At 47.8% G+C, this 136183-nt stretch overlaps 4 protein-coding genes, 1 non-coding gene and 2 pseudogenes across 8 annotated transcripts; 2 read left to right on the top strand and 5 right to left on the bottom strand.

Annotated features, from left to right (window-relative positions):
- Window positions 1–17361: 17361 nt before the first annotated feature.
- FEM1A (fem-1 homolog A) lies at window positions 17362–21166 on the top strand. The gene has a single exon (XM_053579385.1). The coding sequence runs from the start codon at window positions 17381–17383 to the stop codon at window positions 19526–19528; it is 2148 nt and encodes a 715-aa protein (XP_053435360.1). The 5' UTR covers window positions 17362–17380; the 3' UTR covers window positions 19529–21166.
- Window positions 21167–36315: 15149 nt separating this feature from the next.
- On the bottom strand, window positions 36316–47071 carry TICAM1 (TIR domain containing adaptor molecule 1). The gene is made up of 3 exons (XM_053579368.1): window positions 46921–47071; window positions 40294–40386; window positions 36316–39849 (listed from the first exon to the last, which is right to left on the bottom strand). The coding sequence occupies exon 3, from the start codon at window positions 39708–39710 to the stop codon at window positions 37623–37625; it is 2088 nt and encodes a 695-aa protein (XP_053435343.1). The 5' UTR covers window positions 39711–39849; window positions 40294–40386; window positions 46921–47071; the 3' UTR covers window positions 36316–37622.
- Window positions 45030–48577, top strand: LOC128598244 (cyclin-P-like; annotated as a pseudogene).
- An 8044-nt stretch (window positions 48578–56621) lies between these two features.
- Window positions 56622–88208, bottom strand: PLIN3 (perilipin 3). Of its 4 annotated transcripts, none has more exons than XM_053579331.1 (8): window positions 88143–88208; window positions 82819–82901; window positions 77413–77614; window positions 77184–77266; window positions 73314–73611; window positions 67087–67286; window positions 59647–59775; window positions 56622–57550 (listed from the first exon to the last, which is right to left on the bottom strand). In XM_053579331.1, the coding sequence occupies exons 2-8, from the start codon at window positions 82882–82884 to the stop codon at window positions 57209–57211; spliced, it is 1320 nt and encodes a 439-aa protein (XP_053435306.1). In that variant the 5' UTR covers window positions 82885–82901; window positions 88143–88208; the 3' UTR covers window positions 56622–57208. The 4 variants fall into 4 exon arrangements, with proteins under 4 accessions (XP_053435306.1, XP_053435324.1, XP_053435317.1 ...); XM_053579349.1 differs by having other exon boundaries at window positions 56622–57547; XM_053579342.1 differs by having other exon boundaries at window positions 77413–77611.
- On the bottom strand, window positions 56931–57098 carry LOC128580390 (small nucleolar RNA U85). Its single transcript, XR_008378673.1, has one exon. It is a non-coding gene; the product is annotated as a small nucleolar RNA U85 (small nucleolar RNA).
- Window positions 88209–114649: 26441 nt separating the features above from the next.
- On the bottom strand, window positions 114650–114997 carry LOC128577207 (small nuclear ribonucleoprotein Sm D2-like; annotated as a pseudogene).
- Window positions 114998–118281: 3284 nt separating this feature from the next.
- ARRDC5 (arrestin domain containing 5) lies at window positions 118282–135075 on the bottom strand. Its single transcript, XM_053608633.1, has 3 exons — window positions 134780–135075; window positions 130529–130734; window positions 118282–118806 (listed from the first exon to the last, which is right to left on the bottom strand). The coding sequence occupies exons 1-3, from the start codon at window positions 135030–135032 to the stop codon at window positions 118282–118284; spliced, it is 984 nt and encodes a 327-aa protein (XP_053464608.1). The 5' UTR covers window positions 135033–135075.
- Window positions 135076–136183: the final 1108 nt, after the last annotated feature.

Raw genomic sequence — 136183 nt, 5'->3', positions numbered from 1 at the left:
GAACTAAAAGTAGACCTACTGTTCAATCCTGCATTTCCTCTACTAGGTATATACCCAGATAATCAAAAATTATTTTACAAAAAAGACATTTGCACCAGAATGTTTATTGCAGCCCAATTCATAATGGCCAAGATATAGAAACAGCCCAAGTGCCCATTGACCCTTGAATGGATTAACAAATTGTGGTATCTGTACACCATGGAATACTATGCAGCCATAAAAAATATGGAGACTACACATCTTTTATGTTTACCTGGATGGAGCTGGAACATACTCTTCTTAGTAAAGTATCTCAAGAATGGGGAAAAAAGTATCCAATGTACTCAATACTACTATGAAATCAATATATAATCACCTACACACTCATATGAATGGCAAAACATAACTATAGTCCAGAAAGAAGAAAGGAAGAGGAGAGTTCGAGAGCAGGGGAGGGAGTTATGGGAGGAGGGAGGGTATTTGGGGGGCCTTCACCTAATGTGAATGATGCAATGGTACATTTCAAAACTATTAATAAATCACTATAATTGTGATGGATGTATTAGTTCAATGTAAGCATTTCACATTGTATATCGAAGCAGTACCCTGAACCCCATAAATGAATCAATGTACAAAGTTATTATTTAATAAAAAATAATAATTAAAAATAAAAAAAATCGCCAGGCACTGTGGCAGCTGCCTATAGTCCCAGCTACTCAGGAGGGTAAGGCAAAAGAATCACCTAAGCCCAGGAGTTGGAGGTTGCTGTGAGCTGTGACGCCATGGCACTCTACTGAGGGGGATAAAGTGAGACCCTGTCTCTAAAAAAAAAAAAAAAAAAATGTCTGGTCCTTGGGGCAGAAAAGTGAGATTTAACAACCAGGTGAGGAGGCAGCAGTTGGAAGACAATGATTCCTTGTTTTATACCACCTGGCTTAGCCTCAGTGATAAGCCAGTTGCCAAGAGGAGAGAGCAAGAGAGGCTTGCAAATGTTTCTGTCTTCCAGGGAAAGTAGCTATAAGAGATATTAGAACAATGAAAGAACTTGAAATCTGGATGGTGGATTAGATGACATTGTTTATCAGAGCTAAGATTCCTGATTCTGATCCCTAAACTGTAGTTCTTAAGAGTATTTCCATGTTCTAAGAAAATGTCCACTGAGGGATTTAAGAGTATGAGTTGTCAGAAATCCAATTTACACTCTCAAATTGTCCAGAATAAAATTATATATAGAATTTTTATATATATTATTTTTATAGAATTATGAACTTATACTATCTTTATACATTACACATTATTTTTAATATATTACATATCAGGTAACATACTGCTTATAAGACATTATATTCTCTATTATATACATGTCTAAATGTTACACATAATATAAATATAACATAGTATTTATATATTATAATATATTCTGTATATAAATATACTAACAATACCATGTTTTCTGTGAGAACTATGAAGAGAACTATGAAGCAAATAGGAAAAAAGGCAAACAATTGAGAAATCTGATTAAAAATATACAAAAATACTTTTCACTGCTTTGGCAACTTTTCTGTAAGATTGAAATTATATATGGCTCAGTGCCTATAGCTCAAATGGCTAAGGCGCCAGCCACATACACCAGAGCTGGCGGGTTCAAATCCAGCCTGGGCTTGCCAAACAATGACAACTACAACCAAAAAATATCTGGGTGTTGTGGCAGGTGCCTGTAGTCCCAGCTACCTGGGAGGCTGAGGCAAGAGAATTACTTAAGCCCAGGAGTTGGAGGTTGCTGTGAGCTGTGACACCGCAGCACTCTACCCAGGGGGCAGCTTGAGGCTCTGTCTCAAAAAAAAAAAAAAAGAAAGAAAGAAATTATGTAAGAGTAAAATTAAAACATAATCCAAGGTTGGTTCAACACGTGATAATCAGTGAAACTGACTGCATTAAGAACCATAAAAAATGCTGACCACAGTGGCTCAGCCTATAATCCTAGTCTTTTGAGAGGCTGAGGTGGGTGGATTGCTTGAGCTCAGGAGTTCAAGAGCAGCATGAACAAGAGCAAAAGCCTGCCTCTACTAAAAATGGAAAAAAAAATAGCTAGGTGTTGAGGTAGACACCTATAGAGGCAGCTACTTAGGAGGCTAAGCCAAGAGGATCACTTGTGTCCAAGAGTTTGAGGTTGTCAAAAAGAAAAAAAAAAGGCAAAGATCTGAATAGACACTTCGCTAAAGAAAATGTACAAATGGTGCATTTGTAAATGAAGAACTCAACATCATACATCATGAGGGAATTTCAAATTAAAACAGCATGAGGTGCCACTACAAACTTATTAGAATGGCCAAAATTCAAAACACTGACAACACGAAATGCTGGTGAGGATGTAGAACAACAGAAACATTCAGCCATTGCTGGTGAGAGTGCAAAATGAGCTGCTTTGGAAGATAGTTTGGGGCTTTCCAATAAAATTAAACATTCTCTTACCATATGATCCAGCAATTGGACCCCTTGGTGATACTCAATGAGGTGAAAATTTAAGTCCACATTAAAAAAAATATGAACATGGATGTTAAGAGCAGCTTTATTCATAACTGCCAAAATTTGAGAGCAACCAAGATGTCTTGTCACTAGGTGAATGAATAAGCCAACTGTACCACGTTCAGAATGGGATGTTATTCAGCGCTAAAAAGAAGAGAAAGAGATGGTGGAAGCTTCCATGCAGATTGCTAAGTAAAAGAAGCCGGTTTGAAAGACTACATACTGTATGATTCCAACTCTGTCACATTCTGGGAAAGACAAAACTATGGAGACAGTAAACAAAAAAACAAAAACCAATCCACCATCAGTGGTTGCCAGGGTTGAGGGGAGGGAAGGATAAACGGGCAGAGCACAGAAGATTTTCAGAGCAGTGTAACTACTCTGTGTGATCCTATAATGGTAAATACGTGTCATCGTACCTTTGTCCAAACCATAGAATTTACGACATCAAGATGTGAATTCTGGATTCTGGGTGATGATTTGTTTATGGAGGTTCATCAATTGTAACAAATACACCATTATGCGGCAGAGAGGGGAATGGGGAATGAGTGCTTAATGGGTATTTGGGATGATGAGAATTATCTTGGAACTAGATAGAGTTGTTTGTTGCACAACACGGTGAACGTACAAAATGTCACTTAAGGCCAGGCATGGTGACTCAGACCTGTAATCCCAGCACTCTGAAAAGCCAAGGAGGGAGGATCCCTTGAGCTCAGAGTTGGAGACCAGCATGAGCAAGAGCGAGATCCCCATGTCTACTAAAAATAGAAAGACTAGCTGAGAGTTATGACAGACACCTGTAGTTCCCACTACTGGAGAGGCTGAGGCAAGAGAATGGCTTGAGCTCAGGAGTTTGAGGTTGCTGTCAGGCTGTTACCATGGCGCTCCAGCCTGGGCAACAGAGTGAGACTGTATCTCAAAAAAAAAAAAAAAGTGAGGCTCAGCGCCCGTAGTACAGTGGTTATGGCGCCAGCCATGTACATGTAGAGTGGCAGGTTTGAACCCAGCCCGGGCCAGCTAAAAACCAACAACAATGACAACTATAATAAAAGAAAAAATAGCTGGGAATTGTGGCAGGTGCCTGTAGTCCCAGCTCCTTGAGAGGCAGAGGCAGAAGAATCGCTTTAGCCCAGGAATTGGAGGTTGCTGTGATCTGTGATGCTACGACACTCTACCCAGGGGGACAGCTTGAGGCTCTGTCTCAAAAAAAAAAAAAAAAAAGTGGGCTAAACTTAGCAACTCTTCTAGCAAATATAATGTAGTGAAAATGACACTGTGTGACTTCTGAGACTATGTGATAAGAAGTGAGGTGACCCAGCTGCCATGTGGTTCTCTCTCAGGATGCTCACTCCCGGATCCCAGCCACCATGCTCTGAGGATGCTCAAGCCACACAGAGGTGCTCCAGGCAGCAGTCCCAGTTGAAGTCCTTCAAAATGACTAACTCTGGCCTCCAGCTGTCTTGTGCCACATGAAAACCCATGAGAACTGCCTAGTGTAGTCCAGTCTTAAAACCATGATGATTAGTAATAATAGATTGTTGTTTATGTCACTATACTTGAGGTTATTTGCTAAGTCAAAATAGGTACCTGGAGCAATCCAGAACACTTTGTTCTTCAACAACTCTACCTAAAATCTCTCTGCCTGTACTTTAAACCTAGCCTCATCTATGAAGTGTCTCTCAGCTTCCTTCTTCCCTGCCCAGCCTGGTACAACCCATTCACCCTCAGGCCTCTGGATTCTTGACCACACAGCCTGACTTGGCACATTCTGGACTCTCGAGAACAGTGAATGCTTATTTACAGCTGTAGCTCCAGCCTCTAGCACATAGCCAGAGCATAGTCCTAAGAATGTAAATAAAATGTGGCTGAATGAGTGAACACACACACACACACACACATATCCCCCAATACCTCAGGCTGTGGCAAATGATATAAAGCTATCTAGTCCCTTCAGGGGCAAGAGAGACACATTGAGACTGTTTCTTAGAAACTAAACCATGACATATTTTTCCAGTGAACAGGCAGTTCCCCACAGAGGAAACAGTCATCATAAATAAACTCTTGGGGGAACAGTGCAATTTGGTTAGTAAATACAGGCACACATTAAAGCCCCAGACTAGCATGTAGCATGAACGGTTCCAGTTACAACTGCAGCACCATGATGACCCCAAAATGTTCGGGCTTAGAACGGTCATCATTTCCTTCTACCTCCTGTATTCTACACCTCTGGGAAGGCGGCCATTTGCAAGCCAAGGAGAGAGGCCTCCAAAGAAACCAATCCTACCCATATCTTGCCCTTGGACATTCAGTCTCCAGAACTGTGAGAAAATAATTTTATAGTGTTTTGCTGTTGCAACCTGAGCTAACTAGTACATTCACTCCCCACTCCCCCAGCTTCTCCATTTACATGTCAGATTCTCAAGTTAAAAGGTCTCTTGTGTTTATCTTTCTTCATGCTGTATCCCAGCTCCTGACACAATGTGGACACACACAGTAGTCACAATAGTCTCTCAGCAAATATTTATGGACTAAATGACGCTGCCTCATCTTTGGCATTGCTATCTCAGGGTCTATTATTGTTGTCCCCATTTATCTGAATGTTTAGCATATTTTTCTATTAAAGAAATTTAAAGCAGCCCAGGATGAAAGCCCCCACACTGTGGGGTTTTGTGTGTCCCTAACTGTCCCTTAGCCTCCCTGGTCCTCGCAGGTGGCCTGGCCGTGGCTCTGCATGAGGGGCGGTGTTTAGGCAGTGCTGGAGCTAAAGACACCCTGTGGTGTGTGCCTGACGGGCCTGGAGTCTAGTGCAGGGACAGGTAGTGAGAGAACAGACACCCATATGGCAGAGGGGCTGGGGTGGGGACAGTCACCTAATGTGGACCATAGTCATGATCAAATTGCATCCCCCATGATGTCCCCCCCCATTGGATCCCTGGAAGCCATAGGAGGAAAAATCAGAATGAAAGAAAAGAAAGTAGCAGAGACCCCCGAATGTACCACAGCTGGAAAAACTTAGGCAGAGTGATGCTGTGGGTAGAATATGCTCCCTGGGGTGATTTTTTTACTCATTCTACCATTTTTTTTTTTTTTTTGAGACAGTCTCACTCTGTCACCCTTGGTAGAATGCTGTGGTGTCATAGCTCACTCATTGCCCTGGACAGAGTGCCACAGCATGACAGCTCACAGCAACCTCAAAGTCTTGGGCTCAAGTGATTCTCTTGCCTCAGCCACACCACAACGCCCAGCTATTTTTAGAGGTCAGGTCTCATTTTGGCTCAAGCTGTTCTCAAACTTGTGAGCTCAGGCTATCCACCCGCGTTGGCCTCCATGAGTGCTAGGATTACAAATGTGAGCTACCACACCCAGCCCCACAAATTTTTTTTAAAACATAAACATCCTAAGACTGGGCAAGGTGGCTCACCCCTATAATCCTAGCACCCTGGGAGGCTGAGGCGGGAGGATTACTTGAGCTCAGGAGTTTGAGACCAGCCTGAGCAAGAACGAGATCCCACCTCTACTAAAAATAGGAAAATTAGCTGGACATTGTGGTGGGCTCCTGTTGTCCTAGCTACTTGGGAGGTTGAGGCAGGAGGATTGCTTGAACCCAGGAGTTTAACATTGTGATCAAGACTGAGGCCACAGCACTCTAGCTTGGGCAACAAAATGAGACTCTGTCTCAAAAAACAAACAAACAAAAAAACCAAACCAATGAACCACAAACACCCGAAATATATAAATTATGTAGTAGGTTAGATTGGAAATTGATGTATGCTATGGGGCAAAAATAGAGCGAGCTCCCAGGGACTCAGCGTGTGCGGTGTTGCTGATCTACAGCGCTGGCCCATTTCCCTGGTGTAAATATACCAACATTGAGTCCCAGCTACCACCAAGGAGACATAGAACAGGGAACAGGGAAGAAATAATCAGGGGTACATCAGATACAATAGACATAAATAACCCAGAAAGTATAGACAATAATAATATGTAGCAAGGATAATTGGGAGGTGGTGTTTTTGAGCACTTATCACATTTGTTTTTATTTTCTATTTTATTTTTTGAGACAGAGCCTCATGCTGTCGCCCTGGGTAGAGTGCCATGGCATCACAGCTCACAGCAACCTCCAACTCCTGGGCTCAAGCGATTCTCCTGCCTCCACTTTCCAAGTAGCTGGGACTACAGGTGCCCGCCGCAATGCCCAGCTATTTTTTGGTTGCAGCCATCATTATTGTTTGATGGGCCTGGGCTGGATTCAAACCCGCCAGCTCGGGTGTATGTGGCTGGCACCTTAGCCGCTTGAGCCACAGGTGCCAAGCCTCATCTTTGTTTTTATAAGATGCATTTAATTTGAAATCTATGTAATTTTGTAATTTTCTTTTTTTTTTTGAGACGGAGTCTCACTCAGTTGCCCTAGATAGAGTGCCACAGCATCATAGCTCATAGCAATCTCAAGCTCCTGGGCTCAAGTGATCCTCTTTCCTCAGTCTCTGAGTGGCTGGGACTACAGGTGTCCACCACAATGTCTGCTAATTTTTCTATTTTTCGGTAGAGCCAGGGTCTCACTCTTGCTGAGGCTGATCTTGAAATCCTGAGCTGAAGCGATCCACCCTCCTTGGCCTCCTAGAGTGTTAGGATTACAACATGACCCTCCACATCTGGCCTATGTAAATTTTTTTTCTCGAGCCAGGGTCTTGCTTTGTCGCCCAGAATAATGTGCAGTGGTGTGATCATAGCTCATGGCAGCCTCGAAATCTTATGCTCAGCCATCTTCCCAATAGCTGGGACTATCGGCCAAGCACTACCATGCCCAGTTAATTTTTTTGTTATTTTTTTAAGAGACCGAGTCTTTTTACTCTTGCTTAGGCTGGCCTCAAACTCCTAACCTCAAGGGATCCTCCCACTTTGGCCTTCCAAAGTGCTAAAATTATAGGCCTGAGCCACCAAGCCTGGCCTGTAATTTAATTTTCACTGTTGGCTGTGATTAACAACTGGTTGGCAAAAAAAAAAAAAAAAAAGAAAGAAAAGAAAAGAAAAACCCTGAAAATCTAACAATCAGCTCTCGTGGGCCAGGGTGTGCCCAATCTGGAGGTGAGACTTCTAACCAAGAGTATATGAGATTGAGAGCACAGACCAGTGAAATTAAAACTGTTGAGACGCACATGTCCTTACTAGGGAAAGTGTTTTGCATTCCTGAAAAATTTCTCTCTATTCCTACCCTCACTTCCTTCTCCCAGTCTTTTCTCTGGAAAGTAGTTAACTCCAAGACTAAGTCTTTTTTATGTTCTAGATCTCCTCAAAATTCCTTCTGCATTTTTCCCTGTTATTTACCGCCCAATTCCATGTCACCTCTACCTCCTTCCTCCCCTTGGTTCCTTCCCTTCAGATTGTCCAAGAGGGAGATACTACTTTTAGAATCATTTGCAGATGAAGAAACTGAGGTTCAAAGAGCTCACACAGCCAATGTGACACATACACACCTGAATCTTACAGGACTAAAGCAAAGGGGAGCTGGAAGTGAGGAGGTAGACTCTGACTTCTGAGCCCTCCCAGGTATCAGAGCAGAAAGAGCAGCATAGGAGGGCTTCCTGGAGGAGGAATCTATAGCCCCAACCATAGCTGCTGTGTTTTTTCCCTCCCCCAAAGGAAACACCCATACTCTGTGATCTCAATTGTAGTAGTCCCCTTATTTCTTTCTGCTTCTCAGCCAACTTCAGACTTTGAGTTTGAGATTTCATTTTTTTTTTACAGGGGAGAGCGCAAACGCAGTCCCCCAAAGACTTCATTATTTACTGGAAAAAAAAAAAACTTTGAGATTTTTATTTATTTATTTATTATTTTTGGGACAAAGTCTCACTATGTCGCCCTCAGTATGGCATCACAGCTCACAGCAATCTCAAACTCTTGGACTTCAGCAATTCTCTTGCCTCAGCCTCCCAAGTAGCTGGGACTACAGGAACCTCCCACCATGCCCTGCTATTTTTTTTTATGTAATTTATTTTATGTGTATTTATTTATTTTTTTTTTTGCAGTTTTTGGCCGGGGCTGAGTTTGAACCCTCCACCTCCGGCAAATGGGACCAGCGCCCTACCCCTTTGAGCCACAGGCACCGCCATCCCTGCTATTTTTTGTTGCTGTTGTTGTTGTTATTTTTGCTGTTGTCATGGTTGTTTGTCAGGCCTGGGCCAGGTTCGAACGGCCAGCCCCAGTGTATATGGCCGGCACCCTAGCCACTGAGCTACAGGTGCCGAGCCATGAGATTTTTAATTACCTTTCTTCAGTGCATAGTTATCACAGCCAAATTTTGTCCCAGTGTCCAGCTCTTTTTCTGAATCTCCTGATTGTCCCCTTCCTGAGTGTCATGCATTCAGAGTCTTTGACCTCAGGCCAATGCCACCATAGCCAGTGCCAGGATATGCTCTCATGGAGTGAAATGGGAAAATGAAGACTTTAATTATAATAACTATAGCTCATGTTACTGCAGTTTTCCTTATATAAGGAAATAATCTTGTTAAATGGTTTCATGAATTAACCCATCCCACACTCACCCAGTCTTCATTTTACATGTGGGGATACTGAGGCACAGGGGGCTGGCCACCCACTTAAGCTCACACAGCTGATTAGTGGTAGAGATAAGACTTGAACCTGGGGCTCAGTGCCTGTAGCTCAGCAGCTAGGGTGCCAGACACATACTCTGGAGCTGGCGGGTTCGAACCCAGCCGGGGCCTGCCAAACAATGATGACAACTACAATCAAAAAATAGCCAGGCGTTGTGGCCGACACCTGTAGTCCCAGCTACTTGGGAGGCTGAGGCAAGAGAATTGCATGAGTCCAAGAGTTAGAGGTTGCTGTGAGCTGTGATGTTACAGCACTCTACCAAGGGTGACATAATGATACTCTGTCACAAAAAAAAAAAGACTTAAACCTGGGAAGTCTGCTTTTAGCACCTGTGCAGTTTTTTTGTTGTTGTTTGTTTGGTTGGTTGGTTTGGGTTTTTTTGTTTGTTTGTTTTTTTGCAGTTTTTGGCCAGGGCTAGGCTTGAACCCGCCACCTCTGGCATATGGGGCCGGTGCCCTACTCCTTTGAGCCACAGGCACCGCCCTGCACCTATGTGTTTAACCACTGCACTCCATCGACTTTGTGATATTGCTGACAGTAAGAGAAAGGGTAGTGCTCCTCAAGCCCCTGCTCGGTGCATAATCTCACTGATTATTGACAATAGTCCTATGGAGTCATGAAGGTATCATACTTATTTTACAGGTAAAGAAATTGAGGCTTTAAGATGGTAAGGGACTTATCAAGGGCCTCATAGCTGAGAATTGGTGAAGCCAGGATTAGAACTCGGATCTGTCCCACTTCAAAAGCATAATACATGATGATGAAGATGACGGTAAGAGTGATAGTGAAGATGGTGATAGTAAAGATGGTGGTGGTGATGATAATGGTGATGTGATGAAGTTGATGATAATAGTGATGATGATGGTGGTTCTCATGATGATGGTTATGTTGGTGATGGCTCATGCCTATAATCCTGGTGCTCTGGGATGGGAGGTTGGAGGACCACTTGAGCTCAGGTGTTTGTGACCAGCCTGAGTAGCAGCAAGACCCCATCTCTACTAAACATAGAAAAATTATTCGTGCATGGTGACACGCACATGGAGTACCAGCTACTCAGGAGGCTGAAGCAGAAAAATCGCTTGAGCCCAGGAGTTTGAGGTTGCACCAAGCTCTGATGATGTCACTGCACTCTACCTGTCTTAAAAAAGAAAATAATGGGCTCAGTGCCCATAGCACAGTGGTTACCACACCAGCCACATACACTGAGGCTGGCAGGTTCGAACCTGGCCTGGGTAAACAACAATGACAACTGCAAAAAAAATAGCCAGGTGTTGTGGTGGGCACCTGTAATCCCTGCTACTTGGGAGGCTGAGGCAAGAGAATCGCTTAAACCCAAGAGTTTGAAGTTGCCGTGAGCTGTGATGCCACAACACTCTACCAAGGGTGACATAGTGAGACTCTTTCTAAAAAAATAGTGATGATGATGGTGGTGCTGATAGTAGTGATGAAGAGGCTGATGTAGTTATAATCATGATGGGGTGATGATGTCACATAAAGATGATATTGACGGTGGTGGTTGATGATGATTATGATGACTCTATCAATGATGTTGATGATGACGATGGTAATGATGACTTTTATGGACTGAATCATGTCCCCTTCCAAATTCATATATTGAAGTCCTAATCCCCAATATGACTGCATTTGGAGATAGTGTCTTTGGTGGGTAATTACGTTAGAATCAGGTCATTAGAGTAGGGCCCTAATCCAATAAGACTAATATGATTATAAGAAGAATAAGGAGCACCGGGGATAGGTGGGGGACAGAAAAAGGCCATGTGAGGACACAAGGAAAAGGCAATCATCTGCAAGTCAAGGAGAGAAGTCTTAGGAGAAACCAAACCTGCCAACACCTTGATCTTGAACTTCCAGCCTCCAGAACTGTAAGAAAATAAATTTCTGTTATTTAAGCCACCCCGTGTGATGCTTTGTTATGGCAACCCTAATACTATCATGGTGATGACGACGATGGTAGCTGGAGGGGTAAATGAGGAAGCCCCTTTCACAAGGTGACACCTACCTACCCACCTACCTATGCCAACAACTTGCACTTTTGAGTTTACAAAGCACTTTTAGGTGTATTTTTCTCTCATGCCTTACACTTTCCCTTTATCCCCATTTTACAGATGAGAAAGCTAAGTTCAGAGAGGTTGAGCAAATTCCCCAAAGCCATGCAACTGTTTGGCAGTGGACTTGCCTGTTGAACCCAGGAATTCAGGTTTCAGAATTAACCTCATGGCTATGTTGAGAGGCAAATGGCTAATAAAGCATTTACACTCAAAACACTTAACCTCTCGGCTGTGCAAAACACTATTAAGAGGGACAAAAATGTCCCAAGGGTTGACTATAGTCCACTGGCTGGAGCCACCAATAACCCTAAATTGTCTTATGTCCTGTTCCAGGCATGCCCTGGCAACCTCAAAAGAAGATAATTAACATGCAACTTTAAGCTGTTGTCCCATTACCAGACCTTGCTTCCTCTAGTGAATTAATTTTTTAAATAAATCGTGTAATTACCTTGTGGAAAGAACAATTATATTGCAGGATGTTGCCATCTGTGAAAGGGTTGACAGATGCCCAAGCAACCTTCAAATCATAGTTGGGTTTAAGATTCTGTGCTATAAATTTTATGATTTCACCACAGAAAATTCTGACTTTTCTACTCCATCATATAAGACTTTGATCTAATGATTTTTGCATGCAAAGAAAAAAATTATTTTAGGGTGTGTATATGTATGTTTTAAAAGGTTGAATCTGTTCATTATAAACATTTAAAATATGTCATGAAATCCTATCTTGAGGGACACACAGAAAGCCTCAAAAAAAAAAAAAAATCAGGCTCGGTGCCCAAAGCTCAGTGGTAAGGGCGCCAGCCACATACACCAAGACAAGCAGGTTCAAACTCAGCCTGGGCCTACTAAATAACAATGACAACTGCAACAACAACAAAAAATAGCTGGGCATTGTGGCAGACACCTATAGTCCCAGCTACTTGGGAGGCTGAGGCAAGAGAATCAGTTAAGCCCAAGAGTTTGAGGTTGCTGTGAGCTGTGACACCACAGCACTCTACCCAGGGCGACATAATGAGACTCCATCTCAAAAAAAAAAAAAAAAAAAATCAGTGACTTGGGTTTTTTCTTTTCTTTTTTTTTTTGTAGAGACAGAGTCTCACTTATGGCCCTCGATAAAGTGCCGTGGCCTCACACAGCTCACAGCAACCTCCAACTCCTGGGCTTAAGCGATTCTCTTGCCTCAGCCTCCCGAGTAGCTGGGACTACAGGCACCCACCACAACACCCGGCTATTTTTTGGTTGCAGTTTGGCTGGGGCCGGGTTTGAACCCGCCACCCTCAGTATATGGGGCCGGCGCCTTACCGACTGAGCCACAGGCGCCACCTAACTTGGGTTTTTTCAATCATGATGGTCTTGAACTAAAACTTCAAGGACTTCCCACTTTCAAAGGAGGAGAGGATAAAACTCAATAACATCTCAAGGATTAAGCTGGGTGCAGTGGTTCACGCCTGTAATCCCAGCACTGTGGGAGGCTGAGGCAGGAGGATTGCTTGAGCTCAGGAGTTTGAGGCTTGTCTGAGTGAGAGTGAGACCCCAACTGAAAAAAATGGAAAAACCCAGCTGGGTGCCGTGGCGAGTGCCTGCAATCTCAGTGGCTTCGGAGGCTGAGGCAGCAGGATGCTCACAGCCCGAGTCTAAGGTTGCAGCAAGCTACGATGCCATTGCACTCTGCTCAGGGCATAGGGTAGAACTCTGTCTGGGAAAAAAAAAAAAAAACAAGGCAACATCAAGGATTAAGAATAATTCCACTCCACCCAAGAGAAATGAAAGCATATTTCCAAACAAAGGCTTGTATGCAAAAGTTTATAGCCACTTTATTGGTACTCACCAAAAACTGGAAACAACCATGGAGGAATGAATAAATAAACTGTAAGTTATCTACACAATCGGACTCCACAATAAAAGGGAACATGTTGCTAACACGTGCAGCAACACAGATGAATCTCAAATGCATTGTGCTGAATGAAAGAAGCAAACCGAAAATGCTACATACATACTGTATGATTCCATTTATATGGTATTATTGAAAACGAACACCTTATAGGGACAGAAAAGAGATCAGTGGTTACCAGTGGCTGAGGGGCTGAGGAAGGGGATGATCAAAAGGGCATGAAAGAACCTTCTGGATGGTAAAACTGTTGTAGATTGGCCGGGCGCAGTGGCTCATGCCCATAATCCTAGCACTCTGGGAGGCCAAGGCTGGTGGATAGCTTGAGCTCACAAGTTCGAGACCCCACCTGAACAAAGGCGAGACCCCATCGCTACTAAAAACAGAAAAAAACTGAGGCAAGAGGATCGTTTGAGCCCGAGTTGGAGGTTGCTGTAAGCTATGATGCCACAGCACTCTACCCAGGGTGACAGCTTGAGACTCTGTCTCAAAAAAATAAATAAATAAATAAACTGTTGTAGATCTTGGTTGTGGTGCTGCATATGTTTGTTCTCTTTAAAAGAATAAATTTTAGTGGACATACATTATATCTCAAGTCTCATTTTTTTTTGTAGAGACAGAGTCTCACTTTTATGGCCCTCGGTAGAGTGCCGTGGCCTCACACAGCTCACAGCAACCTCCAACTCCTAGGCTTAAGCGATTCTCTTGCCTCAGCCTCCCAAGTAGCTGGGACTACAGGCGCCCGCCACAACGCCCGGCTATCTTTTTTTTTTTTGGTTGCAGTTTGGCTGGGGCCGGGTTTGAACCCGCCAACCTCAGTATATGGGGCCGGCGCCTTACCGACTGAGCCACAGGTGCCACCCTCAAGTCTCATTTTTAAAATGAAGAATTTGGGGGAAATGAGATTAAAAAACAAAGAATTTAAGCCATCAAATATTTATTTTTCAGGTCAGTGCCTGCAGCTCAGCAGCTAGGGCGTCAGCCACATACACTGGAGCTGGTGGGTTCAAACCCAGCCTGGGCCTGCCAAACAACAATGATAACTACAACCAAAAAATAGCCGGATGTTGTGGTGAGCACCTGTAGTCCCAGCTACTTGGGAGGCTGAGGCAAGAGAATTGCTTAAGCCCAAGAGTTTGAGGTTGCTGTGAGGTATGACTGATGCCATAGCACTCTACTGAGGACAACAAAGAGAGACTCTCTCTCAAAAAAAAAAAAAAAAAGATTTCTTTTTCATAAGATAACACATTTTTGTCAAAATGCTGGGAAATGGATCACCTCACAACAGTCAGAATAGCTACTATCAAAAAGTTGAAAGATAGGGCGGCGCCTGTGGCTCAGTCGGTAAGGCGCTGGCCCCATATACCGAGGGTGGCGGGTTCAAACCCGGCCCCGGCCAAACTGCAACAAAAAAATAGCCGGGCGTTGTGGTGGACGCCTGTAGTCCCAGCTACTCGGGAGGCTGAGGCAAGAGAATCGCTTAAGCCCAGGAGTTAGAGGTTGCTGTGAGCTGTGTGAGGCCACGGCACTCTACCGAGGGCCATAAAGTGAGACTCTGTCTCTACAAAAAAAAAAAAAAAAAAAAAAAAAAAAGTTGAAAGATAAGAAATGTTGGTAAAGATATGAAGAAAAGGGACCTCTTACACGCTATTGATGGGAATTTAAATTAGTACAACCACTGTGGGAAATGGTGTGGAAACTCCTCAAAAAACTAAAAATAGAACTGCTATGCAATCCAGCAATCCCACTTGTGGGTATATATCCAAAGGAATTGAAATTAGCACGTCAAAGAGCTATCTTCACTAACTTCACTCCCATACTCAATGCAGCATTATTCACCCTAGCCAAGATATGAAATCGACATAATTTGATCCATCAATGAATAAATACATAAAATGTGGTATATATTCACAATGGAATGGTATTCAGCCTTTAAAAATAAGGAGATTCTACCATTTGTGGCAACATGCATGAACCTGGAGAGCATTATGCCAGACACACATAAAACAAACAAATACGGGGCGGCGCCTGTAGCTCAAGGAGTAGGGTGCCAGCCTCATATACCAGGGGTGGCAGGTTCAAGCCCGGCCCCAGGCAAAAACTGCAAAAAAAAAAAAAAAAGAAAAGAAATACATGTTAGGGAGGCACCTGTGGCTCAAAGGAGTAATGCGTCAGGCCCCATATGCTGGAGGTGGCAGGTTCCAACGCAGCCCTGGCCAAAAAACTGCAAAAAAAAAAAAGAAAAAAACAAATACTGCATGTTGTCATGTGGAATCTAAAAAAGACTTACAGAAGCAGATAGTAGGTGGGTACCAGGGACCGGGGTGGGGATGGAGGAAGGCAAGTAGATAGGGTGGTGTTGGTCAAAGGATACAAAGTTTCGGTTGAACAAGAAGAATGAGTTTCTGAGATCTATTGCACAGCTAGGTGACTGCAGTTAATAATAGTGATAAATATATTTCAAAATAGCTAAGAGAGTAAATTTCAAATATTTCACCACACAAAAAAGGATAGGCTAGGCACTGTGTCTCACACCTGTAATCCTAGCACTCTAGGAGGCCAAGGCGTGAGGATCACTTGAGTGCAAGAATTGGAGACCAGCCTGAGCAAGAGTGAGACCCCATCTCTACTAAAAATAAAAAAAATTCAGGGCATCATGGTGAGTGCCTGTAGTCCCAGCTATTCAGGAGGTCAAGATAGGAGGATCACCAGAACCCAGTAAGGTTACTGTGAGCTGGGCTGACACCACAGCACTCTAGTCTGGGGCAACAGAGTGAAACTGTCTCATAAAAAAAAAAAAAAAAAAAGTGAGGGTGGCGCCTGTGTCTCAGTGAGTAGGGCGCCGGCCCCATATACCGAGGGTGGCGGGTTCAAACCCAGCCCCAGCTGAACTGCAACCAAAAAATAGCCGGGCGTTGTGGCAGGCGCCTGTAATCCCAGCTGCTCCGGAGGCTGAGGCAGGAGAATCGCGGAAGCCCAAGAGCTAGAGGTTGCTGTGAGTCCTGTGACATCATGGCACTCTACTGAAGGTGGTAAAGTGAGACTCTGTCTCTACAAAAAAAAAAAAAAGTGAGTAGGTTTTAACTCACCAATTAAAACTAAGAAAATACACAGGAGGCAGCTCCATATACCGAGGGTGGCGCGTTCAAACCTGGCCCCGGCCAAACTGCAACAAAAAAATAGCTGGGCGTTGCGGTGGGCGCCTGTAGTCCCAGCTACTCTGGAGGCTGAGGCAAAAGAATCACCTAAGCCCTGGAGTTGGAGGTGTGAGCTGTGATGCCACAGTAAAGACTCCGTCTCCAAAAAAAAAAAAAAAATTAAAAAAAGAAGAAGAAAATACACAGGACACCCACATCCACTGCCGCATCATTCCCAATAAACTAAGGGTGGGAGCACCTCCAAAGTCCATTGGGGAATGAATGGATAAAGGTAATATATCCATAATATGGAATATTATTCAACCTTAAAAAGGGAAAGAAAGTCTGACATGTGCTAGGGCATAAATAATGTATGTGAATGAATGAGTGAATAAGTAAATAAAAAGTAAGCGAGTGATTCGTTGTTTTTTTTTTTTTTTTTGAGACGGTCCCACTCAGTCACCAGTCTGGAGTGCAGTAGCGTCATTATAGCTCACTGCAGTCTCCAATTCCTGGGACGCTCCAATTCAAGCGTCCTCCTGCCTCAGCCTCCCGAGTAGCTGGCACCACAGACGCACGCACCCGGTCTAGCTAATTTTTCCATTTTTTAGCAGAGACGGGATCCAGTTCTTGTTCGGGCTACGAGTGACAAATATTAACCCTTATTGCCACCCGTCTTCCCAGCTCCAATAACGTCCTCGCCCCGCCAGGCTGTTTCGCCTCACCCGCGCGCCCCCTGCCGGTGGGCGGCTCACTCATGCCTAGAAAGAATCACAACCTGGGCCGGCCTAGCCTTTATTCTCGCTTCTGATTGACTTCGCTTTGTTCGCGAAGCCTTTTGGGAAATGTAGTCTGTTGTGGTGAGAGGCCCGAGCCTCCTTTCCCTTTCGGCTCCGGTCAGCTACAGGAAGTACGTCATCAAATTTCCTTCATGTCCCACAAGCTAAAGCGTGAAGTGTTGCATGAAGGGCATTGTAGTCCTCGGATCGCTAGCTTCCGCTGTCATCGCCGCTATTGGAACGGCAATTCCCACCATGCAGCGCGCTCGCGGTCGCTTTTGCTGGCCTGCGGCCCTCTGGGAAATGTAGTCTTTAGGCTTCATCATTCCTTCTCCATCCTAAGGGCTGCGCCTCCGTAAAGGAACCCATTTCCCGGCGTGCTTCCATATGCCGGCGGCGCCGGCTCCCGGCGCCATTTTGCTCCGCCGAGAGGCCCTAAGATGGCGGCGAGGGAGAGGAAGAAGGTTGCCACCCGCTCAGCAGGTCTCTAATCAGCTATCTCTCCCTGTCTCCCGACAGCCGGCCCATGGCCTGGCGGAGGCCCAAACCATGGACCTCCGCACCGCCGTGTACAATGCCGCGCGCGACGGCAAGCTGCAGCTGCTCCAGAAGCTGCTTAGCGGCCGGAGCCGGGAGGAGCTGGACGAGCTAACCGGCGAGGCGGCTGGCGGGGGTACGCCGCTGCTCATCGCCGCCCGCTACGGCCACCTGGACGTGGTGGAGTACCTAGTGGACCGCTGCGGCGTTAGTGTGGAGGCCGGTGGCTCGGTACACTTTGACGGGGAGACCATCGAGGGCGCGCCGCCGCTGTGGGCTGCCTCCGCCGCCGGCCACCTGGACGTGGTCCGGAGCCTGCTGCGCCGCGGGGCCTCGGTGAACCGCACCACGCGCACCAACTCCACGCCGCTGCGTGCCGCCTGCTTTGACGGGCACCTCGAGGTGGTGCGTTACCTGGTGGGCGAGCACCAGGCCGACTTGGAGGTAGCCAACCGGCACGGGCACACCTGCCTTATGATTTCCTGCTACAAGGGCCACCGTGAGATTGCTCGTTACCTGCTGGAGCAGGGCGCTCAGGTGAACCGGCGCAGCGCCAAGGGCAACACCGCCCTGCACGACTGCGCAGAGTCTGGCAGCCTGGAGATCTTGCAGCTGCTGCTGGGCTGCAATGCCCGCATGGAACGCGATGGCTACGGCATGACCCCGCTGCTTGCCGCCAGCGTGACAGGCCACACCAACATTGTGGAGTACCTCATCCAGGAGCAACCCGGCCAGGAGCAGGCTGCCGGTGGAGAAGGTCCTCCCCCCAGCCAGGGGTGCGTGCAGCCCCAGGGAGCTCAATGTCACAGTTCCTCCCCGGAGGAACCTCCAAACGGTGAATCTTATGAAAGCTGCTGCCCCACCAGCAGAGAAGCTGCTGTGGAAGCCTTGGAATTGCTGGGAGCCACATATGTGGATAAAAAGCGAGATCTGCTTGGGGCTCTCAAACACTGGAGGCGAGCCATGGAGCTGCGTCATCAAGGGGGCGAGTACCTGCCCAAACCAGAACCCCAGCAGCTAGTCCTGGCCTATGACTATTCCAGGGAGGTGAACACTACCGAGGAATTGGAAGCCCTGATAACCGACCCGGATGAAATGCGCATGCAGGCCCTGTTAATCCGGGAGCGTATCCTCGGCCCCTCTCACCCAGATACTTCCTATTACATCCGTTACAGGGGTGCGGTATATGCTGACTCTGGCAATTTTGAGCGCTGCATCCGCTTGTGGAAGTACGCCCTGGATATGCAGCAGAACAACCTGGAGCCTCTGAGCCCCATGACCGCCAGCAGTTTTCTCTCCTTCGCAGAACTCTTCTCTTACGTGCTGCAGGACAGGTCAGCCAAGGGAGGCCTGGGCACACAGATTGGCTTTGCAGATCTCATGGGAGTGCTCAGCAAAGGTGTCCGGGAAGTAGAACGGGCCCTACAGATGCCCAAAGAACCTGGGGATTCAGCCCAGTTTACCAAGGCCCTGGCTATTATACTCCACCTGCTCTACTTGTTGGAGAAAGTGGAGTGCACACCCAGCCAGGAGCACGTGAAGCACCAGACCATCTACCGCCTGCTCAAGTGTGCCCCTCGTGGCAAGAACGGCTTCACTCCTTTGCACATGGCTGTGGACAAGGAGACCACAAATGTGGGCCGCTACCCAGTGGGCAGATTCCCCTCCCTCCACGTGGTGAAAGTGTTGCTTGACTGCGGTGCTGACCCAGACAGCAGGGACTTTGACAACAACACCCCACTGCACATAGCAGCCCAGAACAACTGCCCTGCAATCATGAACGCCCTGATCGAAGCAGGGGCCCACATGGATGCCACCAATGCCTTCAAGAAGATGGCCTATGAGCTGCTGGATGAAAAGCTGCTGGCCAGGAGCACCATGCAGCCCTTCAACTACGTTACCCTGCAGTGCCTTGCAGCCCGAGCCTTGGACAAAAACAAGATACCCTACAAGGGCTTTATCCCAGAAGAACTGGAGGCTTTCATTGAACTGCACTGACCTGCCGAGAGTGTTTGCTCCCTTGGAGGAGTCTCCAGGGTGTGTGGCAGATTCTTGTTTTTACCTTCTCTGAACAGGCAGCAAATCAGGATAAGGGCTCTTCCTCTTCTTATCCCCTTTGCCTGCAGGCAGAGGGGAAGGACTTAGTGAGCTGTTGGTGCTAGAAGCCTTCATGATCACATGCTAGGAGGACATTCTCCAGAAGCCCACCCATCCATCCTGAATTGGGAAAAGATGCAAGACCTTCCCTGTATCCTGTCTACCTGGGTTTTAGCAGCCTTTGCCTTTTTACCTAGAGGCAGAGGGACAAAAGCCATTGCCTTCCTTCCCTACTTGAAATGCAGGAAGAAGTTGAGAATTGATCTGCCTTCCCTTGCCTGTTTATGTGGCGGATAAATCTAGCTGCCAAATACAGTATTAGCACTGGGGGCTCCCAAGGTCAAGAGTTCGAATATCAAGATGCAAGACCACCTTTTACTTCTTCCAGCACATTAATGCCCCGCTCTTGCATCACCACAGTCATGGGTGTGCAGGCAGGGCAGCCTGCCTCTTGCATAGCGTTCATTTGGTTTGGTGTTCTGTTTATTTAATAAGCAGGTTACAAGCGTTGCACAGAAGTTCTGAGATTTTACTGCCTTTTTTTTTTTTTTTTAAAGAATGTCGTTTGTCTGACTCCAATATAAGTTAATTTCAAGCAATGAGGATTTTGTGGTGCCTGAGATGGCTAAGGGCATAGGGAGTGAGCTTTATTCTGTGGAGAATTTGATGAGCAAGGGAAAAGTCCATGGTAGGGATCCCTATGATGTGGGTGATCTTAGGTTTTTATAAAACTTCGTTGTTCTGCCTTTTACAGGACTCCTAACTTTTGTTAGAGAACTGTTCTTCAGAACAAAGATCAGGGTAAGTGCCAAAAGAGTGACAACAAAGCTTCACAACAGTTTGCCATCCAGCAAGCACTAGCATGGTCAGTTTGAGTCTGGATTGGCACCGTTTTTGAGTTCCAGCTACAGGCCACTCAGCCTCACAGATCTCACACAGTTTTTCTCATTTCATTGTGGACATATCCACAAGTGGCCTGACCCACTTTGGGGGGGCGTTTATTGGCTGTTCCACCAACGATCTGAATCTAAGTCTTCCTGAGAAAGGCCCAAGCACAGCACTAACTCAGTACATCCGATAGCTAAGACACTGAGTGTCAGGAACAACCTGCCAGTTGAGATTTGTATAAAGTCTCATTGTCTCATAACTCAGGGTGGTGCTAGAGAATCTGCCCCAGCAAGAGTTTTCTCGGGAACAAGATCACACGAGCCTTGGTAGGCAGGAGCAGGTTCTTCATCTGTGTGGGGAACAGTGCATAACAGAAGCAAAGCAACTACCCCTTGTGGCTCAGGAGTAGAGACTCATTCAGGAGAGCAGAATCCTCTCTGCCTGCCTCGCTCTCACATGGCAGGCCCTTGGGAGCAGGGTCAGTGGGCACTCCAACATCCTGCTCCTTGAAGGAAATTAGGCCTTGTTTGGATTTGCAGTGTTTGTTAGGAAATTATTTATTTACAAGACAAGGTTTCAAGTTAACTCAGCGAAGGCAGGAATGTTCCTGTCCCTTTCAAAGCACAGAATAAAGAAATGAGACCATTTAAATTGTGAGTCTCTGTGCTGATATTTAAGTCATTAAAAAGATATTTGAAGAGAATGGCCTGGCCTGCTGGGTCCTTGCTGTGGGTAGATTGGGGGGTTGAGGGTGGGAATACAGTTGTGTGGGAAAGTCCATGGTAATGGCCTGGGTAAAAAATGAGCTTTAGGGCCACCCTGTCTACTTACAGGAGTTTCTGTCTAATATATTAGGGCTTTGTATAAGATTTACTTTAGCAGATGATATATTACTATTTAAAAAGGAAAGAAAAACGAGTGCCAACTACTGCTTGGGGTAGGGTTGCCACAGGAAGAAAAGGATGGTGTGACCCTCCTTTAAGACAGAAGAGTGAAATTACCTGGAAGGCTCCCTCACAAGAGGCTGGAGTCCAAGGAGGCAAGATAGGGATGTTGGGGCAAGGGTCTGGCGTGTTGATCAAACTGAATCTGGAATCCACTGAGACCTGTTGGTGGAGCCAGTGTCTTCTCATGAACTTCATGAGTTTCTTAGAGCCACTTCAGACTAAGGAAGAAAATCTTCCCTCCTTTTCCTTTGTCTGCTTGCTTACCTCTTTGTGTAAACTTTTTACATTTGAAAATTCTGCTTTTCTCCAAAAAGCATCACCCCATTACTTGGTTTGGCAGGGTTCTTTTTAGCCCCCTTAAGGATAATGATTGAGTTGGTGATACTTGAGATGTGAACATCTCCCAGAGTTTTTGCCTTGTGTCATAGTAGGGAAAGGCCCTGGTGTGGGGACATTCCCCTTCTGGTGTCATTGGGGTTGGGGGAGCTCGTTCTCCATCTCCTGGTTTCGTGCATCTGCCGTCTGGTTTGGTTTGGGGATGGATGACTTATAGGTGGTGCCTATTCCGCTGTGGGGTGACTGTCAGTATTGCATTGAAGGAATGGATTTTAGGCCCCAATTTCAGTTCTCTTTAGACAGATGAACCAGGCTGAGAAGGGCAGCAAGTTGAAGGAGTGGCTTCCGCATTGGAATATACTCTCAAAGTAGTCTCCTAGGGACATAGAGTGCTAGTGATCATTTTTTGAGCACGTGCTGTATGCTGAGCACTGTTCTCCATGCTTAAATGTGCTGTCTTGCCCTCCAAAGTAGTTGATATTATTTTTATTCTTTGGAAAGTTGCAGAGAGCTGGTGCTATTAGGAGAGGTTAAAGTACTTGGCTAAGGACAACATAAAAGATGTGCAAGAAGAGCCGAGATCCGAACTCAAAGCTGTCAGACTCCACCTGTTGTTCTACCTGTCCATCTTGAGGGTTTGGGGAACATGAAATAGACGCATAGCTGAGAAGATGGAACCTGGGTCCCCTTTCTCCTGCTTTTTGGTTTTGCCTTGGCTCTCATCCATGGGGTAGGTGCTCATCCTGCTTCAGCAGCCCTTATGGAGTCTGTTAGAATTACTGCTTCATGAGCCCAAGCAAACCTGTCCATGAGGAAGAATTATCTGCTTTCTTTAAAAGCTAAGATTTGAGGGCGGCACCCCATAGCTCAGTGGGTAGGGCACCCGCCACATACACCGAGGCTGGCGGGTTTGAACCTGGCCCGGGCCTACTAAAACAACAATGACAACTGCAACAACAACAAAAAATAGCTGGCTGTTGTGGCAGGTGCCTGTAGTCCCAGCTACTTGGGAGGCCGAGCCAAGGTAATTGCTTAAGCCCAAGAATTGGAGGTTGCTGTGAGCTGTAACACTACAGCACTCTACCAAGGGCGACATAATGAAACTCTGTCTCAAAAAAAAAAGCTAAGACTTGAGAATTGTGACTATAGCCTCCTTCCTTCTAAAGAAGGCCATCTTAAAGCTCTAGCAAGTTTCAGGTAAGGATTGATCTAGTAGATCAAAATTGTTATTGATGATGTGGTTGATTAACTTCCCTCAGACTGATGGGGATCCCAAGATAGTAGCCCACAGAATCAGCTACAATGGGAGAAATGAACATCTTTTCTCCCAGCCAGAATCCTAGGGTTCACTCTTGACTGGCCTAAGTCATATGTCCTTCCTGGAAACACTAGCAGAGTCCAGAGGTAGAACATGCAGATTGGCCTACCCTAAGTCCCTGTGGGTGGGATTGGGGGAGGCACCCACCACCCTATAGAGTAAGAAGTTCAAATGAAATGGAGGTTGCTGTAAAATGGAATAAATGCTATAGAGGATAGTAAAAAAAGGTGTCCAATAATGAGGTTACTACCTTCAATTAATCAATGAAGAGAAAAGCTCAAGAAAGGTCAAGTGGCCTGCCCAAAGCCATATAACCAATGACCTGTGTCATAGGTGAGCAGGCAGGTCTAGGGAGGGGAATGGGCTTGCCAGGCTTACCTAGCCGGGAGCATTAAGATCAGAGCTTAAACCCAAGCCAAAGGGTGTCAGAGGTAGCAGCCCACACCCACCAGCGCAGAAGCCATTCTCTCAACTTGCTGCCCTTCTCAGCCTGCTGTTCATCTGTCTTCACAAAAGTGAAATTGGGACTTAAAGTTCTTCCATGATTTGCTCATCTACTTAGGCAATGCATTTCTCAGACCCTCAGGAGCCTTGTGAGGGTCTTAGCTACTGCTGTGTCCTTAGTAGTCAGGCCAGAACCCAGCCCACACCAGGTGCTCCATAAATATGTGTTCAGGGTGTAAATGAATGAGTGAATGCCCCTCACCTCTGACTACTTGGGTTAACAGCCAGAGACACAAACAGGCCCGGATGGCTTTGCCAGACCCAGGCCACCACCCCCACAAAATTCCAGAACCATTATCCAAGTGGCGTTGACAGGGAGGGAACGTCCCTGCCTGAGGTTAAAGATAGCACTGCTCGGAGTCACATCACAGGCCAAAAGGGACATAATTTCGTGTCCCGAGAGAGAGGTTGCATGGGGGTGTGGATCTCTGTGGGAGACCTAGTTGGGACTGGAGAAATAGAAATGGTGTTCCCACCAAGCAATCCCTGAAACCTGTTGGGTAAGACCCAGCCCTAATGTGGCCAGCACCCCTGAAGGGCAGGGAGAATGTTCCCTGCTGGCCCTGGCTTCCGTGTCCCTATGAGTTATAGAGGACGAACCTCAGAACTGGGCAGGACATCAAAATGCCCTGGCCCTGTGCCCTTATGTCCTTTATTAAGGCCTGCCTTCATGAGTAGGGCACTGGTCCCATATACCAAGGGTGGCAGGTTCAAATCTGACCCCGGCCAAACTGCAATAAAAAAATAGACAGGCATTGTGGTGGGCGCATGTAGTCCCAGCTACTCAGGAGGCTGAGGCAAGAGAATCGCCTAAACCCAAGAGCTGGAGGTTGCTGTGAGCTCTAACACCACGGCACTCTACCCAGGGTGACAAAGTAAGACTCTGTCTCTAAAAAAAAAAAGCCTGCCTTCGAGGATCTGTCAATTTAACAGACATTTAAATATGGATTAGTGTCTGGGTGCTTGTAGCTCAAGGGGCTAAGGCGCCAGCCACATACACCTGAGCTGGTTGGTTCAAATCCAGCCCTGGCCCGCCAATGACGGCTGCAACCAAAAAATAGCCAGGCATTGTGGTGGGTACTTGTAGTCCCAGCTACTTGGGAGGTTGAAGCAGGAGAATTGCTTGAGCCCAGGAGTCGGAGGTTGCTATGAGCTGTGATGCCACAGCACTCGACCCAGGGCGACAGCTTGAGGCTCTGTCTCAAAAAATAAATAAATATGAATTAGTATTAATAGTACTGAATGTTGATTTATCAATTGTGTTTATTAATGTCTATGAAAGCAACAGTCTTGATCAAATATCACCTCCCGAGGGGTGGCACCTGTGGCTCAAAGGAGTGGGGTGCTGGCCTCATGTGCTGGAGGTGGCAAGTTCGAGCCCAGCCCTGGCCAAAAACTGCAAAAAAAAAAACAAACAACAAATATCACCTCCCCCACGAGGCCTTCCTGCATTATCCAAAGTGCAGTCCTAGGCATCCTCCACACAGCCCCCTTTCTTCTTTCCTTTTTTTTTTTGAGACAGAGTCCCAAGCTGTCGCCCTGGGTAGAGTGTCGTGGCATCACAGCTCACAGCAACCTCCAACTCCTGGGCTCAAGCAATTCTCCTGCCTCCATCTCCCAAGTAGCTGGGACTACAGGCACCTGCCACGATGACTGGCTATTTTTTGACGGTTGCAGCTGTCATTGTTGTTTGGTGGGCTGGGGCTGGATTTGAACCCGCCAGCTCAGGTGTATGTGCTGGTGCCTTAGCTGCTTGAGCCACAGCCACCTTCCTTAAACTACCCCTCCTCCTTTGTGTCGCCCAGGTTGGAGTGCAGTGGCACAATCATAATTCACTGCTGCCTCAAACTCTTGGCTTGAAGTGCCGCGTCAAACTCCTGGCTTCAAGTGCTCTTCCCGCCTCAGCTTCCAAAGTGCTGAGATTATAGGTGTGAGCCATGTGGCAAGCCACTGTTTTCTTTTTGAGATTTGATACCTTAGCTAAGGTATCAAATCCATATTTAAATGTCTGTTAAATTGACAGATCCTCGAAGGCAGGCTTTTTTTTTTTAGAGACAGAGTCTTACTTTGTCACCCTTGGTAGAGTGCCGTGGTGTTACTTAGCTTACTCCAGTAATACTAGCACTTTGGGAAGCCCAGGCAGGTGGATTGCTTGAGGTTAAGAGTTCAAGGCTCGGGTGGCGCCTGTGGCTCAAAGGAGTAGGGTGCCGGCCCCATATGCCGGAGGTAGCAGGTTCAAACCCAGCCCCCGGCCAAAAAATGCAAAAAAAAAAACAGTTCAAGGCTTACCCCTGTAATCCTAGCACTCTGGAAGGCCTCTGGGGGAGGCCTCCTCTTGAGCTCAGGAGTTCAAGACCAGCCTGAGTAAGAGTGAGACCCTGTCTACTAAAAATAAAAAAATTAGCTAGGCATCATGACAGACACCTATAGTCCCAGCTACTGGGGAGGCCAATGCAGGAAGCTCCCTTGAGCCCAGGAGTATGAGGTTGCTGTGATCTAGGCTGATGCCATGGCACTCTACCCAGGGTGACAGTGAAACTCTGTCTCAAAAAAACAAAAGAAAAAAGTTCAGTGCTGGGCACGGTGGCTCATACTTGTAATCCTATCAGTCTGGGAGGCCCAGGCAGGTGGATTGCTTGAGCCCGCAAGTTTGAGACCAGCCTGAACAAGAATGAGACCCCATCTCTACTAAAAATAGAAAAACTGAGGCAAGAGGATCACTTGAGCCCAAGAGTTAGAGGTTGCTGTGAGCTATTACACCATAGAACTCTACCCAGGGCAACAGCTTGAGACTCTGTCTCAAAAAAATACAACAACAAAGAATAGAAAAATAAATAAAAATAAAAAGTTCCAAGACCAGCCTGAACAACATATCAAGACCCCATTTATATCTGGGCATGATGATGCACACCTTTAGTCCAGCCACTCAGGAGGATCACTTGAGCCTGGGAGCTTAAGGTTGCAGTGAGCTATGATGACACCACTACACTCAAGCCTGGGCAACAGAACAAGACACTTTATCAAAAAAAAAAAAAAAGAAAACCGCCTGTGGGTCAAGCGGCTAAGGCACCAGCCACATACACCTGAGCTGGCAGGTTCGAATCCAGCCCTGGCCCACCAAACAACAATGACGGCTGTAACCAAAAAATAGCCGGGCGTTGTGGCAGGCACCTGTAGTCCCAGCTACTTGGGAGACAGAGTCAGGAGAATCAGTTGAGCCAAGGAGTTGGAGGTTGCTGTGAGCTGTGATGCCATAGCACTCTACCCAGGGTGACAGGCTTGAGGTTCTGTCTCAAAAAAAAAAAAAAAGGAAAGAAAGAAGGGCAGCGCCTGTGGCTCAAGGAGTAGGGCGCCGGCCCCATATACTGAAGGTAGTGGGTTCAAACCTGGCCCTGGCCAAAAACTGCAACAAAAAAAGAAAGAAAAGAAAGAAAAACAGTGGCTGGGCCTGGTGGCTCACGCCTGTAATCCTAGCACTCTGGGAGGCCAAGGCAAGAGGATCCCTTGAGCTTAGGAGTTTAAAAGCAGCCTGAGCAAGAGTGAGACCCTTTCTCTACTGAAAAAAAAAAAAAATCTATCTGGGCATTGTGGCGGATGCCTGTAGTCCCAGCTCCTTCAGAGGCTGAGGCAAAAGAATTACTTAAGCCTAAGAGTTTGAAGTTGCTGTGAGCTATGACACCATGACACTGTACCCAGGGTGACTGAGTGAGATTCTGTCTCAAAAAAAAAAAAAATTTGTTTGTTTTTTTTTTGCTTCCTTACTGGTCTATCGTGTTGTCTACTTCTCAGATTATCATCTACAAAAGCTTATTCGCTGCTGGGTCCTAGGCATCCAGAATAGAGCCTGGTATAATCTCATTAGGCATTTGGTGAATGACTAAAGGAACTTGCTCACCGGGCTCTTTCAAAGAAGTTTCACGTAAAATTTCACCTTAAGAGCTAGAAAAATACTGTAAGTGCAAAGTAAACCCAAAGTAAGTAGGATCAAGGAAAGAATAAAGAGTGGAGTTCAATGAAATAGAAATGGGGACAGTGCCTGTGGCTCAGTTGAGTAGGGCGCCAGTCCCATATACGGAGGGTGGCAAGTTTAAACCCAGCCCCGGCCAAACTGCACCAAAAAAATAGCCAGGCATTGTGGTGGGCGCCTGTAGTCCCAGCTACTCGGGAGGCTGAGGCAAGAGAATCGCCTAAGCCCAAGAGCAGCTGGAGGTTGCTGTGAGCTGTGATGCCATAGTACTTTACGAAGGGCGACAAAGTGAGACTCTGTCTCTAAACAAACAAACAAAAAATAGAAATGGGAAGATGATGGGGGAAAAAAATCAATGAAACCAAAAGTTAGTTCTTTACAAAGTTTAATGAAATTGAACATAACACCTGGGATCAGAATCTGAACTCAGCTCTCATGCCACCAGCTTGTAACCCACCCTGTGATTTAGTCCAGTTTTAGTTCACCAGAGAAGTTGTGAAAAAAGAGGTGCGTGCTCACAGCGGTGGGAAGTTGTGGTTAAGAGGCATGGTGGCTCAGGACCTTGAGAGGCTGTGGCAGGAGGACCATTTGAGGCCAGGAATTTGAGACAGCCTAGGCAACATGGTGAGACACCATCTCTAAAAAGAAATTAGGTTCAGTAAATAAAAGTGCAGATTGTCAGCAAACATCATGCAGACAGTACACAGGTAATCAAAGTTTGGAGATCAGCAGAAGACAGCAGAAACCATCATAGTCCCATTTGACTAATGGGGACTCTAAAGGGGGTGAGGATCCACCAAGGGATCATCCAGGTGGGAGCCAGTGCCGACCCTGATGAGAGATTTATGGGACCCAAAGGGATCCACAGGAGAGAAGATTGGACCAGGCTCAACTGAGAGGTCTCAGGCAGCTCCTTTTCTTTTTTTTTTTTTTTGTAGAGACAGAGTCTCACTTTATGGCCCTGCGTAGAGTGCCGTGGCCTCACACAGCTCACAGCAACCTCCAACTCCTGGGCTTAAGCGATTCTCTTGCCTCAGCCTCCCGAGTAGCTGGGACCACAAGCAGCTCCTTTTCTTAAGAAGAGAAAAGGTTTTGGCTCGGCGCCTGTGGCTCAAGGGGCTAAGGCGCCAGCCACATACACCTGAGCTGGTGGGTTTGAATCCAGCCCGGGCCCGCCAAACAACAATGACGGCTGCAACCAAAAAATAGCTGGGCGTTGTGGCAGGCGCCTGTAGTCCCAGCTACTTGGGAGGCGGAGGCAGGAGAATCGCTTGAGCCCAGGAGTTGGACATTGCTGTGAGCTGTTTCGCCACGGCACTCGACCCAGAGCGACAGCTTGAGGCTCTGTCTCAAAAAAAAAAAAAGATAAAATAAAAAAATAACAATAATAAATTAATTAATTAAAAATTAAAAAAAGAAGAGAAAAGGTTTTTTATTTTATTATTATTATTTTTTTTTGTAGAGACAGAATCTCACTTTATGGCCCTCGGTAGAGTGCCATGGCATCACACAGCTCACAGCAACCTCCAACTCCTGGGCTTAAGCGATTCTCTTGCTTCAGTCTCCCGAGTAGCTGGGACTACAGGAGAAAAGGTTTTTTAATTCCCCTTGGAAATTGGAAACTGTGGCCATCTCCCAGGACTATGATAAGGTCACAGATGCTGAATAGGTTAAAAATAAAAGATCTCCACCCAGGAACAATCAGGAATGGCATTTATGAGCCCGGGTGATCCTCCAAGGTTGGGGGGAGACTGTGGGGCTGGAGTAGGACCTGCTGTGTGACATCAGGCGGGTGTCTGCCTTCTCTGGGCTGCAGTTCCAGGCTGGAAACACCAGCCTTAGCCAACAATTTTTGAAGACCCGGCACTTGCACAACTCCAAGGGTGAGGTCTGCCCTCAGTTTGTCCCTTAGGTGCCTCTCTGACCTCACTGTGTGAACTTGGAAAGCAACATCGCCTGTCTGTGCCTAAGTTTCCCTGTCTGCAAAATGGGACCAAGAGAGTCCTGTGACCTACCAGTGGGGCTATTTCTGTGGCCAGCATTGTTGTTATTATTAACATGGGCTGAGGCAATAAGTGGGGAAAGGGGCAGCTATTGGTGTGGCCACAATTGGGCACTTCTAGAGGTCCCCAGCTCTCTGTGCTCAGAAAGTCAGACAGACCCCTGCTCAGCCCTGCCAGGGGAGATGCTGCAGCTGCTGTACAATGGCACCCCTGGAGGCACCATTTGCATAGTATCCCGCCCTCCAGGCTAAAGACCTAAGCCCTAGCTCAAGCTTACTATACCTGTGGCCCTCAGAGAGCCCCCTTTGGTCCCTTTTGCTCGGACTGTTCCCTCTTCTCTCTTGATGGTCCCCAGGATGCCACCTCTCACCCCCAGAGGGTTTAGATGCCCCTAAGGCCCCACAGTGCCCTCTGGTCCCCACCACACTTAGAACAACCCCACTGGTAAGCTGTGAGCCCCGCGAGAACAAGTCCCCATCCATCCAGTCAGCAGCCACGCCTGGTATACAGTAGGTGCTCAATACAGATGATGGAACAAAAGAATGGAACATTGCCCAGCTAGTGGGAAGGGAACATGGAATCGAGAGGTTGTTTTAACAGAAAAACAAAGTCAGACAGCAATTCAAATTCAAACATTTCTAAAGCTATTTGCTTCAAGAAACAGAAAAATAGAAAAAGATGAAAAGAAGGAAAATTTAAAATAAATTTGTAAAAAAATTTTCCAACAGTGTCTGCTGTGGACCCTGCAATGGAACCCAGACATGAGATAGGCAGACAAAAACCCTGTCCTCATGGAGAAGTAAAGGATAGATAAAGTGGACGATGAATGAGTGAATTACAGTATCTTTGTCCAAAACTGCTAACCCCTATGGCAAAATAGACCAGATCTGGGGGATTTGGTGGATGCTATTTTGAACGACTTGTATTTTAATTTTTTCTTTTCTTTCTTTCTTTCCTTTCTTCCCTCCCTCCCTCTCTCTTTCTTTTCCTTTCTTCCTTTCCTTCATAACAATTTGCCTGGCTTTAATTGAATGGATTTAAAATAGGGATGCTCAAAGAAACCCTCACTGAGAGTGTTACATCTTCTTTTGGGCAGACTCAAAAGAAGTGAGGAGGGAGCCATACAAGTATCTGGAGGAAGTTCAGATACTTCATGTAAGTATCCTCTGTCCCAGGAGGAGTGCACAATTCATGCAAAGGCCTTGGGACAAGAACATGCCTGGCATGTTGGAGGCACAGCAAGGAGGCCCACATGGCTGGAGCAGAGTGGGGGGAAGGAGGAGGAGGATGGAGATGTGACCTTGGATTTAGCATAATACAAAGTCACCAATGACCTTGAGCAGGGCAATTTCCACAGCCTGGATGTGGGAGGATTGGTAAGAACGGAATGGGAGAGATTCAAGAGGATGAACCCAGAGCACTTCTGAAAATTCCATTCAGGAAGTCAAATCCCACCAGGCTCCTCTCAGGCCTGCCCCTATCTTTCAGAGGCCTTTTATTTGCATCGGCAGAGCAGCCAGGAAGGGCCTGGCTGTGTGGCCTGAAGAAACTTCCTCCTTTGTAGCACTGCTTGGTACTCAGTTCCGTGGGCGAGCCCACAAGGACGGGCCAGGGCCTGGGTCACACTGACCTGCTTCAATGTCAGGGCGACCATGCAAAGGCCTAGCATAATGCCATGAGAGTGGAAGAGGCTTCTAGAAGAAACTGAGAATGTTCAGACACTTGTTCACCTGTCAGCAGCTGTCTGCAAACATCCCCATCTGTGTAAGCTCATGTGAATCACAGTTCACAGCTACATCAAACTCTTGGGCTCAAGCAATTCCACTGATGTGTGTGTTCATTCATTTATAAATGCCACTGGCCAGAGAGATCAGGCTCACCATTCGCAACCACTAAATATAGATGGTGAAGCCAGATAAAAGTACTTAAAAAGAGAAGTAGAATTTCGTGTATTTTCTTTTCTTTTCTTTTTTTTTTTTTTGTTGCAGTTTGGCCGGGGCTGGGTTTGAACCCGCCACCCTCGGCATATGGGGCCGGCGCTCTACCGGCTGAGCCACAGGCGCCCAATTTTGTGTATTTTCTTTCTCTTCCCAGCGAGCTGCCTGCCTGACCCCTAGGTACCCACTGCTGTAACAAATAATTTCTTTTTTTTTTTTTTGAAACAGAATCTCACTTCGTCACCTGTGACATCCCCATTGGCAATTACTCCCCATCCCCCTCCCTGAGACCCTGGCACCCACGAATCCACCTTCCATCTCTGTGGATCTGCCTGTTCTTGGCATTTCATGTAAATGGGATCATTTCATGTAAATGGCATCACAGCTCCCAGCAACCTCAAACTCTTGGGCTCAAGCCATTCTCTTGCCTCAGCCTCCCAAGTAGCTGGGACTACAGGCACCCGCCACAACACCCAGCTATTTTTTTAGAGATGAGGTCTCACTCTGGCTCAGGTTGGTCTCAAATCTGTGAGCTCAGGCAATCCACCCCCCTCAGCCTCCCAAGTGCTGAGATTACAGGAGTGAGCCATCATGCCCAGCTTTGTAGCGAAGAATGTTCTAAGTTTTTTTCTCACCCTGGATGAGAGGGAACCCTATAGAGCAAAATACTACACAGCTGTGAAAAATAATGGGGGTACACTTTTGTGCCAAACAGGATAACAGGTGGTCCAGAGAATGGAGTGGACATTAGAATACATATTCTCAGGGGGCGGTGCCCGTGGCTCAGTGAGTAGGGTGCCAACCCCATATGCCGAGGATGGTGGGTTCAAACCCAGCCCTGGCCAAACTGCAACAAAAAAATAGCTGGGCGTTGTGGCGGGCGCCTGTAGTCCCAGCTGCTCGGGAGGCTGAGGCAAGAATCGCGTAAGCCCAAGAGTTAGAGGTTGCTGTGAGCCATGTGACACCACGGCACTCTACCCAAGGGCGGTACAGTGAGACTCTGTCTCTACAAAAAAAAAAAACAAGAATACATATTCTCATTATGCTCAGTGAGCAAGGCCAGACACAGAGGTCACATAGTACATGTATATGATCCTATTTACGTGAAATGCCAAGAACAGGCAGATCCACAGAGATGGAAGGTGGATTCGTGGGTGCCAGGGTCTCAGGGGGATGGGAAGTAATTGCCAATGGGGATGGGGCTTCCTTTTGGGGTGGTAAAAATGTTCTGGAATTAGTGGTGATAGTTGCATAATACAGTGAATGCAGTAAAAACCACTGAAGTGCACACTTAAAAATAATTCTCATATCAAAACAAAATGTTGATGTTATATTTGTGATTATAATTCCAGATTGCTCCTTACAAGCTGTGTGACCTTGGCCAGATTACTTGATCTCTTTTGAGCTTTGGTTTCCCCACCTATAAAATGAGAATAAAACCCACCTCTTAAGGATGTTGTGAGGTTTATGTGTAAAGCTCTTAGAACAATTTTTGGGTAGCAGTAAATGTTCTGAGTGTTTGCACTCAGTGGAGGGCACAGCCCATGCAAAGGCCCTGAAGCGGGGACCATGCCTGGCATGTTTGATGTGCAGTGAGGAGGCCCATGTGGCTGAAGCAGAGTGAGGAGGGGGAGAGAGGGAAGAAGAGAAGGTGCAGAAGGGACCAGGCAGGTCATTCAAGGCTGGGTTTGAGGGGAGAAGGGGTACTTGGGCTTTGACCTTGAGGGAGGTGGGACCCTGGAGGGCTTTGGGCAGAGGAGGAATGGGCCCTCACTCAGGTGCTCACATGCGCCCTCTGGTGGCTGCTTCTGGGAGGACAGGCTGTGGAGTGAGAAATGGTTGTCACATTGGGAAGAGCTGGGTGGCTGGGGACAGGAGAGAAGAGTCAACTTTACCCCATTCCTCTCTGCTGCCTTTTGACTTTTGAACCATATGAATGTGTTCTCTGTTCAGAAAATAGTTTTAACCCCTTCTCTTTTTTCTAAGACAGAGTCTCTATCATCCAGGCTGGAGAGCAGTGGTATAGCTCACTGTAGACTCCAACTCCTGAGTTCAAGTGATCCTCCTGCCGCAATCTCCCTTGTAGCTGAGACTACAGGCACCTGCAACAATGCCCTGCTAATTTTTCTATTTTTTTGTTAAGACAAAGTCTCACCCTTGTTTTTGTTTGTTTGTTCAGAAAGAGTTGCACTCTCACCCTGGATAGAGTGCTGTGGCATCATAGTTCACAGCAACCGCAAACTCTGGGGCTCAAGCAATCCTCCTCCCTCAGTCTCCCAAGTAGCTGAGTGACTGCAGGCACCTGCCACAATGTCCTGCTGGTTTTTCTATTTTTAGTAGAGATAGTGTCTCGCTCTTGTTCAGGCTGGTCTCAGACTCCTGAGCTCAAAAGATCCACCCTCCTTATCCTCCCTAAGTGCTAGGATTACAGACATGAGCAGCCGTACCTGAGCCGTATGCATCTGTCAACTGTGCCTTTGTGTCCAGTACTATGCTGGTTGTTGGGGAGGCTTAAGGGGTGGGTGCTGTCACCTCCTTCGTGTTTCCTCAGCAATAAGACAACCAGATTATGTTGGAGTGGTAGCAGATTCTGCATCACCCACTTCTGCCCAGGTCAAGCCTTAGCCACACATGTGCTGTGTGACCCTGGGAAAAACATTACCCTGTCTGGGCTCAGAGAGCAGGAGAACAACAGTCTCAGAAACAGATCATTCCAAGCAGAGGGGGACACAGTTGCCCAGCCTAGTCTAGCTGTGGACATACTGACCCCAAAAATGCAATCATCTGTTATTTATTCATATTTCACAGTTTTTAAAGAAGAGAAAATTTTTCAAGTTTTTTTTCCTTCCTATTTTTCTTTAAGGCAGTTTGGCTCAGGGGGAACATGGGACTTCCTGGAAACGCTGCCACATGGGGCTAGCTGATGATGGCTGCCAGGGGACATGGGGGCAGCAAAAATCATGAGCGCCTGTGAAGGATGGTGGTCACTGACTCAATAAGGCTGGATAAATGAATGGATGCATCAATATCCTCCCACTCACTGTCCAATGAAAACCAGGGCAGGGAATAACCCTATGCCCCTGGCATCCAAAACAGGCCTACACACAGCAAGTGCTCATCAAAACATTTCACCTACTGAGCACATACTGTGTGCTGTGCCCAGCATGGGCTGGGTTCTGAAAACAGTTTAGGGACTAAAACAGTTCCATACCCTGCCTCTCAAGGTAGGCAGCTTGTGATGGAAAAAACACAAATTAATAAATAACAAAATAAACAAGAACCATATCAAAGAATTTTTAAATTGGGAGAATGAATCGCGAACAGGCTACACAGGCTTCATATGGGCTAGAATCCAGTAGAGATTGCCCAGCTCCTTTTCCTGAAACTGAAGGCTCCTTATTTCAGCTATGTGACCTTAGATAAGTGACTTCACCTTTCAGTTTCTTCATCTGTAAATTGGGCACAATGTTAGTCTCCTAGGCCACTGCCTGGATACTTATAGTGAGTAGGTGCTTATGTCCTGAGGGCTCTCAAAATAATTGTCCTTTGCAGATCTATTAGGGGGAGCATGGGGACAGGTAGGAACAGAAGTTTCAGACTTGAGGTCATTGGGTCCATTTACAGATGAGGAAGATGAGGCCCAGAGCACTGACTTGGGGGAAGTAGTGGCTGGAATCCAGCTCTTCTGCTGCCAAGGCCAGCATGGCTGAACTAGTGCAGGTGTTTGCCAGGCAGAATTCTTACCCACTTCAAGGAGGAGGAAAAGGGTCTTTGAACTAGGCACATCCTGAATGTGCTCACTTCTCTTCCTCTACTTCACCTGCTCTGACCCCAGCCAGCATTGCTCACCTCTGCCCCAGTCCCCCACCCTCTGCCCTCACACCCCCAAAGTCTGTCCTCCCTGTGGCAACCACCAGAGGGTGCCTATGAGCACCTGAGTCAGGGCACAGCCTTCTGCCCATAGTCCATGGTTTCCACCTGCCTCAGGGTAAAAACCCAAGTCCTCCCTGAAACCCACCAGGCCCTGCTCAACTTACCTTGACCCCTCCTTGCCCTCCCCTCCTTCCTCTCTCCCCCCTCTCACTCTGCACCAGCCTCCTCACTATGCCCCCAATATGGCAGGCATGGTCCCATCTCAGGCTATCCTCTGCCTGAATCATTCCTGCTCCCACCCCAAGTTCTTCCTATGACCAACTCTTTCTCTTCCTCCAGGTCTCAGCCCCGGGCCCCTGGCTGAAATTTTCCCTTCTGGGACACTCCCCATCATTTTACCCAGTTTATTCCATCTGAACTCTCTTCACTTTCAGAAGTTCTCTTGCTTCCTTCTTTGATGACTTGCTTACTATTTCCTCCCTCCTTTCCCCCCACGGAAATGACAGTAAGTGACTGTTCACTTCTGTCTACAGCTCCGCTGCTTCTTGGTTCTTGGAACAAACCTCAGTACATAGTAGGTACTCAGTAAATGTTGGTCAAAAATGGCCAGTTCACTATCCCCAACTAGTTGCAGGTGGCTCTGCCCGGCTCGATCAATGGTCAGAAACCCTCTGTTTGGACAGCCCCACCCCACCCTGAAATCTAATCTCAGAACTCTCCCCTCCTGTTTCACTTCATGGCCACCACAGCTGCCACCAGGACCAGAGCTCTGACAAAGACTGAGTCAGCGACTAAAATAGCAAGTGGTGCATGACTGCTGGGGTGACTCACACCGGGCTGCTTTTTAGTGTGGCCCAGCAGGAAGAGATCAGAAAGGTCAATTTTCAAACCAGTTGTCAGGTGAGAAGGGTCCAGCCTCAGTAGGTACAATTTTGTCTCCTTCATTCCCTTCCTTGGAAATTTAGCTTCTTCAATTGTGATCTACTTCTGATCTGTGTGACTGTAGGGGCTAAAATTCCCCTTTGGGCCTCAGTTTTCTCCATCTCCAAAATGGGTCTATTAGAAGCTTCTACCATTAGGGGTCATTTGAGAATTAAAATGTGTTTATGTGCTTATAAAGCCTTAGGAATTGATAAATGTTAAGTGCTCAACAAATGTTAACTCTATGCTTTTTTTTTTAGACAGTTTTATTTTGTCACCCTCAGTAGAGTAATGTGGCATCATAGCTCACAGCAACCTCAAACTCTTGGGCTCAAGTGATTCTCTTGCCTCAGCCTCCCGAGTAGCTGGGACCATAGGTGCCCGCCACAATCTCCGGCTATTTTTAGAGATGGGGTCTCACTTTAGCTCAAGTGGGTTAACTCTACTCTTATTCTCCCTCTCCCTCCATGTAGGGCCCACCCATATACTTAATGTGCACTGCACCTGGTATACAATGTGCCTGGTGTTTACGTGTTATTGCACACAGTATGTTGGTCTTAAAACAATAATCTCCACAGACCCACTTCTCAGATGAGGAAAAAGAGGCTCAGAGAGGTGTAGGCACTTGCCCAAGATCACACAGTGGGATCTGAGGTCAGCTTTGGTGGTGGTATCAAGGCAGATCCCCGAAGGAAACGGAAGGAGAAAGGCAGTAGCAAAAACTGCTAAATGCCCCCCAGTATCTTTTCTTCCTACCTTTTTTGGTATTTGTGCTAGGACGGTTCAGCCAGACATGTGGCCGCTCACATGACTACATTTCCCAGCTTCCCTTGCAGTGAGTACCACTTGACCACTTTCTGCCCAATCAGATCGGTTCACTCAGCAAGGGACGGCTGCTCTTCTTCATTCTGGTTCCCCTTCGGAGTAATAATAGCCATGCGTTTCTTAGCAAATCGCTAGGCAGAGGTTTCCTAAGGGCAGTGGTACTGCTGGACCATTAAATAAATATTTATTATAGTTAAAAGACCCTACCAATATCCCCCACCACCCAAGACCCCCTACCCAGAGACACAGAAACTGAAAATGTAAACAGTGTCCCGTTCTGACCACCCTGGAGGCCAGGAAGTCCTTGCAGCCTGTTTTGCTATATTTCCTGAGAAATGAAGGGCTCCAGGCACTGTCCTAGATGAAGCAGGTGACCCAATCTTCCACTGTCCCCAGGGGAGCAGATCGGGGGGTAGTTGTGACCCTACTCAAAGCACTCATCAGCCCAGGTGTGTTCCCTAAGCTTGGACGTGTGGTCACTCTGCCTCCTGTGTTTTGTCCTCAGGCGCTTGGGCCCCTCGCTGGTTCCACATGTGGTTGTTGAGCCCCAGCTGCACCATCTGAGCATGGTGGATGATGAGGGGCTGCAGTCCGGGGCTCAGAGGAGAGGCAGGGGAGGCTGTGGGGAAGGCCGGTGGCTGCGGGAAGGCTGGTGGTGGGATGCCAGCCTGCCACGGATGCTGTAGGGGTGGTGGCTGTGGGCAGCCCGGCCAGGTCGGGAAGGGTGGTGGGGCTCCCTGGGGCACTGGGCCCCCACCAAAGGGCATCCTAGTCCCAAATGACATGTGGCTCCCAAAAGCCATCTGGAGGTGCTCCATCTGTGCCTGCCAGGCCAAGTAGCTCTGGAGGTAGGTGGTGTACGCATTGTTCAGGGCGGCCGCCTGCATCCGCTCACCCTCCAGGTGTTGGCTCTGCTCCCGCAGGGCCCGGGCATCCTGTTCCTTCCTCCAGTTAGCCTTGCGGGCCCGAAGCTTCTGTGACTTGAAGGTATTGGCCACTTTCCTGGCGAAGATCGGGGAGTGTTCATCCAGCCACACCAGGCTGGTAAGCAGGCTGGCAGCATCAGAGCGGAGCTGGGTGGGGGAGCTCTCCAGTGGCAGGAAGGGCACCACACAGTCCTGCCACCCAAGTCGCATAAAGCTGCTCATCAGGGCGTGGCTCACCTGGTGCAGGCTTAGGCGGCAGTCAAAGCTGGAGGTGAGCAGCAGGATGATGAAGGCTGAGTGGTCTATGGCATCCTGCAGGCAGTGTAGCTCACCACGCCCAGGCACCTGGAAATCCTCACAGAAAGTGGCCCCATCAGACACACCGAGGGCCTCCAACTTCTCCCGAACCCGCAGGGCAATGTGTTCATCTGCCTTGGCATGGAGGATCACAAAGTTATAGAATTTCTGCTCTGGTGACACCTCGGAAGAGGAAGGGCATGGGGATGAGTTGGCCAGGTGAGCAGAACAAGGAGCTGATGGAGGAAGAGGAGGGGACGTTTCGGGAGGAGACATTTTGGGGATCGAGGGAATAGCTGGGCATGACTTGGTATCTGGGGACGTGGTATCTTCTTCAGAAAGTGGATGTGGTGCCTGGTGTTTGTCAGAGCAGGGGTCTCCAACAGGCTCCAGAATGGGTGAAGTGAGAGACCCAGGGGCTGCCAACACCTCCGTGCACTGTACTGGGTAGTGGGTGCTGATTCCTGGAGTTTTGGGATTGTCAGGGAGGCCAGCAGGGGCTGGATCTAGGGCCACCTTGGGAAGCTCTGGGGACCTTGGGGGCTCTGGGGAGCCAGCAATCTCCCCCGAGGTGGGCCAGCTCATTTCCTCGGGCTCCTGGCAGCTGCTGGGGACAGGCCTGGACACTGTGCGAGCTTGTGGGCCATCACAGAGCTTGCTGGGCCCATGGGGGCTACGGTGTTGGCTGAGGAGGGGCATGGTGGGTGACTGGCTGATTTCTAAGTTGCTGGCCAGGGAGGCTGGGCTATCGGTAGATCGTAGGGAGTGCCCTTGGCTCCAGCCCAGTGGGTCATCTATGGGACGGGGAAGGCTGCGGGTCCCAGAGGGTAGAGTTGAAGATGGTGGGAGGCAGCCCAGATCAGAGTGAAGAGTCCGGAAGCCCCCGGGATCCTGGATAACATCCCATCCACACCGTTCTTGGGCCTCATCCTGGAGGTCCCTCAGCTGGTAGTCATCCCTGGAGCTGAGGGCATAGAGGGCTGCCTGGTAGGCCGCGTCCCGCAAGGAGGCTGGACACAGATTCTCCTCTACCAGTAGGTGGTATAGGCGAGCAACGACCCAGGGCATGTCTGGAGGCTCTTCAGGGGCCTCAGTGCTGTCCATGCCAGCCCACTGCTGGGCCACCAGCCGGGCCACTGCATCTGCCTTAAGTGCCTCCAGAGAGATCCTGGCCTCCGTGTCCTTGCCTAACTTCAGGAGCACCATGGCATGCAGGAGATCGGCCCCTTGGCCACTCGAGCGCAGGGTCTTCAGTTTGTGCTTCAGATACAAGAGCTTGTCCTGGCCTGCAGCGCCCAGAATGTCAAACACACCGGGGAGTGATGGGCCAGTGTGGGTCATGAGCACCAGTGAGCGTGGTCTTGGGCAATAGCAGAATTTTGGGGTGGCAGAGGCATGTTCTGCACCACCCAACTTCTGAATGCCTGGCGTCTCCTACCCATTCACAGCACCAGGTTCTACGGGTGCTGCCAGAACAGGTCTGCAGGAGAGAGACACGTGGTTACCTCCAGAAAAAGCAGCACGCCTTCAAAGACAACCCAGACACCACCACCCTCTTTCCTCCAAATACCAACACCTAGTGGGGTGACACACATCACCTCCCCAATTTCTGTTTCCTCCGACACTGACTTGGTGTTACCCAAGAAACACTACTATTTTCTCCATTTACAGATGAAGAAAGTGAGCCATACAGAGGTAAAATCATCTACCCAAAATCATACAGCCAGTTAAGTGACTGAGTTCGGATTTGAACCCAGGGAGTCTGGCTGCAGAGATCGTGTGCCTAACCACAGGCTGTACTATATGAGGATAATAAACAGAACCTGCTTACCGGCTTGTTTCCAGAAATTGAGTTGCATTAACACATGTAGAGTTCTGAGACTGATGGCTAGCAACTAGTAAGAAGTAGTCAATATGTGCTCACCAGGGAGGTAGTCAGCCTCCTAGATGGTTCCCAAGGGCTCACGTCCCGGTATTTGCAGTCTGGGTAGTCCTTCCAACACCATACCAGGGAGTTCTATGTGATAAAAGAATAAGGTGACAAATGGGTGTCACTTGAGACATTAGATTATAAAAGACATTATCACTTCCGTCTTCGCTGTTCTCTTTTTTCTTTTTTAGACATGAGTTTGCTCTGTCACCACGCTAGAGTGCAGTGGTGTGATCATAGCAGAGTCAAACCTCCTAGGCTCAAGCAATCCTCCCACTTCAGCATCCCAAAGTGTTGGGATTACAGGAGTAAGCTACCACACCCAGCCTATTCTTTTTTTTTTTTTTTGGTAGAGACAGAGTCTCACTTTACCGCCTTCAGTAGAGTGCCATGATGTCACAGGACTCAAAGCAACCTCTAGCTCTTGGGCTTCAGCGATTCTCCTGCCTCAGCCTCCCAAGCAGCTGGGACTACAGGCGCCCACCACAATGCCCAGCTATTTTTTGGTTGCAGTTCAGCCGGGGCTGGGTTTGAACCTGCCACCCTCGGTATATGGGGCCGGCGCCCTACTCACTGAGCCACAGGCGCCACCCCAGCCTATTCTTTTTATCACTCTGTTAGGGACGAGCCACGTTGTCCAAGCCAACCCATGAGGCAAGGAACTGAGGCTTCTTGCCTACAGACATGTAAAGGAGCCGCCAGCTAGAAAAAAGAGATTCTTCCAGCCTCAGTCAAGCCTTCAGATGAGCCCTGGTTGACCCACCTGACTACAACCTCACAAGAGACCCCAAGCCAATACCACCCAACTACAAAACAGCTCCTAAATTCCCAATCCACAGTTTTCAACAGCAAAGTCCCTGGGCAATGTGTCATGCAGCAATTGCTAACTGATACAGCTAATGTTATTAATTTAAAGATCAAACCATGGCTAAGTGCAAGCTCTATGGCCAACAGGGCTGCCATGCCATTTGGAAGCTATTTTCTCAAAAAATGCCAAGTTGACTTTCACCTTGGGCTCTTTGCATTTGCTGTTCCCTCTCCATGGTGTGTGGCTTCCCCAGACCTTTGTCTGGTGGCCCTCATCACATCCTTCAGGCACAATCCTCAGGCACAATGGCACTACCTTGGAGGACCTCTGCAACCACCCTAGTTACCTATCCAGTCTTTCTCTCCATGTCACCTTCTCCCCTCACCACCAGAATTCGTCACTAGATGAGTTCTTGTGTGTTCAGTCTTTTGCATTTACTGTCTTCCTCCCCACCAGATTGTGAGCCTCAGAAGGTGAAAGCTGAGTCTCTCCTGGGTATTACTGGGAGGAGGAGGAGATACTTAACAAGTACTTGTATGAATGTATGAATGAGGCTGGTACTCAATATTGTGAAAGAGAAATCTGAAGCCCAGGGAAAGAGGTTTTCCCAAGGGCATGTCCATATTCAGATTGAGGGGGACAACACAGTCTTAAGTCATTTGGGTGGCCAAGAACACTTTAACTGTCCCTCAGCCTGGCTGGGCTGAGATCCACTGCCTGCCTAGCCTAGGGCACACAACCCAACAGCCTAGATCAGTGGCTCTCAGCCAGGGACAGTTCTGTGCCACCCCCCACACAGGGGACACTTGGTAATGCTCAACACTCTACAATGCACAGAATGGCCCCCACACCAGAAAATGACCTGGCTGCAAACAGTGCTAGTGGTAAAGCTGAGATAGCCTAGTGTAGACCGAGAGTCGCTAACTTACGGATGAACCCGGTTGGCTGATAAGTCACAGGCCTCATTATATAAATGATTCAGAATGATTTTTTTAAAGTTCCCTCTCAGCAAGTCCACAGGGGAAGCCCCAGGGCCAAAGTCAAAGAATTCAGGAAGGTCAGACGGAAGCCAGTATCAAGGTGCAAATGTGTGAAGAAGAAGTGTCTGGCGATAGGGGCCGGAGGGAGGGGGACAGATGACCAGAGCAGCATCTGTCTGTTTCAAAATATGGAAGCAGCCTGACATGTTGAAATGCTGACAGGGAGGAAGAACCAGCAGAAACAGAAAAAACAGAGCAGATTTCCTAGTGGAGTGAAGAGATAATCAAATAAAAGTTCAATGCTATGAATCCTATGTACTCAATTTTGATATAAGGACAATTAATGACAATTAAGGTTATGGGGGGGAAGCAGAAAGAGGGACGGAGGGAGGGGGGTGGGGCCTTGGTGTGTGTCACACTTTATGGGGGCAAGACATGATTGCAAGAGGGACTTTACCTAACAATTGCAATCAGTGTAACCTGGCTTATTGTACCCTCAATGAATCCCCAACAATAAAAAAAAAAAAAAAGTTCAATGCCATAGACACAAAGCAGGCATGAGGCCAAGAATACCACATATTAACAGGTCTTTGCAATTTTAAATTTAATTTTTATTTATTTTTTTGCAGTTTTTGGCTGGGGCCGGGTTTGAACCTGCCACCCTCAGTATATGGGGCTTGTGCCCTCCTCCCTGAGCCACAGCCACCACCATGTCTTTGCAATTTTAAACAACAGGGTCTGAGAAGGTCTCAGTAAGAAGAGACATTTCAGCAAGACATGAAAATGCTGAGAGAGGGATTCACAGCAGCTAAGGGAAGAGCATTCCTAGAAACAGCCCATGCAAAGGCCCTGGGGCAGGACTGAACCCTGTGGCTACAGCACAGTGAGTGAAGGGGAGAGAAGACGGGTGAGAAGGCCAGAGAGATGCACCTGGAGAGAAGTAAGACCTGAAAAACTGGAGCCACTCTGCACCTTGCAGTGGCTGTGTGTGATTTGCCTCAAGCAAGTGGTAGCCAAAGCAACAATAAGCTTAGCAGGACCTTATCTGCTAATTATTCAGAAGAAACCAAAGATCCAGATTCTCAGAAATCTGCTCATTTTTGCCAAATTGGCAATCCATTCAACTTTTTTTTTTTTTTTAGACAGAGTCTCCCTCTGTCACCCTGAGTACCATGGCATCAGCCTAGCTCACAGCAAGTTCAAACTCCTGAGCTCAAGGGATCCTGCCCCAGTCTCCCAGAGAGCTAGGATTACAGGTGTAAACCACTGTACCCAGTCTGAAATTTAAATATGAAACCTGAAGCAGTGTAAGAAAAAAAAATTTTTTCCCCATTAATTACAACTATTTCTTCAGTAGAATCACATTTCATTTTGTTAAAAATTTAACCAGTAAAAAAAAAAAAATGTAAAAATTTAACCAGTAAAATACATACCAGATTCTGAATTAGTACTAAAAAAAGGGACAGAAGATGCTTCCTTCATAACGTTTTATGTTAATTATATGCTGGATATATTGAGTTAAATAAAATGTACTATTAAAATTAATTTCACTCATATCATTTTCCTTTTGTTAATGTGGCTATTGGAAAAATTTGAATTACATAAGTGCCTTATATATTTCTGTTGAATGGTGCAGGTGTAGACATTTCCACAACAATCTAGTAAAGTTGGGGCTATTGCCACTTTTGACACAAGGAAGCAGAGACACAGAAAGGTTAAGTCAGTACTCAGGGTCACATGGCTCCAGAGGAATGTAGCTGGACTGGAACCCAGCCTGTCTGGCTCTAAAACCTGCTGAACCGGTGGGCTCCTTCTAACATGTCCAGATTCAACACAGACTCCAGCTTGTTTAGACCCGGTTATGTGTCCTGAGAAATGGCCTTACCTAGTTTTAATTAAAATAATCCTCATGTTCCTATAGAGAAGAGGACTTTCCATAATGTAGACACAAAGGAGCAATCAGAAAAAGGCAGAGTGCCCAGTTTCTCCTACCTCTGAAGTGAGCTCAGCACATAGTGGAATAAAAAACAAAAATGATCTTATATTCAGGTGGGACAAATCAGCCAAAAATTTTTGAATTGATCAAGACAACTACTTGCAATATGGCCCAATACCCTCCTCAACAGCAATGATCCTTGAATCAACTTTTCTTCCCACCTCCTGATGGCTCCTAGGAATAACTGTGTATGTAACATATAAAGAAAAAAAAAAAAAAAAACAAATGTGTTGGCATGTGCCCTCCCATTTTTAACTGATAAAAGGGCATAACTGATAAAGTGTGAAGAAGGGTATAAAGTGCCAGGACAGGGGATGCGTGAGGCTTGGCATCATGTTGTATTCATTCTGTAAATTTATCAAGTCTAATGCTTAGGTGTTGAGGGCTTTTCTGTATATAGAAATTTTGTTGATAGGTTATATGTCAATAAAAATGTTAAAAGGAAAAAAGTTCCGAGACTCCCAGACAATGCTGCTGGCAGCAATCCAAGAATCAAATTATTTTGAATTAGCTGCTAACAGTGAACAAATAACGTTTTGTACAAAACTCTGGCATTCTGAATACTCTTGGAATATCAACAATGGGACCAAGCCTAGCCCACGTTCCCACAAGCCAATAATTATCATATGAGAGAAGTGTACCTGCCTCATTTGAGGGATTCTCTATGCTCCCACTGCTCTCCTGGAACGAGTTACCTCCAAGAAAAGAGACAGAAAGAGGTAAAAGGATGCCTTGGGTTTCAAATCATCTCAGCTTTGCCACTTCCAGACCCTGACAAGTCATGTGCACTTAAAGGCCTCAATCTCCTCATCTGTAAAATGGGCCTGGCAATGAGCCATACCAGCTAGGGCTGCTATGAGGTTGAATTTCATTCATTCACACAGGATCTTAAAGCAGAGTCTGCCACAGGGGGCAGAGTCACAGTGGCCGCCCAAAGAGCACGAACATGTGTGGCTGTTGCGTGCTTCCTGCAGGTACCAGAGTCAGACGCTACCCTACAGTAAAGACTCGGTAGAGTTTTGTGGAAAAAAAGACAAGAGCTAGCCAGATTCAGAATCATCGAGGCAGGACAACCCCCACCTGCATTCCTGGCAAATAACTAAAATCACATAATCTTTCTTTTCATTCTCTCTTCCAGACGACCCATACTCAACCCTCAATCAGTGACCGTACCAGTTTTGCGCGGCTCTCCTGCCCAGAACAACCCCTCCACCCTCTCCCTCTGAAAGATCGGATGTTTACTCTGCTCCCCCTCTACAGCCTACAGGACAAAGTCCACACCCCATCCTGAAGAATGAGTGCATGTCAGGGCAAAAACATCCATAGGGGCGCAGGACCAGTAGCTCGTATCTGCAATCCTAGCACTTTGAGAGGCCAAGAAGGGAGCATCACTTGAGGCCAGGAGTTCGAGACCAGCCTAGGCAACACAGCAAGACCCTCATCTCTACAAAAAATAAAAAATTAGCTGGGTGTGGTGGCATGTACCTATAGTCCCAGCTACCTGGGAGGCTAAGGCAGGAGGATCGTTTAAATCCAGGAGTTTGAGGCTGCAATGAGCTATGGTGGTGCCACTGCACTCCAGCCTGGGCAAAAGAACAAGACCTTGTCTCTAAAACAAAACAAAACAATACCCATAAGGGTGGGGGAGGGGCATCCCAGCTCTGCTACTTGGCTTGTGGTATGTTTCTTAGCCTCAGTTTCCTTATTTGTAACAACAACATGAATGAGGCATTTAGGATGAACAGCCCCTAGCAGGAAGCAAGAATTCAATACGATAATATAATAATGTCATAATGATAAATATTGATAGAATGCATTTTCGTCTTCTTTTTAAAATTTTTAAATCATATTTGGAAAATTCCCATTCCCTCTTCTCCCCCTTACACTCTTGAACAGTCTCTTCATGCATTGAATGTGCATTTATTAAGCACTTACTGGGTCCCAGAACTGTTTTAGGTGCTACTACAGACCAATCAAGATAGGCAAATCACCCTCACAGAATTCCCAGTCTATCTCAGAGAAACCAACAGTAAAGGAGAAAATAACCCAAGATTGGTTCAGAGAATGAGAAGTGTTGGGAAGGCCAGGCCATCAAGACAGTCACAGGGAGGAGACTAGGGAAGACAAGGGTGATCAAGGGAGGGCTGGGGGTGAGAGGAGGAGGGGAGAAAGGTGACACTAAGCTGAGACCTGAAGGAGTTGAGGGAGCAAGTCAGGTAGAAAGCAGGGGGAGGAGAGCTTCTGGAAGACAGACCAGCTGTGCAATGGTCCTGGGGCAGGGCTGTACCTGGCACGCTAGAGAAATAGTCTGTGTGGCTGAAGCAGTGTAAAGATAGGCAGGATCTGGGGTGTTGGGTGAGATCATCTGGGGAGTTGAGAGTTATCCGGGACCTTGGGGAAGAATACAGGGTGCTGAAGAAGAATCTGGGGTGTTGGGTAGTAATCTGAGGTGTTGGGGAGAAATGTGGGGTGTTGGGAGGGATCCAGGGCATTAGAGAGGAAATATGGGGTGCTTGGAAAAATTCTTGGGTGCCAGGGAGGATCTGGGGTATTGAGGAGAAATCCAGGGTGTTAGGGAGAACGCTCGGGTGTCAGGGAGTTATTTGGGGTGTTGAGGGAGGAATCCGGGAGTAAGGCAGTATCTGGGCCACCGTGGAGGGGAGATGAAGGTAGAGGAGGTGCGGAACACGTGGCGCCAGGACCCTAGAGTCCCAGAAGGGAAGCCAGATGGCCTCAAGCCCTGGCAAGGAGGCACCTGCACACCGGTGGGGCTGCCCCGATACCCCCTCCTCCCCACCAGTCCCCTCTCGGCCCGTCCCCGCCCCTTCTCGACCTACCAGGGAGCCGTGGCAGCAGGCTAGCAGCTCCAACGTTCAGGCCGTGCTCCAGGCGCATGGCCTATCCCCGGCAGCTACACCAAACAGCGCAGAAACTCGGGCCGCTCCACCCACGCAGCCCGCAGGGAGACCAAGAGGTCCGCACCGCCTCTTCCGCCCCCGGGCTGGAGGGAGGGACCTGAGGTTATGGTTTCCGAGCCCTGCCCACGCGGGGTGGGGGGGAAAGTCCCCGCGGCTCCCCACACCCATCACCCTTTCCTCTTTAAATGCGTCCATCTGCTGCGCGTGGAGGACCACTGCAGGGGACAAGAGTGGACAAACCTCTGCCCTCGGGGAGCCCACAGTCTCGCAGGGGCCCGGATGAGAAAGAAACCACAATTTTTTTTTCTTTCTTTGTAGAGACAGAATTTCACTTTATGGCCCTGGGTAGAGTGCCGTGCCATCACACAGCTCACAGCAACCTCCAACTCCTGGGCTTAAGCAATTCTCTTGCCTCAGCCTCCCAAGCAGCTGGGACTACAGGCGCCTGCCACAACGCCCGGCTATTTTTTTGTTGTTGCAGTTCAGCCGGGGCCGGGTTTGAACCCGCCACCCTCGGTATATGGGGCCGGCGCCCTACCGACTGAGCCACAGGTGCCGCCCCACAATTTTTTTTTTTCAAAACCAAAATTTTTAAATGAGAGCGTCTCCATGATTGATAAGTGCTTCCCAGAATCCAGTGGTGTTTGCACGACCAGACCAGGTCTCGCTGTGTTGTCCAGGCTGGTCTCCAACACCTGGCCTCAAGTGATCCTCCCTCCTCAGCCTCTCAGAGCGCGGGAGTTACAGGCATGAGCCACCACTCCAGTCCAAATCTGGGGTTTTTAAATTTCAAGGGCTCTCTCTCCATCTGGAAGTGGTTGGTGCTTGACTTTGCAGGCAACGCCAGCCCGAAGGATGCTGAGTCCCGCTGCCTCCCCTGGCGCAGAGGTTTCCAAGAGCTCCAGACCCTGACGGTGTCCTAGCGGCCACAGCTGCTACACGTGTCTCCCCACGACACCCGGAGAGGCCCAGGGGCTGGAGGTGACACTGAGCACTCTGGGGTTGTGGGGGAACGCGAGTACGGTGGGGACATCTTCGCGGAAGTCATGGGACGCTGCGCACTGCCCCAGAGAGCCCTGCCCGACATTGTGACCCCGGAGATGCGTGTACTAGTGGTAGACCGGCTGGTCCAGGTCTGGCGTTGTACCTACTCGATTCCTACCTAAGGGCTGGCCCAGTGCGTCTACAATGTCTGCAGCTGCTGGGTCTCGCTTGCCTGTTTCTAGCCTGCAAATTGGAAGAGCGTGTGCTTCCTGAGTCCTCTTCCCTCTGCCACCTGAGCGCGGACTCCTTTTCTTGCTCTGAACTGCTACGGGCCGAGCGCCGCATCCTAAACGGCTTGGACTTCCGGGTGCTCCATCCCGGCCCACTGCTCTGCCTCCGGCCTTCGCGGCGCTGCAGGGGAGTGGCCCGCAGCCCTGAGGAACTGAGCCCCCACAAGCCATGCGTGGCCCGCGCTGCACTCCGAGGCCCTGCGCCAGGCCCAGTCTTTCTCAAGTACGCACGGCCCCCACCCCTGGGCACCAGTCTTGCCGCTGCCCGCCTCCTCTGCCGTCCCCAGCCTGGGCCTCCATGAGTACTGAATTGGTTTTTGGTTGTTGTTGTTTGGTTGGTTGGGTGGTGTTTTTTTGTTTGTTTGTTTTTTGAGACAGAACCTCAAGCCTGTCGCCCTGGGTAGAGGGCTCAGCATCACAGCTCACAGCAACCTCCAACTCCTGGGCTCAAGCGAGTCTCCTGCCTCTGCCTCCCAAGTAGCTGGGACTACAGGCACCCGCCAAAACGCCCGGCTATTTTTTGGTTGCAGCCGTCATTGTTGTTAGGTGGGCCCGGGCTGGATTCGAACCCACCAGGCTCAGGTGTATGCGGCTGGCGCCTTAGCTGCTTGAGCCACAGGCGCCGAGCCAGGTTAGTTGGGGTTTTTTAGAGACAGAGTCTCACTTTGTCCCCTGCGGTAGAGTGCCATAGCTTTACAGCTCACAGCAACCTCCAGCTCTTAGGCTTAGGTGATTCGGTTCCCTCAGCCTCTCGAGTAGCTGAGACTACAGATGCCAGTCACAACACCAGACTATTTTTTGTTGCAGTTTGGCCGGGGCTGGGTTTGAACCCGCCACCTTCGATATATGGGGCTGGTGCCCTACTCGCTGAGGCACAGGTGCTGCTCCCCCCCCCCTTTTTTTTTAATTCCAAAGGTTCTTAACATTTGGGGGGTCATAGACTAATGAACTCAAGGTTGGCATATCCATCATAAGGCACAGCTATACAAGGTGCCCCATATCTCCCGGGCTTTTTAGGAGCCCACAGAAATGTTTTCACTTGTTTTGAAATCAAGGAAAATACAGTGAATATAATCCAGCTTGGATTGTATCTGTCTTTAATATATATCAATGCAGTCATAAACATAATATTTATTTATTTATTTATTTATTTATTTTACAGAAGAAAAGGCTGGGAAAGCCATCAGTGCCCTCGACTGGAGAAGCTCAGAGTCTTTTCTCAAAATACCATTTGCAGAAGCAAACAAAACACCAGAGTTTATAAGGATAATTATTATGTTGAAATACATTTATTAAAATATTTTTTAAAAAACAAAGTTAGGGCGGCGCCTGTGGCTCAAGGAGTAGGACGCCGGTCCCATATGCCGGAGGTGGCGGGTTCAAACCCAGCCCCGGCCAAAAAAACCACAAAAAAAATAAAAAAATAAAAAACAAAGTTAATGGGCTCAGCACCCGTACGTAGCACAGTGGTTACAGCGCCAGCCACATACACCAAAGGTGGTGGGTTCAAACCTGGCCTGGGCCAGCTAAACAACTGCAACAACAAAAATATAGGCGGGCATTGTGGCAGGCACCTGTAGTCCCAGCTACTTGAGAGGCTGAGGCAAGAGAATCGCTTAAGCCCTGAAGTTGGAGGTTGCTGTGAGCTGTGACTCCACCTCCACAGCACTCTACTGAGGGCAACATAGTGAGACTCTGTCTCAAAAAAAAAAAAAAAAGTTAATGATCCATGTTTGGTGAATAGATAAGCAGTATGTGGTCCTACCAAACAATGGAATATGATTCAGCCTTTAAAAAGGAAGGGAATTCACCTGTGGTCCCAGCTACTGGGGAGGCTGAGGCAAGAGAATCGCCTAAGCCCAAGAGAATCACCTAAGCTAGAGGTTGCTGTGAGCTGTGATGGCACAGCACTCTACCAAGGGCAATAAAGTGAGACTCTGTCTCTACAAAAAAAGGGAATTCTGACACAGGCTACAATGTGGACGGAGCTCAAGGACATCATGCTCAGTGAGAGAAGCAGACACAGAAGGACACAGTGTGATTCCACTCCCAGGAGGTCCCTGGAGCTGTCAGATTCAGAGAACAGAAAGTAGAATGGTGGCTGCCAGAACCTGAGGACAGACCGGGTGGGGAGTTCGTGTTTCATGGGAACAGAGTTTCAGTTTGGGAGGATGAGAAAGTTCTGGAAATGAAGGGTGGCGATGGTGGCAATGCAATGGGAGTATGCTTAATGCCCCTGACCTATGCACTTAAAAATGGTTAAGATGGTAAATTTTGTGATAAAATTTAAAAATATATTTTTAAGTACCTGTAGGACAATCATTTTAAAAATACTTTTTTTTTTTTTTAATTGAGACAGAGTCTCACTTTGTCACCCTCAGTAGAGTGCCATGCTGTAATAGCTCAGAGCAACCTCTAATTCTTGGGCTCAAGCAATTCTCTTGCCTCAGCCTCCCTAATAGCTGGGATTACAGGCAGCCACCACAACACCCAGCTATTTTTTTGTTTTCTTTTGTTTAGCAGGCTTGGGCCAGGTTCTAACCCTGGAGCAGGTGGCCGGCACCCTAACCACTGAGCTATGGGCACCCAGCCTTAAAAATACTTTTGAAGTAGAGCTGTATCTGCACTCAAATGTTTATAGCAACGTAATTCACAATCACAAAGATGTAGAGGTGGTTTCTGTAGTGTAGTGGTTATCACATTCGCCTCACACAAAGATGTAGAAACAACCCAAGTGCCCATCAGTACATCAATGTATTAATACAATGTGGCATATGCATATTATGGTATATGCATATCATGGTATACTACTCAGACATACAAAAAAAGGCATTCTATAGCTAGGCACTGTGGCCGGCGCCTGTAGTCCCAGCTACTTGAGAGGCTGAGGCAAGAGAATCGCTTAAGCCCAAGATTTTGAGGTTGCTGTAAGCTGTGAGACCACGGCACTCTACCCAGGGTGACAGCTTGAGACTCTTGTCTCAAAAAAAAAAAAAAAGGCATTCTAGTATCTTTTTGGACAAACTGGAGGGAACTGGAAACCATTCTTCTAAGTGAAACATCACAAGAAGAGAGAAACAAACACATGTACACAATATCAAATTGGAACAAATTGATCAACAAGTCACATATGGAAGTCCATCTCAATGAGAAGCAAGTTGGGGGCAGCGCCTGTGGCTCAGTAGGTAGGGCGCTGGCCCCAAATACGGAGGGTGGCGGGTTTGAACTTGGCCCTGGCCAAATTGCAACAAAAAGTAGCCAGGCATTGTGGTAGGCATTGTAGTCCCAGCTATTCGGGAGGCTGAGGCAAGAGAATTGCTTAAGCCCAGGAGTTGGAGGTGGCTGTGAGTTGTGATGCCATGGCACTCTATGGAGGGCGATAAAGTGAGACTCCGTCTCTAAAAAAAAAAACAAAAGAAAAGAAAAGCCGGTTGGGGGCAGTGGGGAGGAGGGGATGGGTCAAAGTCACACCTGTTGGGTACAGACCGTGCAAACTGGGTGAAGGGCACACTCCACATGAATAACTTTGACTCAGTCCATACAAAAACAAAGTACGTAAACAAAACATTTATACCCCCCACACACTCTGAAATTTAAAAAAATAAAGCTATACCAAAGCAATAACAACTTATGGATATGCCCTCATATTGATTGCCACATTTTAAAACCAGATCTAATAACCACAGTGATTTTGCAATAGTAACAAATGTTAACAGTTATCTGCAGCAAAGCAATCTGAAAGTATCCATGGCTTTTATTGGGGACAAAGTCACAGGTCCTGCTGATGTCTTCATTCATAATTGAGGAAATGGTAAATATAGGTTAGAGTTAATAAATAAAGATATGGATTTTTATCTTTATTCCTATCAGAGTTCATGGACATCCTGAATTCTAGCATCAGGTTCCTCAAGAGGCCCACAGACCCAAGGTTTAAGTTCCCCTAAAAGTTCTTGGGAGGGGGATGGAAATGGAAAGATTAGGGTTAGTGTTAGTTATGCAAATATTAAACACTCTCAATTCCTCTTAACTAAGGTTTCTCTCCAGTGAGGGAGAAATCTTACGGAGCACCTACTATGTTCCAGGAATGTCTAGGCTCTCAGGCATGTCTTCCTCTGGGAGGAAGAAAGACATGATCCTTGCCTTTGGGCTTCCTGGTGGGGGAGGGAACATTAAACACATCTTCCCATGCCTCTGCCCCCCAGCATCACCAATTGATGGAGTGGTCAGTAGGTGCTTGTCCCCACACATCTTAGCAGTCATCAGATCAATGTCTTAAAACAACACTTCCAGGTAGGTTTGATGGAGTCCATTTTACAGATGAGATGACTGAGGCTCAGAAATGGTAACAGCTGAAGCATCCAAACTTCTAGGGCTGCAGGTGGATAAGTGTGACCACCTGCAGACAGGTGCTGTTGCCTACCTCCTTTCTTCAATGAAAGAAATAAAATATTACAAATTTCTATCCAATTTCTCTCCCCATCACCTCCCCAGGAGCCTCCACTCAGGGAGGCTATTTACCACTTATGCACACATACGATAAAAACCTGTAGACCTGATATTGAGTATTTTTTTAGTCTGGTTTTGCTTTTTCATTCACATAAGCCAGGTGTCAGCAAACTTTCTTCTGTAAAGGATCAGGTACTAAATATTTTTGGTCAGACACAGTCTCTGTGTGTTTCAACTTGTTTTTTTTTTTTTTTTTTTTTAGACAGGATCTCACTCTGTTGCCCAGCTGCTGGAGTGGGGTGGCATAGCAGCCTCAAACTCCTGCACTCAAGTGATACTCCTGCTTCAACCTCCTGAGTTGCTGCGACTACAGGCACTATACCTGGTAATTTTTCTAATTTTGTAGAGACAGGATTGCTCTATGTTGCTTAAGCTAGTCTCAAATTCCTGGCCTCAAGCAATCCTCTCCTCTTAGTCTTCCAAAATACTAGGATTACAGGTGTGAACTACCACTGTCCCAACTTCTTTACACTGCCATTATAGGTATAGATGATACATAAATAAATGAGTGTGTAGGGTAGCGCCCGTAGCTCAGTGGGTAGGGTGCCAGCCACATACACCAAGACTGGTGGGTTTGAACCCGGCCTGGGCCAGCTAAAACAACAATGACAGGCTCGGCGCCTGTGGCTTAAGTGGCTAAGGCACCAGCCATATACACCTGAGCTAGCGGGTTCAAATCCAGCCCTGGCCCGCCAAACAACGATGACAGCTGCAACCAAAAAAATAGCTGGGCATTGTGGCGGGCGCCTGTAGTCCCAGCTACTTGGGTGGCGAAGGCAGGAGACTTGCTTCAACCCAGGAGTTGGAGGTTGCTGTGCTGTGACGCCATGGCACTCTACCCAGAGGGACAGCTTGAGGTTCTATCTCAAAAAAAACAAACAAAAAAAAAACCAAAACAATGACAACTGCAACAAAAGGTGACAAGGTGGCTGGGCATTGTAGTGGTCATCTGTAGTCCCAGCTACTTGGGAGGCTGAAGCAAGAGAATCACTTAAGCCCAAGAGTTTGAGGTTGCTATGAGCTGTGATGCCACAGCACTCTACCCAGGGTGACAGCTTGAGACTCTGTCTCAAATAAATAAATAAATAAATAGAGTGTGGCTATGTTCCAATAAAACTTTATTTATAAAAACAGACACTGGGTCAAGCATGGCTCATGGACCAGGATTCACTGACTCTTGACATACTTGGTATCAATACTTAGCCTTACTCCTTAGACATCATTGTCTTTGATATTTTCACAGAGCAACAAATGTTGCCCCTCTGAAATTATAGTTGTTTCCACTGTTTCCCCCAAATGGGCATTGCCACCATGGTCATTAGTGTGATGGGGGCAAACTGAACATGTGAGTTCAAAACCTTACTCTGCCATTAATAGCTATGAGGAGGGGATGAGGATGAGCTCTCTGGGTTGTTCCTCAGTTCCCCTCCATATCTGATACAGTTTTTCTCTGTGGCAGCTACTGAGAAGGGGAACTTCTGGGACTTCTCCCAGGACACAGAGAAGATACACTCTCAGTCTTACTAAATACTGCCAGATTGTTCTCCAAATTATTTTCACTCCCACTTAACTGAAGTCAATGAAAAGGCTCATTTTCCCCACCACCCACTGCATGTTACTTTCTTTTTCTTAATTTGTATTAAAGTAGAATTCACATGCACTGTAAATCTTAAATGGACAGCTCAGTGAATATGGACACATTCCCTGTAGCCAATACCTACAAGATACATATACTTCCAACTCCCACGAGTCTCCTTGCATTTATTTCCCACCATGACCCACCAAGCAATGTGTCTGTGGGTGGATTCACAAGAGACAGGCTTGGGCTATGAGGAGGAGAAGTGAGCTGGGTAAGTACACTGCAGTCTGCCAGGCAGCACATCACTTCTACACACACCTGCTGCTGCAGCCCACATCTGGCAGGGGCCTTTGATCATAGGATGGCATGGAGGAGGATACTGCCTGGGATTGGGAATTGGGGGAAGTCTTGATGTCACAGGTGAGGTACTAGTGAAAACAGGCTGGTTCCAGCTTTGCACAATCTGAGCTGTGAGACCTTTGGACCACTTCTAGGAGCCAGGCCTGGGCCTATCAGAATCCCTCTCCCTCCCTAACCAAACAGGCCCAAAGTCAAGAGTGGCATAAGATCAGCCCAGAGGGAGTCTTGCCACCTCTACAACCTACTCCTAGTTCCCTGGTCAGCCTTATTCATCGCTGCATAATATTCTACCATGGAACTCTGCCCCAATATATTTATCTATTTTTCTTTTGATGTACATCTGGGTTTTTCCAGATTGAGTTTATAAATTAAAACATCATGAACATTTGGGGGCAAGTCTTCGTGTGGTTATATTTGGCTTGGGTATAAACCCAGGAGTGGGACTTCTAGGACTTTTTTTTTGAGACAGAGTCTCACTTTGTCACCCTTGGTAGAGTGCCGTGGCATCATAACTCACAGCAACCTCAAACTCCTGGGTTTAAATGATTTTCTTGCCTCAGCTTCCCAAGTAGCTGGGACTACAGGCACCTGCCACAACGCCCAGATATTTTTTTTTTTTTTGGCCAGGGCTAGGTTTGAACCCGCCACCTCCAGCATATGGGACCGGCGCCCTACTCCTTGAGCCACAGGCGCCGCCCCAGATTTTTTTTTTTTTTTTTTTTTTTTAGAGATGAGGTCTTGCTCTGGCTCGGGCTGGTCTTGAACCTATGAACTCAGGCAATCCACCCATCTCTCAAGTGCTGGGATTACATGCGTGAGCCACCGTGCCCGGCCTTGGACATTTTTTTTAGAGGTAGGGTCTTGCTCTGCTGTCCTGGCTGGAGTGCCATGGCATCATCATAACTCACTGTAGCCTCAAACTCCTAGGCTCAAGTGATCTTCCTGCTTCAGCCTCCCAAGTAGGACATATCATTTTTTAAATAAGGATTTGCAAATCCTTGTCCATCAGACCTGGAGCCCCAAGGGATAGGGACATTACTCTTCCCCTGCTATTAAGAAAGCAGAGAGTATATTTTTTCCACCACTGGAGATGGAACCATGCCCTTATCTCTGGCATTATAAGTATAGCTTAATGATCATGTTTACAGTTACAGTAGCACACACAACACATCCCAGTTTTCAAATACTGGCAGAAATATTTATGTCTAAGCAGTATGATGAAATACAGCACAGTGGCCCCTGCAAGTGTTTTCTGTAAAGGGCCAGAGAGTAAAATTTTAGGCTTTGACAGCTATGTATGGTCTCTGTTTCATAATCATGTTTGCTTTAAAACCCTTTAATTTTTTTCTTTTTTCTTTGTTTGTTTTTTTTGAGACAGAGTCTCATTATGTCAGCCTCAGTAGAGGCAGTAGAGGCCACAACGTCACTGCTCACAGCAACATCAAACTCTTGGGCTTAAGTGATTCTCTTGCCTCAGCCTCCCAAGTAGCTGGGACTACAGGCGCCCGCCACAACACTGGCTATTTTTTGTTTTTGTTGTTGTTGTTCCCCTTGTTTAGCAGCCCTGGGCCCAGTTGGAACCCACCAGCCCTAGTGTATGTGGCCAGCGCCCTAACCACTGAGCTATGGGTGCCAAGCCAAAACTCTTTAATTTTTTGCAAAAGACCTATCTTATAATAAAGCTATTAAGAGGCTGGGCACCTGTGGCTCGAGCGCCAGCCACATACACCTGAGCTGGCGGGTTCGAATCCAGCCCAGACCCACCAAACAACAATGACAGCTGCAACCAAAAAATAGCCGGGCTTTGTGGCGGGTGCCTGTAGTCCCAGCTACTTGGGAGGCTGAGACAAGAGAATCGCTTAAGCGACTAAGACACACACATAAACACACACACAGCCTGTGAGTAGCTGCAGGTAAAATTTATTAAGGCAATACTGAACACTAGGATGTTTGGACAAGGTCTGCCAGACAGGACCTTTCTGTTCTAGAATGAATCTTCTCTCAGCAGCCACCCCATTCCCAGGAGGCCCACTTTTAAGAAGTAAAAGAACTTTTTGGAATCATCCATAAAAAATACTTTTTCCAGAAACTTCTCTCTACTGACCAACGGGGGTGAAGCTCAGAACAAGCTTCCTTCAAGCTCAGAGGGGTGGAAGGTCGAAGGACTGGTTAGTTGGGTGACGTTCCAGTTTCTTTCTTTCTTTGTTTTGTTTTATTTGCCCTGTTCCTACTCCCTCACTCCAGTTGCCACAATTTCTCCCTGGCAACTGGAAGAATCCCCCTTACTGAAAAGAGGTAGCTCAAAAGTAGGAAAAACCTCTTATTGGGCTGCGCTTAACAGCAAATGCAACGTCCCAGTACTGAGAGCCTCGTTTCCCAAGTTGGCAGCTGAGAGGAGTGGTTAGAAAAAGTTGGTACAAAATAAGGACTGCTGCTGTGAGCCCCCCAGAGAGGGACAGAGCCCCCCAAGCCCTTTCCTCTCACCCAACTACTTCTCTTCTGGGGTTCTCTCAGTGATTCCAGGGGCAAAAGGACCCACGAGCCACATGATGGGTGTGTTCTGGGCCACATACTCGACTACATGGTCGAGGGCCTCTCGGGCCTTGGCAACCTGCTCTCGGCTCTGGGTCAGGACACTGCTGGACAGGTCCTGGAAGGAGTGGATACCAGAGAAGGTGGCTTGGAGGTCTTCCACCTGGTGACGAGCGTGCTGCACCTGGTCCTTGATGTTGGTGGGAAGACCCTGAATGCTGGACCCAAAGGAGACACAGGTGGCCTGTAGCTGCCGGGCAATGTCGCGGAACATGGCAAGTGCCCGGGACTCAACCTGCTAAGAAGGGAGATGGGTGAAGCTGATCAGAGCCATTTGTTTCAGGTAAAGCAAACAGATCCAATGTCAGGGGGAAAAGAAGGCAGGGGTTCAACTACTGGCCTTGGGGAAAACTCCACAGGCAAAACTCAAACACAGAGGCACAGAATACTGGCTCTTTAAATGTGGGGGTTTTTTTGGGTTTTTCAGATGGGTTTCACTCTGTTGCCTAGCCTGGAGTGTAGTGGCACAATCACAGCTCACTGCTGCCTCAAACTCTTGGGCTTAAGCCATCCTCCTGCCTCAGCCTCCCAAATAGCTGAGACTACAGGTACACACATCATGCCTAGCTAATTTTTAAAATTTTTTATAAAGAGAGGGTCTTGAATTCCTAGTATCAACCGATCCTCCTGCCTCAGCTTCCCAAAGTTCTGGGATTACAGGCATGAGCCACCATGCCCCAACTCTTTGTGTTTTAAACTATGTGAAATATACACTAGCCAGATTTTTTAAAAGGGGTAGACAAAACACCAAAAAGGAGAGAGCAAGGCACATGAAAACACATTCCACATTTGAGTCACTAGGGAAATGCAAATCAAAACCCCAAGGAGACTGTACTTCACTCCCACTAGGATGATCCCCTAGAATCAAAAAGTCAGATGATACTACGTGTTGGACAAGATGTGGAATTGGAACTGACTTAGCATTGCTGGTGGTACAATCACTCTGGAAGGCAGTCAGGCAATTCCTCAAAATGTTAAACCACAGAATTACCAAATGACTCAGAGGTCTCATTTGTGAGTACGTGCCCAAGAGAAATGAAAACACATACACACAAAGACATGTACACAGGGGCACAGCAGAAGTAGAAACAATCAGAACATCTTTTGGCTGAATGAATGAAATAAATTCAGTCCATCCACACATGGGACTGTCAGTCAGCTATGACAAGGAAGGAGGCTCTGACACAGGCTACAGGGTAGATGGACCTTGAGGACATTGTGCTCAATGAGGACACAGAAGGAAACAGTGTGAGACTCCATTTATGTGAAATGTCCAGAACAGGCAGAGACAGGAAGTAGATTCATGGGTGCCAGGGGCTGGGGGAGGAGGTGGGGACTGACTGCTTTGGGGACAGCTTTCTGCCTCTGTCGATTTGTCTGTTCTGGATGTCTCATATAAGTGAGACCACATGCTGTGAGGCTTCTCTCACTGAGCACGATGTTTTCAAGATCCATCTACATTGTGGCCTGTGTAAGAGCCTCGTTTCTTTTCCTGGCTAAGTAATAATCCAGAGTGTGCCATTAGGCCACACTTTGTTCATCCATTCATCGTGGGCAGATAGATGTGTATGGACTATTTTCATCTTACTGGCTATTGCAAATCCTGCTACTGTGAATATTCATGTACAAGTTTAACCCAGTTAATCTCTCTTTTTTTTTTGCAGTTTTTTGGCCGGGGCCGGGCTTGAACCCGCCACCCCTGGTATATGGGGCCAGCGCCCTACTCCTTGAGCCACAGGCGCCGCCCTAACTCAGTTAATCTTAACCGCCCTACAGAATGTCGTATACTGTTTACAGATGTGGAAACTGAGGCTCAGAGTGGTTGAGATGCTCTAGCGTCAGTGTAGACATAAGACTGAAAGAATATCGTTCAGAAGGAACTGTGTGAATTGTGTCAGGTGTGGGTTTCAGGAGAGCTTAAGTGCATGGCGGTACAGGTGGTAAGACCCGTCAGCACACAGCATGAGAGGCCGATGCTTAGCAGAGAGTGGAGGGGGACAGAGAATGCTAGTAAGCAGACTTAGGGTTGAGTATGGAGGGTTGGAGGGAACACTGGGATTGGGGAGAGGAGAATCTGAGTCTATAGGTTGCTGAGATACAGCTTAGCACTTTAGCAAGCTGAGATAAATTGTCACCCAGTATCCTATAATTCAAAAGCAGCACCCAAACTGAAAACAAAAATTAAGGTGGGCTTCCTGGAGGAGGTGTCATCACAACCTAAAAGCACTTAATGGGAGGAGAGGCTGGGGAAAGCATCCTAGGCAGGTAGGTCTCTAAGGCAGAGGTGTGGAGGGTGAGATCAGGGGCCCCAAATCATTCCACCCCAGCAAATACCTCTGGCTTGGCTTCCTGGTCCTTCTCTGTGCCCTTGAGCTGCTTCTGGTTCCAGCTGAGCCACATCTGGTGCAGTTTCTCCTGACCTTCCAGCAGCTTCTGATCCACTCCATGCTTGACAATCTCCATCTGGAACAGAGGAGAAAATGAGGTGAACAGGCTCCCATCAATGTTCTGCCAAAGTCAACAGACTCTGCAAGCATCTACTCACACCCTGGGAGAGCCTGGGATGTCCTTCTGTCATCTGACCCATGAGATGGTCTGGTGGGTTGGGGGGAGGATGTCATTTTCACAAAGGGTTTCCACAGCTGGGGTGACAAAGGGCTCTGTGCACTTTGGCTAAATTGACTCCCTGGTGCCTGGTGTGGTGGGTTCAAAGACAGTGGATGCACAGTCTCTGCAGCTTCTGCCATTGGGTTTGCTTCTCCTCCCCTCAAAACCAAGGCTGGCAGCAGACCGCATTTGGCTAATGGGAATGTGAGCAGATGCCCCGCAGCAGAGGAGTAAAAGTGATTGCAGTAGAAGAGAATATTATTCAGCCTTTAAAAGGAAGGAAACAAGTGGATGAACCTTCAGGACAGAATGCTCAGTGAAAGAAGCCAGACACAAAAGGACACATCTTGTATTATTCTACTCAAAGGAGGTCCCTAGAGCTGTCAGTCACAGAGACAGAAAGTAGAATGGTGGTTGCCCAGGGGCTGGGGAAAGGCGGGGAATTAGTATTCTTGGGGACAGAGTTTCAGTTTGGGAAGATGAGAATATTCTGGACATACAGGGTGAGGACGGTTGCACAGTAATGTGAATGTGGTTAATGCCACTGAACTGTGCGCTTAAAAACAGTTAAATGGGCCAGGCATGGTGGCTCAAGCCTGTAATCCCACCCTCTGTGAGGCTGAGGCAGGTGGATTACCTGAGCTCACAGATTCGAGACCAGCCTGAGCCAGAGTGAGACCTCATCTCTAAAAACAGCCAGGCAGGGCAGCACCTGTAGTTCAGCAGGTAGGACGCCGGCCACATACACCAAGGCAGGCATGTTTGAACCTGGCCCGGGGCAGCTAAAACAATGACAACTGCAATAACAACAACAAAAAATAGCTGGGTGTTGTGGCGGGCGCCTGTGGTCCCAGCTACTTGTGAGGCTGAAGCAAGAGAAGAATCACTTAAGCCCAAGAGTTTGAGGTTGCTGAGCTGCGACGCCATGGCTCTTTACCGAGGGCAACAGAGCAAGGCTCTGTCCCCACAAAATAAAATAAATAAATAAATACAGCCAGGCATTGTGGCAGGTGTCTGTAGTCCTAGCTACTTGGGAGGCAGAGGCAAGAGAATCGCCTGAGCTCAAGAGTTTGAGGTTGTTGTAAGCTAAGATGCCATGGCACTCTACCAAGGGTGACAAAGAGAGACTCTTGCCTCCAAAAAAATAAAAAATAAAAAAAATCTGTATGATGCCATGGCACTCTACCAAGGGCCATAAAGTGAAACTCTGTCTCTACAAAAAAAAAAAAAAAATAAGAATCGTTCAATGATGAATTTTATGTTACGTGTACCGCCACAATTTTTTTTTAAAAGAATACTTAATAGAGGGTGGTGCCTGTGGCTCAAAGGAGTAGGGCACCAGCTCCATATGCCAGAGGTGGCAGGTTCAAACCTAGCCCCAGCCAAAAAAAAAAAGAATACTTAATAGAGAAAGCCAAGCAAAGCAGAAGAAAGAGGAGACAAGGGGAAGGGTGACCTACTAGGAAGGAAGGATCGGGAATTGGCTGAAAAGAGGTAGGAAAGAACATTCTGGGGAAATGGAAATGCATCATAGCCCAAGAGTGATAATGGTGCCGTAGTCTGATTGTATTTGTAAAACTCCTCAAATGGTACATTTTCAGCTTGACGCCATAGCACAGGGGTTATAGTGTCAGCCACATACACCTAGGCTGGCAGGTTTGAACCCAGCCTGGACCAGCTGAATAATTACAACTGCAACAAAAAAAATAGCCAGGCATTGTGGCGGGCACCTGTAGTCTAAGAAGTCTTAGACTACACAGTCAAGTCTGCACAGCTGAAACAGATTTTTTTTTTGCAGATTTTGGCTGGGGCTGGGTTTGAACCCACCACCTCCAGTATATGGGGCTGGCTCCCTTCTCCTTTGAGCCACAGGTGCCGCCCAAAACTGATATGTTCTTAGGGATGGAAATATGCCATTGTTGGATGGATTCTAGACCCCCAAAATGCTTGTAAACCATCTCTTGGAGAACATAGCCTTTAAAAGACAATGTGTTGTTAATGTATAAATTGCACATTTGGTCTATAATTTCTGAAAACATGCTGATATTCCATTTTGCTTTCCTATAATAAAACTAAGTCATATGAATAAATTCAGGCATTTTTCAAATTGGGGTTATGTCAGAAAAAGACAAGGCTTAAAACGGTGGTTTGGCTTATCTACTATACAAGTATATGAGGTCTGCCTCGTATGTTGGGGTGCCTTGCTCACAGGAATTTATTTACATGCATATAATCTTTACCATGGTGACTATGCCATTATGTTTAATATTCTTTTACTTATTAAAAGCAAAGTTCTATGCACAGTTAAAGAACATTTTAGTATTAATTGATTACTATCAATTTCTGTTTCTTAGGGTCATATAATCTGTTCACGGAAAAAGATAATCTTGTTGTACTAGATAAATAGTTGGTATAAATCGGATGGTTTGGCCTGTGAGTTTTTTTAAATATCAAGAGAATAGTAATGATCTCAACTATAGAAATCCTGAGGTATACAAAGTCACTTTGAGATTTAAAGGATTTGACCCTATAAAAGCCAAGCTTTGCTTGGCTTGAGGTATAATAATTTCTCAGCCTAGCACAGGTTATATAAGTAAAATTTGACATCATTAACTGTTTTATTTCAGGCACTACTAAATCTAGAAAAATCAGAAATTTTTTTTTTTTTTTTTAGAGACAGAGTCTCACTTTATCACCCTTGGTAGAGAGCCAAGACATCACAGCTCACAGCAACCTCCAACTCCTAGGTTTAGGCGATTCTCTTGCCTCAGCCTCCCCAGTAGCTGGGACTACAGGTGCCCGCCACAACGCCCGGCTATTGTTTTTGTTGCAGTTTGGCCAGGGCTGGGTTTGAACCCACCACCATTGGTATAGGGGGCCAGCGCCCTGCTCCCTGAGCCACAGGTGCCGCCCTCTTTTTTCTTTTTAAGTAGAAAGAAACACTGAATTGAAAACCAAGGAACCTGATTTCTATGCTTGTTCTTGAGCAAATTTCATTCTACCCAGGCTATTAAAACATTTTGTCTATAATGAGGAAACCAAAAGCCAATAAAGTAAAACCTATATTATATTTGACAAACTCAGAAGTAAAATAAAAATTATATACCACTTTTCATGAAATAAGCACCTTTATTATGCCTGGAATAAATTTAATGATTTTTTAAATATTTCCATTATTCTGTAATAATGGTAAGGGATTTTACTTTAAGAGAAGCAGACACAGTGTTAATCATAATCTGGATGGGCAAGAGACTACTTGGGATCTTTGGAACCTTTGTTTAAACATCCATGCCAAATCCAAATGTTCTGTCTGACTTGATTAAGGAAACTGATCAGGCCAGTTGAGGCAATTCAGTCAAGTCATGAATTAGTCAAATATTTTTTGTTGGCTTGAATGGATTAGTGGATATGCTTATTAATTCAGCCAGCAAATATTTTTTAAGGATAAACAAAATGTCAAACAATGTGCTGTGGACAAAAAGATGAAACAGACCTAATTCTTGCCTTCTATTCCCCACTATGAGTTATGTAGTAGAATTGAGTTAATTAATAAAGATTCACAGGCTACATAATATTCCATGGTGTACATATACCACAATTTATGCAGCCTTAAAAAAAGATGGAGACTTTATCTCTTTTATGTTTACATGGATGGAACTGGAACATATTCTTCTTCTTTTTTTTTTTTTTTATTATTTATTTATTTAGTTTGTTTTTTGGCCGGGGCTAGGTTTGAACCTGCCACCTCCGGCATATGGGACCGGCGCCCTACTCCTTGAGCCACAGGCGCTACCCGGAACATATTCTTCTTAGTAAAGTATCTCAAGAATGGAATAAAAAGTATCCAAAGTACTCAGCTCTACTATGAAAGCAATATATAATCACCCACACTTCATATGAAAGCTATAACCCAACTATACCCCAAGATGAAGGGAAAAGAGGAAGGAGAGGAGAGGGGAGGTGGGAGGATGGGTGGAGAGAGGGTAATTGGTCAGATCACACCTATGGTACATTTTACAGGGTACGTGTCAAATCTACTAAGTGTAGAGTATAAATGTCTTAACACAATAATTAAGGAAGTGTGGTGGCGGGCGGCGCCTGTGGCTCAGTGAGTAGGGCGCCGGCCCCATATGCCAAGGGTGGCAGGTTCAAACCCAGCCCCGGCCAAACTGCAACAAAAAAATAGCCGGGCGCTGTGGCAGACACCTGTAGTCCCAGCTGCTCGGGAGGCTGAGGCAAGAGAATCGCGTAAGCCCAAGAGTTAGAGGTTGCTGTGAGCCGTGTTGACGCCACGGCACTCTACCCAAGTGCGGTACAGTGAGACTCTGTCTCTACAAAAAAAAAAAAAAGAAAGTGTGGTGGTTCCACGTCTGTGGCTCAAGTGGCTAAGGCGCCAGGTATGTGTACACCTGAGCTGGCGGGTTTGAATCCAACCCAGGCCCGCCAAACAACAATGATGGCTGCAACCAAAAAATAGCTGGGCGTTGTGGCAGGCACCTGTAGTCCCAGCTACTTGGGAAGCGGAGGTAAAAGAATTGCTTGAACCCAGGAGTTGGAGGTTGCTGTGAGCTGTGATGCCACAGCACTCTACCCAGGGCAACAGCTTGAGGCTCTGTCTCAAAAAAAAAAAAGAAAGTGTGGTGAATGGGCAGTGCCTGTGGCTCAAAGGAGTAGGGTGCCGGCCCCATATGCTGGAGGTAGCAGGTTCAAACCCAGCCCTGGCCAGAAACTGCAAAAAAAAAAAAAAAGAAAGTGGGGTGAAGGCTATGTTAACCAGTTTGTTGTATTTCAAATTGCATATAAAACCAGCACATTGTACCTCATAAATGCATTATTGTACACAGCTATGATTTAATTAAAAAAAATATTCATAGGGTTATAAATAAAAAAAAAATAGCCAGGCGTTGTGGCAGGTGCCAGTAGTCCCAGCTACTTGGGAGACTGAAGCAAGAGAATTGCTTGAGCGCAAGAGTGTGAGGTTGCTGTGAGCTGTGATGGCACAGCACTCTACTGAGGGCGGCACAGAAAACTCTGACTCAAAAAAAAAGGTACATTTTCTATGTTTAAAAGGATGATTTATTTACTCTATGTAAATTAGACTTCCATAAACCTGACTTTAAGCAACAAGAAGTTCTGTGTGCGATCGCTTGTATGCATGTGCTGCACCAGGGACACTGGACTGGCATCCTGGAAAGAGCCTCAGCCAGCTGGGGGAGGAAGATGCATGGGGAAGCTGCTACAGGCTAGCTTGTGATCCCCTGTCAAATTTATGTAAAGTCCTAGACATGACTGTTTGAAGATAGGGTCTTTTTTTTCTTTCTTTCTTTTTTTTTTTAGACAGAGTTTTACTATGTCACCCTCAGTAGAGTACTATGGTGTCACAGCTCACAGCAACCTCAAACTCTTCGACTTAAGCAATTCTCTTGCCTCAGCCTCCCAAGTAGCTGGGACTATAGGCGCCTGCCACAATGCCCAGCTATTTTTTGATTGTAGTTGTCATTGTCGTTTGGCAGCCCCAGGCTGCCTTCGAACCCACCAGCTCCAGTGTATGCGGCTGTTGCCCTAGCCACTGACCTACAGGCACTGAGCCTTTTTCTTTCTTTTAAGAGACAGGACCTTGGCTCAGCACCTTTGCCTCAAGCAGCTAAGGCACCAGCCACATACATCTGAGCTGGTGGGTTTGAATCCAGCCCGGGCCTGCCAAACAACAACGGCTGCAACCAAAAAATAGCCAGGTGTTGTGGCGGGTGTCTATAGTCCCAGCTACTTGGAAGGCTGACGCAGGAGATTCGCTTGAGCCCAGGAGTTGGAGGTTGCTGTGAGTTGTGATGCCACAGCACTCTACCCAGGGCAACAGCTTGAGGCTCTGTCTTCTAAAAAAAAAAAGACAGGAATTTGCTGTTTTGTCCAGGCTGTAATGCATTGGTATAATCACAGCTCAAGTAATCTTCTTTTTCCTCCTCCCTCAGCTTCCCAAAGGGCTAGGATTAGATATGAACCAACCACTGTGCCCAGTTGGACACAGGGTCTTTATAAGGTTGCTGACAGTATACCTGTAGTCCAAGCTGCTTGGGAGACTGATACAAGATAACTGCCTGAGCCCAGGAATTTAAGGCTGTAGTTAACTATAATGACACCACTACACTCTAGCCAGGGTAACACAATAAGACCCTGTCTCATAAAAAGAAAAAGAATTATAAAAAAAAAATTAAAAGGGCTCAGCACCTGTAGCTCAAGTGGCTAGGGCGCCAGCCACATACACTGAAGCTGGCAGGTTTGAATCCAGCTTGGGCCTGCCAAACAATGACAACTACAACCAAAAAATAGCCAGGCATTATGGTGGGCGCCTGTAGTCCCAACTACTTGGGAGGCCGAGGCAAGAGAATCACTTAAGCCCAAGAGTTTGAGGTTGCTATGAGCTGTGATGCCACAGCACTCTACCCAGGGTGACAGCTTGAGACTCTGTCTCAAAAAAAAAAAAAAGAGAGAGAATTAAGGTAAAACAAAGCCATAAAGGTGGGCTGTAATCCAAAAAGACTCAAATCAAAGTAATAATAAGAAGAATAGGAGGTTAGGACACAGACACTTACAGAGGGATAACCACATGAAGACACAGGGAGAAGGCGGCCATTTATAAACCAAGGACAGAGGCCTCAGAAGGACACCTTGATCTTCGACTTGAGTCTCCAGAAATGTGAGACAATAAATGTGTGTTGTCTAAGCTGCCAAGACAGTGCAGTTTCTCACGGCACCTGGACAAACCAGTGCACAGCCAAAGATGGGCTAAAAAGAACTGTGGCTCAGTCGGTAGGGCGCACTCTACCAAGGGCGGCACCTGTGGGCTCAGTCGGTAGGGCGCGGGCCCCATATCCGAGGGTGGCAGGTTTGAACCCAGCCCCGGCCGAACTGCAATAAAAAAATAGCCGGGTGTTGTGGCGGGCACCTGTAGTCCCAGCTACTTGGGAGGCTGAGGCAAGAGAATCGCCTAGGCCCAGGAGTTGGAGGTTGCTGTGAGCTGTGTGACGCCACGGCACTCTACCAAGGGCAATAAAGTGAAACTCTGTCTCTACAAAAAAAAAAAAAAAGAACTGACTAGTCAGCCAGCAGAGACAGGCCACTGAGGCCTGCTGCAGAGTGAAGGCTGCTCACCACCCCCAAGGGCCTCACCAGGCTGAGGGCCTGCGACAGCTGCAGCAGGGCCTCCTGCGCCTTTTGCCTGGAAAGCCGTAGCTTGCTCAGCGAGTGCTCGTATGCATGCTGCCGCAGCCGCTCTGACAAGGAGCCCAGACGGAAGAAGTAGCTCTGCTCCTGCCGCTGCCTCTGCACTGACGCCATGTCGAAGCCCTCCAGGGATGTGGCGATGCGGGCTGCAGGGAAACAGGAGAGAATCTCTGTGAAAGCAGAGCACACCACTGCCACAGGGGCTCACCTGATTCAGACAGTTGCCACTCCTTACCTAGCTCCTATCCCTGGTTCTGCTTATACATCTCAAAGACCCAAGGAGCAAAGGGTTCCTGCCTTGGTTTTCCCATCTGCAAAATGGGGAGGAAGGAACTAAACCTCACAGGGCCTGGGGCCTTAGACTAGTAGTGTTAGGGTATCAAATGATGGCCTGTGGACCAGGCCTGCCTTCTCTCTGGTTTTGCAATGCACACTCATTACACAGTCACTGGTGAATAAAAACATCTTGGTCAGCAACAGACTGCACATATGACAATAGTCCCCTAAAATTATAATACCATATTTTTCCTGTACTTTTTCCATGTTTATATATGTTTAGATACACAAATACTTAGCACTGTGTTACAGCTGCCTACAGCATTCAGGACAGTAACATCATGTTGTATAGCAACGATGGGCCTCACCACAGAGCCTAAGTGTACAGTAGATACATCCTCAAGGTCTGCGTAAGAACAATCCATAATATTCCCAAGATGATGAAATTGCTCAATGATATATTTCTTTTTTTTCTTTTCTTTGAGACAGACTTTCACTATGTTGCCCTCAGTAGAGTGCTATAGCAATCGCAGCTCATAGCAACCTCAAACTCCCAGGCTCAAGCGATTATGTTGCCTCTCCCAAGCAGCCGGGACCACAGGCGCCCAGCCACTCTTTGCTGCAGTTATCAGTGTTCAGCAGGCCTGGGCCAGGCTCCAACCCGCCAGCCCCAGTGGATGTGGCCAGCGCCCTACTCACTGAGCCATGGGCACCAAGCCCTCAATGATGTATTTCTCAGAACATATCCCTGTTGTTAAGTGAGGTGTGACCATATATTGCTATTTTCTACTGCTGTTTCTTTGTTTAGTTAGACACAGGGTCTCACTCTGTCACCCAGGCTGCAGTTCAGTGGTACAATCATAACTCACTGCATCCTCAAACTCACCGGCTCAAGACATCCTCCCTGCTTGGGACTACAGATACATACCACCACACCCGGCTACTTTCTTTATTTTGTGTAAAGACAGGGTCTCACTTTGTTACCCAGGCTGATCTTGAACTCCTGGCCTGAAGTGATCTTCCCTCTTCAGCCTCCCAAAGTCCTGGGATTACAGGTCTAAGCCACTGTGTCAGGCATTTTTTTTTCTTTGTCACCCTGGTAGAGTGGCATGGCATCATAGCTCACAGCAACCTCAAACTCTTAGGCTCAAGTGATCCACTTGCCTCAGCCTACCACAGCGCCTGGCTATTTCTCAGAGGTGGCATCTTGCTCTTGCTTAGGCTGGTCTCAAACCAAAGAACTCAAGCAATCCACCTACTTCGGCCTCCCAGAGTGTTAGGATTACAGGTGTGAGCCACCGTGCCTGGCCTTTTTCTTTTTTAGAGACGGAGTCACTCTGTTGCCTAAGCTAGAGTACTGTGGCATCAGCCTAGCTCACAGCAACTCAAATTCCTGGGTTCTAGTGATCCTCTTGCTTCAGCCTCCTAAGTAGCTGGGACTACAGGCACCCCCACAACACCTGGCTAATTGGCTAATTTTTCTATTTTTAGTAGAGACAGAGTTTTGCTTGAACTCCTGAACTCAAGGAATCCTCCCACCTCAGCCTCCCACAGTGCTAGTGTCAGGTAGGAGCCATCTCACCCAACCTAGAGATATCGGCTTGGGTGCAGTAGCCAATGCCTATAATCCTAGCACTCTGGGACACAGAGGAAGTGGATTGCTTGAGCTCAGGAGTTTGAGCCCAACCCGAGCAAGAGCAAGACCCAACCCTATCTCTAAAAAAAATCCAGGGGTTGTGGCACACACCTGTAGTCCCAGCTACTCTGGAGGCTAAGCCAGGAAGATTGCTTAAACCCAAGAGTTTGCGATTACTGTGAACTATGACACCACAACACTCTACCAAAGGCAACAAAGTAAGACTCTGTCTCTGGGCGGCGCCTGTGGCTCAAGGAGTAGGGCGCCAGTCCCATATGCCAGAGGTGGAGGGTTCAAACCCAGCCCCGACCAAAAACCAAAAAAAAAAAAAAAAAAAGACTCTGTCTCAAAAAAACAAAAAATAAACAAAAAAAAACTGGCTTGGGTGGCGCCTGTGGCTCAAGGAGAAGGGCACAGGCCCCATATACCAAAGGTGGTGGGTTCAAACCCGGCCCCAGCCAAAAACCGCAAAAAAAAAAAAAAAAAAAAAAAAACAACTGACTCGCCGCCCATAGCACAGTAGTTATGGTGCTGGCCACATACATCAAGGCTGGCGGGTTCGAACCCAGCCCAGGACAGCTAAAACAACAGTGACAACTGTAATAAAAAATAGCCAGGCATTATGGCGGGAGCCTATAGTCCCAGCTACTTGGGAGGCTAAGGCAAGAGAATCACTTAAACCCAAGAGTTTGAGGTTGCTGTAAGCTGTGACATCACAGCACTCTACTGAGGGCAACATAGTAAGACTCTGTCTCAAAAAAAAAAAAGAAAGAAAGAAAGAAAAAGTAAAAAGAGAAGAAGATATTAAATCAAGCAGGGTGGTGGCATGTGCCTGTACAGCCAGGTAGTTAAGAGGCTGAAACAGGAGGATTGCTTAACTCCAGAAGTTCCAGACCAGCCTAGGAAATATAGCAAGACCCTGCCTCAAAAAAAAAAAAAAAAAAAAAACAGAGAGAGAAAGGATGAAGAAAGAGAAAAAAGGGAGAAGGGAAGAGGAAGGAGAACACATAAACAAACAGTGCAGAGTGTGAGTATACGCCCGAGATAACGCGAGAGGGACGCCTAGGCCAGGCAGGGAAAGCAGCGTTGTTCTCACGATTAACTGAGATCTCAGTCTTAGTCATTTAGTTATGCTTCTCACTCTGGGTCAAGCATCAGTCCAGGAACGAAAGGCAGCATCAATTAAACCACAAAATACCACAAGCACAGTAGTGGACAAGTGGTCAAGGCAAGTCTTCCTTCAGGGAACTTAGCTGTTTCTATAAACATTACAAAATTCTGGAACAACACACTCTAATCTAGGGGTTGGCAAACTTTTTTCTGTATAGTCTAAATAGCAGAAGCTTTCAGTTTTGCAAACTATGCTCTCTCTCAACGACTCAACTCTACTGTATATTGTGGAAGCAGCCAGACGCTATACACACAAATGGGCATGGCTGTGTGCCAATGAAACTCACTCACACAATCAGGTGGTGGGCTGGATCTGGCCCTGAGACTATAGAGTTTGATACAGTCTGCTGGGGAAGGGGATGTCATGGAAGAATATTCACATGCTGACATTTAATATCTTGAACACAAGGCGGCACCCGTAGCTCAGTCAACAGGGCGCCAGCCACATTACACCAAGGGTGGCGGGTTCCAACCCAGCCTGGGCCTGCTAAACAACAATGACAACTGCAACCAAAAATCGCCGGGCATTGTGGTCGGCACCTGTAGTCCCCAGCTACTGGGAGGCTGAGGCTAGAGATTCACTTAAGCCCAAGAGTTGGTTGCTGTGAGCTGTGACAGCATGGCACTCTACCCAGGGTGACAGCTTGAGACTCTGTCTCAAAAAATAAAAAATAAAATAAATAAAATAAAATCTTGAACACAAGTCAGGTGCAGTGGCTCATGCTCATAATCCCAGCACTTTAGGAGGCAGAGGCAGGAGGGTTATTTGAGGCCAGGAGTTCAAGACCAGCCTGGGCAACACAGCAAGAGCCCACCCTTCCCCATTTCTACAAAAAAAATACAAAAATTAGGCTTGGTGCCTGTAGCTCAGTGGTTAGGGCGCCAGTCACATACACCAAGGCCGGTGGGTTCGAACCCAGCCTGGGACTGCTAAACAACAAAGACAAATGCAACCACAAAATAGCTGGGCGTTGTGGCAGGAGCCTGTAGTCCCAGCTACTTGGGAGGCGGAGGCAGGAGAATCGCTTGAGCCCAGGCGTTGGAGGTTGCTGTGAGCTGTGACACGACAACACTCTACCAAGGGCAACACAGTTAGACTCTGTCTCACAACAACAACAAAAAAAAAAGAAGTAAAAAAGCAGCTTTGTTGTCTAGGCCAAGGACAGCTGACAGAGTCCCAGCAAGGCTGAGCAAGCCGGCAGGGCCCCCCCTAAAAGGGCTCTGCCCTTGGAAAGGGTGAGGGACTGGGAGCAGGACAGAGAGGTGGGCTCTTAAACTCAGTCCTAACGTACTGCTGCCACAGTTCCCTGAACCCTCTCCCCAAACCACCCCCCTCCAAGCATCAGCACCAGTGTGCATCGTGCTCTCACCCTGAGTAGACAGACATGAAGGATAACCTTCCCAAACCACAGCTGGTCAGATGGATCTGTTCTCTGCAGTGGCTGTTGTTCCTGCTCTCTTCAAATCCTACCAGGCTTGGATCAACACCTTCCTCCTAAGACACCCTGCCTGCCCTGCTATCTTTGGTGACCAGACCCACAGCTGAGTTTTACTTGGTGTGAGCACCTGCTCAGGGCCCATAGAGACTACCCCAGGGAACCTGGAAAAAGCAGGGGACAGATCAGCCAGGTCTTTTTCCCCAGGAGGTTCAGAGTTGGGTAGAATGAAATAATCAACTTTGAAAGCTCAAAAGACAAGTGATGTGCTACCCTCAGGCCAGATGCTTTAAGTTCCAGTCAAATATCACCCTTAGAAATTCAGTTCCCCTTCCCAAATTCTTTCCTTTTGCATACTTAGCTCAGTGAGTTGTGTGAGGGCAGAACTGTGTGTCCCTAGAAACTGGAAGCCAGCCCTGCCCTGCATACCCACACAGCAGCCACTTAATGAGCACTTGAATGAACTAAGAGACGCCTAGGGGCGGGGAAGGGGCAGGTACCAGAGAAGAGGCTGTTTCTGAGTGATTTTATGCAAGGATTTGAGTACTTGCTCAATGCCAGGCCTCATTCCAGACACAGGGACACAGTAGTGACCAAGACAGAAAATTCTGCTTTCGGAAATTGACAGTGGGAAAAACAGAGTAGGGTGCGGTGGAGGATGTCAGGACTCAATATGGACGATTTCTGCAACTGCAGAAATCCAAGGCTTTGCTGGGGAGATGGCATTTGAGTTGGATGAATAAGCCATTTGACATCTAGGGGAAAGACACTGCTAGTAGAAGAATGCCAGTGCAAAGGTTCTGGGGCAAAGGTGTGGCCAGAATGGAATGAATGAAGAGAGGTGAATGAGATACTAGGGAGCATTGTAGGCTGCTGGGAGGTCCTGAGCTCTTACCAAGTCTGACAAGAAGAGCATTCCAAGCAGTAGTAAAGGCCCAAGAGCAGGACCATGCCCAGCATGTTAGCAGCACAGTGAAGAAACCCATGTGACTAGAGCACAGTAGGAAGAGAGAAAGGAGGGGATGGGATAGTGGTATAGGGCCCGGTGGGCTCCAGGGAGGACTTCACCTTTGAACCCCCTCCACCCCTACCCCCACCCCACCCCCGTCCCAGGAAGGTGGGAGCCTTACTGAGGGCTGTGGGCAAAGGAGGGACAGGCTCTGACTCAGGTGCTCACTGGCGCCCTCTTGTGACTACTGCAGGGAAGACAGCCTGTGGGGCACCAGGGCACAAGCCTGAGGTTACAAGGGACTGGACCAGAGGTGGCAGGAATACAAAGGTCAGTGAGTGGCTGGGCATGGTGGCTCACGCCTGTAATTCTAACACTCTGAGAGGCCGAGGTGGGTAGATTATCTGAACTCACAGGTTGGAGACAAGCCTGAGCCAGAGCTAAACCTGTTCTCTAAAAATAGCCGGGCATTGTGATGGGCATCTGTAGTCCCAGCTACTCAGGAGGCTGAGACAAGAGAATCGCTTGAGCCCAAGAGTTTGAAGTTGCTGTGAGGTGTGATGCCACGGCACTCTACCAAGGGTGACAAGTGAGACTCTGTCTCAAAAAAAAAAAAAAAAAAAGTCAGTAATTGACCCCAGAAGGCCAAGAGAGGTCACAAATCAGGAAGCCCAGGGAGGGGTCCTGACATCTGCAGGCTACTCACCCAGCTCAGCATCCGTCATGGGCAGATGGTTGTCCGCCCACTCTTCCGACTTGCCCAGCACCGTGTCGACCCCACTCAACACCATCTGGCCCACACTGGAACCCATGATGGAGTGGACACCGCTGGTCACCACAGACTTGGTCCTGTCCACACCACTCTGCACAGCACCTCGGGTCATGTCCACTGCCTCTGTCATTCGAGTGGTTACTGTGTCCTTGGCACTGGACACCGTGTTGGACATCATCTCTCGGGCCCCCAATACCTTGGATGACACAAGTTCCTTGGTATCTGCTAGGACCTAGGAGATGGGACAGTGTCAGAATCTCCATCCTCTGCTGTACTCCTTCCCTTGTACTCCAACTTCCAGGAAGGCTGAAACGGGGACTGACTCCTGGGTGACTTAGTCTGGAATTTTGGTCACGACTTCAATCACTACATCAGCTAGCACTCTGGAAGGCTGTGATGGGTAGATTGCTTGAGCTCAGGAGTTCGAGACCAGCCTGAGCAAGAGTGAGACTCCATTTCTACAAATAATAGAAAAACTGAGGCTAGGCTTGGTGTCCATAGCTCAATGAGTAAGGTGCCAGCCACATGCACCGAGGCTGATGGATTCAAGCCCAGCCCGGGCCTGCCAAACAACAATAACAACTACAACCAAAAAATAGCTGGGCGTTGTGACAGGTGCCTGTAGTCCCAGATGCTCAGGAGGCTGAGACAAGAGAATCGCTTAAGCCCAAGAGTTTGGGTTTGCTGTGAGCTGTGATGGCACAACACTCTACTGAGGGCAACATAGACTCTGTCTCAAAAAAAAAAAGAAAGGGCGGCGCCTGTGGCTCAGTCGGTAAGGCACCAGCCCCATATATACGGTTCAAACCCGGCCCCGGCCAAACTACAACCAAAAAATAGCCGGGCGTTGTGGTGGGCGCCTGTAGTCCCAGCTACTCGGGAGGCTGAGGCAAGAGAATCGCTTAAGCCCAGGAGTTGGAGGTTGCTGTGAGCTGTGTGAGGCCATGGCACTCTACCTAGGGCCATAAAGTGAGACTCTGTCTCTACAAAAAAAAAAAAAAAGAAAGAAAAACTGAAGCAAGAGGATAGCTTGAGCCCAAGAGTTTGAGGTTGCTGTAGCTATTTTGATGCCACTCAGGGCAACAGCTTGAGACTATGTCTCAAGAAAAAAAAAAAAAAAAAATCACCGTAGCGAATGCTTGGGCTGGACTCCTGGCTTGCTACTTCCTAGCTGTGTGTCCTCAGGCAAATCACTCTACCTCTCTGTGCCTCTGTTTCTTGGTCTTGGGGTGTTTTTGGAGATGGAGGGTGGTGATGGCTGCACAACCATGAGAACGTGCTTAACACCACTGAGCTGTATGTTTAAAAAAGCTTTAAGACAGTAAATGCTATGTTGTGTATTTCACCATGATTAATTTTTTTTTTTTTTTTTTTTATTGAGACAGTCTTATTTTGTAGAGTGCCGTAGCGTATAGCTCACAGCAACCTCCAATTTTTGGGCTCTAGCGATTCTCTTCCCTCAAGCCTCCCCAGTAGCTAGGACTACAGGCACCCACCGCAATGCCTGGCTATTTTGTTGTTGTTTAGCAGGCCTGGGCTGGATTTGAACCCACCAGCCCCAGTGCATATGGCCAACGCCCTAACAACTGAGTTAAGGGCACCCAGCCCACGATTAAAAATTTTTTTAAATGGCTGGGCGCCCATAGCTCAGAGGTTAGGATACCGGCAACATGCTCTGGGGCTGGCAGGTTCAATTCTGGCCCAGGCCAGCTAAACAAAAAACAACAACAACAACAACAAAAATAGCCAGGTGTTGGGGTAAGCACCTATAGTCTAGCTAGTAGGGAGGCCGAAGCAAGAGAATCACTTGAACCCAAGTTGGAGGTTGCTGTGAGCTATGACGCCATGGCACTCTACCAAGGGTGACAAAATAAGACTCTGTCCCAATTAAAAAAAAAGAAAAAATTTAAAACAAATGGAACTTGAATACAAATGTTTATAGCCGCATGAGTCATAATAGCCTTGAAACAGGCACAACATAAGTGTTCACCAACTGATGAGCACACACACACCATGTGCCCACACATACAATGGGATATTATTCAGCCCTAAAAAGGAATGGGGCTCTGACACATACTATGACATGGATGGACCTTGAAAATATGCTGAAGGAAAGAAACCAGACACAGGAGGCCACACGGCATATGCTCACATTTATGCAAAAAACAGCAGAAGAGGCAAATCCACAGAGACAGAAAGCGGATTAGTGGGCTCGGCACCCGTACCTCAGTGAGTAGGGTGCTGGCCACATACACCATGGCTGGCGGGTTCAGGCCCTGCCCAGGCCTGATAAACAACAATGACAAGGGCAACTAAAAACTGCTGGAAGTTGTGGTGGGCGCCTGTAGTCCCAGCTACTCGGGAGGCTGAGGCAAGAGAATCGCTTAAGCACAAGAGTATGAGGTTGCTATAAGCTGTGATGCCACAGTACTCTACCCAGGGGGACATAGTGAGACTCTGTTTCCAAAAAAAAAAAGGAAGAAAGAAAGCAGATTAGTGGTTGTCAGAGGGCTGGGAGATGGAGACTGCTGATAGGGACGGGGCTGCTTTTGGGCTGATGAAAATGTTCTAAAATTGACGGTGATGGTTGCACAACCTGGATATCCTAAAACCAAGGAATTGTAGCCCTTAAATGGAGCAGCTATAGTAGGGCATATAAATCCTATCTTAGTAAAGGCACTCAACAAAAACTGCTGACACACTGTGCTAGGATTATGCAACTATGAGGCTACTAGCCACACGAGGCTACTTACATTTAAAATAATTAAAGTTGCATAATATTAGGAATTCATTTCCTCAGCTGTGCGAGCCACATTAATCTAAGGGCTCATTCACCATGTGTAGCTGATGCTTTCCATACGGGGTGACACAGTGAGAGGAAAGGCGTGTACCAGAGAGTTCTATTGGACTGCGGTGAGCGAGGAGGAGCTTTTGTGAGTGGGAAGACTCGTAGGAAGTAAGGTTGGAACAGAGATGTGAAAGACGAGTCCACGAAGCAGGGAAGGCAGGTACAAAGGTCCCGAGGTAGGACTGAGATGGGCATGTTAATTTATTCGCCTCCACAGAATCAAAGTTCCATGAAGGAAAGGACTGTTTCTATTACCACATCCCCAAATACAAGCAGAGCACGTGGGCACTGACAGCGCTTAGCAAGGATGAAAGGCAGTGGGTTTGGAGTATAACAAGTGAGGTGGCCAATGAGGGGAGGGAAGGGATTAGGTCAGATCAGGTCGGTGAGGACTTTGGTCTGAGCAAGGTGGAAGCTGAAAGGACTTTTTTTGTTCTCTTAAGAAACAGGGTCTCATTTGTAATCCTAAAACTCCGGGAGGCCGAGGTGGCTGGATTGCCACCAGGTTGACTAGTTTTTTCATTTTTTACAGTTTTGTTTTTTTTGTTTGTTTTTTTCTTTGGCCAGGGCTGGGTTTGTACCCACCACCTCCAGTATATGGGCCCAGTGCCCTACTCCTTTAGCCACAGGCACCACCCCTTTTTTCATTTTTTTCTTAAGAGGTGGGATCTTGCGATGTTGCCCAGGCTGGTCTTGAATTCTGGGCCCCAAGTGATTCTCCTGTCTCAGCCTCCCAAAGCACTGGGATTATAGCCATGACCCACCACACCTGGCCCACAAAAGGGTTTTTGACCAGAGCTGCCTGGCATTGGGTTTATTTATCTCAATGGGGATGCGGACGAGCAGGAAGCTGCTGAGCTTGTGTATTCTAATTAAGCTACAACCTGCACATTCCAGACCCTGAAAGGTCCCATGTCAGCCAAGCCCCCAGGGGCTCCTGAGGCTGATACCCTTACCTTCTCCGTGGGCTGGTGCAGGATGGGCAGGTTTTCCTCCAGCTTGTCTAGGCCTCTGTGGGCATATTCACTGACTGATGCAACTATGGATGGAGCAAGACAAACACCTGTTACTGCCCCTCCAGGCCTGCCACCTAGGACTGATTTGGAGGGTACAGGGCCGGGATAAAGCATCCCCCCAGAATCAGCCAGGAGTAGGGGGATGTGATGCTCTCAGGATTTGACTTACTCTGGGGCTCCAGCTTGCCAAGGATGGGCTGGGCCCCACTGACCGCAGCTGCCGTCAGGGTCTTCACGCCCTTCTCGGCTACATCACAGATGGTCTTAACATGAGGGTGGCTCTCCTTAGTGGAGGCATAGGCAGTGGACACCATCTCACAGGTGGAGCTGATGAAGGGCATGCTGGCCACACGTTCCACCACACTCGGCTGCTGCGGGAAAGAGACAGCTCAGATAAGCGGGGCTGGGGAGGCGGACACTTCGGCAGAAAACCCAGAGTGCTCTATGGTTTTGCCCTCACTCCCGGCTGGTGCAACAGCTCAGCTCACTCAGGCTTTGCATCCAGGAGGTTGCACAAGCCAGGAACTTTGAGCTTCTGTCACATCCTTCCTTTATCTTAGATTTACAGCTCATATGTTTGAGTGTTCTTTACCAGGGATGAGAAGAGCCCCATTCTTGTGGCGCTTAGGGTCTAACATGATGATTATTTTTTTTTTTTTTTGAGACAGTCTATGTCGCTCTTGGTAAAGTGGCATGCCATCACAGCTCACAGCAACCTCAAGCTCTTGGGCTTAAGCGATTCTCTTGCCTCAGCCTCCCAAGTAGCTGGGACAACAGGTGCCCGCCACAATGCCTGGCTATTTTTTGGTTGGAGTTGTCATTGTTGTTTGGCAGGCCCGGACTGGATTCAAACCTGCCAGCTCTGGTGTATGTGGCCGGCGCCCTAGCTGCTGAGCTACAGGAGCTGAGCCTGATTTTTTTTTTTTTTTTTTAAGACAAAGTCCTAGGCTCAGTGCCTATAGCTCAAGCAGCTAGGGCACCAGCCACATACACCAGAGCTGGTGGGTTCGAATCCAGCCTGGGCCTGCCAAATGACAACTATAATCAAAAAGTAGCCGGGTGCTGTGGTAGGCACCTGTAGTCCCAGCTACTTGAGAGGCTGAGGCAAGAGAATCTCTAAAGCACAAGAGTTTGAGGTTGCTGTGAACTGCGATGCCAGGGAACTCTACCCAGGGCAACTGCTTGAGACTGTCTCAGAAAAAAAAAAAAAAAAAAAGGCAGGGTCTTGCTCTGTTGCCCAGGCTGGAATGAGTGGTATAATCATACCTCAAGATAGCCTCTAACTTCTGGGCTCAAAAAATACTCCTGCCTCAGCTTCCTGAGCAGCTGGGACTACAGGCGCATGCCTGGATGCCTGTCTAATTTTTCCATTTCTTTTTTTTTTTTTGTAGAGACAGAGTCTCACTGTACCGCCCTCGGGTAGAGTGCCGTGGCGTCACACGGTTCACAGCAACCTCTAACTCTTGGGCTTAAGCGATTCTCTTGCCTCAGACTCCCGAGCAGCTGGGACTACAGGCGCCCGCCACAACGCCCGGCTATTTTTTTGTTGCAGTTTGGCCAGGGCTGGGTTTGAACCCGCCACCCTCGGCATATGGGGCTGGCGCCCTACTCACTGAGCCACAGGCGCCGCCCTTTTTTTTTGAGACAGAGTCTCACTTTGTCACACTTGGTAGAGTGCTATGGCATCATGACTCACAGCAACCTCAAACTCTTGGGCTCAAGTAATCCTTTTGCCTCAGCCTCCCAAGTAGCTGGGACTACAGGCACTCACCACAATGCCTGCCTAGTTTCAGAGACAGGATCTTGCTTTTCCTCAGGCTAGTCTCAAACTCCTGAACTCAGGCAATCCAGAATGCTAGGATTCCAAGTGTGAGCCACCATTCCTGGCCCTCTATTTTTTTTTTTTTTTTTTAGAAATAGGATCTTGCAGGCTGGGTGACGTGGCTCACACTTGTAATCCTAGCACTCTGGGAGGCCGAGACAGGTAGACTGCCTGAGCTCACAGGTTCAGGACCAGCCTGAACAAAAAGCGAGACCCGTTCTCTACTAAAATAGAAAAATTGAGGCAATGGGAAACTGAGGCAAGAGAATCGCTTAAACCCAAAAGTTTGAGGTTGCTGTAAGCTATGAAACCAGGGCACTCTACCAAGGGCAACACAGTGAGACTCTGAAAAAAAAAAGAAAAAAGAAAGAAAGAGAAAGAAAAACTAAGGCAAGAGGATTCTTTGAGTCCAACAGTTGGAGGTTGCTGTGAGCTATGATGCCACAGCACTCTACCCAGGGCAAAAGCTTGAGACTCTGACTCAAAAAAAAAAAGAAAGAAAAAAAGAAAAGAATGGGATCTTGCTATGTTATCTAGGCTGGTCTCAAACTCTTGGCCTCGAGCAATTCTCCTGACTCAGCCACTCAAAACACTGGGATCGGGTGGCGCCTGTGGCTCAGTGAGTAGGGCGCCGGCCCCATATATCAAGGGTGGCAGGTTCAAACCCAGCCCCGGCTGAACTACAACCAAAAAATAGCCGGGCGTTGTGGCAGGCGCCTGTAGTCCCAGCTGCTCGGGAGGCTGAGGCAGGAGAATCGCGGAAGCCCAAGAGCAGGAGGTTGCTGTGAGTCCTGTGATGTCATGGCACTCTACTGAGGGTGTTGAAGTGAGACTCTGTCTCTACAAAAAAAAAAAAACACTGGGATCACAGGTGTGAGCCACAATACTCAGCTGTTTCTTTTCTAACAGGTTTACTGAGATCTAATTCAGACAACATAAATTTCATCCTCTGAAAACATCATTCATGGTTTTTAAATATAATCAGGAGATTGTACAACCATTAACACTAATTTCAGAACTTTTTCCATCATCCCCAAAGTAGACCCTATGCCCACTAGCAGTTACCCACCCACCTTCATCCTCCCTCTGAAACCACTAATCTGCTTCCTGTTTCAACTCCAATAATGGAGTTGCCTATTCTGCGTTATTTTGTATAAAGGGCATCATATAGGGAAAATGTGGCTTCTCACTGAGCGTGGCATTTTTAAGGTTCATCTACTTTGTTTTATGTGTTAGAACCTCATTCCTTTTCTTTTTTTTTTACAAGTCAGCAAAAGGTCAAAGCTTATTAAAGCACAGTACACTCCAGAGAAGGGAGACATCCACCTTATCAAGTGAAGAACACCCTTTTTGTTTTTGTTTTTTTTTGGCAGGGGCTGGGTTTGAACCCGCCACCTCCGGCATATGGGACCGGCGCCCTACTCTTTGAGCCACAGGCGCCGCCAGCCTCATTCCTTTTCATGGCTGAATGATATTCCACCACCCACTGGTTCTATAAATAAAGATTTATTGGCACATGGCCATGCCCATTCATTTATACATTCTTAGTGTCTACTTTCCTGCTACAAGGGCAGAGCTGAGAATAGTGACAAAAGCAAATGACCCATACTGAAGATATTTACTATATAGCCTTGTGGACCCCTGACACAGACAAAATATAGTATCAGGTGACATGTGCCAAGAAGAAAAGGAAAGCAAATTAAAAAGCTACTAACTGGAAGGGGAGCTGTCAACACTAAGGTGATCAGGGAAGGCTTCTTGGAGGAGGTAACATTTAAGATAAGGTCTCACTAGAGAGGGAGGAAATGAGCAACATGTGTGGCTATGAGAATAATGTTCCCAGCCTGTGCTAGTCAACATGGCAGCCACTAGCCACATGTGGCTACTTAATTAAAATTAAATTCAACTGAATATTTTTAGGTGAACTGGCCACATTTGCAGTGCATAATAGCCACATGTGGGTAGTAACTTCTATATTGGATGGCCGATGTTTAATTTCCCATTATCACAGAAAATCCTACTAGAGCATAAGACATGGAGAAAATAGCAAATGCAAAGGCCCTGGGGTGAACCAGCAGGCTGTGTTTGAAGAGGAATAAGGAGATGTCAGGTGCAGTGGCTTATGCCTATAAAAAATACAGCACCTCCAATGTACATTTAATGTGAGTGACATTTATGATATGTAAATTATCTCAATAAACTAGTTTGTTGTTTTTTTTTTGAGACAGAGTCTCACTGTGTCACCCTCAGTAGAGTGCCATGGCATCACAGGTCACAGCAACCTCAAACTCTTGGGCTTAAACGATTCTCTTGCCTCAGCCTCCCAAGTAGCTGGAACTATAGGCTCCTGCTACAGTGTCTGGCCATTTTTAGAGAGGAAGCTTTGCTCTGGCTCAGGCTAGTCTCGAACCTGTGAGCTCAGGCAGTCCAACTGCCTTGGCCTCCTAAGTGCTGGGAATACAGGCATGAACCACTGCGCCCAGCTAACCTAGTTTTTAAAAAACATTGTGATTTCATGCTGTGGAATATCACTCAGCCATGAAAAGGAGCAAGGCTTTGACATGGGTTACAACATAGATGAACCTTGAGGATACTGTGCTCAATGAGAGAAGCAGACACAGAAGGACACACAGTGTGTGACTCCATTTAAGTGGAATGTCCAAACAGGTAGGTCCACAGAGATGGGCAGTGGATTTATAGTTGCCAGGGGCTGGAGTGGGGGATGGGTGTCTTTTTGGTGAAACAAAAAATGTTTTAAAACTGTATTGTAGGCTGGGCGAGGTGGCTCATGCCTGTAATCCTAGCACTCTGGGAGGCCGAGGTGGGTGGATTGCCTGAGCTCACAGGTTCGAGACCAGCCTGAGCCAGAGTGAGACCATGTCTCTAAAAAAAGAAAGCTGAGCATTGTGGCAGGCGCCTATTGTCCCAGCTACTTGGGAGGCTGAGGCAAGAGAATCGCTTAAGCACAAGAGTTTGAGGTTGCTCTGAGCTGTGATGCCACGGCATTCTACCAAGGGCAACAAAGTGAGACTGTGTCTCAAAATAAAAAACTGTATTGTAGACATGGTCACACAACTTTGTAAGCTTTACTAACAATAATTAAATGGCATACTTTATAAGGTGCATTCTACCATATGAGGATTCAAAATTGTTTATTAAAAAGAGGTCTTTATGGGCGGCACCTGTGGGCCGGCCCCATATGCCGAGGGTGGCGGGTTCAAACCCAGCCCGGGCCAAACTGCAACAACAAAAAAAATAGCCGGGCGTTATGGTGGGCGCCTGTAGTCCCAGCTGCTCGGGAGGCTGAGGCAAGAGAATCACGTAGGCCCAAGAGTTAGAGGTTGCTGTGAGCCGTGTGACGCCATGGCACTCTACCGGTACAGTGAGACTCTGTCTCTACAAAAAAAAAAAAAAAAAAGAGGTGTTTATTTAAATTGGGCATAAGGGAGCTAGAACAGAAACTGGCTTCCTAGGAGGTCTCTATGAGAACTTTCAGAGATAAGGACAATTTGGCTCTGGAGAGGGGGGAGGGAGCAGGTAGTGTCAGACAGAGCCCTGCCACCCAAGTTGCTACAAGAGCTTTTGAGATTCTCATTTCTCCCACCTCACAAAGGGCACAAGGTAACCTGAAGCCCACTTGGTAACACACCCCTCCAGCTTCCATGCGCAGCTGGTGGGTCCCTGTCTTCCTGCCAGGTTATCCCAGGGTGGGAAGCCTCACTGTCCCAGTCCCTGAGCCCAGCTCTTTCTCACCTGCTGTACTGGTTCTTCCACTGCCATCTGAGTGCCAGCATTGGCCTCTGTCTCACTGGCAGACATGGTCTCAGCAGCAAGCACTGTAAACAGAGGGAACAGACAAGGCATATCCTGCCTGGACTTTTCTCTGGAGGGAGGGGCCAGGCCACGTTGGAACTGAGGGACAGAGGGCTCATACCTGCCCATCAATACCCCATTGCTACAAGAGTCACCTGTGGACCTTGTCCAACAGCAGGTGCCGAGTCAGCAGGTCTGGGCTGGGCTAACCTATCTCTGAAGTTCTAACAAACTCCCATATGGCAGTGGTGACACAGCTTGCCTCAGTCCATACCTTGAGGCATTAGGTTTGGGAGCAGTCCCTTCGAGGGCTCACCAGTTTCACCTGTACTTCACAGAAACAGGTACGGTCCAAAAACCTCCGCAGAGGGCAATTTGCCAAAAGCTGGCAAAAGCTGGCATCTTCCCTTTGACCCAGAAACCTTACTTCAGGGAAGATGCCACACCTGCATTGCTAGCTGGGCCGAGGTGTGTGTACCTGTCACCCACAAAATGATAATAGAAGCAACCTGGATGCCCAGTGAAAGAGGACTAAAACAAAAGAGTCAGGCACGGTGGCTCGCGCCTCTAATCCCAGCACTTGGGAGCCTGAACAGGGTGGACTGCCTGAGCTCACAGGTTCGAAACCAGTCAGAGCCAGAGCAAGACCCTGTCTCTAAAAAATAGCCAGGCATTTCAGCGGGTGCCTATAGTCCCAGCTACTTGGGAGACTGAGGCAAGAGGATCACTTGAACCCAAGAGTTTGAGATTGCGGGAGCAAGACATGATTGCAAGAGGGACTTTACCTAACAATTGCAATCAGTGTAACCTGGCTTATTGTACCCTCAATGAATCCTCAACAATAAAAAAAAAAAAAAAAGAGTTTGAGGTTGCTGTGAGCTATGACTCCATGGCGTTCTACCAAGGGTGACCAAGTAAAGACTCTGTCTCAAAAAACAAAAAACAAATCAAAACCAGCATGTCCCAATGCAATACCTCAAGAATGAGATTTATGCAAAACTGACACAGACCAAGATATTAAGAGACAAAAAGCGTCCAGTGAAGTGTCAAACAGGGCAAACTTTTTTTTTTGCAGTTTTTGGCCAGGGCTGGGTTTGAACCTGCCACCTCCGGCATATGGGGCCAGCGCCCTACCCTTTGAGCCACAGGTGCCACCCAGGGCAAACTTTTTTATTGAAATAAAGTCTCAAATTGTCAGCCTTGGTAGAGTGCCATGGCATCATGGCTCACAGCAACCTCAAACTCTTGGGCTCAAGTGATCCTCTTGCCCCAAGCAGCTGGGACTAGAGGACCTGCCACAGTGACCAGCTAGTTTTTAGATATGGGGTCTTGCGCTTGCTCAGGCTGGTCTCAAAATCCTGACCTTAAGCAATCCACCCACCTAGGCCTCCCAGAGTGCTAGGATTACCTGATTGAGTCACCACGCCCAGCCAGGGCAAATGTTTTTGCTTGCATTTGCATGGAATCTTTAAAAAGACAGAAGGGGCCAGGTGCAGTGGCTCACACCAGCAATCCCAGCACACTGGGAGGCCCAGGTGGGTGGACTGCCCTGAGTTCACAGATTTGAGACTAGCCAGAGCAATACCTCATCTCTAAAAATAGTCAGGCATTGTGGCGGGCATCTGTAGTCCCAGATACTTGGGAGGCTGAGGCAAGAGAATTACTTGAGCCCAAGAGTTTAAGGTTGCTGTGAGCTGTGATGCCACAGCACTCTACTGAGGGCGACATAGTGAGACTCTGTCTCAAAAAATAAATAAATAAATAAAATAAAGAGACAGAAGAAAAAAAATTTTTTGAGACAGTTTTGTTACATCATCCTCAGTAGAGTGCCATGGCAACACTGCTCACAGCAACCTCAAACTCTTGGGCTTAAGCGATTCTCTTGCCTAAGCCTCCAAAGTAGCTGGGACTACAGGCGCTCACCAGAATGCCCGGCTATTTTTTTGTTGCAATTGTCATTATTATTTTAGCAGGCCTGGGCTGGGTTTGAACCTGCCACCCTTGGTGCATGTGGCCGGTGCTGAGCTGAGATAGAAGAAACTTGACAGTGGCTGCCTCTTCAGCAGGAGGATTGCATAGCGGGGGTGGGATGGGAAGTAGGTCTCTGACTATGGAGCCAAGTAGTTAGCATTACTTATTCATAAAACAGTTAGGGGCTGGGCATAGTGGCTCATGTCTGTAATCCTAGCACTCTGGGAGGCTGAGACAGAAAGACCACTTGAGGTCAGGAGTTTAAGACTAGCCTGAGCAAGAGCAGGCCACATAAACCAAAGCTGGCAGGGCTCGGCGCCTGTTGCTCAAGCGGCTAAGGCACCAGCCACATACACCTGAGCTGGCAGGTTCGAATCCAGCCTGAGCCCGCCAAACAATGATGGCTACAACCAAAAAATAGCTGGGCATTGTGGTGGGCGCCTATAGTCCCAACTACTTGGGAGGTGGAGGCAGGAGAATCACTTGAGCCCCGGAGTTGGAGGTTGCTATGAGCTGTGATGCCATGGCACTCTACCCAGGGCTACAGCTTGAGGCTCTGTCTCAAAAAAAAAAATAACAAAGCTGGCAGGTTCAAGCCCAGCCCAGGCCTGCTAAACAACAATGACAATTACAACAAAAAAAATAGCCAGGCACTATGGCAGGTGCTTGTAGTCCGAGCTATTTGGGAGGCTGAGGCAAAAGAATCACTTAAGCCCAAGAGTTTGAGGTTGCTGTGAGTAAGACTCTGTCTCAAAACAAAAAGAAAAATTATCCGGGCATGTTGGTTTATACCTGTAGTCCCAACTACTCAAGACACTGAGATGGGAGAATCACTTGAGCCCAGGAGTTTGAAGTTGTAGTGAGCTATAAAGATACTATTGCACTCTAGCCTGGTGACAAAGTGAGCCTCTATCTCAAAAGAAAAAAGGTGGGCGGCGCCTGTAGCTCAGTGAGTAGGGCGCCGGCCCCATATGCCGAGGGTGGCGGGTTCGTACCCAGCCGCAGCCAAACTGCAACAGAAAAATAGCCAGGCATTGTGGGGCGCGCCTGTATTCCCAGCTGCTCGGGAGGCTGAGGCAAGAGAATCGAGTAAGCCCAAGCGTTAGAGGTTGCTGTGAGCCATGTGATGCCACGGCACTCTATCCGAGGGTGGTACAGTGAGACTCTTAGGCTTTTTCCAGCCTAAGCAAAAAGTGAGACCCCATCTCTACTAAAAATAGAAAACTCTACCGAGGTATTGAATGTTCTGAGGACATTCTAGACAACAGCTTAGTTCCTTTTTCAGGCTCATTTGCTTTTGCTTTTTTGTTGAAATATTCCGATCGTAAATAAAGCTTTTAATAATTTTGTGGAAAAAAAAGAAAACTCTAAGGCAAGAGGATGGCTCGAGCCCAAGAGTTCGAGGGTGCTGTGAGATATGATGCCACAGCACTCTACCCAGAACCACAGCTTGAGACTCTGCCTCAAAAAAAACAAACAAACAAAAAAAAATTAGGCTTTTTAAAAAAAGGTAGGGGGTGGCGCCTGTGGCTCAAAGGAGTAGGGTGCCGGCCCTGTATGCCAGAGGTGGTGGGTTTAGACCCAGCCGTGGCCAAAAAATGCAATAAATAAATAAATAAAAATTAAAAAGGTAGGAAGATCACCGTAGACCAATCTCGTCAGACTCAAGTGTGCACTCCATTTTCCTGGCCAGGTGAGATGAGGAGGTCATGGCACCATCAGACCAGACTCCTGGAGGGAAGCCAGGAGTCTCAGCTCTGCCCATACCATGTGATGTTGAGCAAGGGAGACCCTCTGCACTACCCTCAGTCATCTCACCTGTAAAAGGGGCTAAATGTTGTGTCCACCTTAAAGGCCGGTTTCCTGGTGTGAGCCTAAGAAACCCTGAGTTTGATTCTGCACATTTCCTTCCAGAGGAAGGAAGCCCAGCCTCCTGGTGGCCTTGCTTTGACATCTACCCTAAGCAAAACCCAGCAAAATGGTGTTTGGGGAGCATGGGGCCTGGAGTCCAGACCTGTCTTTAATCTCTGCTTTGCAACTCACTAGCAGTGTGGGTGTTAGAGGACAAGACCTCCAAGAGCCTCACTGGCCACATGTGTGAAATGGGACAACCCTTTCACATTAGCTTGGAGTCACTGGGGACTGAAGGAGATGCTGGACCAGGGGAGCTAGCTCAGGGCCTGGCATATAAGTAGGTGCTCAGTGAACAGAACCATCTCACCCTACTTTGGCTTCTCCATACAAACGGGTGCAGCCAGACAGTAATGCTTGTTACAAAGTTTCCCCAACTAAGAAGTCAGGTAAGGAGACAAGACACACCCAACTCCTAGGATCACTGCTGACACCCTATCATTCCCCTCACCTTCTTCTGAGCCTGAGCTCACCCGCCCAAGAACAGATTCTCAAGTCTTATAAGGATTTGGGCAGCTTCCTCACATCCCCTCTAGCCACCAATACCTCCTGCAGCTGGTTCAACCAGGGGTGGCTTTTGCAGATGTCGGTGCGCTATTAAGGCCCTTGGGGTCAGTGACCCATCTGCCGCTAACCCCAGTGGCCAGAGCATGAGCTAGTTAAAGCTGAAGCGACCCTCCCCCTCCACTTCCTAATCTCCGGTATTTAGGAAAACCCAAAGCTGGGGACTCTCCAGTTAAGGGACACACAGCCATCTGGCAGCTGCCTCGGCACGCTAAAACGGGACTTTAAAAATTCCAAGAGTCTAACGTCCCAGGCCCAGCCCCGACAAAAGCCTGGAAGCAGAGAACGGAGGGGCCTTCTCACATGTGCAATACCGGGGCCGCACCCGCCCAGGGGAGCGTACAGGATTTGACCAAGACCTCCCCAAAGTCAGTTGGGAGGCCTGGAGGCGGGGGTGGGGGGTGGGGGGAGCACCGAAGACCCAGGGAGGGCGGGGCGGTGAGAGGAGGGCTGAGCCGCAGGGAAGCTGCTCGCAAACCGCGTCTGCAAAAGCAAGCGCGCTGCAAAGTGAGGGACTCTGGAGCGCCGGAGGACCGAGAGCACCCATTTGCAAGTGGTTTTGTCCTCATTCGTTCCCTTCCAAAGTTCCACCACACGAGAAAAAAGTTTGAAAGTCTGAGCTTGTTGCAGAAGTTGGAGTTTTTCAGGGGGGAGAGGCGGAGGTGAGTCAGCCCGGACTGGAGACCCCTCCCCAGGCCGCAGAGCATGGCAAATACACCCCTCTCCGCTAAGGATCTCCCCGTCCCCTCTGTCCCTGGAGCACTCCAGGATTCGGCGGACCCTGTCCTCAGCTAATTCGGGGCACCCCCGCCTCTCACCACAGTCGGCGGGACGTCCGAGACGCGGCGGCCAAGACTTCCAAGACCAGTTCCAAGAGTGGCCCGGACGGGGCGGGCTTTTACCTCGTGGGGCAAGGGCACCTGAGAGTGACGGGCCTAAAGACCAATCGGATCGGGGGACGCCCCAGCCGGACCCCGCCCCTTCTCCTCTTAGAGGAGTCCAGGAGGTGCTAGGCGCCCTGCCCTGGACTGGGGAGGAGGGGACGACAATTCCTGGACTGCCCCAGTCCCAGCCCGCACCCTGTGAACTCAGCCCTGGGACGTTAGTGCGATCACGGCCCACCACGTGGATTCTGGGGTCTTCCTGGCCCCCTATTTCTCCACAGGCTAAACTGAGGCTGAAAGACTCCAGCAATCGTTGCCCAGCTCCGCAATACGAGCGACTTGAATCACAGCGGGGAACACATACTGAGGCCTTCTGCTGGCCCGGTCCCGCATCCCACCACTTCATCTTCCTAACCCTCCTCATTTTACAGATAACGAAACTGGGATCCAGAGAGGGTCAGCCAGAGCCAGCCCCCCAGACTCTGGCTCTTGGATCAACCTCTTCCTGAAGTTGCTCCCGCTTGGAGATATATATATATATATATGTATATACACTTTTTTTTTTTTTTTTGGACAGGGTATCGCTCTATATACTGCAGTGGAATCGCCACAGCTCGCTGCAAATTCCCAACTTCTGAGCTCAGGCGATCCTCTGGCTTCAGCCTGGGGACGACAGGTGTGCACTACCACACCTGGCTAATTGTCCTTTTTGTAGAGACAGGGTTTTGCTAAATTGCCCAGGCTAGTCTTGAATGCCTCAGCCTCCCAAAGTGCTAGGATTACAGGCATGAAATACTGCATACTGGACTCCATTTGGACCTCTCCCCCCACCAAAAAAAATTCTTTATCCTCTGGGTCTGTAAACAAAGATCTTAATCTCAGATGGCCCCAGGAGTCAGGCAGAAGGTAAACATCTCTGTGGAGGGGTAGCAACCTGTCCTACATAGAGAGGTGGGGCAGAGACCTGGGGATTTGCAGATCCACCAGAATTTCAGCCTGCAAAAGTGCCCGCCCTTAGGAAACAATTGAACCAAATAAAACCCAACTGGGGCTGTATTTGGCCCCCAGGGCCACCAGTTTGCAACCTCTGCTAAATTAGGTGAATTGGGGATGAGGCTTCTGGAACCTCTAAACAGAACGAGAACATAGAAAACATTGAGTATCTGACTGAGTGCTTTTTTTCTTTTTTGACAAGGTCTACACTAGCATTATGCAATAGAACTTTCTGCAATGTTGAGAATGTTTTAGAATTCTGCAGCATCCTATATGATGGGCCCAGCACCATATGGCTTTGCATACTGAGAAAATGAATGTTTAAATTTAAGTCACCATGTGCAGCAAGTCAGATTCCTAAGACAGTCTGAGACCCCAAAATGGTTAATGTCATAAACTGTCACAGATAAAAAGTTCGCGACTCTGCTACATACCTTTTCCTACGTATTCATTGATTCAACCATATTTATTGAGCTCCTATGCTGGGTCCAGAGGCACATCAGTTAGCAAAACATAAGAAGAATTCCAGCCCTTGTGACACTCACTATCCAGTGGGAGAGATAATAATATGCAAGATAATTGAGTAAACTTTCTACTCATTGGTCAGGTGGTAGAAAAGCAAAGAAAGACTCTGGGATCAAAATGTGGAGGCTGCAGCTTTTAATAAGGTGATCTAGGGGAGGCGTTTCTAAGAGACTTTTCAGTATGGAAGTGAAGGATAAAGAGGGAATCATGAGCTATATAGGAAGAGTGTTCCAGAGAGAGCGCACAACCCAAGCAAAGGCCCCGGGGCAGGACCACACCTAGCATGAGGGTAGGCCCAGGCCGCTGGAGCAGAATGAGGAAGGGGAGAGAGACAAGAGGAGGGTGGGAAGGGCTCAAAGAGTTGAAAGAACTCATCCAAGGGCACAGAGCTCCAAGGTCAGTGGGAGATATGCCCAGTAACCTTCAACTACCACATGTCCTTCAGTGCCAAATAACCTAATTATGATTTGGAAAAGAAAGTCCTGATGCTTCTGCCCCACATCTTGGGAGCAAAAGGGCCAAGGAAGTAGCTGGACCTAGGAAAGTGGGAAGAGCTAGAGAGAGAGTAGGCTGAAGGAGACAAGAGTAGCAAGGGTGTGTTATGCTGCGCAGGTGCCAGTGTGGGTGGTGGAGAGGGTAAGACACCTTACTTCCACCTGTCCAACCTCCACTGCCCCCTACTCCCAGAAGCCTTACCTGTCTACCCCACCCAGGGTCCCCCAGACTAGGATTGGCAGATAAAATATAGGATGCCATGTTAAATTTTACTTTCAGGTCTGGCAGTACCCGTAGCTTACTAGGTAGGGCGTGGGCCACATACAGAGGCTGGCAGGTTCGAACCCAGCCCGGGCCAGCTAAAACAACAATGACAACTGCAACAAAAAAACATAGCCATGCGTTGTGGTGGGTGCCTATAGTCCCAGCTACTTGGGAGGCTGAGGCAAGAGAATTGCTTAAGCCCAAGAGTTTGAGGTTGCTATGATGCCACAGAACTCTACCAAAGACAACACAATAAGACTCTGTCTCAAAACAAACAAACAAAAAATTTACTTTCAGGTCAACAACAAGCACATTTGATTTTGGTATGAGTATATTCCTTGAAATATTTGAGATATATGCAAAAATTATTCATCGTTGATCTGAAATTTAAGTTAAGCCAGGGTATTCTTTTTGTTTTTTTTTGAGACAGAGTCTCAGTATGTCGCTCTCAGTAGAGTGCCATGGCGTTACAGCTCACAGCAACCTCAAACTCTTGGGCTTAAGTGATTCTCTTGTCTCAGCCTCCCAAGTAGCTGGGACTACAGGCGCCTGCCACAATGCCCGGCTAAGCCAGGATGTTCTTTTTATTTTGTTTTGTTTGTGTTTGTGTTAAATCTGACAACCATACTCCATGCCCCTGTCTTTTTCTCTACCCCAGTATAGTCCTTAAGGAGGCTCTGTCTCCTCCTAGCCTCAGGGGCTTCTTTCAGCCTTAGGGCCTATTCCTAGTTCTCTCCCATTTTCTAGAAGAGGAAACTGAAGATCAGAGAGGCAGAGTAACTTGCCCCAGGTCACACAGCTGGAAATTGCCAATCACAGGGTTTGAACCCAGAGTTGTCAATGTCTCTGCTTTTGAGATTGACTCCTTCTTCTTCTCCTCTTCTTTCTCCTCACCTTTACCTCTCCCACTGCAAGAGCTCCAAAAACTCTCCTGTTCTTTTCCACTGACAGTAGGAGAATGGCAGGAGAAGATCTGTGCCACAAGGTGGCGCTGCGGGTCCCAGATTGATGCCTCCTTGGTCCAGGTTGTCCCGCTGTCTTCTAACCTTTACCTGTGTCCATTCGTCCCTTTATAAAACGTGTCCTATTATCTGTTAGCTAGGCCTGTGCTTCACAGGATATTCATTCAACAAGCGACTATTAAGCACTTGCTGTGTGTCAGCCCTGAGCAAGGTAGCCCTGGAGACTTAGTCTCAACATCTGCCTCCCCAGAACTCACAGTCCACTGGAGGGACAGACACAAGCTGGCAGAGTCGCATTGAGACTTTTGGGGGCCTGAGGCATTTTTGCCTTTGGGGGCCTCTCCCTCCGTAAAAAAAAGATACTGAAAATAATCTTTCACCATCAGGTTGGTATAAAGACAAATACAGACATCCCACAACTCACAATGGTCCAACTTTGCAATTTATTTATTTATTTATTTTTCTTTCTTTATTTTTTTGAGACAAGAGTCTCAAGCTGTTGCCCTGGGTAGAGTGCCGTGGCATCACAACTCACAGCAACCTCCAATTCTTGGGCTTAAGTGATTCTCTTGCCTCAGCCTCCCAAGTAGCTGAGACTACAGGCGCCTGCCACAATGCCTGGCTATTTTTTTGTTGTTGTTGCAGTTATCATTGTTGTTTTAGTTGGCCTGGGCTGAACCCGCCAGCCTCGGTGTATGTGACCAGAGCCCTACCCACTAAGCTATGGGCACTGCCCAACTTTGCAATTTAGCTCATAGTAACCTCAAACTCTTGGGCTGAAGAGATCCTCTTGCCTCACTCCAGTAGCTGGGACTACAGGCACCTACCACAATGCCCGGGTAGTTTTGTTATTTTTAGTAGAGATGGGGGATTCACTCTTGCTCAGGCTGGTCTCAGACTCCTGAGCTCAAAGGATCTTCCTTCCTTAGCCTCCCAAAGTGATAGGATTACAGATGTGAGCCACTGTGCCTGGCATTAGATGCATTTTTTTTTTTTTGAGACAAAGTCTCACTATGTCCCCCTCGGTAGAGTGCTGTGACATCACAGCTCACAGCAACCTCAAACTCTTGGGCGTAAGCCATTCTCTTGCATCATTCTCCCAAGTAGCTGGGACTACAGGTGCCTGCCAGAACGTCCAGCTATTTTTACTTTTTTATTTTTTATTTTTCAGAGACAGAGTCTCACTTTGTCGCCCTGGGTAGAGTCCCATGGCGTTACAGCTCACAGCAACCTCCAGCTCTTGGGCTTAGGCGATTCTCTTGCCTCAGCCTGCTGAGTAGCTGGGACTACAGGTGCCCACCACAACACCCAGCTATTTTTTGTTGCAGTTTGGCTGGGGCCAGGTTTGAACCTGCCACCCTTGGTATATGGGGCTGGCGCCCTACTCACTGAGCCACAGGTGCTGCCCCTGGCTACTTTTTGTTGTTAGCTGGCCCAGGCCAGGTTCGAACTCGCCAGTCTCAGTGTATATGGTTGGTGCCATAACCACTGTGCTACAGGCATGGAGCCCATTATTTTGTTCATTTTTATTTATTTATTTTTCTGAGACAGAGTCCCCCTCTGTCGCCCTCAGTAGAGTGCTGTGGTGTCACAGCTCACAGCAACTTCCAATTCTTGGGCTTAAGCAATTCCTCTTGCCTCAGCCTCCCAAGTAGCTGGGACTACAGGTGCCTGCCACAACACCTGGCTATTTTTTTGTTGTAGTTGTCATTGTTGTTTAGCAGGCCCTGGCTGGGTTCGAACCCACTAGCCTCAGTGTATGTGGCTGGCGCTCTAACCACTGAGTTACAGCACTGAGCCTAATTAAATGAATTTTTGACTCATGATATTTTCATTTTATGATTCCACTGGGATGTAGCCCCACCATAAGTCAAAGCGCATCTATATCTCAGCTCAGTTCATTGTTATATATTGAGTGTTTTTTTTTTTCCTTGAGACGGAGCCTCAAGCTGTCGCCCTGGGTAGAGTGCCACAGCTCACAGCAACCTCCAACTCCTGGGCTCAAGCGAGTTTCCTGGCTCTGCCTCCCAAGTAGCTGGAACTCCAGGCGCCCGCCACAACGCCCGGCTATCCGGGCGTTGCAGCCATCATTGGTTGCAGCCATCATTGTTGTTTGGCGGGCCCCAGGCTGGATTCGAACCCACCAGCTCAGGTGTATGTGGCTGGTGCCTTAGCCGCTTGAGCCACAGGCACCGAGCCATATATTGAGTGTTATTATAGTTATTTATTTCTCCTAGTTTCGACAGAAATTAAAATGAAAACATTTATATGCATTCCTTAAAGTGTTTAGGCCCTGGGCCTCCTCTATCTGATAGATGTGTAGGTTATAGTGATTAGGTGGAGAAAACAGAGGATTCTTAGAGCTCCAAGTGTAAGGAGATGCACAGGTATGGGTGAGGCCCTAGGAGGTGCTGGACACAGGAAGTTGGGAGTAGTCCTAGAAGGCCTCCAGGAGGTAGTGAAGTCTAAGCTGAGGCCTGAGAAATGAATAGCGTTCAGGCAAGTAAATTTACCAAAGAAGCATTCCAGGTAAAAGTAATGGAGAGTGTGAAGATGCAGAACGAGCTGGAGGGTAAAATGTGACAATAGGGAGAGTGGTCAGGGAGAAGAGACGAAACTGGACAGGTTGGCAAGAGCCAAGCTTGGGGCATGGGGGAAAATCTTTTGGGCCGCACTGTGGATATAGGTTCAAAGGGGGTGAGACTACAGGACAGGAAACCTACAGGAGGAAAACAAGCCCACCTGCTTCAGGCAAGTCTTGAAAAAAAGGTGGGAAATAGAGCGGTAGCAGGTGATGTTCATTCATTCAGGAAGTGTTTATCAAGTGCTTTTTGTGTGCCCAGCTGGAGACACAGAGAAAATCCCCACCTTCTTGGAGCTGATGGACAATGTACAAAACTCAAAATAGTAATAACACAGTATATGAGAAGGCACCGTGAGCTGTAGAGAAAAGCATGGCACGAAAGGAACATGGAGTGTTGGGGTGGTTTGGAATTTGAACTAAGATGAATAAGGAGGCCAGGCACAGTGGCTCATGTAATCCTACCACTCTGGGAGGCCGAGGTGGGTGGATTACCTGAGCTCACTAGTTGGAGACCAGCCTGAGCCAGAGAAAGACTTTGTCTCTAAAAATAGCCGGGCGTTGTGACAGGCGCCTGTAGTCCCAGCTACTTGGGAGGCTGAGGCAAGAGGATCACTTAAGCCCAAGAGTTTGAGATTGCTGTGAGCTATGATGCCACAGCACTCTACTGAGGGAGACAGAGGGAAATTCTGTCTCAAAAAAAAAATTAATGCATTTAATCCCAGGCGCAGTGGCTCACACCTGTAATCCTAGCACTTTGGGAGGCTAAGGAAGGAGGATCCCTTGAGCTCAGGATTCTGAGACCAGCCTGAGCAAGAGTGAGTCCCCCATCCCTACTAAAATTGGCAAAACCATCATTGTAGTGGGCACCTGTAGTCCTAGCTACTTGGGAGGCTGAGGCAAGAGAATCGCTTAAGCCCAAGAGTTTGAGGTTGCTGTGAGCTGAGACACCACCGTACTCTACCAACGGCAACATGGTGAGACTCTGTCTCAAAAAAAAAGGTGGATGAGGAATACCTCACTCAGGAGTTCAGCTAAGACGTGGAGGAGGTAAAGCTTTGAACTGTGTAGCATTCTAGGGTAGGTGTGCTCCAGGCCAGGCAGCAGTAATGGCCTGTGCAAAAGTCCTGGGGCAAGACTGCATCTGGCATGTTGGCACAGCAAGGAGGCCCAGGTGGCCAGAGCAGAATGAGGAAGGGGAGAGGGGGAGGAGAGGAAGAGAAAGAATAGAGTGTGCAGGGCCTGGTGGGATATGGGCTTTGACCCTGAGGAAGGTGGGAGCTGCCAAAGACTGTGGGCAGAGGAGCACTGGGACTTACATTTAGGCAGTGGCCCGTGCCCAGTTCACAGAAGCCACAGCAGAGGGGAGTAGAGTTCTTTGGAGCCCCACTGGAGAAGAGAACTGGTCTTTTTTTTTTTTTTTTTTTTGTAGAGACAGAGTCTCACTTTATGGCCCTCGGTAGAGTGCCGTGGCCTCACACAGCTCACAGCAACCTCCAACTCCTGGGCTTAAGCGATTCTCTTGCCTCAGCCTCCCGAGTAGCTGGGACTACAGGCGCCCGCCACAACACCCGGCTATTTTTATTTTTTGTTGCAGTTTGGCCGGGGCTGGGTTTGAACCTGCCACCCTCGGCATATGGGGCCGGCGCCTTACCGACTGAGCCACAGGCGCCGCCCGAGAACTGGTCTTTATCTTGGGAGCAATGGGTGACTACTGTTGGCTTCAGAGCAGAGGAGAACCTCCCCATTGAGGTCTCTGGGGAAGGAGCCCATGAGATGCAGAGATTGGCAGGGGTGTAGAAGTAGATGGGAGAGGCCGCACAGGGCGAGTGAATAGGTGAGGCTGACATGGCTTCTGGTCAGGGAGTCCAAGGTACAGCATGGCCAACCCCAAGGCAGAGACCCAGCAAAGGGGCAAATTTTGGAGAATTTGGAGAGCTCAATTTTGCCTCTTCCAGAACTCCTGGCCTAGAGTTGCAGAGTAAACAAATAAAACTGCAGGCGGCGCCTGTGGCTCAGTGAGTAGGGCCCCGGCCCCATATGTCCAGGGTGGTGGGTTCAAACCCAGCCCCTGCCAAACTGCAACAACAACAACAAAAAAATAGCCGGGCGTTGTGGCGGGCTCCTATAGTCCCAGCTGCTCGGGAGGGTGAGGCAAGAGAATCGCGTAAGCCCAAGAGTTGGGGGTTGCTGTGAGCCGTGTGACGCCACGGCACTCTACCTGAGGGTAGTACAGTGAGACTCTGTCACTACAAAAAAAAAAAAAAAACTGCGGGAAACCAAGTTTGGTTTAAATTTCAGATACTGACCTGCCAAGGTGGTTCATGCCTATAATCCTAGCACTCTGGGAGGCGGTGGGAAGTGGATTGCCTAAGCTCACAGGTTCAAGACCAGCCTTAGCCAGAGTGAGACCTCATCTCTAAAAGTAGTTGGGTGCTGTAGTGGGTGCCTGTTGTCCCAGCTATTTGGGAGGCTAAGGCAAGAGAATCGCTTGAGCCCAAGAGTTCGAGGTTGCTGTGAGCTGTAATATCACGACACTCTACCAAGAGCAACAAAGTGAGACTGTGTCTCTAAAAAATAGAATAAATAAATAAGTAAATAAATTTCAGACACACAGTGAATCATTTTTAGCATACGTATGTTCAAAATATTGCAAGGGACATACTTATACTAAAAAGTTATGCATTGAACTGCGTCTCCTGTACTTAACCTGGCAACTAAGCCAGGCTTTGTCCATTTCTCCCATCAGTGGACACCTGACCGATTATAGCCTAGCCTGAAGGCCAGGATGGGGAGGATTTTGTCTCTGCTAGTTTGGGTTCGCTGCAGGAAGCCAGGGGGTCTTTAACATGCAGGCTCTGTCCTGTCCCCACCCCCAGGCCCACCTGGCGCCAGCTGCCCACTGCCCCCTGTGAGGCGGTGGCAGGCTTGGGGGAGGGGAGAAGCTCTGAGTCCCACAGTCTCTTCTACTGATCTCTCCCGGGCCAATAGTGTCACACAGGCTTGCACCCCTAGCCCTGAAATGCCTGAGGTAACCCCAAGCTGGGACCTTACTTGGCCTTTGTCTCCCCGCTCTCAGGCCTCATGGTGCCAGTTGCCCGACGGGCTCTGCCACTGCATCGTATGGGACCACAGCCACCCCCAACCACCCCTCACACTGAGGAGCCTTGTCCTCAGAGTGGCCAGGCCTGGCAGCTCAGGGTACAGCCCTCTCTGTGCCAGCTGCCAGGATGTGCCAGTCACATTGGCAGAGAAAGAACAGCCGTCCTTGGCTCTCCCGGCTGCTTCTTTATTCCCGGGCAGAGGTCAGGGGCTGTTGTCCTGGCAAGCAGCCCGTCCCTAAAACAGTCACATGAGGTAAAAATTGGGGATGCCTTGAGCTGGGGGTTCTGGCCCAAGAGCGTTTCAGGTCACCCAAGGAGCCCTCTCCTCCCAGCTGGCCCTGCTGCCACAGAGTTCATATTTCTTGGACCCTGCAGGGTGGCGGATCACCCCCCTTGGGATTGGAATGTCGGAGGTGGCTGCAGCAGGGGGTGGACATTCCCAGCGGGGCAGGCACCGTGGTGGCTGCCAGCTGCTGGCCCTGCCTGTCCTGCATCCCCCAAGGTGGAGGCTACAGCAGCCGGCACGGGTGGCTTTGGTTCCCAGAGTAGGGGAGGGTTATTTTGGGAGTGAGGGCAAGGGGGGCATGAGAGGCCCTCTCCAACGGGGCAGGAAGTGGGGCCATCCAGCTGCCTTCTCCCGTTGGCCCACCTGGCACAGCGGGTACCGTTGGCCACAGCACAGGAAGCGTCCCCAACGCCTGCCTGTGTGGTCCACTGAGTCTAGTGCCCCAGAGGGGAGACAGCCAGCAGGGAGGGGGCAGGGCTGTTGTGGGGGCTTTGAAAAGCAGGCAAGGAGAACCTTCCAGAAGACTCCCGCTGGGGTGAACACCCCACTTCTTTCATCTAGAATCTCCCGCAGGGAGGTGCTATTAATGAACCCGTCTTTTAGCATGAGAGAAACTGAGGCACAAACACAGAAGGGACTGCCCCAAAGTCACACAGCAAATAAATAGCAGAAGTGGGATTCTCATGCACAGCATTTGCTATTAGATGTATTAACTCAACATGCCTCCAAATAGTGGTTCTCAAACAGAGGTGTTTCTGCCCTCCAGGAACACCAGGTGGTGACAGGGACACATGTGGTGTAACAACAGGGGAGTGCTCTTAGCATGGAGTGGGTAGAGTCCAGGGATGCTGCTGGACATCTTACAATGTACAGGACAAGTTCCTCCTCCCTCACAAAGAATGATCCTGCCCCAAATGCCCTACAGATGCAGAAACTGAGGCACAGACAGCCTGTATTTTTGACTCCTGGGCCTTCCCATGACCCCATAGCTCTTGGCTGATTTCACAGGGCTCTTTTTTTTTTTTCTTTTTTTATAGAGACAGAGTCTCACTTTATGGCCCTCGGTAGAGTGCCGTGGCCTCACACAGCTCACAGCAACCTCCAACTCCTGGGCTTAAGCGATTCTCTTGCCTCAGCCTCCCGAGTAGCTGGGACTACAGGCGCCCGCCACAACGCCCGGCTCTTTTTTGGTTGCAGTTTGGCCAGGGCCGGGTTTGAACCCGCCACCCTTGGTATATGGGGCCGGCGCCTTACCAACTGAGCCACAGGCGCTGCCCTTCACAGGGCTCTTTTAAACTTTGAAACTGAGACCCAGAGAGGAGATGCAAAGGAGATTCACACCTACTACTGCAGTGCAGACCCCTCACTGCCCTGGTGTGGAGCCCACTTTTACAAATCATGCCTGTGGGGGCAGTGCAAGGTCTCCATTCTGGGCTCAGACCCACTTGGGTCCCTGCCTCAGCTCAACCACTTACAGGGCCAGTGATGTTACCACCTCAATTCTGCATCTCTGGGTCCCTTCCTTATAAGCCAAGGTAGTAATAACCACTGTGGCCCACAGAGAGGCACTATTCAGTGGTTAGAGGATCTCATCCTGGCAGTGAGAACTTGGGAAAATCAGAGCATCATGTCTCTGATTCCCAGTTGCCTTATCATTGCCCCTAATTTGCATGTGATGGAAAGTATTTTTTTTTTTTTTTGAGACAGAGTCTCACTATGTCATCCTGGGTAGAGTGCCATGGCGTCACAGCTCACAGCAACCTCAAATTCCTAGGCTTAAGTGATTCTCTTACCTCACCCTCCCAAGTAGCTGGGACTACAGGCGCCCACCACAACGTCTGGTTATTTTCTTATTGCAATTGTCATTCTTGTTTAGCTGGCCCTGGGCCTGGCTGGAAACCGCCAGCCTTGGTGCATGAGGATGGTGCCATAACCAATGTCTACAGGCGCCGAGCCATTATTGAAAGTATTAAATGAAGTAATACATAGCAAGAAAGTTCAATAGAGTGTCTGGGACACAGTAAATACCATTGTGTGCTTGCCACATGCTAAGTTTTGCCCTCCCAAATACATCAAACTTTCATGCTCATTCTGAGAATAAGTGGCTCTTATAGACCCATTTTGCAAGTGAAGAATATAATGTTCTTTACAATCAGGGACGTTGTCACTTGCTCAAAACCACACAGCTCAGAGGTCCTTCCTGTTCTTAAAAGTCTACTGGGGCTCTGCACCTGTAGCTCAGCAGCTAGAGCACTGGCCACATACACTGGGGATGGCGGGTTCAAACCTGACCCAGCGCCTGCTAAACAATAATGACAACTACAACAAAAAAATAGCCGGGTGTTGTGGTGGGTGCCTGCAGTCCCAGCTACTGGGAGGCTGAGGCAAGAGAATCGCTGTGGCGAGAGGTTGCTGTGACCTGTGACGCCACAGCTCTCTACCAAGTGTGACATAGTGAAACTGTCTCAAAAAAAAAAAAGTCTATTGGATTTACCACCATGCCCAGCCCCCAACTAATATTTCTTTCTTTTTTTTAGAGACAGAGTCTCACTTTGTCGTCCCCTGGTAGAGTGCTGTAGCCTCACAGCTCACAGCAACCTCCAATTCTTGGGCTTAAGCAATTCCTCTTGCCTCAGCCTCCCAAGTATCTGGGACTACAGGCGCCCGCCACAATGCCTGGCGATTTTTTGGTTATAGTTGCCATTGTTGGTTGGCAGGCCCAGGCTGGATTTGAATTTGCTTGCTCCGGTGTATGTGGCTGGTGTCCTAGCTGCTAAGGTACAGATGCTAAGCCTATTTTATTTTATTTATTTTTGTTGCAGTTGTCTTTGTTGTTTTAGCTGGCCCAGGCCGGGCTCAAATCCACCACCCTCGGTATATGTGGCTGACGCCCTGTGGACTGAGCCACAGGCCCCTTCCAACAAACATTTCTTAAGGGTCTACTGTGTGTAGGCTAAAAAATATAGTGAGACCCCAGCCTTGAAGAGCTCACAGTTTAGGATTGCACCATCCAATGGCAGTAGCCATTGACCACATGTGACTGTTAAACACTTGAAACATGGCCAGTCTCCACTGAGATCATCAGCAGAAAATGCATAATTGGTCTCAAAGATTTAGTAAAAAAAAAAGAAAATATTTCATTAATGGTTTTTGAATATGGACAGGCAAGGTGGCTCACACCTATAATCCCAGCACTCTGGGAGGCAGAGGTGTGTGGATTGCCTGAGGTCACGTGTTGGAGACCAGCCCGGGAAACAAAAGGGAGACCCCGTCTATAAAAATAGATTGTTTTGGGAGGCGCCTGTGGCTCAGTGAGTAGGGCTCCAGCCCCATATACCGAGGGTGGGGGGTTCAAACCCAGCCCCAGCCAAACTGCAACAAAAAATAGCCAGGTGCTGTGGCGGGCGCCTGTAGTCCCAGCTACTCTTGAGGCTGAGGCAAGAGAATCGCATAAGCCCAAGAGCTGGAGGTTGCTGTGAGCCAAGTGATGCCACGGCACTCTACCGAGGGCAGTAAAATGAGACTCTGTCTCTACAAAAAAAAAAAAAAAATAGGCTGTTTTAGAGACAGAGTCTTAATTTGTCGCCCTTGGTAGAATGCCATGGTGTCACAGCTCACAGCAACCTCCAGCTCTTGGGCTTAGGCGATTCTTTTGCCTCAGCCTCCTGAGTAGCTGGGACTACAGGTGTCCACCATAATGTCCAGCTATTTCTTTTTGTTGTTGTTGCAGTTTGGCCGGAGTCAAGTTCGAACCCGCCATCCTCGGTATATGGGGCCAGTGCCCTACTCACTGAGCCACAGGCACCACCCTGTCTTTCCTGTTTTTAACATGACTACTAGATTTCAAATTATATGAGTGGCCAGGCAAGGTGGCTCAGTCCTGTAATCCTAGTGCTCTAGGATGCGAGGTGGGAGGATCCCTTGCCTGAGCAAGAGCAAGACTCTGTCTCCACTAAAAATAGAAAACTCGGGGGCAGCTCTTGTGGCTCAGTGAGTAGGGCACCGCCCATATACTGAGGGTGGTAGGTTCAAAGCCAGCCCAGGCCAAATTGCAACCAAAAAATAGCTGGGCATTGTGGCAAGTGCTTGTAGTCCCAGCTACTTGGGAGGCTGAGGCAAGAGAATCGCCTAAGCCTAAGAGCTGGACGTTGCTGAGGGCTGTGATGCCACAGCCCTCTACTGAGAATGACAGGGTGAGACTCTGTGTTTAAAAGAAGGTTGCTGAGGGCGGCGCCTGTGGCTCAGTCGGTAAGGCGCCGGCCCCATATACCGAGGGTGGCGGGTTCAAACCCGGCCCCGGCCAAACTGCAACCAAAAAATAGCCGAGCATTGTGGCGGGCGCCTGTAGTCCCAGCTGCTTGGGAGGCTGAGGCAAGACAATCACTTAAGCCCAGGAGTTGGAGGTTGCTGTGAGCTGTGTGAGGCCACAGCACTCTACAGAGGGCCATAAAGTGAGACTCTGTCTCTACATAAAAAAAATAAAAATAAAAGAAGGTTGCTGTGAGCTGTGACGCCACGGCACTCTACCGAGGGTGACAAGGTGAGACTCTGTGTTTAAAAATAAATAAATAAATAAAAATAAAAATAGAAAACTCAGCTGGGTGTGGTAGCAGGCGTGTGTAGTCCCAGTTCCCTGGGAGGCTCAGGCAGGAGGATCACTTGAGCTCAGGAGTTTGAGGTTGCTATGAATTATGACACCACTGCACCCTAGCCTGGGCAACAGAGTAAAACTCTGTCTCAAAAAACAAAAATAGGCTTGGTGCCTGTGGCTCAAGCGGCTAAGGCACCAGCCACATACACCTGAGCTAGGGGGTTCGAATCCAGCCAGGCCTGTCAAACAACAATGACAGCTGCAACCAAAAAATAGCTGGGCATTGTGGTGAGCGCCTGTAGTTCCAACTACTTGGGAGGCAGAGGCAGGAGAATTGCTTAAGCCCAGGAGTTTGAGGTTGCTGTGTGCTGTGACACCACAGTACTCTATGCAGGACGATAGTTTGAAGCTCTGCCTCAAAAATAAATACATAAATAAAAATAATTTAAAAAATAAAATAAAAATTCCATCTGTGCCTTCCGTGATCCTTAGCATTGGCTTAGAGGAAGAAACAGACTTGGATGAAGAAATTCCAAAAAGAAGTCCTAGCTGCTCGGGAGGCTGGGACAAGAGAATCACGTAAGCCCAAGAGCTGGAGGTTGCTGTGAGCCGTGTGACGCCACGGCACTCTACCGAGGGCGGTAAAGCGAGACCTTGTCTCTACAAAAAAAAAAAAAAAAGAAATTCCACCAAGAATAGTCCAGGCATGATGGCTCATATCTGTAATCCTAGCTCTTTGGAAGGCTAAGGGTGGTAGATTGCTGGAGTTCATGGGTTTGTGACCAGCCTAAGCAAGAGCGAGACCCCATGTCTACTAAAAATAGAAAAACTAGCCAGGCATAGTGGTGCTCCAGCTACTTGGAGGCTGAGGCAAGAGAATTTGCTCAAGCCAAAGAGTTTGAGGTTTTTGTGAGCTATGATGACACCGTGGCACTCTACCTAGAGCCACAGAGTAAGACTCTATCTCAAAAAAAGAAAAAAAAAGATATTCCACCAAGAAAATGTATCTCTGGCAAGTTCTATGTGGGGAGGGTACATAGTGGCTTGTTAGGGGAGCTCAGGGAAAACTACCCCAAGGAAGAAGTGTTTGAGCTAAGAGCTGAAGGATTCAAGGCATTGACTAGGCAGAAGGGAGGGAAGAGTGTGCCAGGCACAGGGAACTACCTGGGAGTGGGCATGACAGAAACTTGGAATTGAAAGGTCTGTGTGGCTAGAGCAAGTCTGGGGTCATCTAATACCCATAGAGAAACACTGAAGAGTTTTTGTTTGTTAGTTTTTTTTTTTTGTAGAGACAGAGTCTCACTGTACCGCCCTCGGGTAGAGTGCCGTGGCGTCACACGGCTCACAGCAACCTCTAACTCTTGGGCTTACGCGATTCTCCTGCCTCAGCCTCCCGAGCAGCTGGGACTACAGGCGCCCGCCACAACACCCGGCTATGTTTGTCAGTTTTTTAGAGACCGAGTTTCATTTTATTGCCCTCGGTAGAGTGCTGTGGCATCACAGCTCACAGCAACCTCCAGCTCTTGGGCTTAGGCGATTCTCTTGCCTCATCTTGCCTCCGCCTCCTGTTGCAGTTTGGCCGGGGGTGGGTTTGAACCCGCCAACCTCGGTATATGGGGCCAGTGCCCTACTCACTGAGCCACAGGCACTGCCCAACACTGAAGGGTTTTTGAAACAGATAAGTTCTGTAATAGCAACTGCATTTTGAAAAGCTCTCTCTTTCTGGCTGTTGTGTGGAGAACGGACTGTAGGAGACAGAAATGCTGTCAGGGACACTTGGGAGTGGCTGGCTACTACATTAGCCCAAGCAAATTCAGGTGGTGGCCATGGACATGGAGAAAAGTGGATGGATTTAACAGACAATTAGGAAGTCAATAGCCGGGCATTGTGGCAGGCGCCTGTAGTCCCAGCTACTCGGGAGGCTGAGGCAAGAGAATCACTTAAGCCCAGAAGTTGGAGGTTGCTGTGAGCTGTGTGAGGTCACGGCACTCTACTGAGGGCCATAAAGTGAGACTCTGTCTCTACAAAAAAAAAAAGGAAGTCAAACATACAGGACTTGGTAGAAGGAAAGGCCAATGATGGTTCTCAAATGGGGCTTTTAATGAAGTTAGGGGCTGAGGGAGGAGTAGGTAGGAGAAGGGATGAGGGAAGATGAGATAACACAGTTAGCTGTGGCCGCATTGAATTCATGTTCCAATAATGTTCAAGGGCCTCCACAAATGTAGTTGCTTGTATAATAAGTGTAGACTAGTGGCTCACAACCAGGGGATACTCTGCCCGGCAGGGGACACTTGGCAATATCTGGAGACATTTTTGGTTGTCACAACTGGGGAGGACACTAATGGAATCTAAGTGGTACAAGTCAGGGATGCTACTTAACATTCTACAATGCACAAAACTGTCCCTTTTTTTGGGGGGCGGGGGAGACAGAGTCTCAAGCTGTTGCCCTGGGTAGAGTGCTGTGGTATCATAGCTCACGGCAACCTCCAACTTGGGCTCAAGCGATCCTCTTGCCTCAGTTTTTCTATTTTTAGTAGAGATGGTGGTCTCACTTTTTGCTCAGGCTGGTCTCAAAACTGTGAGCTCAAACTATCCACCTGCCTCGGCCTCCCAGAGTGCTAGGATTGTAAGTGAGCCACTGCGCCTGGCTCAGAACTTTTTTTTTTTTTGCAGTTTTTGGCCAGGGCTGGGTTTGAACCTACCACCTTTGGCATATGGGGCCGGCACCTTACCCCTTTGAGCCACAGGCGCCACCCCAGAACTGTCCTTTTTAACAGACTTGTACAGGGCCAGACTCAATGGCTCACAGCTATAATTCCAGTACTTTGGGAGGCTGAGGCAGAAGGCTCACTTGAGTCCAGGAGTTTGAGGTTGCTATGAGGTATGATGATCCCACTGCCCTCCAGCCCAGGCACAGACCATTCCTCAAAATGTCAATAGCACTGACTTGGAGAAATCTTAGGGTAGACACATGGCTACAATCAGCAATTCTTAACTTCAGTGAGGGATGATTATTCTTTTTTTTTGTAGAGACAGTCTCACTTTGTCAGCCTCGGTAGAGTGCAGTAGAGTCACACAGCTCACAGCAAACTCCAACTCCTGGGCGTAGGCGATTCTCTTGCCTCAGCCTCCCTAGTAGCTGGGATTACAGGCGCCCGCCACAACGCCCGGCTATTTCTTTGTTGGATTTGAATCCACCACCCTTGGTATATGGAGCCGGCGCCCTACCAACTGAACCACAGGCGCCGTCCAGGGATAATTATTCTTACTTCTGGTGTATGCAACAGTTCAGTGCAAGATCAAGTTTCCTGGGCTGCGCTCCTCCAAACACTTAAAGATCCGAGCTCCCTCCACCTCCACTAGCTCTGCTGTTTGGGAGGTTCTCCAATGGGGGTGGGGTGGGGCGTATTTATAATAGAGTAGGTCAGCCGTGACTAGCACGTCTTACAACATCCCATTGGCTGAAACCTAGTCACATGGCCTAACCTGACTGCAAGGGATGCTGGGAAATGTAGTCCAGGCATGTGGCCAGGAGCCTGAAGTGGCTGTTTGGTTGGAAAAGAGCCAGTGGGTGCAGTACTGTCTTCATTTTTTCTGTTATTATTCAGACCTACCTACAACTTTTCTTTTCTTTTCTTTTCTTTTTTTTTTTTTTTGTAGAGACAGAGTCTCACTGTACCGTCCTCGGATAGAGTGCCGTGGTGTCACACGGCTCACAGCAACCTCTAGCTCTTGGGCTTACGCGAATTCTCTTGCCTCAGCCTCCCGAGCAGCTGTCTTTTTCTTTTTTTGAGATAGAATCTCTCTCTCTGTCACCCTGAGTAGAATGCCCTGGCATCATGGCTCACAGCAACCTCAAATTCTGGAGTTTGAGCAATCCTCTTGCCTCAGCCTCTGGGTAGCTGGGATTACAGGCTCCTGCCACAACAGTTGGTTTTTCTATTTTTAGTTTTTTTTTTTTTTTTTTTTCAGTTTTTGGCCGGGGCTGGGTTTGAATCCGCCATCTCCAGCATATGGGGCTAGTGCCCTACCCCTTTGAGCCACAGGCGCAGCCCGGTTTTTCTATTTTTATGCTATTTCTCAGGCTAGTCTCAAACTCCTGGGCTCAAACAATTGACCAACCTCGGCCTCCAGAATGCTATTATAAGCTTGAGCTACTGTGCTTGCCCCCCTCCCTTTTTGATACAAGCACTCTGTTGCCTAGGTTGGAGTGGTGTGGTTATAGCTCATGTCACCTTGATTTGCCAGACTCAAACTGTCCTCCTGCCTCAGCCTCCCAAAGCGTTGGGATTACAGACGTGACCCACCGTGCTCTGCCCTACAAGCTTCTTGAACATGTTTCTGCTCCTGTCTTTTCGCTTAACCCTATTCTATCCAGGGATTCAATGAAGTGATTTTAAAATTTATTGTCTCTGCCAGGCATGGAGGCCGAGGCAGGTGGATTGCCTGAGCTTACGAGTTTGAGACCAACCTGAGCATGAGCAAGACCCAGTCTCTAAAAATTAGCGGGGCGCTGTGGCGGGTGCCTGTAGCCTCAGCTACGTGGGAGGCTGAGGCAAGAGAATTGCTTGAGCCCAAGAGTTTGAGGTTGCTGTGAGCTAAGATCCCATGGCACTCTACCAAGGATGACCAAGTAAGACTCTGTCTCTAAATAAATAATAAAATTGTTGTCTCAGCTGGGCTTGATGGCTCATGCCTACAATCTTAGCACTCTGTGAGGCAGGAGGATGGCTTGAAGTCAGGAATTCAAGACCAGCCTGAGCAAGAGCAAGGCCTCATCCCTACCAAAAAAGAAAAAAGAACAATTGGCTGGATGTAGTGGTGCATGCCTATAGTTCCAGCTACTTGGGATGGTGAGACAGGAGAATTACTTGAGCCTAGGAGTCTGAGGCTGCAGTGAACTATGATGATGTCACTGCACTTTATTGAGGGCAACAGAGCGAGACTCTATCACATTAAAAAAAGAAACTTATGGGTGGCACCTGTGGCTCAAGGAGTAGAGTGCCGGTCCCATATGCCGGAGGTGGCAGGTTCAAACCTAGCCCCGGCCAAAAAAAAAAAAAAAAAAGAAACTTATTATCTCAAATTCTCACATCTGTCTGGGTGTGGTGATTCATGCCTATAATCCTAGCATTCTGGGAGGCTGAGGCAGGTGGATTGCTTGAGCTTACAAATTTGAGATCAGCCTGAGCAAGATCAAGACCCTGTCTTTACTTAAAATAGAAAAACTAGCCAGATATTGTTGTGGGTGCCTGTAATCCCAGCTACTCAAGAGGCTGAGGCAACAGAATTGCTTAAGCCCAAGAGTTTGAGGTGAGCTATGATGATACTGCAGCACTCTACCTAGGGTGACAGAGACTCTGTCTCAAAAAAAAAAAAAAAAAAAAGGGGGCGGCGCCTGTGGCTCAGTTGGTAAGGTGCCAGCCCCATGTACCAAGGGTGGCGGGTTCAAACCCGGCCCCGGCCAAAACTGCAACCAAAAAATAGCTGGGCGTTGTGGCGGGCACCTGTAGTCCCAGCTACTTGAGAGGCTGAGGCAAGAGAATCACTTTAGCCCAGGAGTTGGAGGTTGCTATGAGCTGTGTGAAGCCACGGCACTCTACCGAGGGCCATAAAGTGAGATTCTGTCTCTACAAAAAAAAAAAAGAAAGAAAGAAATTGCATAATAAATTAAAAAATAAAAAAAAAAAAAAGAAAGAGGCCAGGCATGGTGGCTCACACTTGTAATCCTAGTACTATGGGTGGTTGAGGCAGGTGTACTCCCTGAGCTCATAGGTTGAAGACCAGTTTGAGACCCTGGTGAGACCCTACCTCTTTGTTTGTTTTTTTTGTAGAGACAGAGTTTCATTTTACTGCCCTCGGTAGAGTGCCGTGGTGTCACACGGCTCACAGCAACCTCCAACTCCTGGGCTTAGGCGATTCTCCTGCCTCAGCCTCCAGAGTAGCTGGGACTACAGGCGCCCGCCACAACGCCCGGCTATTTTTTTGTTGCAGTTTGGCCGGGGCTGGGTTTGAACCCGCCATCCTCGGCATATGGGGCCGGCGCCCTACTCACTGAGCCACAGGCCCCGCCCGACCCTACCTCTAAAAACAGCCCAGCAATGTGGCAGGCACCTATAGTCCCAGATACTCAGGAGGGTGAGGCAAGAGAATCGCTTAAGCACAAGAGTTTGAGGTTGCTTTGAGCTATGTATGATGTTGCGGCACTCTACCCAGGGTGACAAAGTGAGAAACTGTCAAAAAAAAAAAAAGAAAAGAAAAGAAAGAAAGACCAGACAAGGTGACTCATGCCTGTAATCCCAGCACTTGGGAGGCTGAAGCCGGTGGATTGCCTGACCTCACAGGTTCGAGACCAATTTGAGTAAGAGAGAGACCACATCTCAAAAGATAGCCAGGTGTTGTGCCTTAATCCCAGCTACTCAGGAGGCTGAGGCAAGAGGATCTCTCAAGTCCAAGAGTTTGAGGTTGCTGTGAGCTATAACACCAACGTACTCTACCAAGAGCAAAAAAGTGAGACTCTGTTTCAAAAAGAAAGAAAGAAAAGGCTCAGCGCCCATAGCTCAGTGGTTAGGGCGCTGCCACATGCACCAGGGCTGGTGGGTTCAAACCCGGCCTGAGCCTGCTAATCAAACAAACAAAAAATAGCCGGGCATTGTGGTGGGGACCTGTAGTCCTAGCTACTTGGGAGGCTGAGGGAAGAGAATCACTTAAGCCCAAGAGTTTGAGGTTGCTGTGAGCTGTGACGCCACAGCACGCTACCAAGGGCAACATAGTGAGACTCTGTCTCAAAAAAATAAAGGAAGAAAGAAAGAAAACATTAGATTATAGGAGATTCTATGAGACTCCTGGATCAGACACTTAAAAAATTAGTCATGGGGCAGCACCTGTGGCTCAGTGAGTAGGATGCCGGCCCCATATGCCGAGGGTGGCAGGTTCAAACCCAGCCCCTGTGAAACCGCAACAAAAAAATAGCTGGGCGTTGTGGCGGGCGCCTGTAGTCCCAGCTGCTCAGGAGGCTGAGGCAAGAGAATCGCGTAAGCCCAAGAGTTAGAGGTTGCTGTGAGCCGTGTGATGCCACAGCACTCTACCCAAGGGCGGTACAGTGAGACTCTGTCTCTACAAAAAAAAAAAAAAAAATGAGTTGGGGCAGCGCCTGTGGCTCAGTCGGTAGGGCGCCAGCCCCATTTACCGAGGGTGGCGGGTTCTAAACCTGGCCCCGGCCAAACTGCAACAAAAAAATAGCCGGGCGTTGTGGCAGGCGCCTGTAGTCCCAGCTACTCGGGAGGCTGAGGCAAGAGAATCGCCTAAGCCCAGGAGTTGGAGGTTGCTGTGAGCTGCGTGATGCCATGGCACTCTACCAAGGGCCATAAAGTGAGACTCTGTCTCTACAAAAAAAAAAAAAAATGAGTCATAAAGGAAGAAAAATCAGAAGGAAAGCTTTAGACTGAAAAGGAGACTAAAGAGGTCAGGCATGATGGCTCATCTGTAACTTTAGCAAGCTTAGGAGTTTGAGACCAGCCTAAACAAGAGTGAGACCCTGTCTCTACTGAAAATACAAAAGAATTAGCCAGGTGTGGTGATCAAACCAGCTACTTAGGATGCTGAGATGGGAGGATAACTTGAGCCATGATTATTTTACACCGTGTGACTTTTCCCCTGGAGCTTTGTCAAGGACCCGTACAGTGCTACGGCCTGAGAAACTGGGGACTGTTTGAGCCCAGGAGTTTGAGGATGTTGTGAAATAGGCTGAGGCCATGGCACTCTAACCTGGGCAATAGTGAGACTCTTTCTCAAAAAAAAAAAAAAAAAAGGAAAGAAAGAGAGAAGGAAAGGGAAAGGAAGGAAGAAAAAGAAAAGAAAGAAAGAAAAGATACACAGCAAGAAAATCCAATGTGTGATCCACATTGGGTCTTGGATTTGTCTTTACCATCCCCCAAAAGCCAACTACAACCCCCACCAAAAAAATCCAACTATAAAAGATATATCCCGGGTGGGAATGTGAAATAGTGCAGCCGCTATGAAATATGGTAGAGCTATTACTTGAAAAATTAAATGTAGAATTACCATATTACCCAGCAATTCCACTTCCTGATATATGGCCAAAACAATTGAAATCAGTGTCTCAACAAGACAGTTACATATACATCCATGTTCACAGCAGCAGGGTTCACAATAGCCAAAAGGTAGAGACAACACTGCCTCCCCCAGAAACACTCACTCCTGTTCCTGGGCCACAGAACCCCATCTGGCCTGCCCACCAGTCTGTGACAATAAAGAAGTCCTAGGTTAGGGCGGCGCCTGTGGCTCAAGGAGTAGGGTGCCGGTCCCATATGCTGGAGGTGGCAGGTTCAAACCCAGCCCTGGCCAAAAAAAAAAAAAAAAAAAAAAGAAGTCCTAGGTTCCTCATAGCTACATTGATCACTCTTTTACTTCCCGCCACAAGGAGAGCAGCATAAAAACCTTGGGCCAGGGCAGTGCCTGTGGCTCAAAGGAGTAGGGTGCTGGCCCCATATGCTGGAGGTGGTGGGTTCAAACCCAGCCCTGGCCAAAAACTGCAAAAAAAAAAAACCAACTCAGACTATCTTGGGATGCAGAGGGATTTTAGAAACTTCTCTTTTTTTGTGTGTCTTGAGACAGAGTCTCACTCTGTCATCCTATTGGGTAGACTGCCATGGCATCATAGCCCACAGCAACCTCAAACTCTTGGGCTCAAGCAATCCTCTTGTCTCAATTTTTCATTTTTAGTAGTGACGGGGTCTCACTCTTTCTCAGGCTGTTCCCGAACTCCTGAGCTCAAGCCATCAACCCACCTTAGGGTCCCAGTGTGCTAGGATTACAGGTGTGAGCCACTCACTTGGCCCCAAAGATTTGAGAAACTTTATTGCAACACCTCGATTCACAGCCAAGAAAGACAGAAGCCCAGCCGGGTACAGTAGCTCACACCTGTAATCCTAGCACTCTGGGACGCTAAGGCCGGTGGATTGCTTGAACTCACGAGTTCAAGACCAGCCTGAGCAACAGCGAGACCCTGTCTTTACTAAAAATAGAAAAACTGAGGCAAGAGGATTGCTTGAGCCCAAGAGTTGGAGCTTTGACACCACAGTACTCTACCCAGGGCAAAAGCTTGAGACTCTGTCTCATAAAAAAAAAAATGGTGGGCGGCGCCTGTGGCTCAAAGTGATAGGGCGCCGGTCCCATATGCCGAAGGTGGCAGGTTCATACCCAGCCCCGGCCAAAAAACCCACCAAAAAAAAAAAAAAAAAAAGGTTACAATAGTAAATTTTAGTATTATAAAAAATACATTGAGACATTAGGGAAATTTGAATATGGAGTCTCTCTATATAGAGGGTGCCAAAAATATGTATGTATGCATGCATTTTTCATTGTTGTTGTTGAGACAGGGTCCCACCCTATGCCCCTGAGCAGAGTGCAGTGGCATCGTAGTTCTCTGCAACATCAGACTCGGGCTGTGGGCATCCTGCTGCCTCAGTCTCTAGAAACCGGGATTACAGGCACATGCCTTGGTGCCCGGCCGGGTTTTTCCATTTTTTTCATGAGTTGGGGTCTCACTCTCATTCAAGCAAGTCTCGAACTCCTGATCTCAAGCAATTCTATCCTCCTCAGCCTCCCACAGTGCTGGGATTACAGGCATGAGCCACCACACATGACCTTTTTTTTTTTTTTTTTGAGACAGTCTCACTATGTCACCCTCAGTAGAGTGCCATGGCGTCACAGCTCACAGTAACTTCAAACTCCTGGGCTTCAGTGATTCTCTTACCTCAGCCTCCCAGCAGCTAGGACTACAGGTGCCTGCCACACACCCAGCTATTTTTTTTTTTTTTTTGTTGTTGTTGTTGCAATTGTCATTGTTGTTTAGCTGGCCAGGGCTGGGTTCAAACCGTCAGCCTTGGTGTAACCACTGTGCTACGCTGCCAAGCCTGTATACATGCATTTTAAGCAAGGAAAAAACTGAATTAAAATTGTAATACTTGGGGCGGTGCCTGTGGGTCGGTGAGTAGAGCGCCAGCCCCATATACTGAGGGTGGGGAGTTTAAACCCAGCTCTGGCCAAACTGCAACAACAACAAAAAAAATAGCTGGGCATTGTAGCGGGCACCTATAGTCCCAGCTACTTGGGAGGCTGAGGCAAGAGAATCTCCTAAGCCCAGGAGTTGGAGGTTGCTGTGAGCTGTGTGATGCCACAGCACTCTATGAGGGTGATAGAGTGAGTCTCTATCTCAAATAAATAAATAAATAAGAAAGGAAAAAAAAATGAGTATTACAATTTTCTATTTTATTTTTGTTTAGCAGGCCCTGGCCGGGTTCAAACCTACCACCCCGGGTTCAGTGCCCTAAATTGTAATACAGTATCTTTCTTTTTAAAAATGTGCACACTGGTTCCCAGCTACTCGGGAGGCTGAGGCAGGAGAATCACCTAAGTCCAGGAGTTGGAGGTTGCTGTGAGCTGTGTGACGCCACAGCACTTTACCGAGGGCAATAAAGCAAAACTCTGTCTCTACAAAAAAAAAAAAAAAAAAAAATGTGCACACTGGGCTTGCGCCTGTGGCTCACGTGGCTAACGCGCCAGCCACATACACCTGACCTGGTGGGTTCAAATCCAGCCTGGGCCCGCCAAACAACAATGACAGCTGCAACCAAAAAATAGCCAGGTGCTGTGGCGGGCACCTGTAGTCCCAGCTACTTGGGAGGCTGAGGCAAGGGAATCGCTTAAGCCCAGGAGTTGGAGGTTGCTGTGAGCTGTGATGCCACAGCACTCTACCCAGGGCAACAGCTTGAGGCTCTGTCTCAAAAAAAAGAAAAAATGTGCACACTGGCTCAGCGCCCATAGCTCAGTGAGTAAAGGCACCAGCCATATACACTGAGGCTTGTGGGTTCGAGCCTAGCAGGTCTGCTAAACAACAATGACAACTCCAACCAAAGAATAGTTGGGCATTGTGGTGGGCGCCTGTAGTCCCAGTTACTTGGGAGGCTGAGGCAAGAGAACTGCTTAAGCCCAAGAGTTTGAAGTTGCTGTGAGCTGTGATGCTACACCCCTCTACTGAGGGCAACATAGTGAGACTCTGTCTCAAAAAAAAAAAAAAGTGCATACTGTGGGCATCCATAGCTTAGTAGTTAGGGTGTTGGCCCCAAGCTCTGGGGCTGGTGGGTTAGAACCCAGCCTGGGTCTGCTAAACACACACACACAAAAAATAGCTGAGCATTCCTGGCAGACGCCTGCAGTCCCAGCTATTTGGGAGGCTGAGGCAAGAGAATCGCTTGTGCCCAAGAGTTGAGGTTACTGTGAGCTACGATGCCACATACTCTACCGAGGATGACAAAGTGAGACTCTGTCTCAATAAAAAAGGAAAAAATGTGCATGGGTGTGGTGTCTCACGCTTGTAATTCTAGCACTCTGGGAGGCCGAGGTGGGTGTATTGCTTGAGCCCATGAGTTTGAGATCAGCCTAAGCAAAAGCAAGACCCTGTCTCTACAGTAAATATAAAAACTGAGGCAAGAGGATTGCTTGAGCCCGAGTTGGAGGTTGCTGTGAGCTATCATGCCATGGCACTCTACCCAGGTCAACAGCTTGAGACTCTGACTCAAAAAAAGAAAAAAGAAAAATAGCCAGGCATTGTGGTGAGCACCTACAGTTCCAGCTATGTGGGAGGCTGAGGCAAGAGAATTAGAGAATTATATGAGCCCAAGAATTTGAGGTTGCTGTGAGCTATGACGCCACAGCACTTGACTGAGAGCAATAAAGTGAGACTGTCTCAAGAAAAAAAGAAAAGAAAAAAACAAAGAAAAACTGAGGCAAGAGGATCACTTGAACTCATGAGTTGGAAGTTGCTATGAGCTATGATGCCATGGCACTCTACCCAGGGCAACAGCTTGAGATTCTGTCTCCAAAAAAAAAAAGTGCATACATTTTTGGTACCCTCTTGTATATGAGATGATAGTACTACCGCATCTGCTTGAAATCCTTGAAAGCATTAATGGTATTATGGTCATGTAGGTTAAACTTCTAGTTCTTAGGGTACAGTGCTAAGACCAAACCATCAGGATGAAGTTTATTATGCTACAACGTACTTCAAATAGTTTGGGGAAGAGAGAAAGAACAACTCAGGAAACATGGAAAAGATCAACAATTGGTGACTTGAGGTAGAAGATAGACATCTGGCATATTTAAGGTTCAGGGTCACTGTGAGCCATGATGGTGCCCCTGCAATCCAGCCTGAGGGATAGACTGAGACCCTGTGTCTCTAAAAACATTTTTTTTGGGGGGGGCAGCACCTGTGGCTCAGTGGGTAGGGCACCGGCCGCATATACCGAAGGTGGTGGGTTCCAGCCTAGCCCCGGTCAAACTGCAATAACAACAACAACAAAAAAAAACAGGCAGGCGTTGTGGCAGGTGCCTGTAGTCCCAGCTACTCAGGAGGCTGAGGCAAGAGAATTGCTAAGCCCAAGAGCTGGAAGTTGCTATGAGCTGTGATGCCACAGCATTCTACCAAGGGTGACAGTGAGACTCTGTCTCTAAAAAAAAAATTTTTTTTTAGAAAAATATCACAGGGTTTTATTATTCCCATCACAAAGAGCAGGCCTTTGCAGGACGGAGGAGCAAGTTGTCAGTGGGGAAGAGGGCCCTATTTGCCAGCGATAAGCGCGTTCTGCAGGACCACAATGACCAAGTCCCCATGCAGGAACATCTTGGAGATGTAGCACTTTTTGTTGACTGGTTGGACTTCTTACCCTTGCTGCTCTTGGGGACCTAAATCTACTTCTTCACATTCTCTAGCCCCATGTTGCAGTGCCTGTCAAAGGCCTTCACACGGCCCAGGCGTTTCTTGTTATTGCGGCAACTGATAAGCACTTGGGTCCTGTTTTGACTGACTGTGTGGACACAGAGAGCGGAGCAGTTTAAATTCTTCTTCCTCCCACTTCTGTAGCTCCTCTGGGGTCATCTCACTCTTGGGCTTGTTGAGGAGGCTCATTGTGGTGGCTGAGTTCTCCCTTTTCCATGTTGCTTCTACCTCTGAAGAAAGAGCAAAAATATTTTAAAATAAACAAAAATATACAAGTGTCTCACTACCACCCGAAGGAGAGGTTGTGTCTTCCTGAATGCCCCAGGGGCCAGGGCCATTTAAGTGCAGAAGCCTCTGACAATGGTACTACTGGAGATCCTGCCGGCAGGGGTGAGGCCGGTGCGGGTACTTTGTAGCTTGAAGGTGGCTGGAGAAATATTTCAGAGTCATTATTCTTCCAAGAAGACAAGCTCTGGGCCCATTCTTTCATTCTGACCATTCAAGGCCTTATAGGCCAAGGTGAGCTTTTTGGGTTTTATTTTTTTTGTAGAGACAGAGTCTCACTTTATGGCCCTCAGTAGAGTGCCGTGGCCTCACACAGCTCACAGTAACCTCCAACTCCTGAGCTTAACCGATTCTCTTGCCTCAGCCTCCCGAGTAGCTGGGACTACAGGCACCCGCCACAACGCCCGGCTATTTTTTTTTTTGGTTGCAGTTTGGCTGGGGCTGGGTTTGAACCTGCCACCCTCGGTACGTGGGGCCGGCGCCTTACTGACTGAGCCACAGGTGCCGCCCGCTTTTTGGGTTTTAATTCAAAGGCCATATGGACCTGAGGGAGATTTTACCTGGAAGAGTGAGGTGGCCTGCTTTGCACTAAGAGTCTTCTGGTTGCTCCAGGAATATGACCACCAGATAAAACTGAATTTTGGATAAATAACAAATGTTTTAATTTTGTTTCATTGTTTATTTTAATTCTTTCTTTCTTCCTTCCTTTATTTTTTTGAGACAGAGTCTCACTACGTTGCCCTTGGTAGAGAGCTGTGGCATCACAGCTCACAGCAATCTCCAACTCTTGGGCTTAAGGGATTCTCTTGCCTCAGCCTCCCAAGTAGCTGGAACTATAGGCTCCCGCCACAGTGCCTGACTATTTTTTTGTTGTAATTGTCATTGTTGTTTGGCAGCCCCAGGCTGGGTTCGAACATGCCAGCTCCTGTTTATATGGCTGGCACCCGAGCCGCTGAGCCTTATTTATTTATTTTTATTATTATTATTATTATCTTTTTGGCACAGAGTCTCACTATGTTGCCCTCGGTAGAGGGCAGTGGCATCACAGCTCACAGCAACGTCCAACTCTTGGGCTTAAGCGATTCTCTTGCCTCAGCCTTCCAAGTAGCTGGGACTACAGGTGCCCGCCACAACACCTGGCTGTTTTTGGTTGCAGTTGTCATTGTTGTTTAGCAGGCCCCGGTCGGGCTCAAACCCGCCAGCCTTGGTGTATGTGGCTGGTGCTCTACTCACTGAGCTATGGGCACTGAGCCTATTTTTTTTTTTTTTTTTTTGAGACAGAGTCTCAAGCTGTCACCCTGGGTAGAGTGCTGTAGCATCATAGCTCACAGCAACCTCCAACTCCTGGGCTCAAACAATTCTCCCATCTCTGCCTCCCAAGTAGCTGGGACTACAGGTGCCCCCCACAATGCCCAACTAATTTATTTATTTATTTTTATTTTATTTATTTTTTGCAGTTTTCGGCCAGGGCCGGGTGTGAATCTGCCACCTCTGGTATATGGGGCCAGCACCCTACTCCTTGAGCCACAGGCGCCGCTCCCCGACTATTTTTTAATTGTAGTTGTCATTGTTGTTTGGTGGGCCTGGGCTGGATTCCAACCCGCTAGCTCAGGTGTATGTGGCTGGCACCTTCTGCTTGAGCTACAGACGCCAAGCCTTTTTTAAATTTTAAATAAAGATAGGGTCTCTCTGTGACTCCTGGGCTGGAGTGTAGGGGCAAAATCATGGCCCTCAAACTCCTGGGCTTAAGCAATCCTCCTGCCTCAGCTTCCCAAGTAGCTAGGACTAAAGCTGCCCACCACAATGCCCAGCTAATTTTTCTATTTTTGTAGAGTTGGGGTCTGGCTTTACTGCCAAGGATGGTTTTAAACTCCTGGGCTCAAGTGATCCTCTTGCCTTGGGCTCTCAAAATGCTGGGATTACAGACTTCATCCACCAGTCCCAGCCAAAAAAGTAGTTAGATATAGTATATCCCTAATATGGCAGGGGATATTCTGCTACTAAAAAATTCTATTGTTTCTATGAAATTCAGATTTAACTGGTATCTGGATTTTTATTTGCTGAGTCTGGCAATCATATCTAAGGAGGACAGAATGTGGAGAACAAAGGCAAGAGCCAGATCAGGGCAGAGGTGACTGTACTGGTCTAGTTTGGTAGTGAAGGACAGAAGGAAAGAAGGGGAAGATTTGGCACAGATTTTGGAGAAAGAGCCCCTATGGCTGGTTGATGGGTTGGACATGGGCAGATGGCACAGGTCATCACACCAAGAGCACTGTGGCATTTACCCTGAATGCAGGGCAGGAGCCTTGAGAGGGCCGTAAGAAGAGGCGCAGGATCTGATTTTGGGTAAGAGGAGCCCTGGGATTCAACAACAACCTCCTCCTGTGAACTTCCTCAGCCCAGAGTTTCTCCCCCATGGTACTGTTGACCTTTGGGACTGCATAATTCCTGACTGTGGAAAGCTTTCCAGGGCACTGCAGATGCTGAACAGCATGAGGAGCAGCTCCCAAGTTGTTTTAATCATAAATGTCCCCAGACATTGTCAAGTGTCTCCTGGAAGGCAGAATCACCCCTAGTTGAGAACCACGGATTTAGAGGATTCCATAGATGACCCATAGGAGACTTTGTGTCTCACAATCACCTGGTCAGCTGTGGTCTGTACATGTTTAAATCCACACCCCGAGTGGCAAAGGAGAAAGGAGGATAGTCCCAGAAGTTTTTTTGTTTGTTTGTTTTTTTGTTTTTTGTAGAGACAGAGTCTCACTGTACAACGCCCGGCTATTTTTTTGTTGCAGTTTGGCCAGGGCCGGGTTTGAACCCGCCACCCACGGTATATGGGGCCGGCGCCCTACTCACTGAGCCACAGGCGCCGCCCGAGAGTCCCAGAAGTTGAGGTCACCCTGGTCTGTATTGTCTGTCCCACTGGGTGTTTATTCTGGTGTTAGCTAGAAGTCTGGTTCAATTTTTTTCTAAATAAAAAAATGCAGGTGTTCTCTGCCTTGCCTCTGTGCTAACCAAGGTCAGGTCCTAGAAGCCTTTGATAGTCTTTCTTGGGATGGGAGACCTGCCTGCTCAAGCTGGCAAACAATGTGCCGTCCGCACCAAGACTCATAGGAATGTGTCACCTGCACAAGACAAAGGGTTTCTCATAGTCTAATAAAGCTTTTAATATTTAGAAGTTTGGGCACTTAATTCTGGTTATCCTGGCTCACAGGCTCACTCTCCCCTCCAGCACCTGGTAACTGGGCCGAGTCCACCAAGGTGCTGATGATGATTATGGGAACTGTTGCCTTGATGCTGGTCAGAGACCAGGGCAGGTGCATGGTGATGACCAGCTCGTAGTACGTGTTCATGATCTCTCCCCGTATGTTGCCACTCACAGACAACACTGGGGGCAGGTTGAAGGTGCTGACAATCTTGGTGGTATTGAAAGGGGTGATCTGTGTGTTGGCCTCCTGCCGTAGGAGTTCACTGCTGTCCATCCGTGACCGCTGCTCTGCGTTGAGTGTGAAGCCCTCATACCGCACACGGGCATAGAGGGCAAAGATGACTGTCTTGATGTATTTGTTGGTCTGGTTGTTGATCTCGGTCGTGAAAACAACTTTCTCTCCTGGCATGAAGACATTCTTTTCCATCTGGATTTCTAGGTGGATGGTGCCCCGGCTGCAGCAGTTGTAGGAGACTTTTTTCTCAGCCTGCACACACACAGGGGTCTAGGTGAAGAGGGGAGAACAGGACAGCCATGAGACATTGTGGCCAAAAGACCCATTGCCTGCTTGATATTCCACTCTTTGAGCTCCTCAAAGCCTCTGGGGCTTCCAGCCTTACAATTTCCTTATCGCAAAACAGGCTTCAGAAATGCACAAGACCCAGTAGCTTAATCCCCAGCTCCATTATTCACTTGCTATGTGACCTTGGGCAAGTCGCTTGACTTCTCTGAGCCTTGTTCTTTTTTTTTTTTTTTTTGAGAGTCTCACTTTGTCACCCTGGGTAGAGTGCTGTGGAGTCACAGCTCACAGCAACCTCCAGCTTTTGGGCTTAAGCGATTCTCTTGCCTCAGCCTCCCAAGTAGCTGGGACCACGGGTGCCTGCCACAATGCCTAGCTATTTTTTTGTTGCAGTTTGGCTGGGGCCAGGTTTGAACCTGCCACCCTTGGCATATGGGGCTGGTGCCCTACTCACTGAGCCACAGATGCTGCCCAAGTCTGTGCTGTGATGCCATGGCACTCTACCTAGGGTGACTGAGAAAGACTCTGTCTTTAAAAAAACAAAAAGCGCGCCTGTAGTCCCAGCTGCTCAGGAGGCTGAGGCAGGAGAATCGCAGAAGCCCAAGAGCTAGAGGTTGCTGTGAGTCCTGTGACATCATGGCACTCTACTGAAGGTGGTAAAGTGAGACTCTGTCTCTACAAAAAAAAACACAAAACAAAAACAAAAACAAAAAGTGCTTGGCGCCTATAGCTCAAGCGGCTAAGGCGCCAGCCACATATACCAGTGGTGGGTTCGAATCCAGCCCGGGCCTGCCAAACAACAATGACAACTACAACCAAAAAATAGCCGGGCATTATGGCAGGCGCCTGTAGTCCCAGCTACTTGGGAGGCTGAGGCAAGAGAATTGTTTAAGCCTAAGAGTTGGAAGTTGCTGTGACCTGTGATGCCATGGCACTCTACTCAGGGTGACAGTTTGAGGCTCTGTCTCAAAAAAAAAAAGGGACTATCTTACAGTTTAAGCCCAAGAACCAGGGCTTATCAAATATTTCAGACTAAAAGCAAAAATATTACAGTGTTATTATCAACTACTCAGCTTCTGGATTACAAGTCACATATACATTATATTTCATATGTAGCTTAGGTAATATTTTATACTTTTTAATTTGTGAATAACCATTTAAAAGATTTGACATAGGTTGAGCTCGGTGGCTATGCCTATAATACGAACACTTTGGAAGGCCAAGGCTGGAGGATCCCTTGAGCTCAGGAGTTCGAAACCAGCCTGAGCAAGAGTGAGGCCCCGTCTTTACTGAAAATAGAAAAATCAGGCCAGGTGTGGTGGCACATGCCTGTAATCCCAGGACTTGGGAGGCTGGGGTGGTGGATTGCCTGAGCTCACAGGTTCAAGACCAGCCTGAGCAAGACTCATCTCTAAAAATAGCTGGGTGGTGTGGCGGGCGCCTGTAGTCCCAGTTATTTGGGAGGCTGTGGCAGGAGAATCACTTAAGCCCAGGAGTTTGAGGTTGCTGTGAGCTATGACACGACGGCACTCGAAGTGAGGCTCTGTCTCAAAAAAAAAAAAAGAAGAATTATCAGTTAGGTGTCGGGTGGCTGGGTGCCTGTTGTCCCAGCTACTTGGGAGTCTGAGGCAGGAGGATTGCTTTAGCCTAGGAGTTTGAGGATGCTGTGAGCTAGGCTGACACCATAAGACTTTAGCCTACGCAACAGAGTGAGAGTCTGTGCCTTTTGTTATTGTTGGGACACAGTCTCACTCTGTTGCCCTGGGTAGAGTGCCATGGCATCATAGCTCATAGCAACCTCAAACTCTTAGGCTCAAAGGATCCTCTTGCCTCTAGCTGAGACTATAGGCGCCCACCACAACCCCCAGCTACTTATTCTAGTTTTATAGGCATGGGGGTCTTGCCCTTGCTTGGGCTGGTCTCCAACGTGTGAGTTCAGGCAATCTACCAGCCTCGGCCTCCCAGAGTGCTAGGATTACAGTTGTGAGCCACTGTGCCCAGCCGTATTTGATACTTTAATGTATGTGTGTGTGTGTGTGTGTGTGTTCCCTTTAATCATGGAAAAAAATAAATGCAAGAGAACTAGTGTAAGAAGTCCTCCCTAACCCCCATTAGTTACATCAAGTTGTTAGTTTGAACCTGAACAGGTGGGGAGTACTTATGCCATGGAAATTGGCAAACGCATGCATCAGAGCTGGTTGCTAAACACTCATGAGCAGACCTTTGGCAACTTTGTTCCTACCACCTGTTTTGTCAGTGTTTAGGATTTCTCTCTGTTTGTGTCATATCTCTGTTCATTAAAAAAATAAAGCATCAGGGAAGAAATTTGTTGTTAAGAAATAAAACAGTGTGACTGTTCTTAATGCTACTGAATTGTACATTTAAAATGGTTACTGTGGTAAATATTATGAATAGTTTATCGCAATTCAAAATAAAACAAGAATAAAAACAAATTATCAGAGATATTATTGAAGTCCTTGTGGACTCCTCCCTAATCCCATTCCCTACCTTCTTTCTCTGGAGGCAAACATCCTGAATTTCAGTTTTATCAAACCTCCATAGTTTTAAAAACTCTTAAACATTATTAGGAAATACAACGCAGGCTGGGCACAGTGGCTCACACCTGTAATCCTAGCACTCTGGGAGGCCGAGGCAGGTGGATTGCTTGAGATCAGGAGTTGGAGATCAGCCTGAGCAAGACCAAGACCCCATCTTTACTGAAATAGAAACACACACACATTAAAGTATCAAATTCTTCTGGAAGGAGACACAGAAAGGAAGCTAAAGTGTCTTGGCAGGGCCTGTAGTCCTAGCTACTTGGGAGGCGGAGGCAAGAGTATCACCTAAGCCTAAGAGTTTGAGGTTGCTGTGAGCTAGGCTGATGCCATAGCACTCTACCTAGGGCGACAGTATGAGACTCTGTCTCAAAAAAAAAAAAAAAAAAGGAAATACAACCAGAGCCAGAACAGAAAACCCTACAAAGCAAATGTATAACATAGTGAATTATTTTCTTCTTCTTTTTTTTTTTTTTTTTTTGTAGAGACAGAGTCTCACTTTATGGCCCTCGGTACAGTGCCGTGGCCTCACACAGCTCACAGCAACCTCCAACTTCTGGGCAGAAGCGATTCTCTTGCCTCAGCCTCCCAAGTAGCTGGGACTACAGGTGCCCGCCACAACGCCCAGCTATTTTTTGGTTGCAGTTCAGCCGGGGCTGGGTTTGAACCCGCCACCCTCGGTATATGGGGCCGGCGCCTTACCGACTGAGCCACAGGCACCGCCCAGTGAATTATTATAAATCCAATTATTTTGTAATCTTCCCTTAAGTAAAGAAGAAATTTCTCAGTTTCCCCAAATCTGTTTATCTGTGCCCAGCCCCTTCCTTTGCCCCCAAAGGGCAAGTATCCTGAATTTTGTAGTCATCACTTCTTGCACTTATACTTTTTTTTTTGCAGTTTTTGGCCAGGGCTGGGTTTGAACCCAGCACCACAGGCATACGGGGCCGGTGCCCTACTCAATTGAGCCACAGGCGCCGCTCCTGCACTTATACATTTTTATAAATTTATTGTCTTGCTACATAGATGTAGGTGCCTAAGCAAGACATATTGTTTCCCTGAACAGGCAGCCATTATATGAATTCGGGATTTGTCATTCCCCTGAGAATCTTTATATTATTTAGAAATACATCTATTTGTGGTAGAAGTATATAGTATTGTTTTGCATATATTTTTTTAAATTTTTGAGATACAGTGTCACTATGTTGCCCTCGGTAGAGTGCTGTGGCATCACAGCTCACAACAACCTCAAACTGTTTTTAAATTTTTTTTATTTTTTATTTTTTTCAGAGACAGAGTCTCACTTTATCACCTTTGCAGCTCACAGCAACCTCCAGTTTCTGGGCTTAGGCGATTCTTTTGCCTCAGCCTCCCAAGTAGCTAGGACTACAGGCGCCCAACACAATGCCCAGCTAATTTTTTTTTTTTTTTTTTGTGGTTTTTGGCCGGGGCTAAGTTTGAACCCGCGACCTCCGGCATATGGGACCGGCGCCCTACTCCTTGAGCCACAGGCGCCGCCCCCAGCTAATTTTTTGTTACAGTTCTGCCGGGGCCAGATCCAAACCCACCACCCTCGGTATATGGGGCCAGCGCCTGACTCACTGAGCCACAGGCACCGCCCTATTATTTTGTTTTTAAACATAGTTGCAACCCACCACATTAATTTTTTTCTGATAATTTCTGTTATGTTCTATTTATTCAATACTATTCTATTCTGTTTTACTCATTGACTTATTTATTTATTTGGACAAAGAGTGTCTCCTTGTCTCCCTCAGTAGACTGCCATGGTGTCATAGTTCACAACAACCTGAAACTCTTGGACTCAAACTATTCTCTTGCCTCAGCCTCGCAAGTAGTTAGGACTACATACACCCGCTGCAATGCCTGGCTATTTTTATTTTTATTTGTTTGTTTATTTTTGAGACAGAGTATCATCCTGTCACCCTCAGTAGAGTGCTGTGGCGTCAGAGCTCACAGCAACCTCCAACTTCTGGGCTTAGGTGATTCTCTTGCCTCAGCCTCCCAAGTAGCTGGGACTACAGGTGCCCACCACAATGCCCGGCTATTTTTTGTTGCAGTTTGGCTGGAGCCAGGTTCAAACCCACCACCCGGCGGTGCCTGTGGCTCAGTTGGTAAGGCGCCGGCCCCATATACCGAGGGTGGTGGGTTCAAGCCCAGCCCCGGCTGAACTGCAACCAAACCCACCACCCTTGGTATATGGAGCCAGTGCCCTACCCACTGAGCCACAGTCGCCACCCCTCCTGGCTATTTTTAGAGACAAGGTCTCACTCTGACTCAGGCTGGTCTCCAACTCATGCGCTCAGGAAATCCACCCAGAGTACTAGGATTACAGGCATAAGCCACCTTGCCCAGCCCTCTCATTAACTTTTTACAAACATAAAGTTGGTGCAACCTATTAAACGAATATTTTCTGACCTATTCTATGCTTTAATTTTAAAAAAGTTGTTGCAGGGTGGTGCCTGTGGCTCAAAGGAGTAGGGCGCCAGCTCCATATGCCAGAAGTGGTGGGTTCAAACCTAGCTCCGCCCTCCCTCCCAAAAAAAACTACAAAAATGTAGTTGCAATACACGAAATTAATGTTTTTTTGATATTTTTATTCTATGTATTTTATGTATTATCTGGTCTGTCCTTTTTTTTTTTTTTTGAGACAGAGTCTCACTTTATCACCCTCAGTAGAGTGCCATGGTGTCGCAGCTCATAGCAACTCTTGGGCTTAGGTGATTCTTTTGCTTCAGCCTCCCAAGTAGCTGGGTCTACAGGCGCCTGCCACAATGCCTGGCTATATTTTGGTTGTAGTTATCATTGTTGTTTGGCAGGCCTGGGCTGGATTTGAACCCGCCAGCTCTGGTGTATGTGGCTGGCGCTTTAGCCGCTTGAGATACAGGCAGTAAGACAGAGTCTCACTCAGTCTGGGTAGAGTGCTGTGGCATCACAGCTCACAGCAACCTCAAACTCTTGGGCTTGGGCAATGCTCACTTGTCACAACCTTCAGTTTTTTTTTTTTTTTTTTTAAGAGACGGGGGTCTTGCTCTTGCTCTGGCTGGTCTGGAACTCCTGAACTTAAGCGATCCACCAGCCTCAGCCTCCCAGATTGCTAGGATTATAAATGTGAGCCACCGTGCTGGCCATCTGTTCTGTTCTTTTTTTTTTGCAGTTTTTGGCCAGGGCTGGGTTTGAACCCGCCACCTCCGGCATATGGGGCCGGCGCCCTACTTCTTTGAGCCACAGGCGCCACTCTGTTCTGTTCTTTGATTTATAAAAAAAATATGGGCAGCACCTGTGGCTCAAGGAGTAGGGCGCTGGCCCCATATACCGGAGGTGGCAGGTTCAAACCCAGCCCTGGCCAAAAACTGCAAAAAAAAAAAAAAAAAAGAAAGAAAGAAAAAAAATAATGGTTGCAAACCACCAAATTGATTTCTTTCTGATATTGCCTATTTCTATTCTTGCTTATTCTTTCACTTTATAAAAATTTGCTTGTATTCAGCTAAATTGATTTTTGCAGCTTACTCATGAGTTGTGACCTGCAGTTTGAAAACACCATTCCAGGTCAGGTGTCTTTCCTCTTTGAGACCTCAGGTGACCCCTGACCCTTTCTGACCTCATCTCCCACTCTCTGCCTCCTTAGAAGGCTCTAGCTCCCTCTCCTCTCTAGAAGGCTAATTACAGGTAGTTTCATTCTAAATTCCCTCTAGTCTTATTCGAAAATTCGAGGCATGCAGTTAGGATCCTAGAGGTGTGAAAGAACAGGAGGCCCTAACTGAAAACAAAGCCAGTAGTTCTGGTCCTGAAGGAGATACCAGGAGGTACTAATAGGCATGTATAGCAAAAGCCCCCCACAACAGGCCAGGTAGGGTGGTCTAATTGTCCTACTTCCCAAGAATGTTGGGGTGCAAACTCAATACTGGATTTTCTGAATTTGGGGCTTTCTGAAATCACATATTCCTTTGGCATATGAGAAACTTTCAAGAAGGGATTCATTCATTGAAGCAATATTTATTTGTACCTGCTTGATGTCAAGTTCAAGGAAAACCCTTAGAAATGAAGACCAGCTAGTTTTTACTCTGGTAGGGAAGATAGGAAGTAAAAATGGTACTTCTGAAAGTGACCTGGGTCATTTATGATAGGGACAGTGATGAGGCCTTGAGGATCATAAAACAGGTGCCTCCCTTACAGTTGATGTTTAGGAAGGCATTTGGGATAAGTTACTCTCTCAAACAATACTAACTGTTAGAAGAAGCAATTTGTCACATCTTTCAACATTCTACAGGTACAGAGTAAAGGGGATATGGAAAAGTTGGAAACCGCGGATGGCGCCTATGGCTCAGTGAGCAGGGCGCCGGCCCCATATACCAAGGGTGGTGGGTTCAAACCCAGCCCTGGCCAAACTGCAACAACAAAAAAAATAGCTGGGCATTGTGGTGGGCGCCTGTAGTCCCAGCTGCTCGGGAGGCTGAGGCAAGAGAATCACATAAGCCCAAGAGCTGGAAGTTGCTGTGAGCCATGTGACGCCACGGCACTCCACAGAGGGCAGTAAAGTGAGACTCTGTCTCTACAAAAAAAAAAAAAAAAAAGTTGGAAACCTCATTCATTGCTGGTGGGAATGTAAAATAGTGTGGCTTCCTTGGAAAACACCCTGACAGTTTCTCATATGCTCTGGCATTTATTACCATATGATCCAACAATTGTACACCTAGGTATCTACCCATGAGAAATGAAAACACAACTAAGCGAAGACTTGCTTGTGAATGTCCATAGAGATAATATTCATAATGGCACCAAAGTGCAAACAACCCAAATATCCATCAATTGGTGAATGGATAAACAGTACATGACCATCTATATGCTGGAGTGTCACTTAACCACAAAAAGGAATGAAACTCTGACATAGGCTACAATATCAATGAATCTTGAAAATAATGAGCACAGTGAGAGAAGCAGACACAGAGGACACACAGCGTGAGAGTCCATTTATGTGAAATGTCCAGAACAGGCAGATCCACAGACATGGGAAGTGGATTCATGGTTGCCTGGGGCTGAGGAGCTGGGGGTTTTAGTGACAATGGCTAAAGAATGCAATATTTCTTTCTTTCTTTTTTTTTTTTTGAGATAGACTTTCACTATGTCACCCTTATTAGAGTGCTGTGGCGTCACAGTTCACAGCGACCTCAAACTCTTGGGCTTAAGCTATTCTCTTGCTTCAGCCTCCCAAGTAGCTGGGACTACAGGCGCCTGCCACAACGCCCAGCTATTTTGGGGTTGCGGTTGTCATTGTTGTTTAGCTGGCCCAGGCTGGGTTCAAACCTGTCAGCCTCTGGTGTATGTGGCTGGCGCCATAACCACTGTGCTACGGGCGCCAAGCCACTTAGGCTGTTTTTAACTTTTTGCCACTACAAACAGTGCTGCATGAGGTCATATTGTACATATGAAAGATCTGTAGGCAGAATTTCTAGAAGGAAAATGGTTGGGGCAAAATGCAGGTTCATTTTAATTTTGATAGATACGGTTAAATTGCCTCCCGTGAGGGTTGTGGCGGTTTATCTGGCCATCAGTAATGCAGATGCATGAAGGTGTGGCTTCTGAGCAAAGACCTTCAGGGTGAGAAGGAAGAATAGGAAGGCCATCATGTTCCAAGCAGACGACACAGTGCAAAGACCCTGAGATAGAACTGTACCTGGCATGTTGGGGGTTGCAGTGAGGCCTGAGCTTTGACCCTAAGGGAGGTGGGAGCCACGGAAGGCTGGGGGCAGAGGAGGTGCATGCCCTGATGCAGATGTCCACAGGTGCCCTTTGGATGCTGTGGGGAGGACAGATTATGAGGAGGGATGTGACAGTGGAAGCTGGGGGGAGCAGGATGGAGGCTACTATTCTGGTCCAGGTGAGCAAGATAGGGTTCAGCCAGGTAGAAGGTTTGAACCTCACTTGTCCTTTTGTATTCTATTTTTTTTTTCGCAGTTTTTGGCCAGGGCTGGGCCTGAACCCGCCACCTCCGGCATATGGGGCCGGCACCCTATCCCTTTGAGCCACAGGCGCCGCCCTCACCTGTCCTTCTGAAGGAGTCTTGTCCAGTCCCTTCTTTGCTCACAGCCCTCCAAGGTTCCTACTTCTCTCTTGGTCAAAGCCCACATCCTCACTGTAGCCCCCCAGGCACTGCACAACCTGCCCCATCCCCTCTCTGCCCTCCACTCCTCCTTCTCTTCCCCTCTTCATTCTGCTTTAGCCATAAGTGCCTTCTTGCTCCTCCAACACACCAGGCATAGTCTTGCCTCAGGGCCTTTGCACGGGCTGTGCCCTCTGCCTGGAACTCTCTACTCTTAGATATCTTTATGGCTTTTTCCCTCCCTCTTTAAACTTTCTGCTAAAACATGACCTCCTTAAAAATGCCTCCTTTAACCAATCTGATACAAACAGTACTGGGTACCTACAAAAACACAATTTTCTTTTCTTTCTTTCCTTCTTTCCTTTCCTTCCTTCTTTCCTTTCCCTTCCTTCCTTCCTTCCTTCCTTTCCCTTCCTTCCTTCCTTTCCCTTCCTTCCTTCCTTCCTTCCTTTCTCTTTTTTTCTCTCTCTCTCTCTTTCACAGAGCCTCAAGCTGTCACCCTGGGTAGAGTGCTGTGGTGTCACAGCTCACAGCAACCTCCAACTCTTGGGCTTAAGCAATTCTCTTGCCTCAGCCTCTCAAGCAGCTGGGACTACAGGTGACCACCACAATGCCCAGCTATTTTTTAGTTGTAGTTGTCATTGTTGTTTGGCAGGCCTGTGCTGGATTCGAACTTGCCAGCTCTTGTGTATGTGGCTGGTGCCTTAGCCACTTGAGCTATAGGCGTGGAGTCAAAACACAATATTTTCATATTCATATTCCTAAAACTTATCTGTATTAACACCCTTTGCTCCCATCATGGTGATTTTAGCTCTTCCCACTTATTGGGCATCTGCTATGTGTTGATACCATGCTGAGTACTTTGCAGTCCTCATAAGCAGCCATAGAGGGAAGTATTATGATTGCTCCCCTGTAAAGATGAGGGGTCTGCTAATTGCTCATGGCCATCTGATCCAATACTCATGTTCTGCCCTCATTTTTCACTTGTGCCCTTGCCCTCTAGATTAGTTCTCAGGAGGCCTGGGAAAGGGGACATGGCCTGCCCAAGGTCACCTAGGAAGCAAGTGACCAGGCCCTGAACTTGCTTCTGCTGATCTCAGGACTGGTCCACCCCTCCCAGTTCTATCCTTGTGGGACTGTCCATGTGGTTGGTCAGGCTGGAGATGATCTTTGTCACACAGATAACAATTCCTGCAGCAGGCTGGGTGCGGTGGTTCATGCCTGTAATCCCAGCATTTAGGAGGCCAAGGTGGGTGGATTTCCTGAGCTCACAGGTTTGAGACCAGACTGAGTCAGAGCAAGACCCTGTCTCTAAAAACAGCCAGGCATTGTGGTGGGCGCCTGTAGTCCCAGCTACTTGGGAGGCTGAGGCAAGAGAATCACTTGAGCCCAAAAGTTTGAGGTTGCTGTGAGCTATGATGCCTCAACTCTGTACCAAGGGTGACAAAGTGAGACTCTGTCTCAAAAACAAACAAACAAACCCCCACCCCAAAACAATCCTTGCAGCAGTTGTAGCACATTTATAGGGTGCATGTGCACTTGCCAGACTTTGCTTGAAGCCCTGAACTTGGAATATGTCTGGTTATCACTCCAAGAATGACCTCGGAGGCTGCACTATTTTATGCCCATTTTATTGATGAGTACATGGAGGCAGGGAGAGGCTTCCTTTGGAGAAGGTCAATCAGCAGGTATATAGGGGGACTGGGATTTTAACCTGGGAAATGCCAGCCCCCTGACCTTGATCATCATAACCCAATGCTGGATGCCAAATTACTCCCCAGGGAGGTGAAGTGACTTTGGTCAACATTTCTCCATCCACCCTTACTTGCCTCTGAACCTGGCCTCAGGAAGGGGCCCAGAGCAGCTCCTGTGCTCAGTCCATTGAATGCTGCATGGGCTTTCCTGGGACGGAGGCCACATCTTAGTGGCCTCACTTCTTAGGGGGCACCATCTTCATTGCCTGCAGGCTCAAAGGCTGTGGAGAGCCACAGAGTCACCAGGTCAGGTCTTTTTTTTTCTTTTTTTTGAGACAGAGTCTCAAGCTGTCATCCTGGGTAGAGTACCATGGCGTCATAGCTCACAGCAACCTCCACCTCTGGCTCAGGCAATCCTCTTGCCTCAGTTTTTCTTATCTTTTTTTTTTTTTTTGTAGAGACAGAGTCTCACTGTACCGCCCTTGGTAGAGTGCCATGGCGTCACACGGCTCACAGCAACCTCTAACTCTTGGGCTTACGCGATTCTCTTGCCTCAGCCTCCCGAGCAGCTGGGACTACAGGCGCCCGCCACAACGCCCGGCTATTTTTTTGTTGCAGTTTGGCCGGGGCTGGGTTTGAACCCGCCACCCTCGGCATATGGGGCCGGCACCCTACTCACTGAGCCACAGGCGCTGCCCAGTTTTTCTAGTTTTAGTAGAGATGTGGTCTCACTTTTTGCTCAGGCTGGTCTCAAGCCCATGAGCTCAAGAGATCCACCTGGCTCAGCCTCCCAAAGTGCTAGGATTACAGGTGTGAGCCACCACGCCCAGCCCAGGTTGAGGTCTTGAATCTGGCCTTGCCCTAGAACAAAGTCCCCCCCTGGCATACTGACATTTGGGCTTAGATCTTTCTCTGAGGCGGGCCTTCCTGGGCACTGCAGGTGCTACCTCTATCCACTCCATGCCACGAGCACCCCTGACCAGCCGTGTCCACCAAATCTATCTTCTGAGATTGCCACGTGTCCCTTATGAGGGGCAGTGCCTGTGGCTCAAAGGAGCGGGGCGCCAGCCCCATATGCTGGAGGTGGTGGGTTCAAAACCCAGGCCTAGCCAAAAAAAAAAAAAAAAAACCTCAGTCGAGAACCACCAGCTTAATTCCTGCCCTCATTTCTGACTTATCCTTTGTGAAATCCTGGGCCTGCACAGCCACCAACAGCTTTCTCTTCTCTGTGGTGGCCTTCCCTGTCTCCCGCCTGCCTACTTTCTTCTTCCTCCTCGGAGCTTGGCAAATGATCCCCACTCCCCACTCCCACCCCCTCACCCCCCCCATCCACTGACAGGTACCTGGAATAGGTTTTCTTTATGGTAGTCTGAAATCCCTTGAACCAATAAGTATATCTTCTTCTTGGCTAAAATGTGTTCCCGGCCCATGCAGGAAGCTTGTATGAAGTAGAAGATGTGGCCAATTTTGCTAATGAAGGTAGATGGAAGCCTGGGAGGTAAGTTGAAATGGAAATCAAAGGTGTGGCTCCCTGCACTTAACCAATTATCTGAAAGCAAAACACACCGACACCATCAGAAGGTTCTAGAATCTTTCTTTTTCCCTTCATTTTTATCCCCCTTTATTTATTGTTTTGGTGAGGAGGCACATTCCAGGCTCGGCTTGTCTGTACCCTTCTGAGCTGCTTGGACCATAAATATCAGGCTCCAGTAGGGATGGAGAGGGACGCCCGGGGTAGATGTCATGCCTGGAGCCCTCAAGATCCAACAAAACACACCTTGAACATCTATTGTATGCCAGAGATGGTTTTAGGTAGTGTTTATGGGAGTGAGACAAAACCCCTTACCCTCATGGATCTTTGTGTTCAGTACTTGGCATACAGTAGGTGCTTAATATTTGTTGATTGATACCAGGTGCGGTGGCTACACCTGTCAATCCTATCCCTCTGGGAGGCTGAGGTGGGAGGATCCCTTGAATTTAGGAGTTCAAGACCAGCCTGAGCAAGAGTGAGAAACTGCACCACCCACCACTAAAAATAGGGAAAAAAATTTTTTTTTTTTTTTAGAGACAGAGTCTTCACTTTGTTGTCCTCGTAGAGGGTTGTGGCATCACAGCTCCATAGCAACCTCCAACTCTTGGGCTTAGGTGATTCTCTTTGCCTCCCGAGTAGCTGGGACTACAGGTGCCCGCCACAACACCCAGCTATTTTTTTGTTGCAGTTTGGCCGGGGCCTGGTTTGAACCCACTACCCTTGGTATATGGGGCCGATGCCCTACTTACTGAGCCACAGGTGCCACCCTAAAAATAGAAAAATTAGCTGGGGATCGTGGTGAGCACCTGTAGTCCCAGCTACTTAAGAGTCTGAGGAAGCCGAGGATCACTTGAGCCCAGGAGTTTGAGGTTACTGCCAGCTAGGCTGATGCCGCAATACTCTAGCTTGGGCAACAGAGTAAGACTCTTTCAAAAAGAAATAAATATATACATAAATTTATTAATTGGGGCAGCACCTGTGGCTCAGTGAGTAGGGTGCCGACCCCATATACCGAGGTTGGTGGGTTCAAACCCAGCTCCAGCCAAACTGCAACAAAAAATAGCCGGGCGTTGTGGTGGGCGCCTGTGGTCTCAGCTACTGGGGAGGCTGAGGCAAGAGAATCGCCTAAGCCCAGGAGCTAGAGGTTGCTGTGAACTGTGATGGCACAGCACTCTACCAAGGGCAATAAAGTGAGACTCTGTCTCTACAAAAAAAAAATAATAATAATAAATTTATTCATTGATTGATGGCTGAGGTCCAGGGAGCACATTCTCACACCACCCCCATTTCTGTGACCTTCTAATTTTCTTTTCCTTTTTTTTTTTTCCTTTTTGAGCCAGAGTCTCACTCTTTCACCCTGGGTTGCGTGCCATGGCATTGTAGCTTACAGCAATCTCAAACTCCTGGGCTTGAGCAATCCTCTTGCCTCAGCCTTCCAAGTAGTTGGGACACTATGGTGCCCATATGCCCGGCTAGTTTTTCTATTTTTAGTAGACATGGCGTCTTGCTCTTGCTCAGGCTGGTCTTGAACCCCTAAGCTCAAGTGACCCACCCGGTTCAGCCTTCCAGAGTGTTAGGATTATAGGCGTGAGCCACCATGCCTTGCCCCTCATTTTATTTTTCTTCTTTTTTTGTAGAGACAGAGTCTCGCTTTGTCACCCTCAGCAGAGTGCTGTGGCGTCACACAGCTCACAGCAACCTCTAACTCCTAGGCTTAGACAATTCTCTTGCCTCAGCCTCCAGAGTAGCTGGGACTACAGGTGCCCACCACAACGCCCGGCTATTTTGTTGTTGTTGTTGCAGTTTGGCTGGGGCCAGGTTTGAACCCGCCACCCTCAGTACATGGGGCTGGCGCCCCACCAACCAAGCCACAGGCACCACCCTATTTTCCTTCTTACATTTCTCCAAAATCCTCTTATTTATCTTCACCAGCAGATGGTAATCCCAAAGACACCAGGGACTCTTTTATTCATCCCTGCTGGAGCCCTAACACCTAGAATAGGTGTTTGTGCACAGCAGGTGTTCAATAAGTATTTGCTAAATATTTATTGGATTCATAGCACGCTTCAGGCAGATGCTTTTTTTTCTTTTTTGGACATAGGGCTTTTCTCTGTCATCCAGGCTGGAGTGCAGTGGTGTGGTGTGATCCTAGCTCCCTGCAGCCTTGAACTCCTGGGCTCAAGCTACTGTCCCACTTCAGCCTCCCAAAGTACCAGGATTATAGGTGTGAGACATTGCACCCAGCCAGGCTGATGCTTTTGAGGAGGAAATTCAATTGCTTGGAAATGAACATGTGGATATCTAATGCTGAGGCTTGTACAGGGAAGGAGTGTTTGGGTAGGAATTTGAACAACTAAGAATTTTCAAGTACATACTGTATGCTTTGCACTATTCTAAGCCCTCTCTGTGCCATTAAATCATTAAGCCTTCAAAACAATTTTATGGGGCGGTGCCTGTGGCTCAGTCGGTAAGGCGCTGGCCCCATATACCAAGGGTGGCGGTTCAAACCTGGCCCCGGCCAAACTGCAACCAAAAAATAGCCGGGCGTTGTGGCAGGCGCCTGTAGTCCCAGCTACTCGGGAGACTGAAGCAAGAGAATCGCTTAAGCCCAGGAGTTGGAGGTTGCTGTGAGCTGTGTGAGGCCATGGCACTCTACTGAGGGCCATAAAGTGAGACTCTGTCTCTACAAAAAAAAAAACAAAAACAAAAAACAATTTGGTAGGTAGAGACCTCTTCCTACTCCCATTTTATAGATGGGTTAATTGAGACACAGAGAGGTAACATCACTGCTTTTTTTGTAGAGACAATATTAACCTCTGACATGTTGCCATTTGTCCCCAGGATATCTGCATGGCTGGAGTCCATCTTATTACTCATATTTGAGCTCAGTTGTCACTTCTTTGGAGAGGCCTTCCCTTACCACCCTAGCTAAAATTTTAAGTCTAAAATCAAATGTTGTTCAATCGAACTGTGTTCTGCTTGACTAGAGAATACCCAGAAATATCCCCCCACACACATTTGAGAATGGATAGCAAGTTCCCTGGCAGCTCAGACTCCCTAATGTCCATTTAGAGTTCAGATCTGAACTGGTGGAGCCTGAGGACTAGTTAGCCCTTCTCAGAGGGTCTCTCTCACTCTTCTGCCTTGACTATCTTTCCCTGTGACTACAGCATTTCTTTTTTTTTTTTTTGCAGTTTTGGCCAGGGCTGGGTTTGAACCCGCCACCTCTGGCATATGGGGCCAGCGCCCTACTCCTTTGAGCCACAGGTGCTGCCCGACTACAGCATTTCTTATTTATTTATTTATTTTTTGTAGAGACAGAGTCTCACTTTATGGCCCTCAGTAGAGTGCTGTGGCCTCACACAGCTCACAGCAACCTCCAACTCCTGGGCTTAAGTGATTCTCTTGCCTCAGCCTCCCGATGCATTTCTTATTTTATTTCCTGGGGTTTCACTGGCACAGGGAGATTTATCTGTAAAACAACAAGAAAGATTTCTTTTTTTTTTTTTTTTGTAGAGACAGAGTTTCACTTTATTGCCCTCGGTAGAGTGCCATGGCATCACACAGCTCACAGCAACCTCCAACTCCTGGGCTTAGGTGATTCTCCTGCCTCAGCCTCCCGAGTAGCTGGGACTACAGGTGCCCGCCACAACGCCCGGCTATTTTTTTGTTGCAGTTTGGCCGGGGCTGGGTTTGAACCCGCCATCCTCGGCATATGGGGCCAGCGCCCTGCTCACTGAGCCACAGGCGCCGCCTACAAGAAAGATTTCTTATGCTCCTGACCCCACAACAGGCAGTTGTGGAGAAAGCATAGCATTTTCTAAGGAGAGTGCTTTAAACCTTCATTTTGAATACCTGGGTTCTGGCCAATTCCTTATATCTTGTTATTTTTAGTGTTATGTGCATCTGATGATCGTTGTTCTGTATGGCTTCTCTCCTAGGGAGGAACCAGGCCTCTATTTCTATTATCCCTGGGGGGGGCTGTGGATTGACTATCAGATGTGTTTACTTTCTGGACCCAGGTTCCCATATGGCTAGGGTTTTCTGCCGGCCTTGTTCTTACCCTCCACTGGGAATGTCTTTATCTTATGCACGTAGTCTGCTTTGTTGTTGCAAATCACATCTCTGCTGTAATCACGGGATGCCCCAACTTCTTCATTCCACTCGACGTAACCTCTTCCCACAAGCTCCACCTTGACTATGGGGTCCACCAGGGTGCTGTTCAGGGTTAGAATCACCTGTCCTTTTATGCTGGAGCCAGCCAGGTAGATCACATCCTTAGGCAGCACTAATTCGATTGACTTCACCACAGACATGGGGGGTTGGGGTGGTGGAAAAACATCCTTCCCCCTCCCCCATGCCGCTGAGATTCCCAGTTCCTTGGCTGTAGTGAGGTAATCCATCTGTGACATCACTTCACCAGAGTTCTGGAAAGGCCACGAGAGTAGGCAAGGATGCTGTTTGGGCAGTGGGGCAGGTGGTAGTTTAGGAATCACATAGTCCTCACTGGTTTTTGAAATGGTAGCCTGGCAATTTTATTTTTATATTAATTTTATTTTTACTTTTTGTTGAGGGTTGCTCTGTCACCCAGACTGAAGTGCACTTGCACAATTATAGCTCACTTTAGCCTTAAACTCCTGGGCTCACGTGATCCTACCACCTCAGCCTCTCAAGCAGCTGGGACTACAGGCGTGAGCCACCACTCCCAGGTAATTTTCCTATTTTTTGCAGAGACAGGGTATTGCTATATTATCCAGGCTAGTCTTGAACTCTTGGGGTCAAGTGATCCTCTGGGCTCAGCCTCCCAAAGTGCTGGGATTACAGGTGTGAGCCATCATGCCAGGCTACCACTTTTTTTTTTTTTTAATAGAAAATAACAAAACACAACAAATGAAAAACAAGATTCCAATATTTCCGACACATAGGGAATGCCTGTCATCATTCTAGGAGTTTGGGGGCCTGGTTGGGACTGGTCTCTATTCTTTCAACCACCCTGCTGAGGTTGGCATCATCAGCTCCATTAACAGGTGAAGAATTAAAAAAAAAAAAAAAAAGACAGGTGAAGAATTAGAGACCCAGAAAATGAGCCCAGAGGTACTTTTCTGCCTATTAGATGGTTTCCCAAAGAGGTACATGCACCAATCAGGTTTTCAGGTTGGTTTGGGGTTATATACAAATAATCATTTTTATTTTAATGGGTTGACATTTATATCAGTCTGTATTAGAAAAAGATACATATATGGCCGGGGCAAGAGATCCATTGTGTACTGAAGATGCTCAGAGCATTGTGTACTCAATCTGAACATTGACACTGTCAGGAAGCATCATCTTCCTGCATGACTGATGTTGCTTTTCATGTCTGTGTCTCCCCCATTGGATGGAAGTCCCTCCAGGGTGAGAGTTTTTTCTGTGAACTTTGTGCCCACCAATGTCTGTCTGTCCCGCTGGCTTAAGCCCAAGAGTTTGA

Source organism: Nycticebus coucang, chromosome 2 (genome assembly GCF_027406575.1).
Source record: "Nycticebus coucang isolate mNycCou1 chromosome 2, mNycCou1.pri, whole genome shotgun sequence".
NCBI lineage: Eukaryota > Metazoa > Chordata > Mammalia > Primates > Lorisidae > Nycticebus > Nycticebus coucang.
Note: the sequence above shows the minus strand (reverse complement) of the source record. Positions and strands in the feature narration are given on the sequence as shown.

Bases quoted from the DNA above. Each gene is read 5' to 3' on its own strand.
- FEM1A (XM_053579385.1), top strand. From the start codon at position 17,381: ATGCCGGCGGCGCCGGCTCCCGGCGCCATTTTGCTCCGCCGAGAGGCC.
- TICAM1 (XM_053579368.1), bottom strand. From the start codon at position 39,710: ATGACCCACACTGGCCCATCACTCCCCGGTGTGTTTGACATTCTGGGC.
- PLIN3 (XM_053579331.1), bottom strand. From the start codon at position 82,884: ATGTCTGCCAGTGAGACAGAGGCCAATGCTGGCACTCAGATGGCAGTG. The intron at 77,615-82,818 runs GTGAGAAAGAGC...TCTTTCCCGCAG, and splicing joins TGGAAGAACCAGTACAGCAG to CAGCCGAGTGTGGTGGAACG. The intron at 73,612-77,183 runs GTAAGGGTATCA...CCCATCTCCTAG, and splicing joins TGCACCAGCCCACGGAGAAG to GTCCTAGCAGATACCAAGGA.
- ARRDC5 (XM_053608633.1), bottom strand. From the start codon at position 135,032: ATGTCTGTGGTGAAGTCAATCGAATTAGTGCTGCCTAAGGATGTGATC. The intron at 130,735-134,779 runs GTAAGAACAAGG...TTTTGCTTTCAG, and splicing joins AAAGACATTCCCAGTGGAGG to ATAATTGGTTAAGTGCAGGG. The intron at 118,807-130,528 runs GTACCTGTCAGT...CTCTTCACCTAG, and splicing joins ATAAAGAAAACCTATTCCAG to ACCCCTGTGTGTGTGCAGGC.